The 144,179-nt window shown below is 36.4% G+C and overlaps 1 protein-coding gene across 1 annotated transcript; it reads left to right on the plus strand.

Annotated features, from left to right (window-relative positions):
* The first annotated feature begins 22,222 nt into the window (after positions 1–22,222).
* Positions 22,223–23,735, plus strand: LOC100659920 (elongation factor 1-alpha 1-like). The gene has a single exon (XM_064270055.1). It carries the CDS (start codon positions 22,305–22,307, stop codon positions 23,691–23,693), a length of 1,389 nt encoding a protein of 462 aa, XP_064126125.1. The 5' UTR covers positions 22,223–22,304; the 3' UTR covers positions 23,694–23,735.
* The last annotated feature ends 120,444 nt before the right edge of the window (positions 23,736–144,179 follow it).

A 144,179-nucleotide genomic window follows, 5' to 3' on the forward strand; every position in this document is an offset into this window, starting at 1 on the left:
AACATACATCTGGCAATAACGAATGTTTGAGGTGCGAGGCAAGAGTGACACTGACTTTTAAGGTTAAAGTTTTGTGTCAACTTGGATAGACCATGATTCTCAGTGGATTGACAGTAATGTAGTGATGTAATTTCACAGTCATGTAATGATATAATTTGACAGTTATGTAATTATGTGTTTTGGTAGTTGTGCAATGATGTAGTCATCCTCCGTTTTGTGATCTGATATGGTTGTCCTCATTTTCACATAACACCAATTTTTGCATAATGACCTGGTTTTGGAACCTAACCCTGTCGATAAGTAAGACAAGGGTGTAATGATAAAATATGAAATAGAATGCACCACTTATGAGCTATTCTTGGGGAAAAAAAGTTGTTTGTATGACTTCTAGACTACAGGAAATGTGGGAAAGAGAGGATACTAAATGTCATTCTCTCTTTTTTTCAATGCCTTTTGGAATGACTTCCTGAAACAGGTGTAATTAGGAAGAAAAAGCAAGGTGCATGCAAAATTTACAAGGCAATTATATTTTTCTCCTGCTTAAAATCTTGCATGCTGCTCTTTTTCCAAAAGATGTATTTTTCCTTTTATTGGTTTTCTGAGGGACGTTTCCATATATACTTTCAAAATACCCTAATATCTTTTCCTTTGGTTCCTTATTTGTAGTCTGGGTATAGTTTCTGGATTCTCTGCTTAAAAATTAACTTGATATTCTGCTTAAAAATCAGATTCCAGACACTACCCCCAAGAAATTCACTAATTGTGGGGTGAATCCCAGGAACCAACAGTCCCATGTTAAACTTTGGTAATGATTGCTTTAGAATGCAAATTTGTGGATTAGAAGGATGTAATTAATTATGCAATGATCAAAGAAATAGTGTTATTTATTTGAAGGATTGAAAAAGGAAAATATTTTTTCTATCATTTCAAGAAAGTTTGCATGCCAATCTACTGGCTAAAGAATGGGATTCTTTGATTTACTAGTCTAGACTACGTGTCTTTTATTTCATCTGTTAACCATGTAGCATTTTCTAAGTTTACTTTTTAAAGAGGATCTCCATGTAAAAGCATTTAGGATGGTTTATGTTTTAAGGAAAATCAACACTTAAGAAACATCATAAACTGTATTTTATACCTACTGACTAAATTGTCACATTGGCTTGGTTATCAAGACAGTCGCTGTGGAATTACACAGATATTTTAATGATAAGGCAAATTAAAATTACTATTTATTTGTTCCATGGGAAACACTTGACTTATATCAGAATGTTTGGATGGATACAGAAGAGATATTTTAATAGGAATATAAATTCTTGAGGAAATTCCCTAATACCAGTTAACTGTGGTCTAGAATCATTGGTTTTTTGGGTGTTTTTAGAATCATTGGTAGACCAGAATCCTGACACAAACACATTTGTTTGGAGTATTTTTCTTTTATTTTCTTAAAAAAAATGAAACTGTGTGTGTGTGCGTGTGTGTATTTCTATCATGCATGCTATTAAATGATGCTGGATGAATTCTTAAACGGAAATCACTAAAGCAGAGGGACACTAAGTCAGCCAGGTTGGAAAATATCTGCCCATACATCATTCAGCTAGCCATTGAAATGAAAAATCCTCATGGCAGATGAACAGCCTGGAGGTTGTTCAGTTTGTCATAGTGGATAAAGGCTTTTCTAGCATACTGTATTAATTTTTGCATAGCAAGAGCAAAAGATGGATTTAATATTTTACATGAGCCCAGACTCTCATATATATTCTAAAGATTTCAAAAGCTCCCTTGGACATATTTATACAATCATTTTTGTCCTTTCCCATAATAATATTTTTGTATTGTATATAAAATTAGTATATTTACCAAAGTTTCCAGTAAACATTATGGAAAAAGAATAGCCCATAGTAAAATAACTCAAGCATCAGAGGGCAAAAAGAGTGAAGTATTAGTTTCTTGTGACACACCAAATGTACCTATTACTGAAAAAAGCCAGTTACAGAGCTGCATAGTCCTACCCCCACCCTTATTCTATTGCATAGAGGGAATTGTTCTCCAGGGGCATCTACTGAAAGCATGTACAAAAGAAATGAGGTTAGTTTTATTAATTTACTTTCTCCACAACTGAATAACCATAGCTTTATTCTCTTATTCCCCTTGGCACTTCTTGGTTCCTTTCTTTAGTAAGAGTAAACATGAAAAATCAGGATTTGTTTTATTCAGCTTCATTTCACTGGGAGTGCTGTAGGGAGATGAGATTTGAAAGTGTTCACCGTAATGTATAGGATATCTGGATTCACTTTACTGATGCTGCGATATCATTGTCATTGTAAATTACTCACTTTGGGACATACGGCTTTATTAGAGCATTAAGTCTTGAACTTCTGACTTCCTTTAAGTGGCGGCACTGGCAATTGCTTGGGAAGAATTGCTGGGATCTATAAGTATTACTGCTTCTTTCAATGTTCTGTTGTCAGTGCAAACTGAGCTTGTTAGCAAACATAGCTATAGCTATGAAAAGTAGAATATTTGAGATAAGCTTCCAACCATACACATATACAGGGTTTCCTACAGGAAATCTAACTCATGTGATGACTGGAATACCTACTATGTGATGGAACTCTTCAATCTAGAGAACCATTTCTCTAATATGGATGCTGACAACAAAATGATGAAGAAATTCGTCCAGATACTTATTCTCCTGACACTTATGTTCCAATATGAGGAACTAACAATAAGTAACACATATGTAAAATATAAACATTTATATGTTGTGATATTGTTAGGAAGGAAAAACAAGGTAAAAGAATAACAACTTTATATTGAGTGATTAGTGAAGTATTTTCTTGTGACATGACATTTACATTGAGATTTGAGGTTTAGACCAACTGAGCTTTGCAGAGTAAAGGGAAGATCTTTTTAAGTAAAAGGTACACCATATGTGAAGGCCCTTGTGCTTGAAACCCAAAAATTACCCTAGATTTTAAAGGAAATTAAGCAAATTATGAGATCAATATGCCAAATATCTGTAATTTTATTTAACCATATCTATTGATTTTTTTGATTACTTCCTAAAGACCAGAAGCCTTGCTAGGCATGAGACTTGTGTTAAATAAATGACTGAAACCTTGTACTCATGGAGTTTCTAGGATAGTGGGAAATAAAGTAGACACAAGAGTAATTAACAAAGGAGTAATGCAATGAATTATTAACATGAAAGAAAGTTCTTAAATTCTCTCCTACTCAGTTTGTTTAACAACGAATAAAGGATTAATACTAGCTTATCAAATTAAGAAGTCTATAATCAGTGTAGAGACATGACCATTTTCTATTTTGTTTTATCATTTTAATATAAAAAATCAATTTCTGCAGAAACACTATAAGATCAATTTATTTTCTGTTATTTAGATAGTAACATACAGCCAATAGAAAGACTTCTTTTATATTATCCCTTGGCTTTTTACACATATTTCCTCATGTGAGAGTTTGATAACTAAATCCAAAAAACCAAAAACTAAACCTTTTGCCAATGAGTCGATTCTGACTCACAGTGACCCTATAGGACAGAGTAGAACTGGCGCATAAGGTTTCCAGGGGATAGCTAGTGGATTTGAACGGCCAACAACTTTTTGGTTAACAGCCATAGCACTTAACCACTGCGTCATCAGGACTCCTGATAATAAATAAATAAAGTAAACCAAACCTGTTGTGTAGCGACCCTATAGGATAGGGTAGAACTGCCCCACAGAGTTTCCAAGGAGCAGCTGCTGGATTCAAATTGCTGACCTGTTTTTTAGTAGCCAAGCTCTTAACCACTGCACTATCAGGATAACTAAATTAAAAAAAAAAAAAAAAGTTGGTAGGAAATTCTAGTGTGTTTATAAACAGTATGCTCAATAGGATCCTACAGTTCAGAAAATTATTACATATGTTCCTAAGTTAGCATGAATTGCTTTTCAGTAACACACTAGCTTATCTTCCTGACATTTGAAATAGCATCTCCATTAATATCTCACTTCAGTTTTCCCATTATTTTCCTCCCATAAGAATTTTGGGAAAGACAATAAAAACTAGTTTACTACCTTTTTGGAAAAACAAAACTCAAACTCTTAGTTTAAAACGCATTCTTATAAGATGTTAAACCATTCCCTGTGCTTGTCTTTAACAATAATAAAAAAAAAAAGTATATAGTGGCTTATGAAGTATATTTAGATGTTTAAAAATAAGATTATTTATAAAAGCAATACATAAATGTAATCATTCAGCAATATTTATATATTACAGATAAGATTGAGGTCATCTTTCCTCACTCTTCTAATCTAGATGATGTTGTTGTTAGGTGCCTTAAAGTCCGTTCTGACTCATAACCACCCTATATACAAAAGAATGAAACACTTCCTGGACCTGTTTTATCCTCACAATCGTTTCTGTTCAAGCTCATTGTTGCAGCCACTGTGTCAATCCATTTGTTTGAGTGTTTTCTCCTTTTTTGCTGGCCTTCTACTTTCCAAGCATGATGTCCTTCTTCAGGAACTGGTCCCTTCTGATAACCTGTCCAAAGTAGGTGAGAAGAAGTCTCACCATCCTCACTTCTAAGCAGCATTTTGGCTGCACTTCTAAGATTTGTTCGCTCTGGCACTTCATGAAATATTAAATATATTCTATAATTTCATAATTCAAAATTATCAGTTATTCTTCAGTCTTCCTTATTCATTGTCTAGTGTTTGCAGGCATATGAAGCAATTGAAAATACCATGGTTTGGGTTAGGCGCTCCTTAGTCCTCAAAATGACATCTTCGCTTTTTAACACTTTCAAGAGGTCTTTTGCAGTAGATTTGCCCAATGCAATGCATCATTTCATTTCTTTTCTGCTGCTTCCTTGGGCGTTGATTGTGAATCTAAGTAACCTAAGTAAAATGAAATCCTTGACAAATTCAATATTTTCTTTGTTTTTCATGGTATTGCTTATTGGTCCAGTTTCGAGGATTTTTATTTTATGTTGATGTGTAATCTATACTGAAGGCTGCAGTTTTTATTTTCATCATTAACTCCTCTCTGCTCTCAGCAAACAAGGTTTTGTCAACTGTATATTGCAAATTGTTAATAAATCTATCTCCAATCATAATGTTACATTTTTGTTTTGTTTTTTGTATAGTCTGGCTTCTGAGATTATTTGCTTAGCAAAAAAATTGAATAAGTATGGTGAAAGTGTACAACTCTGACACACACATTTTCTGATTTTAAACCACTCAGTATCCCCTTGTTCTGTTTGAACAACTGCTTCTTGGTCTATGTACACGTTCTACATGAGTACAATTAAGTGTTCTGGAATTCCCATGCTTCACAATGTTATTTATAATTTTTATGAATCATACAGTGGAATGCCTTTGCACAGTCAATAAAACACAGGCGGACATCTTTCTGGTATTCTCCGCTTCCAGCCAAGATCCATCTGGCATCAGCAATGATATCCTTCATCCCATGTCCTCTTCTGAATCCAGCTTGAATTTCTGGCAGTTCACTGTTGATGTACTGCTGCAGCCACTTTTGAATGATCTTCTGCAAAATTTTGCTTGCCTATGATATTTATGATATTAATGATACTGTTTGATAATTTCTGCATTCTGTTGGATTACCTTTCTTTGGAATGGATACAAATATGGATCTTTTCCAGGTGGTTCACCAGGTAGCTATCTTCCAAACTTCTTGGCATAGACGAGTGAGTGCTTCCAGTACTACATCTACTCGTTGAAACATCTCAACTGGTATTCCCTCAATTCCTGAAGCCTTGTCTTTCACCAATGCCATCAGTGCAACTTGGACTCCATCCCTTAGTACCACTAGTTCTTGATCATATGCTACCTCCTGAAATGGTTGATCCTTAACCAAACCTTTTTGGTACAGTGACTCTGTATTTCTTCCATCTTTCCTTGATGCTTCCTGCATCATTCTATATTTTTCTGATAGAATCCTTCAATATTGTAATGTGAGGCTTGAATATTTCTTCAGCTTTTTCAGCTTGAGAAAATCTGAGCATTTCTTATCTATTACTATTCTAACTCCAAGTCTTTGTCTTCTTGATCAACCCTTTGAAATCTTCTCTTCAGCTCTTTTACTTAATCACTTTTTTTCTGTTTGTTTTAGCTACACTATCTTTAAGAGCAAGTTTCAGAGTCTCTTTTGATATCATGTTGGTCTTTTCTTCCTTTCCTGTCTTTTTAATGACCTTTGGCTTTCTTCATGTATGACGTCTTTGATGTCATTCCACAACTTATCTGGTCTTCGGTTATTAGTGTTTGGTGCATCTAATCTATTATTGAGATGGTCTCTAAATTCAGATGGGATATACTCAAGGTTTTACTTTATCTTTGTGGACTTATTTTAATTTTGTTCAGCTACAACTTTAACTTGCATAGGAGCAATTAATCTTCTGTTCTGCAGTTGGCCCTGGCCTTGTTCTGACTGATGATATTGAACTTCTCCATCATCTCTTTCCATAGATGTTGTAGATTTGATTCCTTTGTATTTCATCTGGTGAGTTCCACATGTTTAGTCACTATTTATGTTGTTGATAAAAGGTATTCGCCATGAAGAAATCATTGGACTAACAAAATTCTATCATGTGGTCTCCACCATCATTTTTTTATCACCAAAGCCACATTTTCCAACTACCAAACCTTCTTCTTTGTTTACTAGTAATTATCAATGCATCTTGATTGAATGCTTGATCAATTTCACATTCCAGAAATTGGTACAAATCTTCAATTTCTTCATCTCTGGCTTTAGAAGCTGGTACTTAAATTTGAATAATAGCCTTATTAACTGGTCTTCCTTCTAGGTGTGGATATTATCCTATTATTGACAGTGGTATACTTCAAGATAGATCTTGAAATGTTCTTTTTGATGATGAATGCCGTGCCATTCGTCTTCAATTTGCCATTCCTGGCATAGTAGGCCATATGGTTGTTGGATTCAAAATGGCCAGTACCAGTCCATTTCAGCTCACTAATGCCTAGGACATTGATGTTTATGCATTCCATTTCATTTTTGATGGCTTCCAATTTTCCTAGATTTATACTTCATACATTCCATGTTCTGATTAGGTACCCACTTCTTTCTCGGAGCTATCTGCTTAAATAATTAAGTATTCATTTTGCCAGATATATTTTATGTGTACATATTCATGTAAATATGCTTATTAAAAATAGAAAGTGTGTAATAACATTTTAGATTTCCAATATAAATTTATCTTACTGTGAATACCTTTCTAACACTATAGTTTGATTATCATATGGGACCCTTGCCATTTTTTATACATGTTTTCATTCAATTAAATCACATTAAGCATGTCAAGAAAACAAGATAACTAATTAAAAAACCAGAAGGGTAAAAATGACAATGAGAAAAGTTCTACAATGGTTCAAATATTAAAATTAGCTAAATACAACTTTACAAAAACTGTGATTAATATGTTATAGAAAATAGATGAAATGATGAACAAAATAGATAAAATACAGACAATTTCACTAGATAATTGGAATCTACAAAGAAATTTTAATTCTGGAATAAAAAATACAATATCTGAAACTAAGAATTCATTAGGTGGAATTAAGAATAGGTAAGACACAATCATAGGAGGATTATAGAATGGAAAAATTGTCAATAGAAAATATCAAATACAAAATACTGAGAGAAAAACAATGACTGAAAAATATACAAAAGAACAATACAGACATGGGGTATCAGCAAAAAATTTTAATATTCATGTAATTATGTCCCAGAAGAAGAGGAAAGGAACAATGTGGAAGAAAAAATATTTAAAGAGATAATGTCTGAATTTTTTTCCAAAACTGACAAAATACATAAACCCATCAATTCAAAAATCTCTGTGAAGTTCAAGCAGAATATAGTAACAGTACTGAAAATTAGAGTTAAAGAAGAAATCTTGAAAGCAGACAAAATAAATCAAAACTACAATGAGATATCTTCTCCTCCCTGTTAGATTGGCAATGACAAAAAAAGAAAATAATAGGTGTTGGACACGTTGTGGAGAAACTGGAATCCTCTTCCTTTGGTGGTGGGAATCTAAAATGGTATAATCAATGTGGAAAACAGTTTGGAGTTTCCTTAAAAATCTGAATATAAACCTACCATTTGATGCATCAGTCCCTATACTAGGATCCAGAAGAAGTGAAATCTGGAACAAAAACTGAAACCTCTACATCAATGTACATTGCAGGACTTTTCACATTAATCAAAAGTGGAAACAAGCAAAATGTCCATTATCAGATGAATGAATAAATAAAATGTGATATAATCATGTAATGGAATATTTCACAGCCATAAAAAAGAAAGGAAGTACTGATTCATACACAACATGGATAAACCTTGAAAACATTGTGCTGAAAAAAATAAGTCAATTGTAAAAGGACACATACTGTTTGATCTCACTTATTTGATGTAAGTAAATATATGCTGTTGTGTGCCATTGAGGCAATTCCAACTCATAGTGACCCTATGTGACAGAGTTGAGCTGCCCCATAAAGTTTCCTAGACTGCAATCTTTATGGCAGCATAGAGTAATGTCTTTTGTCTGTGGAGCTGCTGGTGAATTGAAACCACTGTCCTATTGCTTAGCAGCCAAGGGCTTAACCATTGTGCTACCATAGAAACCAAAGATTATTCGTGGTTACCAGGGGTAGGAAAGACGGGATAAGGGGGAGTTTTTGCTTAGAAGGTGTTTGGTTTATGTTAACGGTGGTGTAATAATTTGCAAATGGATAGCAAGGATAATTATACAACATGAAGAATGTAAACAACATTGAATTGTAGATGTAGCAATTGTTGAATTGGTGTACATTTTGTTGTGTATAGTTTCACCACAATGATAATAAAAGAGGATAGACAGGAATAGAAACACTAATTTCAAGGGGCAACAGTAAGACTACGAGCATGGCATGCTGAAGACAATGAGGTTACTCTTTTAAAGTGTCAAATATTAGCCTACCTGATTTTTTTACCTAGCAAAAATAACCCTCAAAAATGAAGTAAATAAGATTAGATCCAAAAAAAAAAAAACGAAGACAAATTGATCATTTAAAAACTGTATATAAAAAAAGAAAAAAAAGACTGTAGGAAATATTCTCAGAATGAAACATGATTGTAGAAAGAAAGGAAGAGAAATGAAAAAACAAGTAAGGGTAAAATTGATGAATATTGAATGAATATGAACTTTTTGAAACAATAATAGTAATATACTTTATAACTTAAAATGTATGTAGAAATTGCAATGCATGATTAAAATAACACATCAAAGTAAATGGTGTTAACACGCTTTGAAGTTCTAGCATTTTCAGAGAAGTGAAATAACAGATAATTTTTATTAAATTGTATAAAGTAAAACACGAACATTATAATCTATAGAGGAAACACTTAGAAAATAGCAAATGAATGTTTAAACAAATTTAAACAACAATAAAAGACACTTCACTTCCACATGAAAGATTAAATGAAAAAAAGATAGAAAATACCAAGTGTTGATGATGTTATAGACTCTGGTTGTACTTGCTGGTATATATATATATTTGACATATATATCAAAAAAACCAAACCCACTGCCATCGAGTTGATTGCTACTCATAGAGACCCTATAAGGCAGCGTAGAACTGCCCCATAGAGTTTCCAAGGAGTGCCTGGTGGATTCAAACTGCCGACCTCTTGGTTAGCAGCCATAGCACTTAACCACTACACCACCAGGATTTCCATATATGTTGTCATTTTTGCGTGCCATCGAGTCAATTCCGACTCAAAGGGAACCCATAGGATAAAACTGTACCATTGGTTTTCCAAGTATCAGCTGGTGGATTTGAACTGCCAACCTTTTGGTTAGCAGCCTGAGCTCTTAACCACTTTGCCATTAGGGCGGTAGTGGGTAGGCACTGCAGGTGAGGGTGAGAAGTTTTCTGGGGCTCTGATAATCTTCTTGTGTATTCATTTCTTGAAAATTCATTGAAATATATGTTTATTATTAGTGAACCTGACTGTATGTATGAAGTGGTTTAAAAATATTTATAATTCTAAGGAAAAAATGCTTACACTATGTTTATGTTCCATGTTTTTTATCAAGTAAAAGATATTTCCATCTCTTCTCGCCTGCTTAGAGTTGTTTATAGTTTGGTTTGTTGTAAGTCATAAATATCAGTTGAATTATAACAAGCCTTTTCACACTTATTACTGATATGATACTTTTTAAAAATTTTTTTCCCTTAATCTCACAATGTAGGGACATGTAATGAGATTTTTTAAAATGTTAAGCCTTCTTTGAATGTCTTAAATGAACCTCTTTTTAGATGTAAAATAGAGATTAAGCAAGCCAGCAAAAATGAAGGGAAGAGGAAGATACACACCACGTGATCACCAAATGATCACCATGAAAAGAGACAAGGACCTTCCCCCAGAGCAGAGAGGGAGGAAGCCTTCTCCTTGAGCTGGAACCCTGAATTCAGACTTCTAGCCTTCTAAACTTTGAGAAAATAAATTTCTGTTCATTAAAACTACCCACTTGTGGTATTTCTGCTATAGCAGCACTAGGTCACTATCTTTCTTTCAGAATTTTCTTGAATAATAAGTTAGCTGAGTACAAAATATTGGTTTAAGAATTATTTGCTCTCCTTTTATGTTCCTATTCCATGTGATGAAAAATAAATCAGACAATCATTTTATCAAATTTCTCTCAATTAATATCTATGTAACATAGGGGACACTAGTAACTGAGTCAACAACCTCACTGTCTATCTACAAATTAGTAATATTTCCTACCTCATAATACTTGTCAAGCAATTTTACCATCTCTGCTTTCTTTTTCTGTTTATTTCAGCATTTATCAAAACTACCACACTCTTTTCTGGCATGTGACAAAAACTCATGAGCATATTTTTATTAATTTAATTTGTATATTATCATATACAGTCTTACAAGAGTATAATGAATATTAATGAGGTATGGAGTTTTCAGGAAATCCTGGTGGCATAGTGGTTAAGTGCTATGGCTCCTACCCAAGAGGTCAGCAGTTCCAATCTGCCAGGTGCTCCTTGAAAACTCTGTGGGGCAGTTCCACTCTGTCCTGTAGGGTCGCTATGAGTCGGAATCGACTGGACGGCAGTGGGTTTTTTAGTGGGTTTTTACGGACTTTCCAGTGGCAGAATTCTCACCTTTCATGTGGGAGACCTGTATTCAATGCCCAGCAAATGCACTTCATGTGCAGCCACCACACAGTTGTCACTGGAGGGTTACTACTCTATGACGCTGAACAGATGTTAGGGGAGCTTCCAGACTAAGACAAAGAAGAAAGGCCTGGCATTCTACCTCTGATAATCAGCCTGTGAAAAACCTGTGTATCTGTAAAAGTGGTGTGCTGATGGTGTCTGGCCTCCCTCCTCTAACTTCATGAAGAGGAAGGAAAATCAAGATCAACACTCCAAAACTGATTCCTATGAGGCGAAGGTCAGATATGCCTCTATTTTCCAACCTTTTTACCCATTCTAACACCAACCGTCCTTCCCACAGTACTCTCTACTTCTTTGCTGGTTCACTAATTTGTTGTATTGGCCACATGATTCAGGGACAATACTCATGATTATGGGGTTTATTAGGGAAGTAACAGGTTACAGTTCAGGTTCAGGAATGCTCAGGATACAATTCTTTGATCAGGACACCCTCTTCTCAGCTGTGCCTGGCCCCTTGGCCTCTTCCCTGCTCTGGCAAGTGTTATAAAGCTCTTTTAGCTCTGCCAGTAAGCTCCCAAAGGCATGCCACTCAGCTATTAAGCCTCAGCCTGAAGATACTCAGCTCTCTCACTCTGTAGGTTGGCACACTCTCCGTAACCTCCTTGCCCCATGGACCGGGAAGCCCACTCTGCCATCTCCTGCTTGGCTCCTGGTTCAGTTGCCTCTGTTATCACTGTTTCTCTGCTGTGGCTTCTTGCAGTCACTTGCTGTCTCTGATATTACAGCTCTCTCTCTGTTTCCTGGGTTTAGAAGCTCTGAGAGCAGGAATCCTGGGTCCAGTGGATGCCCTCTACTCCTAGCTCTTCTATCTTGGTGGTAGTAGGTCCCCTTCTGCTCTGGGATTGACTGTTCTTTTAAGCCTAACAGGATGGCAAAACTAACCAACCCCCTTGTTAAGGTTCCATACACCTTATTTGCATGGTCCCAACCTCACAAGGGTGCTATGTACCTTATTTACATTATTAGCAAAGTATCCAATCCCCTTGATATGTCCGTCACAAGCACATTGTTTACATAGTCCCCACCCAGTCATTTGGTGGGAATTACAAAGACTAGATGTATGGCTAGAAGGGCCATATTAAGTAATTCGCTGCAACACAGAATCACAATTGTGCGTTACACAACTGATTATGGAGATGGCACAAGATCTGGCAGCATTTTATCCCATTGTGCATTGGGTTACCATGAGTTGGGACCCAACACCATGGCAGCTAACAACAAAAATGATGAATAGTAATTAAAAATTGACTAAGATAAAAGTATACTTCATAAACAATTAAAACTGTTTGAATTTTAGTTTTTGGGTTTTAGCCTTTTGAGCACTGGATAAATGAAAGGGATAATAGAAAAATAGCCCGGTTCAAGTTGAATTGCTGTACAAAGCTAACTGAAATTCATATATATGTGTATATATATATATATATGATATATATAAATAATTTGTTTTTAAAAACCTATCTTATAATAATTTTTTCTAAACTATAGTGATTTTACTCTTAAAAATTTCACAATATTTTGGTTAAACTGTATATTCAAATAGGAGTCCCTGGGTGGTGCAGACGGTTAAGTGCTCCACTACTAATTGAAAGGTTGGTGGTTCAAACCTACCCTGGCATACCTTGAAAGCCTGGTAATCTGCTCCTGAAAGGCCACAGTCTTGAAATCCCTACTGATCACAGTTCTACTCTGCAACACGTGGGGTTACCATGAGTTAGAATTGACTTAACACCAACTGACTATATCCAAATTGTACGTATATATTTTTGTATCGGGTACAAATCTTGACTTTTTTGTAATATTACTGTTTCTCATATTAGCTTCTTACTCAAATCAAGGGTGGTTAATTGAGGTACAAAAATAATGAGTAATCTAAGGAGAATTGATTTCGAATTTCATTATAAGGAATCTAAAGGATGCTTACTTATGTAAATTTTAACATTTAAGGATATAAGCAAGAGTGAGCTCTAACATATTTTCATATCCATCCAGGATGCTTGTTAAGGAACTTGTTGATTTTATTATATGTGAGAATTGAAAAAGAATCAGAGATTTTTTTCTCCCTCTAAATAACTTCCACTGAAACTGAAAATCAAGACTAAACAATTGACTTAATAAAGGGTTTTTGAAAGACATTTTACTTTGAATTTAGAACACTGTGTGGAAATATTGTTTACTGAACATAATTTATCATATACAGAAAATCTACAGGCATCATCTTTCCCACAATATCTGTGGTTCTATATAATTATTCTTCTCTATTTTCTTGTATAATCCTCAGTGGGTACACCTCAGACCCAATTAACCAGCTACAGAGATAAAAAACCTTACTTGGTATAAGTTGAGGTATGGTAATTATATTTGATTCTTTTATTTTATAAAAGAAATCTTCCTGAAGTTTAAAATTGCAGAAATAGTACTTTTCAATGATGCAAAGAATAAAACAAGTTTTCTGTTTTTTTGTAAAACATGTTCCTTATATAATAAAAATTATCTGAATTTGCTAGCCATAATTGAAGCAAAAACAAACAAACAAACAAAAAACCCTTGCTGTCAAGTCAATTCTGACTGATAGCAACCCTATAGGACAGAGTAAAATTGCCCCATTGGGTTTCCAAGAAGCAGCTGGTGGATTCAAACTACCAACCTTTTGGTTAGCACCCCAGCTCTTAACCACTGTGCCATCAGGGCTCCATCCATATTTGAAGTTATACTAATATATATAAACCCAAATTTTTGGTTATGCCCTCTTTATTGCTATATACCAAACTTGTTGCTATTGATTCAATTTTGAAGCATGGCAGCTCCAAGAGTAGAACTGCTCCATAGGATTTTCTTAGCTGTACTCTTTGCAGAAACAGATTATTGGGCTTTTCTTCCATCGTGCTGCTAGATGAGTTTGAACCACGATCCTTTAAGTTAGTAGTCTAGTACAAACAGTTTTTTACCACCCAGGGACATTTATTGCTACACAAGGTCCCAGAAAAAGGCCATTTTCTATATACGACCATTTGGAACTGGATATATCCCATCAGGTAACAATGTGGTAACCCTGGAGTATCCATAATTTCCTACCAGGTGTCACAATCATTAGTGATGTTGTGGAATGATTCATCAAGGAAGATGCTGCACTATCCATGGCTTCCAAAGTTAAAAAAAAAAAAAAAAAGCACTTGTCAGAATGGTACTATAAATTTACTGCTTTCAGACTAGTACTATTTTCAGACTAGAGCCGGAAAAACTGAACACAACATAAAAGTACCTCTTTAAATGCCTTTGTAAATTTCCAAGGCAAGGGAGATTTGTGGAGCTAAGCTACGATCAGGTAGAGAAGTCCAGAGAGGTCAGTAAAAATTTTGACAAAGCTTTACTTTTGAGGCATTTGCCAGTTCTACAAGCAGTAGCTAATGGCTGTGAACCTCAGCAGAGATATGGACAGACACATAGGGATAAAAGGCAGAAACTGGATTCAAGAATCTTCCTAGATATTTAGTCTACACCTGAAAATAGTGCACCCTAGGCAGTAACGTGGCTAACCAAAAGATGGGCGGTTTGAATCCACCAGCTGCTCTTTGGAAACCATATGGGTTAATTCTACCCTGTTCTATACGGTTGCTAAGAGTCAGAATAGACTCCACAGCAACGGGCTTAGGCAGTAATGAGAAATAAACTAGCTTTCAAATAAACTAAAACTCAGCTTCGAATCATATCAATACACAATTAAGTGAAATTGATATAGACTTGCTACTGTTATTAGCTTGATTACTAGAAACAAGTAAATTTCTTCTGGAGTATAATAACATTCAGAGTCTCAATTTATGTGTACTTTTTTTTTTTAAGTGTAATGCCTTGTATGCAATCAAAAATAACCAGACATATATATATATATATAAGTAAATAAACAAGACTTAAAACCAGGGAAAAAATAGCAGAAAACCAGTAATATACACATAATAATAATTTTGGAATTATCTGAAACGTGAACTTTGAAATATTCATGATTACTAAATTCAAAGAATTAAAGACAAGCTAGAAGAACAAGTTGGCAGCATAAGCAGCTGCATTCCTGCATTTCCCAAAAAATCCCACAAAAAAAAAAAAAAAAAAGCAAAAACTGGCAGTATCAACAGTGTTCCAGAGCTCTGGAAACCAAAAGTTTACAACAATCAAGAGAATGCTGAATCAGGAAAAAGGTAACATATAAACATTAGGAAAGCTTTATTTTTTTCTCTTCACTGTGCCCTACCTCCTTCCCAGCTTGAGTTGGCCATTTTAAACTGGCCCACACTTCAAAGAGAGAGTCTGGGTTTCTTTAAGTGGTAGTAGCCTGCACTCTCAGGAAACCTCTATTCCTGCTCTAGACAGAACAATAGAGACCCTATTATCAGACTTCGGTGTGTGTCTGTTCTAAATTGTCATTCAAAAAAGTATATATAGTTCTGAGAAAGTAACAGTACAGCATGCCATCTAATAAGATCAAATAGATGTACAACTTTTGAAACTACAAGGTACTGAATGACAATCATAATGATAAAATATATGCATTCTAACAAAAGATGAAAGTACATAAATATATTTTCAGACAAACATAAACTGAGAGAATTTGTCTCCAGAAAGTATATTCTAATTGTAATAGTAAGAGATGTTTTACAGGAAGAAAGGATGGCAGTTCAGATAGCAAACTTTAATGTATATTGACAGTATAAAAGAATAAAATAATCTCATATGTATTCAGTTCCTCTGAAAAGCCAATGTCAAGATAGAATTAAATGTACAAGATACTTTTTAGGCCTATGAGGAAACAGGATGAGGTACTGGAAGAGGCTGGGAGAGGTGTCAGAGTGAAGGGTGGTCTGATCCCAAATGAAATATAGAAGAAAAGAAGGAAAATTAGGAGGGAGCATCTTAACACTAAAGTGCTAAGGGAAGTTTGACACAAGATGAAAATCCTCAAGCCAAAATCTCCCATCAGAGGAGTTCTATATCTCCCAGATAGAATGTGGACTACCTGCTCATTCAAGTTACTTATGCCCTTTATTTTCAAGTAGCATGGGTTATTTAAGGGGACAAAAAAAAAAAAAAGATCTCATACATATGGGGCCATGAAGCAAGCTCTGCTGTGAAGTTAAGCAGAACAGTCATACCAAAATATAATTAGAAAATCTCCCTATACTTGGAAATTAAGGAAGACATTTTTAAGTAACTCATGAATCAAAGAAGAAATCAAATTTGAAATTACAAGTCAATAGTAAAAGCCAAATGACCCACTAATAATTATTTGAGGAGATCGGAACGGGCCTTCTAAACAAAAGAATATCCTAATGAGCAATAGAGATTCTGGTCTTCTAACTTAAGGGCAAAAGCAAAAATATTTTAAATGAAAATATAGGAAGTTGTTTTAGACACATACTGTTGTGTACTGCAGACCAACAGTTGTAATCATGTCCTATGGCATCATGCTGTATTTGTACTATTATGTCAGCTCTTTGCAGGTCATTTTGAAACCACCTCATGAGACTAATATCTTCTTCAATAGTTTTGGTTATTCTCAAATAAAATGAGGCCTCTTACTTGATTTTCAAGAATTAGTGGCTTTTGCTGGAACTATGAAAAATATATGAGCCTGGGTGGTATAAGCTATTTGCTATTGGCTGCTGACCTAAAGTTGTCAGTTCAAACCCACCAGGCTTCTGCTTCGGTAAATATTACAGCCAAGATTACAAACCTTAGAGAGCAGTATTACCCTGTAACACATGGGGTTGCTGTAAGTCAGGAGCTAACTCAGAAGCAGCCAACAACAACATGACAAATATATAGATATTCAAATAAAGTGTAATGATAAACTTGGGTTTGTATTTTAAGACACATAAGCAGATTTCTACTTAAAAAAACAGCAGGCTATATTAAAGTTGGCAGTGGAAACTAACCAAATTCTTAACAATCGTGATGATGGAGATTGTCTCTGAACTTAAAATAATTTTGTCCTTGGCAAGTTCATATCTATAAATGTATTCCTCATCTTTAACTTATAAAATATGTTCATTTTAATTATTTTTATATTTTACTTCCAATCCCAGTTTGTATAAATGAACTGTTTGGTGAGCTGGTTGTTTCATAACTTAAGAAACACAATTTATTGAATTAAAGGTATCATAGTTAAGGTCTTAGTAATGTTTTTATATTCTTCAATAAATCACATTAGTAGGCCTTGTTGGTTGGTACATTTGATGGTAGAATAATTTCTGATTATGGTCTTTAAAATCTAAATGTCATCACTCTAGAAAATAAGTAGATAATTTCTTCTAGATAATGTAGAATATTCGTAATGGTCATGTACAACAATGTCAGTTAAGGAGGCTGACATTGAAAGTTGGAGATTATCTTTAAGGTAAATATCAACCCAATTGTGAATTTTATCATTTCTGAACATTCCTTTTTTTTTGTCATGTGGTATTATATATTATTGTTTTCTAGTAATGCTTTATTATGTGCTAATTAAACAATGACAACAAGCAACAATAAAATATAAAACTATTTTGACTTACAGGATTACAGTTTTCACTAACTTGTTATATAAATATTTGTCACAGTGAAAAAACTAAATAAATCTAGTTTTTTTTTTTTTTCCAATTTATAACACTTGAACTGAATCAAGGTTCTTAATGAATTAAAAAGTAACCCCTAAGACATGTTGAAGTCCAAATCCTTGTACAGGTGAATATTAACTTGTTTGGAAATAGGATTTTTTTTTTTTCATCAGTTAAATTAATGAGGTTATTTTTTCATTGAGTAGATCATAATTCCTTTGGAGTGCTGTCTTAAAAAAGGGGAATACAGACAGAAAGGCAGGGTAACAAAAAGGGGAATCACCATGGGAATCAGTCCACAAATCAAGGAATGATAAGAAAAGCCTTGAGCTATCAGGAGCTCCACCACGCATCTTTCTGTTTGTCTTTCTGTGGTGGCTTGAGTGTTTCAATGGCCAAAGACTAGAAGAGTTGCAGAAAGACATCAAGGACATCATATATGAAGAAAGGAAAAAGTAGTTAGAAAGATATGAAAAAAGAAAAGACCAAAATAGATTTTAGAAAAGACTCTGAAACTTGTTGTAAGTACAGAATAGCTAAAGGAAAAAGAAGAAATGATGAAGTAAAAAGAGCTGAAAAGAAGATTTCAAAGGGCAGCTCATGAAGACAAGGTAGAGTATCGTCATGGATTGAATTGTGTCCCCCCCCAAAATATTTGTCAACTTGGTTAGGCCATGATTCCCAGTATTGTGTGGTTGTCCTCCATTTTGTAATTGTAATTTTATGTTAAAAGGATTAGGGTGAGATTATAATACCACCCTCACTCAGGTCACCTCCCTGATCCAATGTAAAGAGAGTTTCCGTGGGGTGTGGCCTGCACCACCTTTTATCTCACAAGAGATAAAAGGAAAGGGAAGTAAATAGAGAGAGGGAGACCTCATTCCACTAAGAAGCAGCACGAGGAGCAGAGTGCATCCTGTGGACTCAAGATCCCTGTTCCTGAGAAGCTCCTCTACTATGGGAAGATTGAGGACAAGGACCATCTTCCAGAGTCAAAAGATAGAAAGCTTTCCCCTGGAGCCAGCATCCTGAATTGGGACTTGTAGCTACCAGACTGTGAGGAAATAAATATCTCTTTGTTGTAGCCATCCACTTGTGGTATTTCTGTTATGGCAGCACTAGAGGACTAAGACAAGTATTATGATGAAATGTGCAAAGAGCTGGAGTTAGAAAAACAAAAGGAAAGAGTATGATCAGCATTTCTCAGTCTGAAAGAACTCTAGAGAAAATCTCAAGCTCCATTACTGAAAGATTCTATGGGCAAAAATTGAAAGACACAGAAATCATCAAACAAAGATGGAAGGAACGCACAAAGAAATTGTATCAAAAATAATTGATAGCAGTCATTTCCGGAGGTAGCATATGATTAAGAATCACTAGTACTGAAGGAGGAAGTTCAAGCCACATTGAAGCCTTTGGTGAAAAACAAATCTCCAGGAATTGATGGAACACCAGCTGGATCCAAATGGATGCAATGCTAGAAGAGCTTAATTTAAAAGACAGCTACCTGGGTAGCTGACTGTAAGCGATTCATATTCATGCTCATGCTCAATCCAAAGAAAGATACTCAGTAAAAAATAAAGAACTTAGCAAACAATCTCCTTAGCAAACAATATCATTAATATCACATGGAAGAAAAATTTTGCTGAGGATAATTTAAAAAACAACAGTAGCTGAATATTATCGGAGAACTGCCACAAGTTCAATCCTGATTCAGAAGAGGATATGAAAAGAGGGCTATTATTGCTGATATCAGATGGATATTGGCAGAAAGCAGAGGTAATCACAAAGATGTTTACCTATGTTTGTATTGATTATGGGAAGGCATTTGACTGTGTGGATCATTAAAATAATAACAATAATATGGATAACATTACAAAGAATGGGGATTCCAGAACACTTAATTATGCTCATGTGGAATCTGTACATGAATCAACAGGCAGTCATTCAAACAGAGCAAGGGAATACAGCGTGGTTCAGAACTGGAAAAGGTGTGCAACCAGGTTGTATCCTATTACCTTATTTATTCTGTCTGTGTGCTGAACAAATAATCTGAGAAGCTGGACAATATGAAGAATAACCCAGCATCAGAATTGGGGGAAGACTCATTAATAACCCGTGTAAAATGGCCTGGGGCAGTGTCTGACCTCCTTGAACTTCACGAGGGGGAAGGAGAACCAAAATCAATAGCCCAAGGCTGAGTCCTGTGAGGTGGAGGGCAGTCATGCTGCCTCTGTCTCTGACATCTTTACCAATTCTGACACCAACCATTCCTCCCACAGAACTCACTGCTTCTCTGCTAAACCCACTGCGGTCGAGTCATTTCCAACTCATAGCGACCCTGCTGGATGTGATAATTCGTTGCAATGGCCACACAGAACTCACAGACAATACTCACAACTATGGGGTTTGTTAGGGAAGCAACAGGTACAATTCAGGCTCAGGAACACTCAGGATACAGTTGTTACATCAGGACAGCATCTCCCCAGCTGTGCTCACAGACACAACTCTCCCTGGCCCTAGGCCTCTCTCTAAAGGCACCCAGCTTTCTCTCTCTTTGGGGTGGAAAGCCAACTGCACCATCTTCTGCTGCTGGGTCTCTCCTGCCACTACTTCTTACTGACTTCAGATTTACAACTTGCTCTCTTTCTTGGTCAAAGGTCTCCTACTTCCAGAAGCTTCTCAGCACAGGATCCTGGATAGAAAAGGCATGTTCTCTGCTCCTGGTTTTTCTTCCTTGGTGGTGGTGAGATCCCCCTCTCTGCTCTGGAATTGGCAATCTTTTAAGGCAAAATTGACAAATCCCCTTGGTAAGCCACAATTATCTTATCACACGGTCCCAGCCAATCACCTGAGTGGGAGTTACAAGACCATGGCTAGAAAGGTCACACACAAAAGTAGTTAATCAGACTGCAGTATGCATATGACATAATAGTGCTTGCTGAAAATGAAGAAGACTTGAAGCACTTACTGATGAAGGTCAAAGAGTACAATCTTCAGTACGAACTACACCAAAACTTAAAGAAAATTAAAATCCTCACAATTGTTTGGAAAAACAACACCATGATAAATGGGGAAGAAATTGAGGTTGTTAAAGATTTTATATTACTTGAATCAATAATAAATACCAATGGAAGCAGCAGGCAAGAAATCAAACGACATATTGCATTGGGCAAACCTGCTGCAAAAAAAACTCAAGTGTTAAGAAGCAAAGACATAGCTTTGGTGACTAAGGTGAGCCTGATCCAAGCCGTGGTCTTTTTTCACATCATATGCATGTAAAAGCTGGAAAATGGAAAAGTAAGACTGTGTTGTTGAAGACTATTGAATACACCATGGAACAAACTAGTCTTACGGAAAACACAACTAGAATGCACCTTAGAGGCAAATACGGCAAGACTTTGGCTTGCTTACTTCGGACATATCACCAGGAAACACCAATTGCTAGAAAAAGACTTTTTGGTTGGTAGAGGGTTTTTTTTTTTAATTTTTTTTTTTTCTAGAGGGTTGGGAAAAACAAGAGGTAGGATGGATTGACACAATGGCCACAACGATGGACTCAAACATACCAAGGATCACGAATATGGTGCAGGCCTGGGCAATGTTTCCTTCTGTTACACATAAGATAGTCATGAGTTAGATGCAACTAGGTAGCAACTAACAACAGCAAAAGTTGGAAGAGACATGGAAGAATTTTCCCCTAGCGCCCACAGAGAGGCCATATCCCTGGTGACGCCCTGAAGGCAGACTTCCAGCTTCCAGAACTGTGAGACAATAAATCCTGTTCTTTAAAGCCACTCACTTGGGGTATTTGTTATGGCTGTCCTAAGAAACTAAGACAGGAATAAAGTGGGACAATAAAATAGAGATATATTTTTAAACATGTCGAAAATCTTTAACAGGTCAGAGTTTCCAGTTATAAAGTTGTATTTCACTTTCACGAATGATCACACAGGGTAACTACTTCCTCTGAGTGATAGTTCAAGTAGCTATTATCCAACCTTTTCTAAAAGTATTCTGGCTAAATGAACACACGCAAAGTAAACGAGATTATTAAAATGTGAAAAGATGGTAATATCACTCAATAAGATACAGCAACTCAAAATCATTGTATTGTCAGAGGGGAAAAATTGAAGTATTATTGAGAAACTAGTCCAACTAGAGATTATTTAATTTTTTTTTCTCATTTTAATTTGTATTGTAAACCTATAGCTATCAGTTCAACAGAAGAATGGACTAAAATACAACCTGTTCATGAAATTGAATTGAAGCACATGCAGAACTAAACAGATCACTTAGAATCTATTCAGGTACAAATCTGTTCTTTTTTTCAGAACTGCAGAAATCTAAGCTGATTTTAAAAAACTGGTTTCTGGCTTTTTCGCAACGGGTTTGCCGCCAGGACACAGGTGTTGGTGAAAACTATCTCAAAGTCTAAACCAAAATGGGAAAGGAAAAGACCCATATCAACATCGTCGTCATTGGACACGTAGATTCAGGCAAGTCCACCACTACTGGTCACCTGATCTACAAATGTGGTGGGATCGACAAAAGAACCATCGAAAAATTTGAGAAGGAAGCTGCCGAGATGCGAAAGGGCTCCTTCAAGTATGCCTGGGTCTTGGATAAACTGAAAGCTGAACGTGAGCGAGGCATCACCATTGATATCTCCCTGTGGAAATTTGAGACCGGCAAGTACTATGTGACCATCATTGATGCCCCAGGACACAAAGACTTCATCAAAAACATGATTACAGGAACATCACAGGCTGATTGTGCTGTCCTGATTGTTGCTGCTGGTGTTGGTGAATATGAAGCTGGTATCTCCAAGAACGGGCAGACCCGTGAGTATGCCCTTCTGGCTCACACACTGGGTGTGAAACAACTAATTGTTGGTGTTAACAAAATGGATTCCACTGAGTCACCTTACAGTCAGAAGAGATACAAGGAAATCGTTAAGGAAGTCAGCACCTATATTAAGAAAATTGGCTACAACCCTGACACAGTAGCATTTGTGCCAATTTCTGGTTGGAATGGTGACAACATGCTGGAGCCAAGTGCTAACATGCCTTGGTTCAAGGGATGGAAAGTCACCCGTAAGGATGGTAATGTCAGTGGAACCACACTGCTTGAAACTCTGGATTGCATCCTGCCACCAACTCGTCCAACTGGCAAGCCCCTGCGTCTGCCTCTCCAGGATATGTACAAAATTGCTGGCATTGGTACTGTCCCTGTCGGCAGAGTGGAGACTGGTGTTCTCAAGCCTGGCGTGGTGGTCACCTTTGCTCCAGTCAACGTCACCACTGAAGTAAAGTCTGTTGAAATGCACCACGAAGCTTTGAGCGAAGCTCTCCCTGGGGACAATGTAGGCTTCAATGTCAAGAATGTCTCTGTCAAAGATGTTCGTCGTGGCAACGTAGCTGATGACAGCAAAAAGGACCCACCAATGGAAGCAGCTGGTTTCACTGCTCAGGTGATCATCCTGAACCACCCAGGCCAAATCAGTGCTGGCTACGCACCTGTGCTGGATTGTCACACAGCTCACATTGCTTGCAAGTTTGCTGAGCTCAAAGAGAAGATTGATCGCCGTTCTGGTAAGAAGCTAGAAGATGGCCCAAAATTCCTGAAGTCTGGTGATGCTGCCATCGTTGACATGGTTCGTGGCAAGCCCATGTGTGTTGAGAGCTTCTTTGACTATCCTCCTCTAGGTGGTTTTGCTGTTCGTGATATGAGACAGACAGTTGCTGTGGGTGTCATCAAGGCAGTGGACAAAAAGGCAGCTGGAGCTGGCAAAGTCACCAAGTCTGCTCAGAAAGCTCAGAAGGCTAAATGAATGTTACCCGTAACACCTGCCACCAGAGTCTTAATCAGTGGTGAAAGAACGGTCTCAGAACTGTTTGTCTCAATTGGCCATTTAAGTTTAATGGTTAATAATAACAATGCATCGTAAAACCTTCAGAAGGAAAGGAATGTTTTTGTGGACCATTTGTTTCTTCTTTTGTGTGGCAGTTTTAAGTTATTAGTTTTTAAAATCAGTACTTTTTAAATGGAAACAACTTGACCAAAAATCTGTCACAGAATTTTGAGACCCATTAAAACAAAGTTTAATGAGAAAAAAAAAAAAAAAACTGGTTTCTGAATAGTACCCTTAAAAAATTACTGAAAGATAAGCATCTTCAGAAAGAAAACAATACCAGTTTCTCAGGTGCTAAATCTTTATGCTAATTTTTTATTGTTTTGAAGCAAGGTCAGTATATATTTAAAATTACATAATCTTCATCTTTATCATGATTTAATGATTTATGCCTCCATTCCTTGGCTTAATTTACTTCTCATTTCTCCATTCACCATAGGTGGAGTCATATGTTCTTTTGCTTTAGATTGTTATTTACTTAGAGGAGTTAGTAAGGTTAAAATGGTAAAAACTGTGTACATCTGTGCAAATAAAGTGTAAAATTTCATATTTTAACTAGTCTAAGCACCACCTTTAGTCTGTGATATTAATATTTTTAACTCTTTTAGTTTAACAATTTATAATTTTGTTTTGCATTCTAGTTCAATTTGTCTCTTTGCATGATTCCTTGTGATTTGGATGAGTTCTCCCCCTTTACCTAAATCCTCTCCAAGATAGGGCCTGAATGTAGAGTTGTAGTAAGTCATGACTCTAGAGGAGAAAGAGGAATCACATGCTTAGAGTGACCTCTGTATTCAGACACGTATCTCTCATAAAGATTTTGCTTTAAAGCTATCATCAGTTCCTGAGGAACAACAGCTTGCATCTGACAATGCTCACATCATGCTGGCACTTAACACGTGGTCATAGGTATTGGCTTCCCACTGCTCAGTCCTTTTGGAGAATGTACTCAGATCTGCAATTGCCCACAACCTGTCTGCTTTTTTCACCAGCTGAACAAGAATTTCTTATTTTTCTATATGCTTCCTGTGTAGCCATCCGCATCTGCCAATGCAGTTCTTTTGATCACATATCATGTTGGACATGGTTATTACCAGAGTTTTACTATAGGTTTCATCACCCCTCACCTATATTGTATATTTGTTTGGAAACCCTGGTGGCACAGTTGTTAAGTGTTATGGCTCCTAACCAAAAGGTCGGCAGTTCGAATCCCCCAGGTGCTCCTTGGAAACCCTAAGGGGCAGTATTACTCTATCCTATAGGGTCACTTGCTATAAGTCAGAATCGACTCAAAGGCAGTAGGTTTTTGGGCGGTTTTTTAACCTATACTAAACAGCAAGTGCTACCAGACCCAATAATACTATCTGGTTCACAAATTGATATATTGATCATACTCTTTCCACTTGACCATAAATAAGGACAAGTGCCTATGACCTCCCAACCTGATCTCTGTTTTCCACTCACTTTCTAAACTTCTCTATAGGAAAGACATGTGGTAAGATTCCAATTTAATTTTCCCTTTTTGAAGTGAATAACTCTTTTTTTCTTCCACAGAACAATAAGCTTTGCAACCAAAGTTTAGCACTCAAAGGAATACAGTATCCACTTTGCCTTATGCAAAAAGCTCTATGGTTTCTGTCCCTCAGGTATGGCTTTTGATATAAAAGTTACAGGAACACTTATAAGTAGGTGGATTGGATCTCTCCTTAATGTGCCCCTGGTCATATGTCACAGCTTGGACTTATCTTTGCATCGGTGTTTTAGGATGAAGCTGTGACTAATTCTAGGCTCTAGGAAAATACCGATTGGCCAAGTGCCTCAATCAGGCATTTGCCCCTGATCAATATAGCACTCAGGGGAAGGACTACACTCTGTGTTAGTTATAGTGGCTCATGAAAGAGTAGTTATTAGGGAGTAAAACACGGAAAGAAAGAAAGAAAAAAAAAAAGCAGCCATTAGGCAGAATGCTGAGGCCAACACTCCTGAAAGCAAATGACTCATCAAGATTTTTAAATATATATGCTGCTTATACCTCTATGACAACGATGATTCTAATCCTTGGGATTATAGGGGGGAAAAGAAAAAGAAAAAACATGGCACCACTGTGACACAGTGAAGGGGTTAATTTAAACATGACTTATACCTGAACAACTTAACCTATATAAAGCAACAATTGCCTTGGGGGAGACCCCTAACCATGATGATATTAATTTGAGGTTTTCTGTTAAACAACTGTACAGATGAGCAGAGTAGAGAGAGCCCTTTCTGCCAGATACATGCAGTAAAAACAAAAAGAAAAAAGAGACAGCAGAAGGAAAGGAAGGAAAAGGAAGAGAAAGGAAAGGAAACTAGATACAGCAGTAGGAAATAACCTGAAATAGAAGTCCACAATTTGACTCAACAGGGAATCAAGATTAATATTAAGTATTTATACAACAAAACACTAAACAGATACTATTAGTTGGAATAGACTCAACAGTACACAACAACCATTGGATTGGTTTTTGTGCCTCTCAATATAGGTTCTGAATTAACTTGAACATTTATTAAAATGTACCAACTGGCAAAACTTTATGGCCTTAATCAATACTGGGGCTCAAATTACAGTTACATCTTGAGATCTCAGTAACTTAAAAAAGTAATCTTTGTAATCCTAGGAAAGTTACTGGCTATAAAAAAAAAATAGAGGACAAATAGGTATGCTTCATTTTAACCATCAGTTAATTGTCATGGTCACAGCACTCATTACCCTAAAATATACCATAGCCATTGCTGTTGAGTCAATTCAAACTCATAGCGACCCTATGGGACAGAATAGAACTACCTCAGGGTTTCCAAGGAGCAGCTGGTGGATCCTAACTGCCCACATTTTGGTTAGCAGCCAAACGTTTAACCACTGCACCACCAGGGTCCCCAAATATACAGAGTGGGCATGAACTCTTTTACTTAATGAATAACAAATTAAAATTAAATTAAATCTTTGGCATTTACAAATTAGCATTGCAAAATGGGACTTATGAACCATCCCCTCCTAGTTAAAATAGTTAATATGTCCATATGTGAATAAAGACATGGTCTTCAAGGATTGAAACCATTATACAAGATTTATTTAGTAAAAGAGTGATTATCTCTACTGCTTCTCCATTTAATAGCACCAATTATTGTGACCGTTGTCAAATATAGAGGAAATCCCACCAAAAGGTTTGTTCAGATATTAAGACTCATGACACCACACACACAGACACCCACAGAGAGTACAAAATATTCTATTGCTTACATAATTGAGGGCTCTGGAAAGAGCAGGGCAGACCTGTCATGCAGGTCTAGAATGGCTTGCAAGAGTGAAGAAAGGAGAGTAGCTTGGGTTTTTGTTGTTGTTACAGGTGGGTTCAGGTTAAGTATTCCGGAACATAGTCTGAGTGTTACTGGTACTAAAAGGAGCACCCAAGCTTTCTTATCAATTTGTGCAGATATGGAGCATTGAATAAGAGGGAGAGGTGAGGCTTCAAACTATCATCAGTCAAACATCAGAATACATAATGAGAATCTTTATTACAACTTCCGCCAAACAAACAAACAAACAAAGACATTGTATATTTGGTATTGCAATCAATCTATAGACGAATTTGGGGAAAATCGACATAATATTGAGTCTTCTAACTAATGAAAACATCATATTTCTCCATTTTATTTAGATATTTTTTATTTTTTTTTTCCCTCTGCAATGTTGTGCAGGATTCAATGTGCATATCTTACACACCTTTTGTAATATTTATCACTAAGCATTTTATTTTTCATGCTATTTTAAAGTACAATAAATTTTAAATTTCAAGTCTGATTTTTCATTGCTTATTAAATCATGTATGAGTGAGACTCTGGGTGTGATTTTGTCCTGGGTCAAATTTCCTCTCTACCTATGAACCTGTAAAACTGGAAAACATCTAAAACTACAATGATGCATCCAAATACAATTATGAAACAGATGCAGGACAGACATCCCCATGCCAAAAGGAAGAAAACGGAAGTATGAAAGGAGTCACTGGTGCCAAGCAAGTTTGAAACCCAAGAAAAATTCAGTTAGGGTTCAAGGCTCAAGAATCATTCTTTGTGGTTCTGTACACTGCCCTCTGAGCCAGTGGGAATTCCACCTTCTTGGTGATTTGAGGTCCCCCTGTCTTTCTGCTAGCTTTACTCTTTTATATCTCAAAAGAGATTCACTCAAGACAAAACCTTATCTTGTAGATTGAGTCATGCCTCATTAACATAACTGCTTCTAATCCTACCTCACCTGTAGTGACTCTACCCTCTGGAACTACAGAGGCTCTATATTCCCTTGTACTCCAAGCCAGTAGTGTTTCTGCTGATATTGTATTCTCAAAATCCTTAATGATCTTCTGCATATGTCATAGGGGTCAGTGCTTGAGATTAGACAAGAGGATTCTCCATAAATCATTCTTGTATTATCCCATCTCAATTCCTGAATTTTTCCAAGATGGTTGATTAGAACCATGAATCACACACTTATTCTCTTCAGTGAAATATTGCAGAGTCATATCCTTGGCCCTCCCTCCGGAGCATGCACTTTTAACAAGCATCCTTTAGTATCTTATTTAGTATCCTTTGCAATCTTTGGAGGCTGAGGATTTCCCAAGTTATTAAATGCTGATTCCTTTTTGTTTAATATTTTCTTTCTCAAGTTACATCTTTCCTTTCATATTTAACTATAAGCAACTAGGAGAAATTACCTTGCATCTTACTTTGCTTAGAAATCTCAGATAAATATCTGAGTTGACCATTTACGACTTATGTCTGCCACCCATCCGTACAGCACAATTCAGCCAAGTTTATGTCACTATATTACAAGCATTATCTTTCCTCCAGATTTCAGTAACATGTTCCTCAACTCCTTCTGAGACCTCGCCAATTACAAAACTGCTTCCACATTTTTACGTATTCGTTATAGCAGCACCTCACTTCTGGTACCAAAATCTCTATTTACACCTGTTATGGATTGAATTGTGCTCTCCAAAAAATATATGTCAACTTGGCTAATCCATGGTTCTCAGTATTATGTGATTGTCCACCATTTTGTCATCTAATGTGATTTTCCTGTGTGTAGTAAATCCTATGTCTATGACGTTAATGAGGTAGGATTAGAAGCAGTTATGTTAATGAGGCATGACTCAATCTACAAGATAAGGTTTTGTCTTGAGTGAATCTCTTTTGAGATATAAAAGAGTAAAGCTAGCAGAAAGACAGGGGGACCTCAAATCACCAAGAAAGTAGTGCCAGGAGGGGAACACATCCTTGAACCTGAAGTTCCTGTGCTGAGATGCTACTAGACCAGGGGAAGATTGATGACAAGGACCTTTGTCCAGAGTCAACTGAGATAAAGCCTTCCCCTGGAGCTGGAACCCTGAATTTGGACTTTTAGTCTCCTAGGCTGTAAAAGAATAAATTTGTCTATGTTAAAGCCATCCACTTGTGGTATTTCTGTTATAGGAGCACAAGATAACTAAGACAGAACTCGTTACCAGGAGTTGGGTGCTGTTTTAACAGATACCTAAACTGTGGAAGCAGTTTTGAAACTGAATGTATCTCTATACATTCAGTATAGAGAAGAGTTTTAAAGTGCCTAATAGTAAAAAGCCTTGATTGCCTTGAAGAGACTTTACGGACATCAAAGACAATTCTAGTGAGGACTCAGAAGGAAATGAGGAAAGCTGTTACGCTGGAGATGGTGCACACAGTAAGAAGCAGCAGCAGAACCAGAAGACCTGTGTAAGACAGCACTGGAGCTCACCCAAGGAGTGAAAGAGCTGAGTGCCTTTGTGCAGGAGGCTTCCTGGAGGAGTAGGGTGCTAGACTTGCCGAAACTATGGAACAAGAAAGCTGAGTGCCTTCCAGCTGAAGTTTACTGGCAAAGTGGGATGCTTCCAGGCACTTATCAGTGGAGCTAAAGAGCTTTGGAGCACTTGCCTGAGTAGGACACATGCAGGCAGTGAGGCCTGAGGGGTCAAGAGGCCAAGGAACCAGGAAGCAGAAGCTAAAGAGACAGGAGCCCAGGAAGCAGAGCCTGCCTCAGTCTCAAAGGATAGGGCCACAACCTCTGGGGTCTCAAAGTGTGGAACCATGGCTCCTGGGGTTTCAAAGAGTGTGGCCACAGTTTCCTAGATTTCAAAGAGTCAGGTCTTCACTGACTTGATTCTGGACTGTCGGGCTGCTTTTTATGAGTGGGAAAGGGATAGGGCCAGATCCACTGCCCAAAGCTGAGGGAACAGGGCTGTCATGCCAAAGAGGCAGAAGAATGGGGCCTGCTGGGGCCAAGGGCGGTAGGGCTGCCATTCAGATGGGCTGGGAGAATGAGCTGCCCAAATGTGAGGGAGTAGAGCTGCCATTTCAGTGGGCCTGAAAGGTGGAGCTGAAGCCTAGGGCCAAGGAGCCTCCATCAGAATCTGAGAGTGTGACAAATACCCACAGTCTGAATGGCAAGGCCATTGCCTAAATGGTCTCAGAGAACGGAGGATTATTTTCCAGGTTTGAGAGCTAATATATGTTTGGCTGACTTACTTGGTGCCTATTATCCCTCCAGTTTCACCCATTTGTAATGGAAATATCTAACTTGTGCCCATTCCATCATTGTACTTGGGAAGCAGATAACTTGTATTCTAGATTTCACAGATGAAAAGGAATTTTTTGACTTGGAGTTGAATTAAGACTTTTACTATGAAATGATGGGGTGAATGTGTTTTACATGTGGCAAGGACATTAATTTTGGGGGGTCTGGGATGGAATGTTATGGAATGACTTGTGTCCTCCAAAAATATAACTTCAACTTGGCTAGTTCATGAGTCCCAGTATTGTGTGATTGCCTACCATTTTGTCATCTGATGTGATTTTCCTATGATGTTAATGAGATTGGATTAGAGGCAGTTATGTTAATGAGACACAACTCGATCTACAAGATAAGGATTTTTCTTTAGTCAATCTCTTTTGAGATACAAAAAAGTAAAGTTAGCAAGGAAACAGCGGGACCTCGTACCACCAAGAAAGTAGTGCCAGGAAGTGAGCACCTACTTTGGAGCTGGGGTCCCTGGGCTGAGAAGGTTCTAGACCAGGGGAAGATTGATGACAAGGACCTTTACACGGAGCCAAAAGAGAGAGAAAGCCTTCCCCCAGAGGTGGCACCCTAAATTTGGACTTTTAGCCTCCTACACTGTGAGAGAACAAATTTCTCTTTGTTAAATCCATCCACTTGTGGTATTTCTGTTATAGCAGCACTAGATAACTAAGACAGTATCATAGGACTGCTGTAAAAATTACCACAAACTTTGAAGTTTAAGACAACAGAAATTTCTTCTCTCACAGCCCTGGAGGCCAAAAGTCCAAACTCAAGATGCTGCAGGATTGGTTTCTTCTGGATTTTCTGATGGAGAATTTGTTTCATGCCTCTCTCCTAATTTCTGGTAGGTGTTGGCAACTCTTGTTCTTCTTCGGTTTGGGACCCCATAACTATAATCTCCGATACCTTCATAGGTCCTTTTTCTTTCTGGTTGTCTTTGTCTATTTCTCCTTCTCTCCTAACGACTTGCCATTATATTAGGATCCACCCCAACACTGGATAATCTTATCACAGCACCCTTACCTTAATTGCATCTGCAAAGGCCATTCTTGCAAGTAAGGTCACATCCTGAGGTTTTAGGTGGACATACCTTTTTAGGGGGATAGCAATAAACCTACTACAATAGTGTATAGGAATACAATTGAATTTTAAATGTTGATGTCCCTTCAAAGTTCCTAAAATCATGTGATGATTCTTGTAGCTTCTTTGTTGCTTTCATCAGATTTTCTTCATGGATAAATCATTCTATCTTCAGAATGATTGTCCCTTTCAAACTTGATGTGTTTTATTTATACTTTTGACTTACCACATTTAGGTTAGAACTTCCAGTAAAATATTGAATACATGCAAGAGCAGACATGCTTTTCTTATTACGGATCTGAGAGAGAAATCATTCTGTCTTTCATCATTAAGTATAAGATTTTTGTTGACATCCTTAATCAGGTTGAGTTAGTTTTTATCCTTATATTCCTAAATTTCTGAGAGTGCTTCTCAGAGGTTTTTTTTTTTTTTGCTTTTTCTACGTCTATGGAATCGGTCTTTTTTTTTTTAGTTTTAGCTTGTTGATATGCTTAATTGCATTTATAGTAGTAGTAGTCAGGTGCCGTCAAGTCAGTTCCGACTCATAGCAACCCTGTGCACAACAGAACAAAACACTGCCCGGTCCTGCACCGTCCTTATGATCGTTGTTATGCTTGAGCTCATTGTTGCAGCCACTGTGTCAATCCACCTTGTTGAGGGTCTTCCTCTTTTCCGCTGATCCTGTACTCTGCCAAGCATGATGTCCTTCTCCAGGGACTCATCCCTCCTAACAACATATCCAAAGTATGTAAGAGGCAGCCTCGTCATCCTTGCCTCTGAGGAGCATTCTGGCCACACTTCTTCCAAGACAGATTTGCTCGTTCTTTTGGCAATACATGGTATATTCAATATTCTTCACCAACACTACAATTCAAAGGCATCAACTCTTCTTCGGTCTTCCTTATTCATTATCCAGCTTTCACATGCATATGATGCGATCAAAAATACCATGGCTTGGGTCAGGCCCACCTTAGTTTTCAGGGTGACATCTTTGTTCTTCAACACTTTGAAGAGGTCCTTTGCAGCAGATTTGCCCAATGCAATGCGTCTTTTGATTTCTTAACTGCTGCTTCCGTGGCTGTTGATTGTGGATCCAAGTAAAATGAAATCCTTGACAACTTCAGTCTTTTCTCTGTTTATCATGATGTTGCTCATTAGCATAGTTGTGAGGATTTTTGTTTTCTTTATGTTGAGGCGTAATCCATATTGAAGGCTGTGGTCTTTGATCTTCATTAGTAAGTGCTTTAAGCCTTCTTCACTTTCAGCAAGCAAGGTTCTGTCATCTGCATAACACAGGTTGTTAATGAGTCTTCGTCCAATCCTGATGCCCCATTCTTCTTCACATAGTCCAGATTCTCGGATTATTTGCTCAGCATACAGATTGAATTGGTATGGTGAAAGAATAGAACCCTGACACACACCTTTCCTGACTTTAAACCAATCAGTATCCCCTTGTTCCGTCCAAAAAATTGCCTTTTGATCCCTGTAAAGTTTCCTCATGAACACAATTAAGTGTTCTGGAATTCCCATTCTTCGCAGTGTTATCCACAGTTTGTTATGATCCACACAGTCGAATGCCTTTGCATAGTCAATAAAACAGAGGTAAACATCCTTCTGGTATTCTCTCCTTTCAGCCAGCATCCATCTGACATTAGCAATGATATCCCTGGTTTCATGTCCTCTTCTGAAACTGGCCTGAATTTCTGGCCGTTCTGTGTTCAAATACTGCTGCAGCTGTTTTTGAATGATCTTCAGCAAAATTTTGCTTGCGTGTGATATTAATGATATTGCTCTATAATTTCCACATTCGGTTGGATCACCTTTCTTGGGAATAGGCATAAATATGGATCTCTTCTAGTCAGTTGGCCAGGAAGCTGTCTTCCATATTTCTTGGCATAGAAATTGCATTTAAATCATTCATGCATTCCTGGGATGAAACCCCACTTGCTAGTGATTATCTTATTTATATATTGTTGAATTTTACTTGCTAAACTTGTGTCTGGAGTTTTTGCAATTATATTTATGACATATATTGTACTGTAATTTTCTTTTAATACCTTTATCTTAATTTGCAACCAGGCCACAGGGGCATGATAGAAAGATTTGAGATTGATTCCATTCCTCTTCAATTTTCTTGAGCTGATTGTGCGCAACTGCCATTATTTATTTTAATAATTTCTAGAAAAACTTACCTCTGAAAACTTCTAAATCTACTATGTACTTTTTGGGAAGATTTATGACCAAAAATCCAATTTAATACATATGAGGTTATTAAGTTATCTATATTTTCATTTGTCAGTTTTGGTACTTTCTGTCTTTAAAAACATTTGTCTATTTTGTCAAAATTGATGAACTTGCTGGCATTATTTTTCAAAATATTTACTTAATAACCTTTTAATATCTGTAGAATCTGTACTTTTGTCACCTTTGTCATTCCTGATATTGATAATTTATGTCATCTTTTTTATTTCTACTCAGTCTACAAAGAGCTTTATAAATTTTATTGATCTTTCTAAATATTTAGCAAGAGATCCTGGGTGGTGCAAATGGCTAAACACTTGACAACTAGCTGGAAAGTTAGAGGTCCAAATCAACCCAGTGGCATCCTGGAAGGCAGGTCTGTGATCTGTTTCCAAATGATACAGCCTTGAAAACATTACAGAACAGTTCTACCATGAATCAGAATCAACTTGACAGTCAAAAAACAACAAGTGATATAGCTGTTGGTATAATTGATTTCTTTATTATTTTTCTATGTTCTATTTCATCAAATTCCAAATTGATTTTTTTTTTCCTGCTTACTTTAGTTAGTATGCTCATCTTTTTTTAAGTCCTTAATCCTTTGGTGACCCAATTATTTTCTCCTTTGAATTTTTTGTTGATACCATGTGCTTTCACTAAAGGGAGCATGCTGATTAAAGGACCAATTCAGAATTTTTGTTAGGATTCTGGATGTAGTAAGTCCTACCTATATGAGTCAATGATAAAATCATTTTTAGAAACTTATTTTATTTCTTGAAAATTGGCAAAAAAAAAAAAAAAGTACAACATGAAGGCATCAGGCAATGAGTGAACATACATTTATACATTTTATTCCAGTCTCGTTGTTGTTGTTGTTAGGTGCCATCCAGTCAGTTCTGATTCATGGTGACCCTACATACAACAGAATGAAACTCTGCCCAGTCCTGCACCATCCTCACAGTCGTTATTATGCTTGAGCACATTGTTGCAGCCGCTGTGTCAAACCATCTTGTTGAGGGTCTTCTGGGTTTTTTTTTTTGTTTTTTTGCTGTCCCTTTATGAAGCATGATGTCCTTCTCCAGGGAGCAGTCCCTCCTGATAACATGTCCAAAGTATGTGAGAGGTAGTCTTGCCATCCTTGCTTCTATGAAGCATTCTGGTTGTATTTCTTCCAAGACAGATCTGTTCATTCTTTTGGCAGTCCATGATATATAATATTTTCCTGCAACACCACAATTCAAAGGCATCAATTCTTCTTCTGTCTTCCTTATTCGTAGTCCAGCTTTTGCATGCATATGAGATGATTGAAAACGCCATGGCTTGGGTCAGGCACACCTTAGTCTTCAAGGTGACATCTTTGCTTTTCAACACTTTAACAGGGTCTTTTGCAGCAGATTTGGCCGATACAATGTGTCTTTTGATTTCTTGACTGCTGCTTCCATGGCTGTTGATTGTGAATCCAAGTAAAATGAAATCCTTTATAACTTCAACATTTCCTCCATTTATCATGATGTTGTTTATTGGTCCAGTTGTGATGATTTTTGTTTTCTTTATGTTGAGGCTGTGGTCTTTGATCTTCAACAATAAGTACTTCAAGTCCTCTTCACTTTCAGCAAGCAAGGTTGTGTCATCTGCATAAAGCAGGTTGTTAACGCACCTTCCTCCAATCTTGAAGCTCCCTTTTTCTTCATAGAGTCCAGCTTCCCGAATTATTTGCTCAGCATACAGTTTTGAATAAGTATGGTGAAAGGATACAACCCTGACACACACCCTTCCTGACTTTCAACCACATATTATCCCCTGTTCTGTTTGAACAACTGCCTTTTGGTCTAAATACAGTTTCCTTATGAGAACAATTAAGTGTACTAAAATTCCTATTCTCCAAAGTGTTATCCATAATTTTTTGTGATCCACACAGTCAAATGCCTTTGCATAGTCAATAAAACACGGGTAAACATCTTTCTAGTATTCTTTGCCTTCAGCCATGGTTCTTCTAACCTAAGCAATGATATCCCTTTTTCCATGTCCTCTTCTGAATCTGGCTTGAATTTCTGGCAGTTCCCTGTCGATAAACTGTTACAATTACTTTTGAAGGATCTGCAAAATTTTACTTGTGTGTGATATTAATGATATTGTTTGATAATTTCTGCATTCTGTTGTATCACCTTTCTTTACAAATATGGATTTCTTCCAGGTAGTTGGCCAGGTAGCTGTCTTCCAAATTTCTTGGCTTACATGAGTGAGCACTTCCAGAGCTGCATCCATTTGTGTATACATCTCACTTGGTATTCCATCAATTCCTGGAGCCTTGTTTTTTGCCAACACCTTCAGTGTAGCTTGGACCTCTTCCTTCAGTCCCATTAGCTCTTGATCATATGCTACCTCCTGAAATGGTCGAACATTGACCAATTCTTTTTGGTAGAGTGACTCTGTGTATTCCTTCCACCTTCTTTTTTATGCTTCCTGCATTGTTTAATATTTTCCGGGTAGAATCCTTCAACATTGCAACTCAAGGCTTGAGTTTTTTCTTCAGTTCTTTCAGTTTGAGAAATGTTGAGCTTGTTCTTCCCTTCTGGTTTTCTATCTCCAGGTCATTGCACATTTCATTATAATACATTCATTGTCTTCTGTAGCAGAACATTGAAATCTTTGGTCTTGCTGTTTTACTTCATCTTTTCGTCCTATCTTTTTAGCTACACTACCTTCAAGAGCAACTTTCTGAGTCTCTTCTGGCATCCATTTGGGTCTTTTCTTTCTTTCCTGTCCTTTTGAAGACCTCTATTTTCTTCATGTATGATGTCCTTTCTGTTTTCCCAAAACTCATCTGGTCTTGGGTCATTAGTATTCTATTCTTGAGATGGTCTTTAAATTCAGGTGGAATATACTCAAGGTCATACTTTGGCTCTCGTGAATTTGTTCTAATTTTCTTCAACTTCAACTTCAACTTGCATAGGAGTAATTGAAGGTCTGTTCCACACTTAGCTGCTGGCCTTTTTCTGATTGATGATATTGAGGTTTTCCATCATCTCTTTCCACATAGATAGTCCATTTGATTTCTGTCTCTTCCAACTGGTGAGGTCCTTTTGTACGTATATGTTTATATTGTTAAAAACATATTTGTAATGAAGTAGTTGTTGATCTTGCAAAATTCTATCATGTGATCTTCAGCCATAGTTTCCAACCACCAATTCTTCTTCATTTCCAATTCTTGCATTTCAATGGCCAGTATTATCAATGCATCTTGCATACATACGTGATCAATTTCCAATCACAGAAGTTGATAAAAAATCTTCAATTTCTTTATGTTTGGCCTTTAGGGTTGGTGTGTAAATTTGAATAATGGTCATATTAACTGGCCTTCCTTGTAGGCATATGGATATTATCCTATCACTGACAGTGTTATAGTTTAGGATAAATCTTGAAATCGTCTTTTTGACAATGAACGGGATGCCATTCTTCTTCAATATTTCTTTCCCAGCATAGTAGACTGGGTGATTGTCTCATTCAAAATGGCTATTTCAGTCTATTCAGCTCATGAATGACTAGGATATTGATGGGTATGAGTTGCATTTCATCTTTGAAGATTTCCAATTTTCCTACATTCATAGTTCATACATTTCACTTTCCTATTATTAATGGAAGTTTGCAGCTATATCTTCTCATTTTGAGTCATACCAAATCAGCAAATTAAGGTCCTGAGAGCTTGAATCTGTCCATTTAATTAAGGTAGACTCTTTTTTTTTTTTTTTTTTACTACTTCCAGTATCAAAGTAACATGCAATCCATCACAATATGACAAATTTTAGAGGAATGGCATAGAAACCATTGCCAAAAAGGCCATTTCAAGGTCTATTCTGAAGTACAACACTATGAGTGATAGGATAATATCCACACCTACAAGAAAGACCAGTTAATATGACTATTACTGAAATTTATGCACCAACCACTAAGGCCAAAGATGAGTAGATTTAAGATTTTTATCAACTTCTGCAGTCTGAAATTGATCACACACGTAATCAAGATGCATTGATAATACTGGTTATAGAAATGCAAAAGTTGGAAATTAAGAAGAATTGGTGGTTGGAAACTATGGCCTCAGTGATGGAAATGATGCTGGAAATCGCACGACAGAATTTTGTTAAGATCAACGACTGCTTAATTGCAAATACCCTTTTTAAACAACAGGCAACTAGACACATGGACGTCACCAGATGGAAAATACAGAAATCAAATTGACTGCATTTATGGAAAGAAATTTTCGACAAGCTCAATATTAATAGTTAGAACAAGGCCGGGGTCAACAACAGATCAAACCATCAATCACTCATATGCAAGCGCAAGCTGAAGCTGAAGAAAATTCAAACAAGTCCACAAGACCCAAAATATGATCTTGAGATCTCCCACCTGAATTTGGAGTCCATCTCAAGAAGAGATTTGACGCATTGAAACTAATAACCAAAGACCAGGTGAGTTGTGGGAAGAAATCAAAGACATCATATGTGAAGAAAGCAAAAGATCACTAAAAAGACAATAATAAAAGAAAAAAACAAAATGTATGTCAGAAGAGACTGTGAATATCGCTCTTGAAAGTAGAATAGGTAAAGAGAAAATAAGAAATGATGAAGTAAAAAAGTTGAACACAAGGCTTCAAAGGGCAGCATGAGAAGACAAAGTAAAATATAATGAAATGTACAAAGACTTGGAGTTAGAAAATCAAAAAGGCAGCACATGCTGGGCATTTCTCAAGCTGAAAGAACTAAAGAAAAAATTCACGCCATGAGTTGCAATTTTGAAGGATTCTATGGGCAAAATATTGAATAATGCAGGAAGCATCAAAAGAAGATGAAAGGAATACACTGAGTAACTCTACCAAAGAGAATTGGTTTAGTTTTTGTTTTGTTTTAAGTGGGGAGGGAAGATCCAGTTACTGTTACATTTATCGGAAGTGCAAGTCTATAGTCTAGGATTTTAATTTCCTTTTTTCAGCATTAAGAAACCAGAGTTTTAGTACTACTAATTTTTTTTTTTTTGGTAAGTAGTGTCTGGGATTTTTTTTAAACTTGTGAGTGGCCATCTAAAATATCCCACTGGTTCCACCCTGTCTGGAGCAAGGGAGAATGAAAAAAATCAAAGACATAAGGGAAAGATTAGCCCAAAGGACAAATGGACCACAACTACCATAGCCATCACTAGACTGAGTACAGCACAGACTGAGCCTAGATGGTGCCTGGCTACCACCACCAACTGCTCTGATAGGGATCACAATCGGGGGTGTTGGACAGAGCTAGAAAAAAAAAAAAATGTAGAATAAAATTCTAACTCACCAAAAAGAAAAAAACAGACTTACTGGTCTGACAGAGATTGGAGAAACTCCAAGAGTATGGCCCCTGGATACCTTTTTAACTCAGTATTGAAGTCACTCCTGAGGGTAATCCTTCAGCCAAAGATTAGACATAGGCACATAAAACAAAATGAGACTAAATGGGCACATGAGCCCAGGAACAAGGATAAGAATGCAGGAGGGGAAAGGAAAGCTGGTAATGGGTAACCCAAGATGGAGAAGGGAGAGTGTTGACATGTCATGGGATTGTTAACCAATGTCTCAAAACATTATTTGTATTAATTGTTTAATGAGAAACTAATTTGCTCTGTAAACCTTCATCTAAAGCACAATAAAAAAAGAAGAAATCAGAGTGATAATACTATATACAAAAAAATATATATATAGGTCTACTTTAAATTTGAGGTAAATGCTCTAGCATGAATTATTCTGGATATCCACGAGTTATCAGCTCTCTGTTATATCATGGTTGCTGAGTGAGCTTTTTATCCAAACACTGTGTGGTGATGATCAATGGTGCATCTATCAGTTTTTTCCCGCTCTGTGAAAATGGAAATGAGACTTTAAATATTTTTGGTTTGCTGAATGGCACAAGACTAAGCTTTGTCGGCAAAAGGTGATAGAGGGACATTGCAACAGGCAAAGTGTTATGGCTACCTGGTTGTCTGTGTTTGCTCCATAGGCTTCTGCAATGTGCGCATCTTTTCTCATATCTGCCTGCTGTAGTGTACGGTATCTGCCAGCATTCAGTGGCTAATAGCTTTCTCTGACATCTTCTCTCCAGATGAATTTGTAACAACGTTCAACCTGGAGTTCCAGCAGTGAGATACATCTACAAGAAAAATTTTTCCTTGGCAATCTGGGAGAGATTTCTGGAAAGTTACAAAGGGTAGATTTCTAACAATTTCCACTGGTTTGACATCACAATAACTTCTTGTTAAGTGAGCCATGGCTGTACTTTCTCCAGTCAGGTCTGGTACTCAGACAGATCTGTAGCCAGGGATAGAAGCTGACCCTTAGTGCTTTCAGTCCTAAGCTACTAGTTGTCCCTTAAAAAAAAAAAAAATTTTTTTTTTTTTTTTTTACTAGTTGTCCCTTATATACTTGTTATTCCTATATTATTTAGAATTTTGATTACTTCTTATTGGTTTATCCCTTATTATACTAATGCCCTGTTATAATTAATCACTCTTTATATTAAACTTTATCTATTTAAATTAACCTGGAGTTTATCTTTTTTGGATCTGGACTGGTGTAGGCTTACATAGTTGAATATAACTAAAGCTAACCTTCTTCTTGGCTTACCTATTTTCTGATTGTGGCTGAAATTTTTCTCATTGTTTTCTACTGCCCAAGCCTCCAGTTCCTCTTGATATCCCCACTGAAATTAGAATAAAATACGGACTTCCTAAAATGGCTTTCAAGGCTGTATATGTTGATGTCCCTACTACCTTTCTAATATCTCTTGTCACACATAGCATCATTTTCTAAGGTTCAGATATTTGTCCTTGACCTTTAAATGTGAAAAAGTTATTTGTGCTTCTGCCCATTCTGTTTGGAGCACCATTCCTAAAGACACTCATATGAGTGGCCCACGATCCTCAATCAAATCTCATCTCAAATTCCACCCTTTCAGGGAGGTTTTTCCAAACCACTCTATTAAGAATAATCTACTGGTTCACTCTCAGTCACTCATTATCACATACTTGGTTTTACTGTCTCCAAGATAATTATTATTCTCTGAAATTCTCATTATTTTTGGTGCTATATTTATATTTCCACCCTCTTACACACACGCACGCACACAAACAAACACACACACACACTAAAATAGAATCTCTACAAGGTAAGAAGCTTTATTTTTTACTCCTATATTTCCATTCCTAAAATATGACCCAATTCATAATAGGCACTTAGGAAAGACTTTTAAATAAATGGACGGCTAAAACTGATGGTCAGGTTTTCATTCCAAATCACTGAAGATCTTAATCCAGATGGCTCCAATTTTGACAAATTTATGGGTTTTTATGCTCTCATTGTAGATGGCGAAAATATCACTGTTTAATATATTTACTGGAGAAAATGATTCATGTTTGAAATGTGGTGTTTGATTTATAACACCTCTTATAATAAATGCATGATGTTTAATTTATTTGGAAACTAAAGATAGCATGGTGGGTGAAGTAATATGCAAAAATAAAATTTACTGTTTTTTACTAAAATAAGTATCTGAAAAATTATCAGAGGTGTATAGAGAAGGGAATAAGCATTTGCTCAAAATATTTAATTATTAATGCTAATCTACCATTCAAATGATATCAACGTTTCATTTGCATGATGATTTATAGCTAATTAGGTGTTTTAATATCTTTTATTTAATTTAATCCTAGTGAAAATCCATGACAAAATATAGGGAATCTGTCTACCAACCCTCTCCAGGTTTAGAATAAGAGTACATAGGCAAGCACTGAAGCCTTTATGCTTCACCCCAGTAAATATTAGGATAGATGAATATTCTGTAGAACTCCTCACACGTACCCTACAAATTTAGCATTCAGAAGTCTCTGGAAGGTCGCATTGTGAATAAACCCAGTGCTGTGCTTACTAAGAGATACATGTTACTCTTTCGACCAGGGGATAGCTTGACCTTTGATAAATTATGTTATTTAAGATGAGGATATGCTTTCATGGGACATATGTCAATCAGCCTAATGGTTTTCTGCAGGTGGTTTATTATCATGGTTAATCTCTTATCATTATGTTATTTTGACAGTTACCTATATGGTGGGATCTGTATTACTAAAGCTAACATTTATTGACAATTATTGAAGGCTGGGTATCTTAATTATCTAGTGGTACTAGACAGGAAAACCACAAGTGGGTGGCTTTAGCAAACAGATATTTATTTTCTCACAGTTCAGGAGGCAAGAAGTTTGAATTCAGGGTGCCAACTCTAGAAGTCTTTCTCTCTCTGGGCTCTCTTAAGCTTCTGTTCCTCAGCGATCTCCATGTGGCTTAGCATGTCTCTTCCCTCATCTCTACTTGCTTGCTTCTCTGTCCTAATCTGCTCTTTTGTATCTCAAAGATAATTGACTTAAAAGAGACCCTACACTAATCTGGCCTCTTAACATAAAGAAAACCCAGTCTCAAATGGAATTATAACCACAGGTACAGGAATTAGGATTTACAATACATATTTTTAGAGGAGACAATTCAATCCATAGCACCAGGTATTATCCTATTGAGCTTCTAGGTACTATTCAACAGGTTTTTTTTTTTTTTTTAATTCATGTAATTTAGAGATTGATTAATTAATAGTGACATAGAGAGCATAAGACAACTGGGCCAAGGTCACATAACTGATAAGAGGCAAATTAGTGATTAGCCCCAGTTAGCCTGCACCAGTACATGTATTGGAAATCAGTACTCCTTAAAAAGGTACTGGGCTATATAGCTGTGAATCATTTGGACATACTGTCTGAATAGCTTGTCTTTTAGATGAGCTTTAGCTGTTATTAAATTTTGGAAAGGGGGCCTGGTTAATGGTTGTAGATTGGGCTTTCTAGTCACTTTACTCTAAATGATGTTAGCCAGGCTAGATGGAAAGGATAGTGCAAGCTGTAGAGCCAAACTACCCGGTTCGGATCTCAGAATTTTTATTTTCCATTTGTTTGATCTTGATCAAGTTGTTTAATGACTCTGACTCAGTTTCCTCCTCTTTAATAGTGGGCAATAATATCACTGACCTCATAAAGCATTATGAACACTTACTTTATAAACTGAATATCTTAAAACAGTGACTGGCACATAATCAGCACTCAACATATGAAGGCTATTTACAGTTTGTGCTCTAGATGAATGAATCATCCTATCATCCAGGTCCTTAAAATAATTGTTGTTCAGCTAATGTGGATTTCTCTTTAGAAATTGATTCAGATCTCATCTTACGTTGTGTGTTTCCCTGTACTTTTTTTTTTTTTTTTTTAACTTTGGGAAGAAGAGTCAAGTTGCTTTGGAGGTCCTTCCCATTAAACATTTTGTGTAGTTACCCCACCACCACCACCACTATGCCCCAAAGATCACCTTTGTATATATATTTGCATCCTGGCCCTAAATCTTTGTAGTCTCTATACCAGTAGCCTTTACCTCATGACACCTTATCCCCATTTTTGGCTTTTTCTCTACATTATTTATCACATTGTTATAAAAGATATATTTAATACATTCATATTTTTTATTTCTTGACTCACTCCACTGGTATATAGTCCACATGTGATAAAAACAAAATGTGAGGAAGAAAAGAACAGGGAGATACTGACTTTTCTTAGAGAAATTCAAAATTTACTGATTATTTCTCATTATGTTCTTCCCATACTTGCCTTGCAACCACGCATTTACTGTTTTTATTATAAAGACCACACTCCTTCAATTCTTCCATTTCTCATGGAAACAGTCTTAGTCATCTAGTACCGCTATAACAGAAATATCACAAGTGGATGGCTTTAACAATAAGAAGTTTATTCTATCACAGCCCAGTAGCCTAGAAGTCCAAATTCAGGGTGCCGGGTCCAGGGGAAGGCTTTTTCACTCTGTCAGCTCTGGAGGAAGATTGTTGTGATACATCAGCCTTCCATTGGTCTGAGAGCATCTCAGCACAGGAACCTGAGGTTCAAAGGACTCGCTCTGCTTCCGGCACTACTTTCTTAGTGGTATGAGGTTCCCATGGCTCTCTGTTCACTTTCTTTTTTATATCTCAAAAGAGATTGGCCTAAGACACTATCTAATCATGTAGATCTTATCAGCTCAGTTGCCACTAATCCATCTCATTAATGTCATAGTGATAGAATTTACAACACAGGGAAATAACATCAGATTGACAAAATGGTAGACAATGATTACAATACTGGGAATTATGACCTAGCCCAATTGACAGGTATTTTTGTGGGACACAATTCAATCCATGGCAGAGATATACCAGAAAAGAATATCAGTTAAACAATATTGTTAATCCAACTTCCATATCTGTGCATATTCTCTGTAGCATATTTAAAATATAAATCAATCCCTTGTCTTTTGTTACATACAGGCTAACACTTAACCAGCAGCACCAACTATTACTATAGAGTCATTTCTTAAAGACTAAGCTATACTATGGAATTATGTAGCTAGCGGTACAGACTAACATCTAACAGTTGTTAATTCTATAAATCTTTTAAACCTGTCTTAACAATGTCCCCTCATATATTATAGTTGTCTACTCAAAAGGTCAAGGGAACATTAATATTTCCATTACCATACTAGAAATGAAGGTACAGAGGTTTAGACAAGTTAAGTAATTTATTTAAATAATTTATCCTAAATTAGATAATAGGAAAATAAAAGACATTTCAAAGCATCTAACTTTTTTTTTTCCTTTGTGGAATTCTGTTCCCTGTACTTTTCTGCATACACACGCCTTATTGTGGCTATTTTAAAAATAAAATATCCAAGGGGCCATCTTACAGAATTTAAAAATTTAGCTGTATCAGTGAAACATCAAGGCATAAGTCAAAGAAGATTAACTCAGTAGTATAAACTAAGCACTAAATTACATTGATATTTCAATTACTACTACAGGAGTTTCGGGAAAGGAAATTACCAACATGAGCTACAGAAAAGGAAACATTCATGGAGGAGGTAATATTTGAAGGATCTTTGTTTATTATGCTTTATTTTTAAGGATGTATGTAGAGTCTGAGTTCAGATTTACTTACGAAAATGAAAACTACTCTAAATATTTAAAGAGAAAAGAATTCAACATGCAGCACTGATACAACAGTAGATATGGGAAGAAAAGCCCCCAGGGCTAGTGTAGAGCAACCCAGAGATGAGCAACCGTAGTGACCTTCCACCCCTGTTGCTGTCAAGTTGGTTACTACTCATGGCAACCCCGTGCATTACAGAAGAGAACTGAGCTCTATAGGGTTTTCTTTGTGTAATTTTTGTGAAAGAAGACTGCTAGGACTTTCTTCTGTGCCACCACTGGATGGATTTGAACTGCCAACTTTTCACTGAGTAGTTGACACCCCTAAACTGTAATAATAAAGACAGCAGTGTTAATGGAGCTCAGGGTCTGTGGTCACTTTTTGGAAGTCGAGCCAACTGCAAGGAGCTGGAGACAGAGGAAATGAAGCACCAGAAAGAGATTCTGCCTGGAGCAGAAAGAAGAGAGAAATAGCCTGCCTTCTTGCTTTCTTCTGTCAGTACTACCATTGGCTGAACTGAGCTGAGATAAATTAACACGAGTGTCTGAGAAACACAGGCTGTAGGTGTCAGGATCTGTGATATAGTGCAGAGATAGCAAAGTCAAGAAATGGATGTTAAGGCAAACAGATCCACAGGAAGTAAAATAAGAACAAAGACTTATGAGTAAATATGAACAGTGGAGATCAGCAAAGGTATCTCAAGGCTGATAAGCTTTCATTTTATACATCTTCGACGAGGAAGTTGGAGTTCACATATTCGGCAATATGAAGCCAACGGGGAAGAAGATAATAACAGAAAGGAGAAAGGAAGTAAGAGAGAAAGAAAGAGGGGGGAAAAGAGAGGAAGAAGGGAAGTGATGACCATTAATGGAAGGACAAGTTAAGAACCTGTTGTCCGATTATGAGGGCTAAAATTTACTTTGGTGGTGGCAATGAGAATGGAGATAAAAAAAAGAAGGATATGAAAAACATTTTGTAGTCATAATCAGGAGTATATGGTTACTAACTGTTCACAGTATATAATTTTAGACCTGATGGACAAATAATTTGTTTTCTTATTAAATAAAATAGTTGGGTGGCAGATTTCCTTTGCTTGAGTCTATAGAAAATATAGAAAACACGGAGTGCTTAAGATCATAGACTGTTGAGACACAATCTTCCTGATGCCCCTCACTATGTTTGTGACCTTGGAAAAGTTGCTTAATCATTGTGTGTTTTGGTTTCCTTATCTGTAGAGTTTGAATGATGATGTTATCTCCATTATGGTTTGCTATGAGAACTACATCATTGTAAAGTCTTAAAATTGTTACTAGCACGTAATGCTACATAAATCTTGTTAAATTTGTTTGAGGTATCAAACTTCTGTAGAGCTATTCTACGGACAATTGTAGATTATATTTTGAAGAAGGACAACATATAGAGGTAAATATTTTGAAGTCAGTAGAGAAGTGATGAAAAGTCATGAGAAAGTTGCCATCATATAAAGATTCTGGAGAGAAATACTAAGAGTTGTGACCAAGATAATTTTGTGAGAAGATAAGGAAGTGCAAGAAAGAAGAGCAATCTGAAAGACCAAGGAAAAATTAGCAAAATAAACAGTCTTAGAATTCAGAAACATAAAACATTTTGAGAAAGATGGAATGATACACAGGGTCAAATGTTGCAAGAAATGAGAAACAGCACAAGGTGATAGCTTTTGTTAAAAAAGGATTATTTAGAATAACTATTAGAGAGTCAAAGTTTAGTACGGTGATGGAGAATGGATGAAGGAAAGAATGGACATCCTTTATCAGTAATGCTGGATAGGGCAAAGAAGATAAGCCATCAATATGAATATGAATGTATCTGAAAGTGATAAGTTAATCACTTTAGGTTATTCTAATTTACAAATTGAAAATCACAATGTGACTCGAACAAGTTTTTCCTCTGCCTCCAGCAGATTGAAGAACTTTCTTATTCTTGGCCTTCTGGTTTTAAGTTACGCATATAGCTACACAAACTTAAAATTTAGCTGTCATCTAGTCTAATTTAGAAGTTCGTCTTAAATTACTACGGCAAGGTTGACATATTTGTGGAGAGTATAAAATACAAGTTCTAACTCAGAAACAAGATGGGGGGTTTAAGAGAATTTTTGGAACAGTACTAATATTAAAACCTATAATTAGAGGATTATAGAGTCTTTTGACGTTGATTAAAAGCTCATCACATGAAATATTTCATAAAAAATACATTCCTACAGGAAAGCTATACTTTGGAGGATTTCTTGTAAGAATATATGTATATACACACATACGTATATACATACAGTTTTTACATTTTATCAGTTGTAATTGCACTTACACATTTTTTAAATAACAAAATAGGAAAGGCTTATAAGAACAACATTAAAAACAATACCATATTTTTATGCAAACAATGCACAACTTCCAGGCTTTTTGCCAACTGAGCCCTCCCCCAGCATGGGGATTGTTTTTTCACACGTTGTTAAAAAAAAAATAGCATAGCTGCTTAAAAAAACCGCCTCAGAAGGGAGGGCGTGGTTGGTGGTTGGCAAACAAACATAGAAGGCATTCGTTATTTGCATTAAAATATGGTACTCTTCTTTTTTAATCTCCATTCCATAAAAAAAAAAAAAAAAAACTTCCAACTCTTTTAATTATTTCTGCTACAATTTATCTCCCAGGTGGCACAAACCGTTAAGCACTCTTCTACTGGCTGAAAGGTTGGCTGTTGGAACTCACCCAGAGGTGCCTGGGAAGACAGGCCTGGTGATCTGCTTCCAAAAAGTCACAGCCTTGAAAACCCTATGGAGCACAATTCTACTCTGCACACATGGAATCATCATGAGTTGGAATTAACTCAATGACAACTAACAAAAACAACAACCTAAGCAACTGTAGCTCTATTATACCCTTTTTTCCTCTTCACCATTCTCCCAACAATTTTTTACTGAATCCCCCTTATTACAAACATGAAAATATTGTTCTCCACTGAGACAAGCAATAAACTTCAATTGCACATCCACCTTTGTGCATCATTTCATTTTACTCAAATAATTGATTGTACTTTTCATTTGTATAACTTTCTTTGTATTTACAACTAAATCTTTTCAGTTCTCTAAAAGTGCTGTAATATATGTCTCATCATCATTTCCGGTATACTTGATCCTGCTAAATAACCAAATAGCTTATTTTCTCCACGGGAGATACTCCTCCTGCATTCATTCTTTCTCCTGCTTCGTACTGCACTGCTATAGATCTGGGATTCCCTTTTAAAGTCATCATAGGAATCCTTCCTTTGGTTTTTACAGACATACTTTTTGTGTGTTGGATCCATTGTCTCCATCTCAAGTCTCTTTTCTCTTTTTGTCCCTCAAAAGGACACATGTCAGGTTTACTTGTTGAGACTTATCTTAGGAGGTCATCTTTGGTATAGCCTAACACTTGATGAATAATTTGCCTGGATATGAAATTATAGATTGAAGTCTCTTCATAAATTTAAAGGGTTGCACCATTGAAATTTGGTTTTCACTATTGCTGTTCAGAAACTTGGTACAGTTTATGTTTCAAATTGTACTTCAATGTGACCTGATTTTGCTTTTTTCTCCTTACAAAGACGTTAATTTTTTTTCCTGATTTTCTGAAAGTTTACAATGATGTGCCCTCATATGCATCTATTTCATTAACTGAGATGGGTAAAAGGCATGCCCCTTCCATCTAGATAGTTTTATGACTCAATTATGATAAGTTTTCTTTTATTCTTTCTTCTCCTCCCACTTTTTCCCTCTCAGAGCTTTTATTAGTTGGATATTACCTTGTCTTTTTTATCTTTTATTCCTGTCTTTGTCTTTTTGTTTTAACTTTTGGGAGATTTCCATAACTTTGTTTTCCATGTTTTTATTTGTCTATTTATTAATTTTATGTATCAAATTTTAATACGTTAGATTTTAATATTCTCTTAATTTTCTTTTTTTTTAGCTTCTATATTGTAAATGCAATGTATTTTCTTACCTCTGAGGGCAATATTCGAGTTTCTTTATATTCTCTCATTTCAGAGGTGTTTGTTAAAATATGCTTATTTAAACATGAGGCATTAAAATGTTCATTGGAACATTTGTGGGCTTTATTGTATCACAGTTAGGTGACGAGTGAGCTTCTTTGTTTGAGGACTCAAATGTCAGTATATGTAGGTAATTTAGTTCCCTCAGAGAAATATTCTCTAGGATATATGAAGCTTGCTGACAGACCTCTGGAGTTGTGATAAGAGGAAGAAGAGTTGGGAGTTTTGCTGTGAGTGTTAAATGCATTAGGCTGGAATTGGCCTGAGTTGTTTTACTGAAATAAGAAATGTACCTGTGTAGCAATGATCCTTGGCAAAGGCATAAAACATGTTGATTAATTGTGTTGCCTTTAAACCATGGGTCCAACCTGAGTTTTGGGACAGTTTGTACAAGCTTCTTAACACTGTTTATAGATAACAGTAAGATTGTTGATTTATTCCTTTTCTTAGTGAGATAGAAAGAGGGATATGCCATTAGGCTTGTTGTCAACTATCTCCCTACATAAACAGCAGGATATAAGAGACCACAACTGAGACTCCATTTTTGGATTCCTTGTTCTGCAGTGTTCTGTGAGAATGTTGGTGGTTCCTGATCTGTGATAGAGAACATATCCTGTAAGGTTCTTACAGAGAGAGAACAATTGTAGCTAGCCCCTGTGAGTCACACCCAAAATCTAACGTTGATGCTGTATTGTATCATTTTCCAGCAACAAACTGTAGATTTGTAAGGATGGTCATTTTGAGTCCTATGATGCAAGTGGTTGGCGATCAGCTGCTAACCTAAAGGTTGGTGGTTCAAACTTACCCAGTGGTTCTGCAGAAAACAGCCTGGTGAACTGCTTCCGTAAATACTGCAGCCAAGAAAACTCTATGGAGCAGTTCTACTCTGTAATTCACGAGATCTCCATGAGTCAGGGGCTGACTCAACAGCAGCTAACAAAAACAACACCATGGTTTTTTCAGCAATTGGACCCTGTCTAACCCTTGCTGTTAGTGCAGAGGTCTGTCTTTTGTTGTTTGCATTTCTCTTAATACCCCAGTTTATCTGGTTCCTCACTTCTTTTCTATGCACTGTGCCCATGTGTCAATGTCTCCACAGAACATTTTATCCAGTTTCTGTGGAAATGGTTTAGTTTTGACTTTCAATCAGTTCTGGTTTTAGACTTCCATACATGTGTCTAATTCTTGACATTTTCAGGGATTTAATGGAATCAGATTATATGTTCTAGTTCATCTGTCACTTTTCATTTATTATCCTGATTTATTGTTTTATTCATTATAGCTCAGGGTTTCAGTTGTCTCCTAGATTTATTAAAAACGTAGTTTGTTGTTTTACTTTCTTATGAATATGTGTGAGAGGTAGTAATTTCTTAAAGAAAAAATATGTATCTCAAAACTGGAAGTCTCAAGGTAGTTTTGATCTTACAGTAGAACAGAGCCAACCCTCCCAAGGTCTCAGAAGTATATATACCCCTATGGAATATATCAAGAGAAATGGAAGTAATTTTGTTTTAACCAGGTTTTTGTTTCACATCAAAATACAAAATCCCCCACTAAATGGCTTTGAAGAATATAGCCAAGACTGGAAGCTTATTGTTGGGTTGTTTCCCATTAATTTGCACAACCAGGAATCAACTTCAAGGCAACTAACACCAAAAACATTAGTGTAATATGGAAAGACTATAGATAAAAAATATGCGAATGCCTAAGCATGCTAAAAAAAGAGAGAGGAAGATGATAGTCATGCTTCTTCCCACATGTGAAAATACCTTGGACAATTTTAATCATTTCATGTAATTAAAAGGAAACAAAAAAGTATTATTCCATATACACACCCTTTTAATGTCAGTAATTATTAGGGACAATTCAATAACCTGAGAAACTGGACTACATGAGGAAAAGCACAGCATGAGGATTAAAGTAAGACTAATTAACAATCTGCAATATGCAGATGATACCATCTTGCTTGTTGAAAATTAAGAAGACTTGAAGCACCTACTGATTAAGATCAAAGACTACAGCCTTCAATATGGATTACACCTTAACACAAAGAAAACAAAAATCCTCACAAGTGTACCAATAAACAACACAGAGGAAAGATTGAAGTTGTCAAGGATTTCATTTTACTTGGATCAACAACAAAGCTTACGGAAGCAGTGGTCAAGAAGTCAAATGACATATTGCATTGGACAAATCAGCTGTAAAAGACCTCTTTAAAGTGTTCCAAAGCAAAGATGTCACTTTGAGGACTAAGATGCACCTGACCCAAGTCATGTTATTCTCAATCACCTAATATGCATGTGAAAGCTGAACAAGGATTTAGGAAGACTGAAAAAGAATTGATGCCTTTGAATTGTGGTGTTGGCAAAGAATTTGACTATACTATGGACTTTCAGAAAAATGAACAAACCTGTGTTAGAAAGAAGTACAGACAGAATGTTCCTTAGAAGTGAGGATAGTGAGAATTTGTCTCGGGTGCTTTGGACATGTTGTCAGGAGGGACCAGTCCCTGGAGAAGGACATCATGCTTGGTAAGACAGGAAGACCCCCAATGAGATGGATTGACATACTGGCTGCAACAATTGGCTCAAACATAGCAAAGATGGCATATCCCTCTTTGGATCTCACTAACATGAGGTGTAAATCAACAATCTTACTGTTGTCTTTAAGCAGTGTTGAGAAGCTTTTACAAACTACTTGAAACTCCGGTTGGACCCATGGTTTAAAGGCAACACAATCAATGTTTCATGCCTTGGCCGGGGGTCGGTGCTACACAGGTACATTTCTTATTTAAGTAAAACAACTCGGGCCAATTCCAGCCTAATGCATTTAACACTCACAGCAAAACTCCCAACTCTTCTTCCTCTTATCACAACTCCAGAGGTCTGTCAGCCAGCTTCATATATCCTAGAGAATCTTTCTCTGAGGGAACTAAATTACCTACATATACTGACATTTGAGTCCTCAAACAAAGAAGCTCACTAGTCACCTGACCGTGACACAACAAAGCCCACAGATGTTCCAATGAACATTTTAATGCCTCATGTTTAAATAAGCATATTTTAACGAACACCTCTGAAATGAGAGAATATAAAGGAACTTGAGTATTGCCCTCAGAGGTAAGAAAATACATTGCCTCTACAATATAGAAACTAAAAAAAAGAAAATTAAGAGAATATTAAAATCTAGTGTATTAAAGTTTGATACATAAAATTAATAGACAAATAAAAACGTGGAAAACAAAGTTATGGAAATCTCCCAAAAGTTAAAACAAAAAGACAAAGACAGGAATAAAAGATGAAAAAGGTAAGGTAATATCCAAATAATAAAAGTTCTGAGAGAGAAAAAGTGGGAGGGGGAGAAGGAAAGAAATTTCCAAAAAAGAATAAAGCATAATTGAATCAAAAAAACTATCTAGATAGAAGGGGCATGCCTTTTACCCATCTCAGTTGATGAAATAGGTGCATATGAGGGCACATCAGTGTAAAATTTCAAGAAAATCAGGAAAAAAAAATTAAAGTCTTTATAAGGAGAGAAAAGCAAAATCAGGTCACATTGAAGTACAATTTGAAACTTAAACTGTAACAAGTTTCTGAACAGCAATATTGAAAACTAGATTTCAATGGTGCAACCCTTTGATTTTAGGAAGAAAAATAAGCTTCAATCTATAATTTCATATCCAAGCAAATTATTCATCAAGTGTTAGGCTATACAAAAGATGATCTCCAAAGAGTAGTCACAACAAATATACCTGACATGTGTGCTTTTTCAGGTTTTTGTGAGGCGCTGGACCCAGCAGTGTTTCCTTCTGTTTGTACATGGGGTCACTAGGCGTCTGAGCTGACTCAATGACATCTGTTAACCACATAACAATGCTTCTCACCTACAAAACAATGCAGCTTAGTCACTGACTTGAAATCTAACAATACTTGTTAGTATACCTCCTAACTTAGGAAGAGTAACTTCCATTTTGGAAATTCTGTGTGAAATATAGTAATTTATGGGTAACATTACAAAGAATGGGAATTTCAGAACATTTAATTGTTCTCATATGGAATTTGTACATGGATAAAGAGGTGGTTGTTCAAACAGAACAAGGGGATACTGCATGGTTCAAAATTGGAAAGTGTGTGCAGCAGAGTTGTATTCTTTTATGTTACTTATTGAATCCCAATGCAGAACAAATAATCTGAGAAGCTGGACTATGTAAAGAAGAACAAATTTATATTTAGGTAATCATTAATCATTTGGTGTTGGGTAAAATTTATTTCTGTGAGGCTGCTTTGTACATTCTATCCTTTGTGGTTCCAGAACGTAAATAAAAGTCAGTCTTTAGCTTTATATACTATCCAAAAGCATTACTGGTTCTGTTTTAGACCTATAGCCATCCAAAATTCCTAAGAAGCCATCTTTTATCCAGGAGTTGTTATACCGTGGTAATCATATGGTCTTCTGTTTTGTTGTTGTCTTTGTTTATTTCTGGGAGGCAGGGTACATGATGCAACAGAAGTGTACTAGTTATATTTTCCATTTTGACTTTTTTAATTTTGTTGTTGAGCAAAACATACACAAATTCAACAGTTTCTACGTTTACAATTTAGTGACATTGATTACACTCTTCAAGTTGTGCCATCATTCTCATCCTCTTTTTCTGAGTTATTCCTCCCTTGTTAATATAAACTCACTGCCCCTGATGGTTCCAATCTAATCTTTCAAGTTGCTTTAGCCAATTTGATCCCATATACGTAGTTCTTAAAATAGCATAATGCTCAAGACAGACATTTTTACTAGCTAAGCTGAACTATTTTTGGTTTAAAGTTTATATTACCTCAGGGCAATAGTTTCAGGGGTTTATCCACCCTCCATGGCTCCAGAAAGTCCACAGTCGATAAGAATTTGAAATTCTGTTATATATTTTCCTAATTTTGACCAGGATTTTTCTGTGGAATCTTTGATCAAAACGTTCCATAGTGGTAGCTGGGCACTATCTTGTTTTTCTGATCTCCTGGCAAAGGAGGCAGTTGTTCATAGAGGCAATTAGCCACACATTCTATATCCTCCTTCTATTCCTTGCTCTCCTTCTTCCTCTGCTGCTCCAGAGGAATAGAGACCAATCGTTGTGCCTTAGGTGGCCCCTTGCAAGCTCTGAAGACCTCAGACACTATGCAGTGAACTAGGAGGTAGAACAGAAACACTAAAGATATTATTAGGTCAATTAACTGTGATGTCCCATGAAAACATGACCCTAAAACTCCAAACAAATGTACCAAATCCCATGAGGTGTTTCGTTGTACATAAGTAGCCTCAGCAGCTAATCTTTTCTTTTTTTTTTCTCTTTGTTATAAATCTACCACACAATTTTTTAAACATTTTGACATTTTAATCATTTTAAATTTGATTAATTGCTTAGCTAGTAAATAAAGGCAATCATTATTTTAACTAAAAACAATATAAAACTATTTTTGAAAATGATAGAAATGAGGATGAAAATTCTGAATGAGAAAGCTTCAGCTAGGCTTATTTCTATTTATTAATCAGTGATATCCGAATACAATTTTTAAAAAGAATTATAATGAATCTCTTTTAACTCTGTTATCACACAGGCTTTATTGCTATGTCTTATTTATAAAATTTCATCAACTTTTCTGTCAAATTAATACTCTGAATGCTAAAAGAGTCTTTGTATGGTGACTTGTTGAGAATAACATCTGGTAGGTCTGTGATATTTCTCTGATATACTCAAAAATATGTCTCATTTTCTGGAATTTGTTCTTAGCAAACCCTTGCTGGTTCTTAGGAACATTTTTTTCCTCTTCCAAGTACTCACAAATGGTGGCTATTTTTCCAAAATTATTTATTGCCAATGAGTATAGAGAAATTTGGATATATCAAACTGAATAATCTATGGAAAGGTTATTGCAAAAAAACAATATCTTTTATTATAAAGAATACATAATTTATTTGATTAAGACCATACAATGCAGGAAAGCATGATATTTTTTGAAAACAACTAGCCATGCGATCATTGGCTTTTCTTCATATTATCATGTCAACTACAGGAAATCATAGGACACATAATCATTAATGTAATACGTACTGCAAAATAATTTTTATAAATTCTTGAAAAAATTTCTGTAATTTGAATGTTACCTTTTTTAAGTTTTTGCCCAGTCTGCTTTTTTTTTAAATTAATTTCCCAATTTCTTCTACATTTTTAGAGTCAATTTGCTGAAAATATTATTCATATTTTCAGCTTACAATAAAATTATTTTAATTTTACTCTTGAATACATATCATTTTACTTTTATGCCATCTATTAAAATATATAACCGGCCTGATTCAGAAGGTATAGGAATTCCCCCCCTGCACATATTATTATTCTGAAAACGTGTATAAACATAGAATGTTCATAACAAAACATATGTTAAAAAGCAGAGTTTAGTCCCCAAAGAGCACAAGTCACATTTTAAAAATCCTTAATCGAGGTACCTAACATTTAGTATTTAATCCCCTCTGGGTTTGGGTGTTATACGGAAACCCTGGTGGCTTAGTGGTTAGGTGCTATGGCTGCTAACCAAAGGGCTGGCAGTTCGAATCTGCCAGGCACTCCCTGGAAACTCTATGGGGCAGTTCTACTCTGTCCTTATAGGGTCGCTGTGAGTCAGAATCAACTCCACGCTTTGGGTTTTGTTTTGTTTTGTTTTGTTGTGTTATTTAAAGGAAACTCTGGTGGCATAGTAGTTAAGTTTGAACCCACCAGGCACTTCCTGGAAACTCTATGGGGCAGTTCTACCCTGTCCTATTGGGTTACTATGAGTTGGAATTGACTAGACAGCAACAGCTTTGGGGTTTTTTTGGGGGGGTTTTGGTGTTATATAATGTAGAAGTGATTATTAAACCATTATTAAACAATAAATTTAGACAATAATATTAGTGTTTTACTGCAAGTTCTTAACTTTAATATTATTTCTCTCAGTTTATTTGGAATGACTTCCAACAGACAAAAAGGAATGTATTTAAAATGAGCAAAGAAGCCATTTGCTAATATTGATATCTATTTTGAGAGCTGTACAAAGAATTTCAGTTTTACCATGTGTGTGCAGGCAAATGAGCTCTCAGCAAAAAAGAAACAAAAGTAAAAATAAAAATGTAAAAGCTCCTTTAGAAAAATAACTGATTAGTAGTGTTTTCGTGGTGTAAATATTCCAAACATGATGATTCAAGCTCATAAAAGTTCTGAAAATTTAACAGACCACTCTCCGAGACCAGTAAAAACAGCAAGGTAGGTCTTGAAAAGTATCTTAAAAATTTGCAGAACTTTTTTCTAGAATTTTTTAGGGCATATAAACCTATCTCTAGTTTGCATCATTGTGATTTTGAAGTAGGAATGAGGGAGGTAGGGCTATTCTTTCTCCCTACAAACAGATCTCACCACTTCTTAAAACAAAAAATTTAGCCTTGGGAGAAAATATTCAATATTCTTAAGAATTGTAAAATTTTGTTCTTATTGTTCATATATGAGTACACAAATGATTAGTTTAATACTCTTAATTATTTAATACAATAATTAAGAGTAAAATTTGACCATTTTCTACATACCTAATGAATTTTTTCTTTGCCTCAATTATATTTTTTACAATTATCAGAACTCTTTCTCCATTCTCTACATATTTCAAAAAAAAAATCTAAAGAACTAAAAATAAACCTACTCGCACCATTGCATTTAATTGTAGTTTATTCATTTTTTATTGTTGTGTGTATACAACCCATCAGCTGCTGAGTGGGACAAAGATGTGGAAGTCTGCTTCCATAAAGATGTGTAGCCATGGACTCTATAGGATCATTATGAGACTGAATGGACTTAACAGCAATGGATTTTTTGGTTATACATATTCATATTTATACATATGCATATATATGTATATATGCAACTTTGAGCAGAGAAATCATAATTATTATTCACCTTTCTCTTTTTGATAGGCATGCATAGTTTTTCCAATATTTTTCTCTTACAAGCAGTCCTTAAGAGCTCCTCATGTGCCTGTGCAAACCTTTTTCCTAGGAATGAAACTGAGATTTAAGATTTACACATCTCTAACCTTCCTGGATTTTTCTGAATTGCTCTACAAATATCATGCACTAATTTATACTACACTATTTTTTTTTTTTTACTGGTATATCGTAAAGTCCTTTGTTCCATATTCTTACTAATGTTTGGAATTGTCAGGCTTTTAAATAATTGCTATCTCGTGGACTGAAAGGAATTTTCACTGTTCCTTTTGCTGTAATTTTCAAGATTTGCATTCTGGATAATCCCTATGGCTTTTGACAATTCTTTTTTCAATTCTCCCCTTTTACACACATGGTAGGACTACAATTTTTAATGTATTTACAGTTAAGGTGTCCTAGAATTTACCAACAATTATGTTATAAGTAAAAATGCGTCAGTTCTGGTCTAGAGCATTTGATTGCCAACACTAGATTCTCCATATTTTTCTGGCACAGCAAATGGAAATAGTTTATATGGTGTCTGCTCCATCAGCTCAAAGTCCTGTGTGACTATAGTCAACAGACACCACTTAAAAAGAACATCATTAAAAAATACCAAACTAACCCATTGCCATCAAGTCGATTTAGACTCAGAAATCCTATAGAACAGAGTAGAATTGCCCCATAAGATTTCAAGGAGTGGCTAGTGGATTTGAACTGCTAGTATTTTCCTTAGCAGCTGTAGCTCTTAAGCACTGCATCATCAGTGCTCCATTAAAAATAAGGCTTTGCTATTTTAAGACACTGAGATTTTGCAATTGTTTGTTGTTATATGAAAATAAGCCTATCTTGACTTTTATACTTTATTTACATTCAGAATACAAAAATATTATTGAAAATCTCCACAACACTTTGCACTTCACAGATACTTTGACATACATTGTCTTAATGTCTCCTAACAATTACTAAGCAAATTAGATATTGTACTGATTTTATAGTTGTGGATATTGAAACTTACGGAGGGAAAGTCATCATCTCAAAATAACATAGTTCATTTTGAAACTACAGTTAAAAAACTTGTCTTTTGTAGCCAAGTTCTGTTGTTGTTGTTAGGTGCCCTCGAGTCGCTTTCGACTCATAGGAACCCTATGCACAAGAGGACGAAACACTGCCCGGTCCTGCACCATCCCTACAATTGTTGTTATGCTCATTGTTGCAGCCACTGTATCACAGCCTTGAGGGTCTTCCTCTTTTCCGCTGACCCTTTACTCTGCCAAGCATGATGTCCTTCTCCAGAGACTGATCTCTCTGACAACATGTCCAAAGTATGTAAGACGCAGTCTCGCCGTCCTTGCTTCTATGGAGCATTCTGGCTGCACTTCTTCCAAGGCAGATTTGTTCATTCTTTTGGGAGTCCATGGTATATTCAATTGTTCTTCACCAACACCACAATTCAAAGGCGTCGATTCTTCTTTGATGTTCCTTATTCATTGTCCAGCTTTCACATGCATATGATGCGATTGAAAATACCATGGCTTGGGTCAGGTGCACCTTGGTCTTCAAGGTGACATCTTTGCTCTTCAACACTTTAAAGAGGTCATTTGCATCAGATTTACCCAGTGCAATGCCTCTTTTGGGTTCTTGACTGCTGCTTCCATGGGTGTTGACTGTGGATCCGAGTAAAATGAAATCCTTGACAACTTCAATCTTTCCTCCATTTATCATGATGTTGCTTATTGGTCCAGTTCTGAGGATTGTTGTTTTCTTTATGTTGAGGTGTAATCCATACCGAAGGCTGTGGTCTCTGATCTTCATTAGTAAGTGCTTCAAGTCCTCTTCACTTTCCGCAAGCAAGGTTGTGTTATCTGCAGAGCGCAGGTTGTTAAGGAGTCTTCCTCCAATCCTGATGCCCCATTCATCTTCGTATAGTTCAGCTTCTCATATTATTTGCTCAGCATACAGATTGAATTGGTATGGTGAAAGGATACAACCCGATGCACGCTTTTCCTGACTTTAAACCACTCAGTAGCCCCTTGTTCTGTCTGAATAACTGCTTCTTAATCTCTGTAAAGGTTCCTCATGAGCACAATTAAGTGTTCTGGAAATCCCATTCTTGGTAATGTTATCTGTAATTCATTATGATCCACACAGTTGAATGCCTTTGCATAGTCAATAAAACAGAGGTAAACATCCTTCTGGTGTTCCCTACTTTCAGCCAGGATCCATCTGACATCTGCAATGATATCCCTGGTTCCACGTCCTCTTCTGAAACCAGCCTGAATTTCTGGCAGTTCCTTGTCAATATACTGCTGCTCCCATTTTTGAATGATCTTCAGCAAAATTTTGCTTGCATGTGATATTAATGATATTGTTCTATAATTTCCACATTGGGTTGTATCACCTTTTTTGGGAATAGGCATGAATATGGATCTCTTCCAGTCAGTTGGCCAGGAAGCTGTCTTCCATATTTCTTACCATAGATGATTGAGCACCTCCAGCGCTGCATCTGTTTGTTGAAACATCTCAGTTGATATTCCATCAATTTCTGGAGCTTTGTTTTTCACCAATGCCTTCAGGGCAGCTTGGACTTCTTCCTTTAGTACCATTGGTTCCTTATTATATGCTACCTCTTGAAATGGTTGAACATTGACTAAGTCCTATCCTCTTTTATATTACAGTACAATGTCTATTTTTTCCAGATTGCTATTTTGTTATTCTAACACAAAAAAACTCGTAAAATACTTTTTTTAGCTATATTTAATATGTTTTATATATCTCTCTTTAAATCTCATCTAAGATAATTTAGTGTTTTCTTTAATGACTAGAAAAAGTTTAGTTCCCCCAGTATATATTTACTCCTTCAGGGATATTTGGAAAACACGCCTTATTCTACCAATGATTTTTGGTTTAAGGCTTACACCAATTAAAAAAAAAAAATAATAAAACCTTTATTTAGGACTGGGGAATCAAGGAAGTTTTGCCAGTCTACTCAGTTATAGTACTTCCCTCAGAACATCAATTTGTCAACTAAATTTAAGTGCTGAGTTCCTATTACGAGTAATGACGCAAAAGTCAGAAAGAAACTGCTAATTTTTTTTCTCTCAGGTTTTGCCTGCAGCATCAAGTGATAAAAATAATTATAAACGAAGCAAACTTTATGTTTGCTCAAGTCATTGAAAGGATAAATATAGCAGCCCGCGTTGTCATTTTCACAGTTACATTTCACACTATAGCCACATATTAAAAGGGGAAAAAAAAAAAAAACAGAAAACAAAAAACTTTTAGCTTAGCAGCCTCTAAGGGCTCAGGATTTTGTTAATATATTTTCAAGATGTGTAATATCTGAAAGACTTCATAATTAAAGTTAAAAATTAGATTATAACATTTGTGAAAACATGAAAATAGAGCCAACATTTGTCACTTGCTAGGTATTTGTGTTTTATAAGCCTGATTGATGAGAAAAATATTTTATACCAACCAATATTTATTTGTCTTCTGTCCATGCATTAGCTTGTTGATAAGGGAAAGGGTATGTTATGGATTAAATTGTGTCCCATAAAAGATATGTTGAAATCCTAACCCCTGATACCTATGAATGTGATCTTATTTAGAAATAGAGTCTTTGAAGATACTGTCAGTTGAGATGGTCCTTGTTATAAGTAGCAAATAACTTGACAAAAATTATGTTCTAGTGTTTTGTGAAAAGCAGAATTTGTCAGTGACAAACTTGAATGTTTGGGTAAGAAGATTTCTAACCAAAACCCTGAAGATACAGTATTATTTTTCCTTGCTGCTTATAGTAAGATACAACAGGGAGGAGATAATCCAAGGGTAGAACTGGGGAAAAAAGGAGACTTACCAGATGATTTCAAAAGTTCTTAGTTTATCCCTGCTGTAAAAATTAAGAAAACTTGCTCTGGAATGAACAATCAGGGTACAGATGAACATTTTTTTTTTTTTTTTAAAGAGATCAGATGTGTTACTTATGGATCCAGTCACCCGTAATAGCAAAAACGCTGCCAGATTCTACTGAAGAGGCCCAAGATAGGACATCAGGGAAGACTGTGAGACTCCTGTAATTCTACGGGGAAGAAATAGGCTGATAGAACTCCTTGCCTGTGAACATCTGTTGTCCTTCAAGAAAAGGAAAGGATGATCCCAGGAGAAATTCAGAGCCCAGCTCTGTTGCCAGCAGAGCATTGGGGCTCAAAAACACCACCTTGGGAGTTTCAGAGGATAGGGCCATAACCTTAGTTTCAGAGAGCACTGCCATCTTCTTGGGTCTAGAGGGTGGTGCCACCTCCTCAATTCCAGGGAGTGAAACCACTGTCCTGGTCACTGTCATTGTTGTTGTTAGGTGCTGCTGAGTAGGTTACAGCTCATAGTGACCCTATGTACAACAGAATGAAACACTGCCAGGTCTTGTATCATCCTCACAATCATTGTTATGCTTGAACCCATTGTTGCAGCCACCGTGCCAATCCATCTCATTGATGGTCTTCTTTTTCACTGACTCTCTACCAAGCAGAATGTCCTTCTCCAGGGACTGGTCCCTCCTGGTAACATGTCTAAAATATGTGAGACAAAGTCTCACCATCTGCACTTCTAATGAGCATTCTGGCTGCACTTCTTCCAAGACAGATTTGTTCTTTCTTTTGGCAGTCCATAGTATATTCAATATTCTTCGCAGACACCGCAATTCAAAGATGTCAATTCTTCTTTGATATTCCTTATTCATTGTTCAGCTTTCACATGCATATGAAGTGATTGAAAACACCATGGCTTGGATCAGGGGCACCTTAGTCCTTAAAGTGACATCTTTGCTTTTCAACACTTAGAAGAGGTCTTTTAGAGCATGTTTGCCCAATGCAATGGGTTATTTGGTTTCTTGACGGCTGCTTCCATGGATGTTGATTGTGGACCCAAGTGAAAAGAAATCCTTAACAACTTCAATTGGTTCTCCATTTATCATGATGTTGCTTAGTGATCTAGTTGTAAGGATTTTTGTTTTCTTTACGTTGAGGTGTAATCCATACTGAAGGCTGTGGTCTCTGATCTTCATCAGTAAGTGCTTCAAGTGCTCTTCACTTTCAGCAAGGATGGTTGTGTCATCTGCGTATCACAGGTTGTTAATGAGTCTTCCTCCAACTGTGATGCAGCGTTCTTCATATAGTCCAGCTTCTCAGATTATTTGCTTAACATAAATTGAATAAGTATGGTGAGAGCATACAACTCTGATGTACACCTTTCTTGACTTTAAACCACATGGTATCCCCTTGTTCCTTTTGGTCTAAGTACAGGTTCCTCATAAGCACAATTAAGTGTTCTGGAATTCCCATTTTTTGCGTTGCTATCCATAATTTATTATGATCCACATAGTCAAATGCCTTTGCATCGTCAATAAAACACAGGTAAACATCTTTCTGGTATTCTCTTCTTTCGGCCAGGATCCAGCTGACATCAACAAAGATATCCTTTGTCTAGGTAGGCTGGAGGAACTGGCCAACCAGTGATGAAGCAGCACAGCTACCACCCAGTGTCCAGGGAGCAGGGATACCCACTCCCTTACCTCCTGGGTCCAGAGGACAGGGCTTCAATTTAGGATCCAAAAGGTTGCACCATCACTCAGGTGGCTGTGGAGGTTGGAGTCATTGTTCAGGTGGGTCTGGAGGATAGAAGATTATTTTCAAGCCTTGGGATCTAATTGAATTTTGTCTCCTGAGTTTGTATTTGCTTGGTATCCATGACTTTTTTTTTTTTTTTTCCTACTCTAACATCTCCCTTTTGGAATGAAAATATCTATCTCATACCTATACCACCATTATACTTTGAAAGCAGATAACTTTTATGCAAGTTTTCACAGCTCTGCAGATGGAGAAGAAGAATTTTCACTTCATGATAGAACATATCCAGAGTCTCATCCATTCCTCATTTAAATGATTTATAAGATTTTGGACTTAGAGTTGATGCTGAAGTGAGTTAATCCTTTGAAAATGCCAGGATGGACTAAATACATTTTATATGTGGGAGGGACAATAATTTTGATGAGCGTAGGGAAGACTGTTATAGATTAAACTATGTCCCCCAAAATGTTAAATTTCTAACTCCTGGAACTTGTGAATTTGACTTGTTTGGAAATGGGATCTTTGAAGCATTATCAGTTATTATGAGGTCGTATGGTAGCGAGTAAGTCCTAATCTCATTTAAGCGGTGTTTTATAAAAAAAGAACAGACATGGAGAGTTAGCTAGAGGGATGATACAATGTGAAGATATATCTGCAAGCTAAGGAATGCCAAGGATTGCTGGCAGTCACCAGAAGCTAGGAAAGAGGCATGGAATAGTTCTTCTCTCAGAGCCCTCAAAATGAATCACCATAGCTGATAACCTAATTTGGAATTCTAGCCTCTAGAACTGTGAGGCAATGAATTCCTGTGCTTTAAACCATTCACTTTGTAGTATTTTGTTATGCCAGGCCTATAAAATTAAGACAATATATAAGTATATAGATAGTACATAAGGCTAGTATTTTTTTTATTTTTATTCCTTCTAAGGATATTTGTACGGTTAGAGCCTGGATCACATTCAAACTTTTACCACTCAAACTGTTGTGAGAGGTTGTCATTTTCTACCTCTGGCTTCTGACTTTTTTCCGTCCCTCTGAACAATGTGTGCTAACTCTTTGAGCCTGGAAAACTAAATTCACCTCTTGGCCATCTTTTCACAAGGGGATAGAAAATTGATTTCATTTGACAGGAAATGTACTGCTATTTTATCAACAATTACTGCACATTTTAAGCACTTATCTATTCTATGTAAGAATACACATTTACATGTAGGATCAAACTTAATGATAGCAATAAATCTGTAAGCTAAGTACTAATATTTATATTTACAGATGGAATAGTAGTGAAGATTTTGTGCTTCTGAATATCTTGATTACCTCTTCCATGTGTTTTACTCGCTGATCATTTTAATTATTGTGTATTTCGTAATTTATAAATATATCACTAGCTATAAAATTCAAATGGCACAAAGGGGAGGCACAGAACTATCTCTGACAGTCTAGTTTTAAATACGCAATATATATGTTCTTATGGATAAGGATATATGGTCTTAAAATCAGTTGATACTTATTGTTTGTGGTAGCTAGGTTCTATAAAGTCACTGGGAACACTGGATTAGCAAATACTGAGCCACCCTTGTTCTACCACTGCTGAGACTGTGCTCATTAGACAACTCATGTTTTTTTGACATTCTGTGAGTGCACATGTCTGTGAATGACTACTGTAAGTATGGATTCTGGGATTACAGATGAATGTTAGTAATTAGGAAAATTTGCAAATATAGAATGCACAGGTAATGAAGATTGACTGTATACACACACTCACACATGTATATATACACACATATGCACGTATATATTTAATAATAGAGAAACTTATCATAGTTAATTTTTTCCCCAGGTTACTACTGGGTTATCCTAACTCCATTAATGGAGCCCTGGTGGCACAGCGGTTAACCATTTGTTTGCTAACCAAAAGGATGCCAGTCCAAATCCACCAGGTGCTCCTTGGAAACCCTATGGGGTAGTTCTACTCTGTCCTATAGGGTCACTATGAGTCAGAATTGACTTAATGGCAACAGGTTTTTTTTTTTTTTTAGTAGTCAACGCCATTAATTGCTTAATATCCTTCAGCATTGATTTAGAAACACTATTGAGTTATCTCAGGCTTATTCGTTGCAATGTTTTTACTATGCTGCTTAATTGTGATTAGATGTCAAATAATTTCTGTCCAAAGAAAAATTGCCATTTTTAACTTAGGTTTTTTGTTTTTTAACATGCAAAAATTTTACCAATTATCTCAGTTTTAGCGAATTTATCCGAGATGCACAAAATACAAATTATATACTTCATTATAAACAAATAAAATAGGTATTTTAGCATTTTTTTCCAGTAAATTTGGACTATATAAAAAAGGAATTTGTTGTTACTTTTCAGTTAACACCTACCAAGCTACAAATGAGTTTTACTGTATTACTTATTATTGCTAATCTTTCTATCGCACTTTCTTCTTATTTTTTTAAATTAGCCTTTTTTTGAAAAAGAAGTATCAAAAAGCCTCCCTTTCTTTATCCACATTTTATCCTCACTGTTCTTTGTTCTTAAATGTTGAATTATATTGTATCTTTAATATATCATGAAGAGAACTTTGATTTTGATTTTTTTCGCTCATGAACAAAAGTAAGGCTAAATAACACTAAATTCTCACATAGGGTTAGGTAAGGTATGAATGAGACATTTATTTTGGAATTTTCTTAAAAGGTCACTGTTGAAATCAGCTGTGAGCTTAATAAAAAATGTCCATCCTAAAAGTTTGGTTTTGACAATACATCCTGATTTGAAAGTAGTATATATTTCCTTTTTTTTTCCATGTTTCTTTCTACTTTGATTAGAAATCACAAAGCTGTATATTTTACCTTGAGTAAATTTGACTATCCGTTGCTCAACTGATAGAGTTCTAAAACAAAATTAGTTTTAGTACATTTTCAATATTAATGAAGTTGAAAGAAATACTTTTAATCAATAGTAATTTTTGCATTTATTGCATGATTTCAGGTACTGTGTTAGGCACTGGGGAAACAAAAAAAATTATAATACAACTCTTTGCTCTTAATATGCTCATATTTTAGTTTGTCTAAATATAATAAGCAAAAATATTGCTCTACATTATTGCAATTACTGTAATGTATAAATAAAATACTTCTTGAATGGAGGTATCCTAAAAACAGAGATATAGTACATGAATTATTATATTTATACTTCATCAAGTTTTGCTTTTATTTTAAACTTACTCAGCTAAAATGCTTAAGCAATTCTTACATTGAAGGAAAACATATAAGATATGAATTGTAAGTTTTCATTTCCTTGCCAAAACAAGAGGTTACATTCATAAAAGATTTATAGTAAATGATGTCAAAAAGAATCCTTTAATACAACACCTGGGAGCCCGACAGAAAATATTAGTCTTCTAAAGCAGTTAACTCACATACAGAGTGTGTTATGGCTCCGTGACTGATTTCATACAATGGCATCAGTACCAAGCCAACTATTCCTTTCCTCAGAAAAAAAAAAAAAAACTTTATTCCTCTTTGTTTGTATGCTTAATTCTAAGAACATAGCTTGAAACATCAGAAATAAATACAGTGGCTAAAAGGAAATTGAAAAAGAAATTAAAGTGTGTCTTGAATGCTAAATAATTAGCTTTTTCCTCTCTTCAGGCAATACACAAAGCTAGTTACAGATGAGTAACGCTTATGTGTTGTGTTAGATGATACCTGTAAAGGCTGAAGATTAAATGGGATAGTTTCTCATGGTAAGATTATACAGATAACAAAAATTAAAAATGTTGATATATTTCCTTTAACATAAACCCAACTATATGTTATCTCCAGAAAGCATGTTTTAGTTTCAAAAACACAATAGATTGAAAGTAAAATTATATTAAATATCGTGGAAACATGGGAAAGCTGGAGTGGCTGTCCTAATATCATACAAAGTAGACTTTAAAACAAGTGTCAGTAAATGAATGGACCAGTAAAAAATGTAGTATATATGCAATGGAATACTATTTGGCCATAAAATTGAACAAAGTGGTGATACATGCTACAACAGAGATAAAACTTGAAAACATTATGCCAAGCGAAAGAAACCAATGACCAAAAACAAAAAACAACATGCTATATGATTCCACTCATGTTAAATTCCAGAAAAGGGAAATTTATAGAGACAGCAAGTAGTTTAATAGTTGCTTAAGACTGGAGGTGGGAGGGAGGTGGATGATCATTAAAGAAAATGTTTTTTTTTTTTTTTTCTTGAGATGATAAAAATATTCTAAAAAAATTTACTATGGTGAGAGTTGCACTTATCTGTGAATGTATTAAAAGGTTCAAATTGTACACTTTCAGTGGGTGAACTTTATCATATGTAAATTACATCTCAATTAGCCTATTTAAAAAATAGAAGAAGAAACAGTGTCAGGCTTACATCAATGGCTCAGAAAGGATCAAATTGCGAATATGATATGCTTGAAGTTTATCCATTCAGTAAACAGCTCTTGGTATCTAGTATATGCCTGGAATATAATGGTTAATACAAGCAAAAATTTTCTGTGTTTATGAGTTTACAGTCTATTGAGTAGGACAAGCATTAATTTAGATATCATATAAAAATTTAACACTGTCCTTTTGAAAAACTAGAAGGAATGGTTCAAAATAATTATGAAGTGTATCATAGAGATAAATGAATAATCAGAAAAATAACTGAACTCTACTAAAGTTGTGAGAGTAAGATGTATTGAAAGACAGAGAATAATCTATATGAAAAAAGGAGTGAGATTGTTTCAAGAAGAGGGAACAGCATGTGCGAAGTTCCTACAATAAAACTAAACAAAAACATAAAAGCATGAAGTATATACAAGACTACAAAAAGTTGAGAATATTGGATAGATGAGGAGGAGAATGGTTTCAGAGAAAGTTGAATGGTAGTTTAGACTACGAATGTAAAAGATGTTATGTATTGTGCTAAGAATTTTTGTTTTTTTTTGAACAATGAGAAAATATTAATTTTCTTTTCATGATAAATACAAAAAAAAAAAATCAAGATTGTAGTTCAACAAGATCGCCTTATATTAAGCATAGATAACGGATGTTGTCATTAGGTGCCATGGAGTTGGTTTCAACTCATAGCAACCCTATGCACAACAGAAGAAAACACTGCGTGGTCCTGTGCCATACTCACAATTGTTCCTATGCTTGAGCTCACTGTTGCAGCCACTGTGTCAATCCATCTCATTGAGGGTCTTCTTCTTTTTCTCTGACCCTCTACTTTATCAAGCATGATGTCCTTCTCAGGGACTTATCCCTCCTGACAACATGCCCAAAGTATGTGAGATGCAGTCTCGCCATCCTTGCTTCAAAGGAGCATTCTGGCTGTACTTCTTCCAAGATAGATTTGTTCCTTCTTTTGGTAGTCCATGGTATATTTAATATTCTCCTGCAGCACCACAATACAAAGGCATCAATTCTTCTTGGGTCTTCCTTATTCATCATCCAGCTTTTGCATACATATGAGGCAACTGAAAACACCATAGCTTGGGTCAGGTACACCTTAGTTTTCAAGGTGACTGTTTTGCTTTGCAACACTTTAAAGAGATCTCTTGCAGCCAATTTGCCCAATGCCATGCATCTTTTGATTTCTTGGCTGCTGCTTCGATAGGTATTGATTGTGGATCCAAGTAAAACGATATCCTTGACAGCCTCAATCTTTTCTCCATTCATCATGATGTTGCTTACTGGTCCAGTTGTGAGGATTTTTGCTTTCTTTATGTTGAAGTGTAATCCACAGAAGGCTATGGTCTTTGATCTTCATCAATAAGTGCTTCAAATCCTCCTCACTTTCAGCAAGCAAGCTTGTGTCATCTGCATAATGCAGATTGTTAATGAGTATTCTTCCAATCCCGATGCCCCATTCTTCTTTATATAGTCTATTTTCTTGGATTCTTTGCTCAGCATACAGATTAAATAGAATAGGTATGATGAAAGGATACAACCCTGATGTACACATTTCCTGACTTTAAATCATGCTGTATCCTCTTGTTCTGTTTGAAAGACTGTCTTTTAATCCATGTACAGATTCCTCATGAGCACAATTAAGTGTTCAGGAATTCCCATTCTCCTCAATGTTATCCATAATCAGTTACGATCCACATAGTTGAATGCCTTGGTGTGGCCTATAAAACACAGGTAAACATCTCTCTGGTATTCTCTGCTTTCACCTGATAAGAGGACTTATTAAAGGAAAAAAAATCAGGTACTATTTCAAAAGTTCAGGTGACATGTCATGACAGCTCACACTAGATAGCAATAGTGGCATAGATAAGTAAAATATTTGAAAAATAATGAATAAGTGGTTTAGTTTGGGTTCTCTGGGGGAGCAAAACCAGTGAATTGTATATAGACACATAAAGAGAGAGAGAGAAATTTACTTCATGGAAATGGCTCACACAATTGTGGGAATCAGCAAGTTCCAAATTCTTGGGTCAGGTGGTTGCAGGGGTTGATGAACCCAAAATCTGCAGGTCAGACAGTAGGCCAGAGACTTGTGCAGGCTTACATCCTAAGAACTGAGGTCAGATCAAGGACAGTGCAGGGTAGAGAAAGAAAGGAAACTTTGCCAGAACATCCATTAATATACTGGAGGAAGGCAACACCCCCACAGAAACTCTCCTTTCAACTGATTGGCTGTTCACATCAGTTCACAAAATGGAAGATGACTATGTACAGTCTGCCAAACCACTAAGAATCATAGCCTAGTCAAGTTGACACAATGTTAGCCAACAGAGGAAATAAAGTTTACAGGATGTGTATATTTTTGAATGAAATAAAAGAATTAAACACAATTTAAATTAATGGTAGGCACTAGAGTATACACTGAAATATTTGAGCTTGATGAAGTAGGCAGCAGAAAACCACTCAATATTCAAAACTGGTAGAGTGATAAATGATAAAACTTAGAAATTTAAGAACCAAATAGCTACAAACACACCCACACCCACACACCCTTACACCCATACCCCATTATATTATAATACTATTTAGGAGAAAGTTCACAGAAAATCTAGTGGTATTTTTCTCTGATAGAACTGTTGCACTTAAAACTGTGAGCTGCTTCAGTGTAGTCTGAATTCATTGGTTCATTTTTAGTGGAAATTAATATGCAGTACTAGGAGAATATGTTCTAGAAACATAAGATTGAGAGTGGTATGAGAGCTCAGGGGTCATAATTAGAGCCATAATCCACAGTAAAGGTGCAATCATTTTTACAGAGCGAATGAACAATCTAATGAATAAATGAATGCATGGGAGGAGATAAGGAATGTTAAGCTGTATTATTATATGTAGCAAAGTGGTTTAGGATGAGAAAATATTGTTTTGAGAAAACATTGATAGAGCTAACAAGAAAGTTACTAATCATGTCTGTAGGAGTAATTTTAGGGAAATTATACTGCAGAAACAAGAAATAAAATAGTAATAAAATAAAACATAACATGACAATTACCATAATAAAGTAAAGCAAAAAGGAAAATAGCCATTGTCTGGTAAAATTCATTAAATTTAGTAAAAATCATGCTCTTCACTAGTGAAAGTCAGCGGTCTAAATGCTCTCGTTAATGGAGATGCTTCTAAGTTATGGTTCTTGAATGTTGTTTCATCAAATACTTTCAGTGCTCACCCTGCTTTTTTGTTTTTTGTATTGTCAAATAATATTAGTTTGGAATTAAATATATGATGACCTTTCATTTTATTACTCAATGGAGAATTATAGTGTTCCAGGAGAACACGTGACTTTTCTAAGGCTACACAGTAAATCTGTGACTAAGCTATGATGTGTCTTCATCCTGTCTACATGTATTTTCACTATTCAAAGACAACTATCCTATTTTGCTTACACTTGGTCATTTAGTAGGTAGATTTAAAATATTTTTAAAAAACTCTTTATTAAGGGAAGGAAAGAAACATTGGTTCAATTATATACCCAAAATATCCTCACTTATATTATCCGATTATAGCACTGTCAAAGAAAACAAAATGCAGGAAAAGGGCAAGTATAATGAATCTCATTCCATTCCCTGCTAGGTTTATGTATGCATGTGCATTTCTGTTTGTGTGCATGTTTGAGTGGCGGAACGTGTAGTTGAAGCAATAGCCTTGGACTTGGGAATTTTCCATCCTCTACGTGTGTCTTTTCAAGAAGTGGGTCAGAAAACAAAATAGAAAGTGTTAGCTGTTAGAAAATCATTTCACTTCAAATAAGTTGTCTTATTTGTCGATTTCCTTTTTACCAGTAAGACATACCACTTTGTATGCATTATTTGTCTGGTAAGTGTACTTTAAAGAGATTCAAGTATAGCTTTGATGTAACTGGTATAAACATTGGCTTTGATGGGGAAATACTTTGTTCCTATTAAACTTAAAAAGCACATATCTGAAGATTGAAGAGTTAGATGAACATGGAAGCTGCCTTGTGTTTTCTTAGCTTCCACTTGCCATGCCTGCTGCTTTGAAATATTTATGTCCCTTATTGTTCTGTCAAGTATAAGACATCCTTGTTAACATTTAGACATAATTTAAGACACATTTCATAAACACAACTGTTAAATATTTATGCCTGGTTCTCATTACTTACAAAGCACTTCACGTATACGTCCAAATTGCAATTATTAAAGACGAGTTTGGACAGACCTTGTTTTTATTGCTCTGTTCTACTGAAGATTAACTTTTTAATATTCTTCCATACTAATATCATAAGTTGTTTATTGTTTAGTTTAAAAAGATTGTCTCTTCTTTTGATATTAGTTTCATTTTGTGCTTAAGTGTTTAGAAAAGTAGATTTAAGAAGTATGGGAAGTTCGTAATAAAAATAAATCCTTTAGGTAAATACATATAAAACCCATGTGCACATGCATGGACTAAGTTTAACAAAAACATTATTTTTTAAAGGGAAATGTAATTCAATATTAAAAAGGGTATTTTTGAGGTTGTTTAGTCTTTTCAGCCATGTGTGACTAACAGCAATACCATCTGCAAATTTAATAGGTAACAGGAATCTTTGTCTATTCATTATAGTCTAGGAGGCACTTAGATACAGCTACATAAGTGGAACTAGCTGAGCAATGGAAGGAAGATGAATCCTTGAGGTAATTCCCATCTCCAAGTAAACTTCTGTTCTGATCACCTCTTTTAGCTTTATATTCTTATGACATTGATAATAATTAAAATGTTTTCATATAATTTTAGCTGAACATAACTTAAGCATAACCTAATATTGATATTAATCTAGATATTTGACTCCATTATGCTCTCCTTGCTAAAACTAACAGTTGATCTTTTAAAATGCATGAAGACCAAAAAATTAATGTTATTTACAACCTTCAACTTAAAATTAAGGGGACTTTCCATAGCAGTTAATTTAATTTCAGATGCCTCTGTGAATGTATGTAATTTTATTTATGTGATTGCTTAAACAAATATAGCTCAAATGAAAGAACAATTAAGAGGACTTGGCTGTGCTTTTCTAACAACGTATTTTCTTGTTCTTACGTTTGAAACATATCCTTTATAAGCAAATAAAACTTTTCTTAATGACCCATATCATTGAGGCAATTTTATTTGGGGCTAAATTTTTTTAATGTAATTTAGCCGTTTTATAATAACCCATGGCTGCTTAAAAGAAATGTCAGCATCATGTTAAAAAGAAATGAATGTGGGATGTAGTAACACTAAAAGGAGAAATAAAAGCCCAAAGATATGGACATTAGGAAGTCCAAATGAATGACAGTAGTAGAAGTCATTACCTGTGTGGATTTAGGTTGTTTAATAAACACCGATATGAAGAACATGAGGGAGCAAACAATGTGACTATTTCAGGAAAGTGTTTCCTAGACAGATACAACAGCAATTGCAAAGATCCTGAGGCAAGAGATAACTGATTGCACTCCTTAGTTTCATGACCACAAAAACATTGGTAGGATATGGTATCAGAGAAGGAACAGGAAGGGATGAAGTTGGGGAATGTTGGAGACTGCTGCAAAAAGTCAGCAAGAGGCTAGCGGGTGCTTTTGGATTAGGAGAGAAGACTCCTGGGAGGTGATGAGAGGAGATGTGACACCTGGATGAGCTATAAAGCCATGGAATTGGGTGAAACCACCTGGATTTAATATAAATATAGAAAAGAACAACATAATGGAACATTCCTTGAAATTTTTCCTGGTAAATTCAAGCTTTTTGCAAAAGAGAGTGAAGTGACTCAAAGGAAGGTAGGAAACTAAGGAAAAATTATATCTGTGGGGAGGGGAGGAGAAGTGTTCAAGAAACAGGGAGTGAGTTTTGGGAAAACGGGGTCCAGTGATTTTGACAAGTGGGAATGATATTCTAATTGTGGACTTAAAAGGGAATAGGAGAATGGCATAGATACAAAGAATACACAAATCTTCGGAAGCTTTTATTGCCAAAGCTTCAGCAAGAATTGGGGCAACCTTAGGAATGGTGTAGGGGATATTACACATTTTTGTGTACTGAAAGGACCGTCAAGTGGACAAGGAAACAATAACAACAACAACAAAAAACCTGGTGGTGCATGAGAAGACAGACCCGATGGAGAAAATTACTACTCTGTAGAGGAAAGGGTCTGTGGCATACGTGAAGGGATTATCCTTAGACCCAATTTTGAACACTTTTATTTTAACAGAAGTAATTTTTTCTAATCAGAGGGGTGGGATTTCCCCTCTTTTTTCCACTGGAAAAGCAAAGCAATGTCATTAGCTGATACAAATAATCATCTAGGAAAGAGGGGGAGTGAAAAATTAGGGACATGTTGTGAATTTTCTGGACAGAACTAAGGATACCTTTGAGGTTAGTGATTATGAATTTATATTGGAACCAGATGTGGGAAGAGGAGAGATGTTCATGACTGATCTGGGGATATGGCCATAAAAGGGAGAGAAGTGGGAATATGTGGAGTAGTCATGGAAAATTACGGAGGCGAGTATTCATGGATTGGAGGTCCTTATGAGGTAGAATTATTGGAATCAAGATTTTAGTAGGTGCAGTGTGAAAACTTAAAAGCTAGTGCTCAGAGATATAAGGTAGGTATAGTTTTTGGCCATGACAACTTCTAGTGTATGACCAAGAAATTTTGTGACTCAGGTGACAGGGAAAACAAAAACAATGAAGGAGAGATAGGGCTAATGAATTGAATTCTGAAATTCCCTGCAACTTGATTAGAAGAAGGTATAGAGATAAAAAGAAAGAGCCACTTGCAAAATATTCAAGGAATAAAAAATAGTGCCCTGTAGTCTCCCAAGAATTGTATTGTTATCGTTGTTAGCTGCCGCCAAATAGATTTTGATTCATGGCAACCCCATGCAACAGAGAACTGCCTCATAACTTTTTTTTTTTTTTTTTACTGTATTCCTTACACAAACAGATCGCCAGGTCTTTCTCCTGAGGAGTTGCTGGATGGATCCCAACCACTCATCTTTTGGTTAGGAGCCCAAGGTTTAACAGTTTGTGCTACCAAAGTGAACTTCAAGAATTTCTACTAGTCCATAAACTAATGCCATGTGCCTCATAGGAACTACAGGTTGTTAGAAAGGAGTAGAGAGTTAAGTGTAAAAACTACACTGAAAATTAAGGATGCCTAATACACATTTGAGAGCCCCAGTAGCACAGTGGTTAAGCACTTGGCTGCTAACTGAAGGTTCGGTGGCTCCAATCCATCAGCTACTTTGTAGGAGAAAGGTGCAGCAGTCTGCTTCCTCAAAGATTACAGCCTTAGATACCTTATGGGGCAATTCTACTTTGACTTATACTGTCTCCATAAGTTGGAATTGACTGGAAGGCAATGGGTTTGGTTTTTGGGGTTTTTTTTTAGCACTTGTTTTACTCTTGTAATATGATGCTTCCTTCTGATGCACTATGTAATAACTAAACTTTTGTTAGAAAAGAAAACAAATACTATATATATTTTTTTAATAAAAGGAACTTTGAATAGGATGCATGTATATCTCAAATAATTTCAATTATATATTTCCACCTCACACATATAATTTGCTGTTAACCACATAGTGGAATTCTAAAACAGTATCTCAGCAAGCCTAGCAGTTTTCCTTCACAGATCGCTAATCCTGTCCAATGGGTCCCACAGCTGTGCTGCAAATATCAGAGGAGGTCACCATCCATCACCAGCCCAGTTAAATCGAGAGGACTCCTGGGTCACGAGATGAAATCCACATCAACATCTTCATGAAAAGAATGCCAAGTACACATTTTTCGGAATATCCGTGAACAGCCTCAGGAAACCATAGATAGGCTGTAAAGGTGATAGAATCCTGAAAAGTACTGTAATAGGAAAAAATTCATGAGCCACAAACTGAAAATTTAGCAAAAACATGTTTTGTTTTAGCGAAGCACAAATATACTGTTTAGCTCAGCTGGAATCTTCAGTTACGTCCTTAGGCAGCTACAGCACGGAAATGAATGAATACTTTGATGGGGCCCTTTTGGAACATGGGAGTGGGCAGAGCAAGAAAAGGACAAAACAATCCAAGAATGATGGTGCTGGGAAGGGTATCATAAAAGATAACCAAACCTGTTATGTAGTTTTAGCCTCGCAACCAACATGGAAGTTTTGTACCTGTTATATATGGCATCTAGATAGGAATTTTAGGAGGTCAGACAAATTATGATTATGATATAATTGAGTATAATGGAGATTTTTCCTATTCTGTACACTATGACTACAATTTGCACTATCTTTTCTTTTTTTTTTTTTATTGTACTTTAGATGAAGTTTTACAGAACAAACCAGCTTCTCATTAAACAGTTGTTGTTGTTAGGTGTCCTCAAGTCAGTTCCGACTCATAGCTACCCTTTGTACAACAGAAAGAAACACTGCCCAGTCCTGCACCATCCTTAAAATCGTTGTTATGCTTGAGCTCATTGTTGCAGCCACTGTGTCAGTCTACCTCCCTGAGGGTCTTGCTCTTTTCCACTGACCCTGTACTTTGCCAAGCATGATGTCCTTCTCCAGGGATTGATCACTCCTGATAACATGTTCAAAGTAAGATACAGCCTCGCCATCCTTGCTTCTAAGGAGCATTCTGGTTGTACTTGTTCCAAGACAGATTTGTTCGTTCTTTTGGCAGTCCATGATATATTCAATATTCTTTGCCAACACCGCAATTCAAAGGCGTCAATTCTTTTTTTGGTCTTCCTTATTCATTGTCCAGCTTTCAGACGCATATGATGTGATTGAAAATACCATGGCTTGGGTTAGGCGCACCTTAGTCTTCAAGGTGACGTCTTTGCTTTTCAACACTTTAAAGACATTAAACAGTATGCATATTATTTTGTGACATTAGTTACCAACCCCCGACGTGTCAACATTCTCCCTTCTCGACCTCAGGTTCCCTATTACCAGTTTTCCTGCCCCCTCCTGACTTCCAGTTCTTGCCCCCAGGCTGGTGTGCCCCCTTTAGTCTCGTTTTGTTTTACGAGCCTGTGGAATCTTTGGCTGAAGTAGGACCCTCAGGAGAGACTTCATTACTGAGCTGTGTGTCGGGGGCAATACTGTCAGGGTTTCTCCAGTCTCTGTCAGGCCAGTAAGTCTGATCTTTTTTGTGAATTAGAATTTTGTTCTACATTTTTCCCCAGCTCTGTCTGGGGCCCTTTATCGTGATCCCTGTCAGAACAGTCAGTGGTGGTCACCAGGCACCATCTAGTTGTGCTGGACTCAGTGCGGTGGAACTACTTTACCTTTTTTATGCTTCATAACTTACTTGTACGTTATATATCTTTATGTATCAAATATTGCATAATAAAAAACTTTAACAAAATAAGAAAAAGTAGCTTTGACAATAAGTGTAAAAAGGAGTACACTATCTCATATTGTGAAATTTTATTTTTAAGGACACATGCACTGGGGAATTTGACATTTGCATTTTTAATTGTTTTAGTTTTACACTGCTGTTAGAGTATAGATAGTCCTCGACTTATGATGCATTTGAGTTATGACGAACCACACTTAGAACTGTTTTTTTGTACATCTAACATTAGTCATACTTACTATATGTAATGTTGCAACACATAATTTGCTGTTATCCTCAGATGTTCACTTACAGATAGGTGTTCAATGTTATGATTTATAAAGACAATAAAATAAATATGATAGAATAAAACTGATAATAAAAAGGAATAATAATGAAAATTTTAAAAAAGTGAGGTATTCAACTTACCTCAGAGCCACCTTAGGATGGAGTCATCCGAATGCAACCATATCATAAGTCAGGGACTGCCTGTCTAATAAAAACTCTGTTTGCTTCAATCCAGATGGGAAGAAAGACATTGTTGTTGTTAGTTGCTGTCAAGCTGATTCTGACTCATGGCGACCCCACAAGTTACAGAGTAAAACTACTCCAAAGTGTTTTCTTGGCTGTAATATTTTCTTTCTAAATATTATTTGTTGTTGTTGTTGAGAGTATACACAGCAAAACATACACCAATTCAACTATTTCTCCATGTACACTTTAGCGACATTGATTACATTCTTCGAGTTGTGCAACCATTCTCACCCTCCTTTTCTGAGATATTCCTCCCTCATTAACAGAAATTTACTACCCTCTAAGGTTCCTGTCTATTATTTTTGAAAATAATATAATTTGAAAATGCTTTTTGAGGGGTACAGGTCAATAAATACAGTTTCTCTGACTTACTTTTTAAGCGGTTGGTTATGTAACGCACCGTGCATTCTTCCTAAAGCTGTGTCGGTGGCTTTAATTTACAAGTAGATGCAGGGCATACCACAACACTGTACTCTGGTCATTTTTCATTTTATTGCCCTCATTACCCATGAGTAAATTAGTTCTAATAGCTAGTGATTTGCTTTAAAAAATAAGTCATTTTTCAGTTATAAAAATAAGATAAGCAACCTATTTAACCTGAAATATCAAGCCTGCAATTAGAGGTGGAAAATTTGCTGTAACAGTTCCTGAATTCTTAGTCGTGTCCTGAGCTACAGGAAGTACTAAAGGAAAAAGTTGAGATTGCTGTAAAAAGGAATATTTGGAAGCATTCTATAAAGAGAAGAAAGCAGTGTCAGGATAAGACAAATTTGGAAATTTGTTTCAATAAATGAAAATTTAATTGGGAAGATATCAGTGAAAAAAAAATGGATGCAAAGCATTTGTATACAGAATTTCCAACTTATGATTAAAAGGTGTATTGTTCAAACTCACTTCATTGGATATTGTGATACACTGGGAGATAACACTTTTCACAAATTTAAGCCAACCTAGGCAAAACCTAATGTAGAAGTTAAATTTGAAAATTTTTTAATTAGGTAAATTTTGAAAGAGGAGAGAAAAAAGTTATTTTCATTGAATACCCTTTGCCGTCGAGTCAATTCCGACTTATCATGATATTTCATGGAATAGGCTCTCGAAATCCAAGGCTGGGTAAATATTATAGGCTAAACGATATAAGAGTTATGGCTGCTAACTTCAAAAGGTCAGCAGTTTCAATCCACAAACCACTCCTTGAAAATCCTATGGGGCAATTCTTTTTTGGAATCAACTAGACAGCAATAGGGAAAAGGATATAAAGGATATTAGGTCCTTTATATCTCTGAGGACAATGGTAGGAAGAAAATAAACTAAATTTTAGTTTAGATAATATGGGCTCATTTGTACTCAAGAGATGATAGAGTTTTTTTTTTTTAATAAACAGAAGTTAGCAGAAAAAGATCAACAATGTCTTCCCAATTCAATATTGTGAAATTATTTTGAATATTGACTCAGAGATAAGAGGAAATCTCAATAAAATTTAAGTTAATTGAATTAAGAACGGTATTTCTCTCAATTCTGAAATCACATTCTGAGTGGATACTGATAGAATCACACCTATAATTTAGTCATTGTAATTTAGATACAAGCACATAATATTTACAATCTAGTTTAGAAGTAAAGCATACCTCATTCATACACTCCTTAACCTATGACCTGTATCACCTTTGAATAAGAAGGAACAAAAAATATTTTTCTAGTAAATGTTATGTTAGCATTTCTGCATACTTCGGTAGACAATGACTATAGAATGGGACAATAGCTGGGTGGTTCCTAAAGAAGAGGTGGCTTAAGTAGAGGTAATAAAGTAAAAATAATGAAAGTAAAATACGTGTTCATATCCCCAAATCCCAGCATTTATTTGACGTGTGTCTAGAGTTAGTTTACATAAATGTTTATACAAAGAAAAAAAAGACAAAAAGAGGGAGAGAGCGGACTGTTAAGGTATATTATAACATGAGTAATTGTATGGAACTTAATGGGAAGAGCATGGATTTTGAACATGATCAATAATTTAATCCTTTAAGCATATGTAATATATGGTGGTGTTCTTCGTTGCCACTGAGTTGACTCAGACTTCTAGTGACCCCATGTGTGCAGAGTAGAACTGCTCTACAGTGTTTTCAAGGTTGTGACCTTTTGGAAGCAGATCACCAGGCCTGTCTTCCGAGGCGCCTATGGGAGAATTCAAACCACCAACCTTTGAGCTAGTAGTCGAGCACTTAACTATTCGTACCACTCAGGTACTCCTATGCTATATATATATACCCATCCCCATTGCTGTGGAGTTAATTCTGACTCATAGTAACCTTATAGGACTCAGTAGAACTGCCCCATAGGGTTTCCAAGGAGCACCTGGGGGATTCGAGCTGCCGACCTTTTGGATAGCAGCCGTGGTACTTAACCACCACACCACCAGGGTTTATATATATATATATATATATTCGACGGCACTGGGTTTGGGCACTGGGTTATATATATATTTAAAGAGAGAGGCATAAATTGTTTATATATATAGAAGTGTTAAACAAATATCATTAATTCTTATTATCATGCATTTTATACTTATTTTTACAATTTTAGTGACATGACCTAGTGGCAAACTAATGACTGGATTTCTGACCATTGCCTGGATTTGCTGCTACCCTTATTATACTGGTTCCTTTTCCATTTCTGATGCAATCTAACAGGTGTAATCCTCCTTCAGGTTATCCATAGCCTACCATTTCAGTTTCTTTTTTTTTTATGTCTTCCTTTCCTGGGCACCAGTGCCTAGTACATACCCTAGACTATTCCTTTCACTTCCTCGACGATCTCAAAATACAATTTCCCCTCCACTTTCATGTCTTGAAAGAGAGTCAATGTGAAATTAAAATTTGTGCTGAAATATTAAACATGAGTAGTTAAAAACAAACAAAAAGCCCAAAACACAAAAATCTCTATCATCCCTTTACTTGAGCAGAAGAGATCCAAGCTAAAATTATTACTTTCTTCCCACCCAAAAAGATTTGTGTTTATTAACTGGAATAAACCCTGAATTCTTCATTAAAATATAACTTCAATCAAAATCTTACCTATGAACAAATGCTCTCTTTTTTTCATTATAAAGCATTAACAACATAATTTAAGTAGTATTGTGCCTTTAGCAACCCTATAGAACAGAGTAGAACTGCCTCACAGAGTTTCCAAGGAGCACTTGGCAGATTCAAACTACCAGCCTTTTGGTAGCAGCCATAGCTCTTAAACACTAATCAACCAGAGTTTCCTCTGTGCCTCTGGGAGACATAATCTGTACGTATAGTAATAACTGGTTGCATATCAGATTATAGAAATCAGCAGTTCAGGGCCCAAGGTCAATCAAAAAGGGAAAAGACAATCTTCTTAACAAATGGTGCTGGCACAACTGGATGTCCATCTGCAAAAAAATGAAACAGTTATTGCAGCTCTGTTTACAATAGCAAAAAGCTGGAAGCAACCAAGGTGTCCATCAACGGATGAATGGGTAAATAAATTGTGGTATATTCACACAATGGAATACTATGCATCGATAAAGAACAGTGACGAATCTGTGAAACATTTTACAACATGGAGGAACCTGGAAGGCATTATGCTGAGCGAAATTAGTCAGAGGCAAAAGGACAAATATTGTATAAGACCACTATTATAAGATCTTGAGAAATGGTAAACCTGAGAAGAACACATACTTTTGTGGTTACGAGGTGGGAGAGGGAGGGAGGGTGGGAGAGGGTTTTTTATTGATTAATCAGTTTTTTTTTTTTTAATCAGTAGATAAGAACTGCTTTAGGTGAAGGGAAAGACAACACTCAATACATGGAAGGTCAGCTCAATTGGACTGGACCAAAACGAAGAAGTTTCCAGGATAAAATGAATGCTTCAAAGGTCAGCGGAGCAAGGGCAGGGGTCTGGGGAACATGGTTTGAGGGGACTTCTAAGTCAATTGGCAATATAATTCTATTATGAAATCATTCTGCATCCCACTTTGAAATGTGGCGTCTGGGGTCTTAAATGCTAACAAGCGGCCATCTAAGATGCATCAATTGGTCTCAACCCACCTGGAGCAAAGGAAAATGAAGAACACCAAGGCCACACAACAACTAAGAGCCCAAGAGACAGAAAGGGCCACATGAACCAGAGACCTACATCATCCTGAGACCAGAAGAACTAGTTGGTGCCCGGCCACAATCGATGACTGCCCTGACAGGGAGCACAGCAGAGGACCCCTGAGGGAGCAGGAGATCAGTGGGATACAGACCCCAAATTCTCATAAAAAGACCAAACTTAATGGTCTGACTGAGACTAGAGGAATCCCGGCGGCCATGGTCCCCAGACCTTCTGTTGGCACAGGACAGGAACCATCCCCGAAGAAACTCATCAGACATAAAAGGGACTGGTCAGCGGGTGGGAGAGAGACGCTGATGAAGAGTGAGCTAATTATATCAGGTGGACACTTGAGACTGTGTTGGCAACTCTTGTCTGGAGGGGGGATGGGAGGATAGAGAGAGAGGGAAGCTGGCAAAATTGTCATGAAAGGAGAGACTGAAAGGGCTGACTCAAGAGGGGGAGAGCAAGTGGAAGTAGGGAGTGAGATGTATGTAAATTTATATGTGACAGACTGATTGGATTTGTAAACGTTCACTTGAAGCTTAATAAAAGTTAATAAAAAAAAAAAAAAAATGAAACAGGACCTATACCTCACACCAGACACAAAAACTAATTCAAAATGGGTCAAAGACCTAAATACAATGCCAAAAACCGTGAAATTCATAGAAGAAAAAATAGGATCAATGCTAGAGGCCCTAATACATGGCATTAACAAGATACAAACCACAATCAACAACACACAAACTACAGAAGATAAGCTAGGTAACTGGGATCTTCTAAAAATTAAACACTTAAAATGCTCATCAAAAGATTTCACCAAAAGAGTGAAAAGAGACTGGGAAAAAAAAATGGCTATTATGTATCAGACAAAGGTCTAATCTTTAAAATCTTCAAGAAAACCCAACACCTCTATGATAAAAAGACAAATAATCCAATTAAAGAACGGGCAAAGGAAATGAACAGACACTTCACCAAAGAAGACAACAGACACATGGGGTAATGTTCGCAATCACTAGCCATTAGACAAATGCAAATTAAAACCACAATGACAAAAAAAAAAAAAAACAGGAAATAAATGTTGGAGAGGCTGTGGGGAGATCAGAACTCTTACGCACTGCCGGTGGGAATGCAAGATGGTACAACCATTTTGGGGAAAATTATATGATGCTTTCTTAGAAATCTAGAAATAGAAATACCATATGATCCAGCAATCCCACTCCTAGGAGCGTATCCTAGAGAAATGTGTCATCACACGAATAGACATACTCATATCCATGTTCATTGCAGCTTTGCTCACAATAGTAAAAAGATGTAAACAACCTAGATGCCCATCAACAGATGAATGGATAAACAAACTGTGGTACATACACACAATGGAGTATTACCCAACGATAAAGAATAACAATGAATCTGTGACACATCTCATAACATGGATGAATCTGGAGGGCATTATGCTGAGTGAAACAAGTCAATCACAAAAGGACAAATATTGTATGAGAACACTACTGTAAATACTCATGAAAAGGTTTATATATAAAAAAAGAAACAATCTTTGATTGTTATGAGGGATGGGAGAGGTGGGGGTGGAAAAACACTAAATAGACAATAGATGAGCTGGAACTTGGTGAAAGGTAAGACATTACACAATACTGGGGAATCCAGTACAACTTGTACAAGGCAAGGTCATAGAAGATCCATAATAGACACATCCAAATTCCCTAAGGGACCGAATTGCTGGACTGAGGGGTATGGGGACCATAGTCTCAGGGAACATCTAGCTTAATTGGCATAACATAGTTTGTAAAGAAAATGTTCTACATTCTCCTTTGGTGAGTAGCATCTGGGGTTTCAAATGCCTGTGAGCAGCCATCTAAAGTACTCCACTGGTCTCACCCTTTCCGGAGCAAGGAAGAATGAAGAAAACTAAAGACATAAGGGAAAGATTAGTCCAGAGGACTAGTAGACCACATCTACCATGGCCTACACCAGACTGAGTCCAGTACAACTACAGGGATCACAACAGAGGGTCCCAGACAGAGCTGGAGAAAAATGTAGAACAAAATTCTAACTTGAAAAGAAAGACCAGATTGCTGGCCTGACAGACACAGAAGAAACCCTGAGATTATAGCCCGTGGACACCCTTTCAGCTCAGTAATGCAGTCACTCCTGAGGTTCACCCCTCTGTCAAAGATTCAAAGGCCAATAAAACAAAATGAGACTAAAGGGGCACACCAGCATTGGGGCAAGGACTAGAAGGTAGGAGGTGACAGGAAAGTTGGTAATAAGGAACCCAAGGTTGAGAAGGGAGAGTGTCGACATGTTGTGGGGTTGTTAACCAATGTCATAAAACAATGCATGTACTGTTTAATGAGAAACTAGTTTGTTCTGTAAACCTTCATCTAAAGTACAAAAAAAAAAAAAATCAGTAGTTCACTTTAAACTCATGTTCAGGGACAAAGGATTTTACTAGGGAGCATTACTTCAATACAAGGAAGTGATCAATTTGAATGATGAGCACCTGCTTTTATGATTGCCTGTAGTAATAGCTGAAACACAAAACAGTCTTGTTTTCTTTTCCTTATGAGTCTGCAGAGGGTAAATTTTGAGATGACCACAGTTGTGTGCTTATAATTGACTCAAGGCAACATGATCTTAAAAATAAGCAGCCTCTTTAGGTAAAGCCTTTTCCTTACATACTTTACAACCTCACCAAGCGCTGGAAAAACCAAGCTACATGACACCTAAAAACAAGCTTAAGACAAACATACACACACCCACACACACATGCATGCACGCTTTCATTGATTTTCTTTGTGAGAAATTCCAGAGGCAAAATTTGATCAATTATGATTATCTGTAGCTTCATTGTATAAAACTTTTTGAAAACTTAATACTACTATCTACAAAGGAGTTTTCTGCAACTTATTTTTATTGACTCTTCTCTGCTTTTCAGTGGCTGTTATTGAATCCAATGTGATTTAGCTGAAAATGGGCTAAACCTGATTTTACAAAATCTGTATATTATTCCCAGCCTGCCATCCCAAAATAGCTTAGCTCTAGATCTAATTTAGGAAGCAAAAAATTGACTTTTGAAAGGATGGTTAATGATCTTGTGCCTCTGTGAATGTCCAATTTATAGACTGCTCACTGAGTAAATGAGATACATATATTTTTTCTGAAATATTTGCAATGTGGAAGCTTAACAAACTCTCTCTTTGGACCATTTTATAGAAATTAGTTTTGGTACGGATAAAACAGGGAATCTAGACGAGATGAGATCAATTCTCATTTGTATTCATAGTTTTTCTTTTTTTAGAAAATTAACATTTATTTCATTTAACTTTAATAGCTCTGATGCTCCTATTTGAGATAAAGAGTGATAATATTTGCTTTCCCAAAATATGAGACACTATGGATCACAGTCTCTTCAAACAGAAATAATATTTGATGTTTCTAGACTGGTTTTCATAATATTAACCAAAATTGCCATATATTTTTTCATACCTTGGAACAAAATAATTCCTTCCTCAAATTTTTGCAAAGAAAATAAGTACAATTAGAATTTATATATTTTTTACAGAATTCTTAAAACTAAATTTTATAGTAATAGGAATTATTGTGACTAAAGTATTACATGTATTATTTCATAAATTATTAACCAATTTACTGAGAGCTTAAGACATATAAAAGTAATAAAAATAATTTAGGCATGATTTCATCAAAGGAACTTACATCAATAGGAGTTGTATTAAGCCATATGTGTGTTAATTTGCCATTGTTTTGTGATGTCTTCCCCTTTCTGTTTATCCTTTTTCTTTTTACTGTTCAGTGTCTCCACTGGTCAGTCCTATCGATTTAACTTCCATAATCCCTGATTGTTCTTCCTCCTAATTCTGTGCTTAAAGGTGTATGTAGAGTAGTACACTTTTAATTTCATACTTAGATTCTTAAGTGTTTTTCTCTTTTTTCTTCTATCCAGCTCCAGTTATTTTTCTTTCCCCTTGTTCTCCTCTGTTCCCACTTCTTCCTCCTTCTCCACTTCCTCTTCCCTTCCCAAAGTTTCTGTCTCTGCCTCTCTGTCTTGTCTTTCATCCCCCTAGCTGCTGTTCCCAAACCAATTCACCAAGACTTCTTTCTTTCTCTCTTAAATGGCACCATGCTCTCTATAATGAACAATAGTACCACTCATAAGTTTGATGATTTGGGGCACTTCTCACAATTTCTCTTTGCTTTAGCTTTCTCACCTAAAATATGGGATAATAATAGTACCTCCTTAATAAGGCTACTGCAAAGACAGTCATATACCTGGCACAAAGTAAGCACCATGTAGGTTTTTTAAATTATTATTATACTTTCAGTTTAGATTATTTTACTCTTCTGATTTAGTTAAATCATAGGGACATTATTTTTGTTCTTGTCTTTTAGAACATGTTAGTCTTTAATTTGAAAAAGGCAGGATTGCTCGAGTGTTCTTGTTTCCTAAGGAAAAGAATCCCTTCTATTTTAAAATGGGTGGCTCTAGGATGTCAGTATATTCCTTTAATATAAGCATTTCCCTACCATAGTTATGGTAAACTAAATATTACCAGGTTAAATATGCCGTGTAGTCCATGTTGGCTATTTCAAACAACTCTAATAAAAGATGATTAAAATAAGTGCCTAAAAGTGTCCCTGTTCCTTTAATTACATAGCTATATGGCTATGATCCTTCATCTTTAAATTATTCCTGGTTTTGCATTGTCATCAGCATGTTCTGCATGTGTTCATAAACATTCCTCTCACATTTGCCTGCATGTCAAGAGTTCTAAATTGGAGGTGATTTTTGTCCCCAGGGAGATGTGTAGCAATGTCTGGGGATATTTTGATTGTCACAAGTTGTCAATGGGGAGGATGCTACTAGTATCTGTTGGGTAGAAGCCAGAAATGCTGTTAAGCATCACACAACACACCATACAGCCCCTCACAGCAAGTCATTTTCCAGTCCAAAATGTCAGTAGTGCTGAGGTTGGTAATCCACAGTTTACATCATTCTTCAGCCCTCATGCCTGCTGCCTCCAAATCTAGTCATGCTGAGGCCCTCTGTGAGAATGATGTCCTGTACTCCACGCTGCTGCCCACCACTGCTCTCCAGACTGCAGTCACTCAAGGTAAAACAAAGGACACTAGATTCCCTACAGTTTCTTTGCCAGAGTTGTACTGTATTTGACTATGAAATGAGGCAATTGTTCTTTTTTTTTTTTTTAAGGGCGTCAGACTTAGGCCTTTAAAGCAGACAACAGCATCACCATTTTATCTTCCTGGACTCTCTCACCTTTTATAACCCGAAAACTTGCACTCAAAATGTCTTGTATTGGCTACATAAAAATAAATAATTAAAATGCGTATTGATCATATACAAATCAACATGTAAGTCAGTGCAAGGAGGCTGTCAAATACTTCATACTGAGTCAAATTTGAATCTTAGTTCAGACACATTCATGACCAAGATGTACTTAAAGTACTATTAAATTACTTTTCAGCAGTTCACGTGAATTTTGCATATGGCAAAAGTATGCTGTGGATGTCAAGAGGATTCCTATGTAAGTCCTTAGGCTGCACCTATTAATTGAACAATATTGAGGAAAGCTTATTTGACATCACCAATCTTCACACAGTATTCTCAGCTGCAAAGTATAAAACAGTTAACTTTGTCATGATAATTAAATGGAATAATACGCTAAAACAGCTAGTGCCATGTTTAGTCATGGTAATTATTGATTAAACGGCAATTACTGGTATTGTAATTATTAATTATTTCTACTATTCTGATTAGGGCCAGGAATTTTGTAATTAGTGTGTTCTTCATTTCTCATAGTTGCTTATGCATATTAAATCACTGCTCCTTTACATTTCACAAAATTCCAGTCTGCCCTTGACCACTTTCATCTCTGCCCTCTTGAATACTACCCTCATTTATTGAAGATTCAGCTCCTGGTTCATATTCATACTCCAAATCAACTGTCATCATTATACTTTGATATTGATGAGTGATCCATCTAAAATCCTGACATTTCATTCTACTGACTCCCTCATTACCAATGTTTTTTTTTTTTTTTCTCACATCCACTCATTAAAATGATAATTCCTCTGGAAATTCCCTTTACTGATATCATGCCATCTCCGAAATCACTGACATTTCCATTTCTTAACACAACTTGCTGCCTTTCTAGTGCACTTGTTCAAGAATCTGTGTGCAGAAATTATTTAACCTTATCATGTGTATTCTTAGATTCTAACATACTCTAACCACTTTCAGCCTCGTCTTGCTTTCTGGTCTTGCTTGTTCAGCTAACGATCCATTATTCCTTTTTCGGTATTAAAATTCCTTCCTTAAAATATATAACAAACTTAACTCTGCCCCTGAAATATTCAAATAGAAAAACTATACTTTGTTTTAACTTAAAATATTAATTTCCTGGACAAAAGCGATTTCACATTGCTGAAAAGTATTACTCAGCTGAGCAGACTGTCCATATTTTAAATTAAAAATAGTTGCAAATTTCAGATATCCTCTCAATCCTTCCCATCAATCATAACTTTTTCCCATAATGCTTACTTTCCTACTCCCCAAAATGACACCCTTAACCCTTTCATTTTTCAATATTCCCATGTTTCTCTTTCTTCACACTTAGTGGATTAACCTTTGCTCATGCATTCCTGATAAAATAAAAATGATTATATAGATACTCTTTTAAATTCTTACTAACAAATCTTCAAACATATCTGCAAGTGTACCTATCTTATCTTCTACCCTCCTGTTATGTTCTAAGAATTTTCTTCCCCCTATCGAAGATCGAAGATCAGTCCATCAGATTAACTGCGAATCTCCTTAAGATACCTTCTGCTTTTGACTTCAGTTGCACCACACGCCTTGGATTTTGTCCTTGCATTCTGGACTCTCTTTCTCAAAGTCCTTCATGGATCCTTTCTCCTCTACCCACAGTTCACCTTTGTCCCATCATTTTCTTTATCTCTAATCTACAGTTATCACAACCTACATCATCCTAAACTCATTGCCCATGGGTCAAAATGATTCCGACTCATAGTGACACTACAGGACAGAGTAGAATTGCCCTATAGAGTTTCCAAGGGGCACCTGATGGATTGAACTGCCAATTTTTGGGTTAGCAGCCATAGCAGTTAACCACTATGCCACCAGGGTTTCCTACGTCATCCTAGAACCTTTAAACCCCGTGCAACATGATGACAGCCCCAAACTCTCCTAAAATTGCCTAAGTATCTAATGACTTCTCCCCCAGAAGCACGCAAACCTAACATATTCTAAATTCCTAGTCCCATGCCCTTCCCTAAATATTTATTCAGTATCATTGACTGTAATCACAACAGTGCCATCTGCTCAGTTAGCAAGACTTGTTATTACCATGATCTCTCACTCATTTTCTATTTATAAACCCATCATATATTATTTAAAAATGTAATGGATATTCCTTCATTCTCTTCCTTGTTCATCACATGGGCCCTCTCATCACCTTCTGTTTACTGGACCATTGCTTTATCTCCTGTCCTCAGCTTCCAATTTTAGCTTTGGCCAATAAGTCCTCCACAGAGCAGCAGAGACCATGCATTTTTATTCAAAACAAGACACACAAAAAAATATTATTGCTGGACATAAGACTCTTTAAAAATTTCCATTTTATACCCAATAAAATGCAAACTATCTTACCATAGGCAAAATACTCTACATGATTAAGACTATTTTGTCTCATCTCTTTCTCCCTCGCACTTAATATGTTTTGATCAAACTAACACTCAATTATTTTACATGTTATGTTCTTTCCTGCCTGTAATACTTTATACATGTTGTTCCATCTACATTAAATACATATTCTTTCAAGGGTCACATTTTTGGCTTATTCTGTCTTCTAAGCCTTAGCTTTCTTTATTCTGCACAGAATTTCTTTTCTGACCAGCCTATCAAAAGAATCCCTTACCCTCAATGTTTTCAGTCTCCGCATTTTTTTTTTCTTTTTACATCATCACAGTGCAGTGATTCATATACGTGTGCGTTTGCATATATACCCCTATGGTTATTTATTTACTTCTTTGTGTATTCCTCATATTAGACTAGACATTCCACGAATCATGAGTCAAGTCTATTTTGTTAAGCTCTGTATGTCCAGGTCCTAGTAATGTGCCTAGTATACCACATGCATTTAAAACACATGTTTTTTGAAAAGGAAATTAATCCCACCCCAGTGCATCTGCTCCTCTTCTAAAATATTCTTTTACAAAACACCAGATAGTCTAGTAGGGGGAGCACATGAGAACTACAAGAGCAACAACAAGATTAAGGATCATTGCACTATAAAATTTATTAACCCCGGGGAAGAAAACACTTTGAAAACACGCTACACTGGCATTCTTGTTATTGAGTCTCCTTACTTAGATGAGCCTCTACACGCTTCTGCTTCCTCAGAGTTACTAACACAATGTGAGGCACCATCCTCCCTTGGACTGCTTCATTGCAGGCAGAAATGAGTTAGGTCTCTGCAGTCAGACTGTCAGCGTATGCATCCTCTTCCCCAGATTAGCCGTGTGACTCTCGACATTACTACGTTGTCACTGAGAAAGAGGGAATAGCACTAGGGAACTCATTCTTTGGAATGTTTTCAGAATTCAATGCAAACTATTTACAATGATGTCTGGGACGAAATAGACACTCCATTAATGTACTCTTGTTATTACTCTCTTATCTCAAGGACATCCTTTTGTTTTTAGTTTTTATTTCTGTTTTGTGGTTCATGTCCTTCTAAAAATTTCTGCCTGTCCATCACCTATTCCTGGTACATCAAAATATAGAGAAAGCTAATTAACCGTCATGTATTTTTTCCAACATTCTCAGTGTATAGCAACCTCATGATTAGTAATATCAGATTTTATAGACTAGAAAACCATTACAAGAGGTTAAATGATTTAACCTGAATAAGCATGTGATATAGCAATGGTAATTGGGAAGCTAGCATAAATGCTTCTGAACTGTATATGCTATTAAAAAAAAAAAATACTTAATATTGTGGCTTTAGATTTTTAGAATTGGCTCCTTTTCCTCAAAATACAAAGTGCAAAAATCTGAAGACATAAGCAATCAGAATATAATCAAGTCAGATATTGTAATTTAAAAATGACATTACCACATTCAGAAACTCACAGTACTATGTTCCCTTTTACACCTATAGCTCTGGCTATGGAATAGTGTACTTGGAATGCCAAGATATACCGGTTTCAGGTTTTGTTGAGGTTATCAGGAAGATATTGATGAATGGAAAATTCAGACTTCAAAGGAACAAATGCCATAGTTCTAAGATTTCATTAACTCAATAGCCTTTTACTACGTTAAATCTCTTTCTTCAGCTGAAACCTGTCTATACTGTGAAAGGAACAAACGCGAATGCCTGGCATACAATCAGTCATCAAGATCTGTTATTCAATTTTCTAGTGCTACTTGAGTCTCTATGTTTCTCTCCTTCCCTAGAGTCACTAATAGTTTGGGACACCATCTGCCATCAGTTCTCTTAATAGTAGGCAGAAATGTGTAGGATCTCTGCAGTCAGACTACCAGTGTGTGCATCCTCATGCCATACTTGCTGAGTGGCTCTCAGTATTAGTGTACGGTCATCTGTAAAGCAGGCATGTTACTAGGGATGAATTCTTTGGCATGTTTTCAGGATTAAATGCAAAATACTTAGAATAATGCCTGGGACAAAAAAGACACTCCATTATTGTTGGTATTAACAACTTTCTAATTTTTTCTCAGCTTCCAGTCTTGTTCCCTGTCAATTCATTCTCATTGACTTCTGTACTGAACTCCATAAGGACGCTCCCATATACTTCTCTTGTTCTCAGGATGCATTCTCCCCTCTCAGAAAGTGGTATGTATAATTCTGCTGAGGTTAATTAAGAAGCTTGAGATGCAGAGGGATATTTTTCTTCTTTCTGATCATAGGCCAGACGCTATGACCCGACAACATGATTGTCGTGGCATTGCCATCGTGACAAAGCAGATGTCAAGCACCAAATTCTTTACTTGTGGAAGTTGCTGAATGTGAAGCTGCTCAGAGGTGGCTAAGATTGAAGGATCCTTGCCCTAACTCAGACTTCTATAGGCCACTTCTCTTCAGCCTGGGAAATAGAGCGGTGTTGGATATAGTAAGGAAAGAACAAGGGAAGTGTGTCATTTTTTTTTTAATTGTGCTGTAAATCAAAGTTTACTAATCAAGTCAGTCTCATACAAAATTATTTACATACACCTTGCTGTGTATTCCAAGCTGCTCTCTCCCCAATGAAATAGCACCCTCCCCCACTCCACCCTGTATTCCCCATGTCCATTCAGGCAGATTCTGTCCCCCTCTGCCCTTTCATCTCCCCTCTAGACAGGAGCTGCCCATATAGTCTCATGTGTCTAGTTGAGACAACAAGCTCACTTCTCATCAGTGTCATTTTCTGTCTTATAGCCTAGTCCAATCCCTGTTTGAAGAGTTGGCTTTGGGAATGGTTCCAGTCTTGGGCTAATAGAAAGTCTGGGGACCATGACCTCCAGAGTCCTTCTAGTCTCAGTCTGGTCTTTTCATGAGAATTTGAGGTCTGCATCCCACTGCTCTCCTGCTCCATCAGGGATCCTCTGTTGTGTTCCCTTTCAGTACAGTCATCCCTTATAGCTGGGAACCATCTAGTCCTTCTGGTCTCAGGATGATGTAGTCTCTGGTTTATGTGGCCCTTTTTGTCTCTTGGGCTCATAATTACCTTGTGTCTTTGATGTTCTTCATTCTTCTTTGCTCCACGTGGGTTGAGACCAATTGATGCATCTTAGATTGCCACTTGCAAGCATTTAAGACCCCGGATGTCACTAACCAAAGTGGGTTGCAGAATGTTTTCTTAATAGATTTTATTATGCCAATTGACTTAGATGTTCCCTGAAACCGTGGTCCCCAAACCCCCACCCCTGCTATGCTGGCCTTCAAAGCATTCAGTTTATTCAGGAAACTTCTTTGCTTTTGGTTTAGTCCAGTTGTGCTGACCTCTCCTGTATTGTGTGTTGTCTTTCCCTTAACCTAAAATAGTTCTTGTCTACCATCTAATTAGTGAATACCCCTCTCCCATCCTCCCTCCCCACCCTTGTAACCATCAAAGAATGTTTTCTTCTGTGTTTAAACTATTTCTTGAGTTCTTATAATAGTGGTCTCATACAATATTTATCCTTCAGCAGCTGACTAATTTCATTCAGCATAATGCCTTCCAGATTCCTCCGTGTTATGAAATGTTTCACAGATTCATCATTGTTCTTTATCGTTGCGTAGTATTCCATTGGGTGAATACACTATAATTTATTTATCCTTTCATCCATTGGTGGGGAAATGTGTCAATTCTAACGGTTTCTTTAAAGTACCTTTTCCATGAGTAGACCGTCATCATTCAATCTAAACCAAAATACTGTTAGTGAATGAACTTCAGACTTTCATTTTCTCAACACTAAAATAGGCACTGAAATCCACTGAAAATGTAATTATCAATTCTTCCCTAAATGTGTTGTTGTTCTAAATTTGAGAATTATGACTCTAAGTCAAAGAACATGTAAACTATCACTCTTTAGGTAGTATTTAGCCTCACATAGGATTAACACAACGTAATTTTAAAGTAAGTAACTTTGAACTGAAAACTCATTTTTTCATTACTGGTCATAAACTATTTTTTTTATTAAGGAAGTATTTTCATGTGTGTAATTTGTACATTGTTTCACTTTACTATTTGTGTTTTATTTTTTAAATATGTATGTTGTTGTCATGTGCCTTTGAGCCAATCCTGACTCCTATGTGACAGAGTAGATCTGGCCCATAGTGTTTCCTAGGCTGTAATATTTAAGAGTCGAGATCATCTGTTCTTTCTCCCATGGGCCTGCTGGTGAGTTCCAACTACTGACGTTTTGGTTAGCAGGTTAGCAGCTGAGAGCTTGGACATTGCACTATCAGGTACCCTTTTGAGTTTATATATATATATGGCTCTAGGGAAATATATATTATATATATATATATATATATATATATACACACACCAAAAACAAACCCATTGCCTTTGAGTTGTTTCCGACTCATAGTGACCTTATAGGACAGAGTAGAATTGCCCCTTAGAGTTTCCAAGACTGTAATACTCATGGAAAGAGACTGCCACATCTTTCTCCCTTGGAGTAGCTGGTGGGTTCAAACAAACAACAAAGGTGAGCAGCTGAGCACTGTGCCACCAGGACATGTATATATATATCTATATCTAGATATAGATATATAGGTATACATAGATATAGTTGTTGTTTTTTATCGTGTTTATTTTTGTAGTTACCTCCTAATTTGTACCCATGCACAATTATGATAGGACTTATTTTATAATAAATATTTAAGTTACAAATGAGTCAAAATTAAGAAAATATTTAGAAAATAAGATTGTATGTAAATTTGAATGTAAAAAAAATCATGCAACGGCATCGTAATAACTGCTGTTCTGGAAAATCTACCTAAGTATCAGGGATTCTGCTTGGTTGGCCATGCAGTAAAGGAAATAATTGTACCAGCAACAAAGATGCTGAAGTGTCATGGTAAATAAGCACTGAGACCTAGATGAGCACATAGCAGTCAGACCTGGCCTGGGATAAGGTAAATGAGGCACCTGGGGTAAGAGTGTGGTCAGGTCACATTTTCCAGGAAAAGTGGCATTTAAAAGCCCCAAGATTTATTAAGATGATACTTAAGGAAAAGAAGAATGGAAAGAAAGAATAGAAAAAGTGCTTCTAGCCTTCTTTCACTTCCTAGGTTAATTTTACATCTTTTCAGCTGAGGGACTTTGCATAAGCTATTTCCTGAGCTTGAGATAATTTTCACTTTATATCTCTTGCCATTAATAGTTTATTTTAAACCTTGTAATTTTAGCTCAAGTGTCACTTCATCAGAGAAAACTTCGCCAGTTTAGATCAAGCTTCCCTATAGTATTCAACACTAGTTCCCTGTATTTTTCTTTCAAAGCCTTTATCATATCAGAGCTGGTAATTATATAGCTCTCTGATTATTTGTTTAATATCTTTCATCTGCTGTAGATAGTAAGCTGCATAGCAACAGGAACACAATTTCTCTTTTTTTAATTTATTTTTTGGCTACTTATTCCCAGAATCTAGTGATTTCCTTGTTGATTTATACTGAATGCATTTGATCAAATGAATGGATGAATGAATGAATAAATGAAATTTTCTAGGCAGAGAAAATAGTATAACATTGAGGAAATGTCATGTGTTGGAAGGTGTTTTGATGTTACCTCTGGATCTTTACAAATATAGCTTCTATATAGCACACTACATTGTTACTGCCTATTTATTTGCCCCCAACTCTTATTATTACAAACCTTTGGGAATCTTGCCTCATTCATTATACCTTCAATACTTAGCACAATGCCTATATCAGTTAGAGTCCAAACAACAAACAGAAATCTTACCAATTATTTTAACATGGAGAATTTGGTATAAAAAGCATTAATCAGTTATTGATGAGATGATGAACCAGTTATTAGAAAACTGAAGAGGTAAAAACGAATGACGCTGAGGTTCTGTAGATCAATAATCTCAGGAAGCAGATCACACCCAAAGGTGTGAGGAAACAAAGGGAAAGCTATGAAATTTTTAAAACTAAGGAGTATAAAGAAACACCCCAAGGGGCTGAAAATGAGAGCTGAAAGCAGGGGGAGCCAGCCAGAAAGTGCTTGTCTGAAAAGGAGCAAGGAGTTGGTTTTGATCGTGTGGGAAACCTGACTACTAAAATCATTCGATGGTACTTGAATCAACTCCCATTGCCAAGGTGGGAACCATTGCAGAGGTGACTCTAGAAGGAATAGAAGACAAAAAGGAGAAGTAAGTCCCTTCTTCCTTCTATATCCTTCCTTTCTTATTCTTAAAACCCCCATTAGTAAGTCTAACAAAGTATCAGCCGACAAAGTAGAATATGGCTTGCAGAATGCTATCACCACCATGTTGTAGTTATTATTATGTGCTGTCAAGTCGAATCCAATTCATAGTGACCCTATACAACATAATAGAACCGCCTCATAGGGTTTCCTAGACTATAATCTTTATGGGAGCAGATCACCAAGTCTTTTCTCCTGTGAAGCCACTGAGTGGGTTTGAACTGCTGACCTTTAGGTTAACAGCCCCAGTGTTTAACCATCGCACCACTAGGGCTCCTTATCACCACCACAGCAGGTATATAAAGGGTGGATTTCAAGGTGAGAGCCAGTAGGTATTTATCCAATACAGCCTCTGAACATATTTTAACAACAAAAACAACTTGTGATTTTGATTAACAAGGTGCAATGTTACTTTGTACAAATAAAATGACTCTTTGCATTCTCCCCCAAATTACACAACTCCCCATAGTCAGTAGGTCTGTCTCTGAATGATTAGAATCAATCATTTCTGAGGTATATTAATTGATTCTTACAGCCATTGACAGTTCTTTGTGAATATTCTTTACCTACAGACTAAATTGTAAAATAGCCACCAAGAACATTTTTTTAATAGAATAATTGGGGAAAGAAGAAGAGAGAAAATAAAAATATAATCATAAACTCATGGACGTAGATGAACACACAAATATAATAAAGAAATTACACATAGCTGGTTCAGTTCTTGTTTCTGTAACTGGTCATGAATCCACAGGTGATCTGTACTACGCATCCCATGTTTTCATTGCTCTTAGATAAGAGCTCAGCAGGTCTAGCTCTTTACCTGCTAAAATCATATAAACCTTTATTCCTGAAGTATTTGAATCTTTAACGGTTCTTCTTTTATTTGTTTCTTGTAATTTTGTGTTAGCTTTTACTATCGGACATTAAAGTATAAAGAGGCATCCTGCAGAGATTCCAGATATAACCCTCCCAGAAGCTATTGAGAAACAGCAATTTTTATTTCTCTTTGGCAATCTTAATCAATCACTTCAGCCTCTCTTCTTGTCCATTAGTTCAATATCATAAACAACAAAACAAAACGTTAGGAAAAAAGAAACAATGGCCTAATGGGAGACACAACTTTCAACTCAATGGAACAATATTGTGTCTTCTCTGAAATTATTCCACTTAAGATCCAAGATCTCCAAACCACCAGGGCTCAGACTTGTGGAAAGAAGTGAAAATAATAATAATAATAATGGAATGATGTATTTTACCCCTCAATTTGTAGACAAATATATTCTGCACTATTTATTGTTTGCTGGTTTGTAGCTTATATTGTATCCTGTATGATGGAACCCCATTCTTCCAGAATGTTGTCTCCCAAATGCCACTCCTTGACAGAATCTTCTAAAGGCATGTACCTATTCTACCAGGGCAACAGTTTATGGCTTATGGGGCATGTAGTAAGACCTATGAATTACATGGGCATGAGACCATTGTCATACTTCTTACACTACAAACTATTTTCCTTTATCCAAAGCAATGCTGTGCAGAATACCAAGGTGGTGAATGAGGTGGTTCATGGGAGGTAGGACTCAAAAGTGTTGTGGACAGGAAAGGCAAGTCCACTGCCCCTCCATGATGTAGTTAGTCTAATATAAGTTGTCTAACACCAAGAAATACTGCCACATAAAGAGCACATAATCTTATGACACACTTGGCAAGTGGGTTTGAGGCACGCTCACCAAAATTCAAGATGACTAATATACCTATCGTGGTATAGAGCAGAAGAGTTGACGTAACACTGAGGTAACAGCCTATGGTTGCTTTCAGTTGTCATCGATTGATTCTGACTCACAGCGACCCCATGTATGCAAAGTAGAACTGCTCTGTAGGGTTTTCAAGGCTGTGACCTTTTAGAAGCAGATCACCAGGCTTTTCTTCTAAGGCACCCTTGGGTGGGTTTGAACCTCCAATCTTTTGGCTAATAGTTAAGCGTCTAACCTTTTGCATCATGGAGGGACTGCAAGGACATACTATAAACCTATCTCTAATTTATATCATTGTAATTATGGGGGGGTGTGGGAGATAGGGCTATTATTTCTCACTACAAAAAAAGACCTTACCTTTTCTTAAAACAAACACTTCAAGTTTTAGAGAAAACATTCACTATTTTTCAGAAAGGCCTGTGATTTGCTTTCAAAAAGATTAAAGATGAAAATAATCTGTGCCAGGTAAACATCAAACTGCTTGTAATAGTCTTTAGAATTTGGTGCAGAGAAGGAGAAAAAAGAAAATTCCAGATGAACAGACTTTTGCCAGATACTGAGGCTGAACCAATATTTCCCATAAATATACAACATCTAAAACAGCAATTGGAATCATCTTCTAATTTAGTTGATAAGAAGGTGATCCTTCTCCAAGATCCATCTACTTTATGCACAAATCAGACAGCCAAAGGAAAAAGGATTAAGCCACAAATTACAACTCTTTTATCTTTCCCATCTTTGATGATGGCATGCACTAATCTCAGCAATTCCTTCAGGGATGTACTATTGCTTTTGTTTAACTATTCTAGTAGGAAGGGGGAATACAGAGGCTTCTACTTTGCCCTTACTATCATGATATTCCAGGACTGAGCATGTGGAAGAGCTATCAATGGAAAAAAAATCAGAAACAAAATAAGTTTCTTGGGAGTAACATTTATTGAATGTTTACTCTATCCTAAGTACTGTTTCAGGTGAGGAGATGCAGACTTGGACTCTAGAAATAACGAAAGTACACAGAATGAGACACATGAATGTAGCTTTTCTTAGACTATCCAGTGGAACAGAAAAGTGAAAACAGCACTGAGGATCTGAAAGATTTGCCCAGTGGCTTGATAGGTAACAAAATACTCCTTGATTTCCTCAATAAACATTGAGGAGAAGACAGGAACCCAGATGGCTGTGCAATAAGACTTCTTTCTGGTAGTGGCATGCCACCTGAACACTCAGTAGTCTACTGGATTCAAGGGAAGACAGAATTTTCCTGACTTCTAAGGGCTCAAGGTAGCTCCTGGGAGAGGTCATCCAATCAACTTGGTTGGGGTGTTTGACTTGGCTCTAACTAAACAACACTTCCATTTGGAGTGTCCTAAGTGACAGAGAAATGTGCCAGTAAACTTTTTGAATGGTGGTCCTATTAAGGAGCCCCACTGTGGGACAAACAGTTAAAGCTCAACTACTAACTGAAAGATTGGTGGTTCTAACCCACCCAGAGGCATCTCAGTAGACAGGCCCATCTCAGAAGGCAGGTTTAGCAATCAGCTTCAGAAATATCACAGCCTTGAAAACCCTATGGAGTAGTTCGACTCTGCACATGTGAGGTTGCCATGAGTCAGAATGAACTCGATGGCAGCTAACAACAACAACACCGGTCTATTGATGGAAAGGCCCCTAGATCTCTTGGCTAGATATGCATGGTATCATATCACCATGAGTGGGAATCAACTCAACAGCAACTAAAAAAACAACAAAACATTGAGTTGTGTCCCTTCAAAATTCATGTTTAAATCCTAACACCTGGAACCTGTGAATGTGGCCTTATTTGGAAATAAGGCCTTTGAAGATATTATCAGTTAAATTAACATGAGGTCATGTCATAGTAGGGTGGCTCTTTAATCCTACCTGAGTGGTTTCCGCATAAAAGAGAAGAGACACAGAGAAACAGAGAGAGAGGGACAATGGCCATTTGAATATGCATCTGCAAGTCAAGAAACACCTAAGGCTATTCAAAGCAGAGACATCAAAAAAGGGATCTTCCCCCAGAGCCTACAGAAAAAAGATGATACTGTGAATTCAAACTACTAGCTTTCAACACTGTGAGAGGATATGTATCTGTTGCTTAAACCACCCAGTTTATGGTATTTTGTTATGACAGCCCTAGAAAATAATACACAGGCCAATGAATCAGAGGCCTGGCTGTGGCCCAAGGAGTTGATCTTTCAAGCTAATGAGAAAAAAAAAAAAAAAATGAGATCTATGAAGAACTCATATATTATTTATCTATGGAGTAGAAGTGTTTATTTATAAATTGCACTTGCAAATAGAATAATAATAAATTACATCAAACTGACATCAATGAATTCAATTTAGTAATTTGCTGTTATTTCATAACTTTGGTGACATGATTGTCTTTAGATAAGAATATTGACGTTCTAACCAAAGACCTAATAAAAATTGATGAGTAAGTAAAATCATATTTTCCTTTTACAAATTTAGTTCCATTTCTTCTCATTGGGTTTTTTTTTTCTACCCAGAGAAATTTCGGCAGGTAAAGTTGTTTTAAAGTTGTTATTACATAATTATGAGGGAAGATATAGCCTTTCATTTTATGGACTTTGAATGCATATGGAACAATTCGCATATATTAAATACCCAGAAAATGTAGAAACGTCTCTTCTCTAAGCCACTGCAAAGAGTAATAATAGGACTCAACCATGTTCTGCTACTCTTAAATTATTTAAACCCCTGTGCCATCGAGTCGATGCCCCATAGAGTAGAACTGCCCCATAGAGTTTCCAAGGAGTGCCTGTTAGATTTGAACTGCTGACCCTTTGGTTAGCAGCGGTAGCACTTAACCATTACACCACCAGGGTTTCCATAAACTATCTAAGATCATTTAAAGTGATGTGATGGGCAAAGAAAAAATTGTCCCATAAGTTCATTCTGACAGAAGGATAAAGGTCTGGGAAGACTTCAGATAGTCAATTTGCAGGACAGATTAGAGTCCTTAGAGGTATAACATGTAGGACAATTCTATACAAGTCAGTTTCCAGACTGATTTTATAAAAACTAAATAGCCATTGGGCTTATAATCTACCCAGATCATTACTTTAAAACACATTTTTTAACCCACTATGGCAGGATGAATAGGAGCCCTGGTGGTGTAGTTAAGACCTCTGCTGCAAACCAAAAGGTGAGTGGTTTGAATCCACAAGCTGCTCCACAAGCAAAATGTGGCAGTCTACTCATATAAGATTACAATATTGGAAACCTTCTGTCCTTTACGTTCGCTCAGTTAGAAATGACTCGACAACAATGGCTAGAGTATGGCACGTTGTAATTCCAAGCATAACCATTGAGAGTTGGCTGCTCTTAATGGATAATTTAATTGTTCACTTTTGTATTTAGGGACACTGCCAGGAGAGAGTATGCCCAATGCTCGGGGGGAAAAAAAAACACTGACTATATTAGGAAAGAGGAATGCTCACTGTCAGAGGAGCATAGAATTATATATTTTTTTAATTCAGAAATTCTGGATAGCCTCTAGTGTTCCCTTTGAGAACTCTTCTTACCTCTTACTGTTGTAACTCTCCTTAGCTAGAGCTTTCCCATTTAGGTCGATGATTTTGCAGAGACCTAGCTCCCTGTATCACAACAACAAAACTAGTCTCTCAATGACACATTGTATTGAAAAAGCTACAATGAGGTCATTAAGGCATGGATATTGGAATCACATACAACTGAGTTTTGTTCTTCAGTTTGGCACCTACGTAGTACTTACTAGTTATGAAGCTTGGGATTAAACACTGAGGCTAGTTTATTTGCCTTATGAAAGAGAAAAATGCAAATTTAAGATTTAAAAAGACAGTGTAAATGAAATGATTAGCCTATTGTCAAGCCAAAAATAAAGGATCAAAAAAAAAAAGTTATCATTAGCCTTATTATTATGATCAAATCCACTTATCATCAAAATCAATTGAAGCGTTTCCAATTCATTATGACAGATATGTAGATAAGGTAATCTTTTTTTCATTTTTCTAAATTAGCAGCTAGACGATTGATTACTATTTTCCAAAAAGCAATTTATTTTATATTAAAAAATATTTTAGTAAATACATACATTACAAAAATATTAATTTATACATTTTAGAAATTAATTGTAGAAAATATGTATATAAAAAATAAGAAAATGAAACACCAGAGAACTTCTGATACCCCACTTTACCACATCCTTCATAGGTAACTAGCTTGTATCGTGTTTTGATTTTTGATGAAGTAACGTTTGGACATATTGCACTCAAGAAAAAGAAAAAAATGAAATGAAAACTTGAACATAATATTGAAAATGCTTTGCAGCGCCATGTAATGACAGCATCCTTTATATTTCTATGAATTGTTTATTTGAAATAGCAATTTAAGTAGCCCTGGTGGCACAGTGCTTAAAGTGCTCAGCTGCTAACCAAAAGGTCAGCAGTTTGAATCTACCAGCTGCTCTCTGGGAGAAAGATGTGGCAATCTACTTCCATAATTATTTACAGCCTTGGAAACCCTATGGGGCAGTTCTTCTCTGGCCTATAGTGTCACTTTGCTCGTAACTGACTCAACAGCCATGGGTTTGGTTTTAGGTTTAGTATAGATTACAAATCACATATAACTTACTGAATATAAAAATGTTGTCTCAGAGGTGTCTAACCTCCTCTAAGTTCACAAGGGGGAAGGAGAATCAAGATCAACAGCCTAAGGCTGATTCCTGTGAGGCAGAGTTCAGGCATGCCACCTCTGTTCACCCTTTTACTAATTCCGACACAAGTTGTCATGGCACTCTCTACTTCTCAGCTGGGTTCGATAATTCATTGCAATGGCCACACAGAACTCACAGGTCATAATCCACACTTACGGAGTTTATTGGGGTTACAATGCAGGATAACAGAGAACTCAAGATACAGTTCTTTGATCAGGGCATCCTCTTTTTATCCATACCTGGAGGCAGGCCACTCTCTACCCCTTGGCCCCTTGGCCTGGCCTCTGCCCTGATCAGACAAGTGTTGCAAAGCTCTTTAGGTCCACCGATAAGTGCCTGGAGACACCCTACTCTACCAGTAAGCTTCGACCCAAAGGCACTCAGCACTCTTGCTTCATGGGGCCTGCAAGTCTAGCTTTACTGACAAGTACCCAGAGGCAATCCACTCCACCAGCAAGCCTCCTGGCTGATGGCATTCAGCTTTTTTGCTCTGTGGACCGGGAAGCTCACTGCACCAACTCCAGCCAGTCACCTGGTTCCACTGTGTTTGTTGCCACTGTTTCTCTGCTGTTGCTTCTCACCTTCTTGCTGTCTCTGGTGTTACAGCCCTATCTCTTTGTCTTCTAGATATAGAAAGGGCTCAGTGCATGGATCCTGGGTCCAAAGGATGCTCTCTGCTCGCATTTCTTTTTGGTGGTAGTCAGGCTCCTCCTTTCTGCCTCTCGGATGACTCATTTTAAGCCTAGCAAGATGGCAAAACTGACCAATTCCTCTGTTAGGGTTCCATAGACCTTATTTGCATGGTCTCACCCCCACAAAGGAGCCATAGTCTTATGTGCGTTATTAACAAGCTGTCCAATCCCCTTGATGGGCCACAAGTACCTCATTTGCATAGTCCCACCCAATCATTTTGTGGTAGTTACACGACCATGGCTAGAAAGTCCATATAAAAGCAATTCATTGTACCACACTGAATAATGACAAACTCTTATAATCTTTAATCATAATTTATTTTTAGTTTTATAAGGTTACATATTTCCTCCTCTTCTCTACATTTCTAACTAGTTAATCAAAAATAATATCCTCATGGGGTATAGCCATAACTCAGATATATACACCACTAGTTTTTTTTTTAGTAAGAGCAGCACACAGTAACCAGGGCTTTTTAAAGACTCTGTTTCAGTTGAAAAATATATAGAATTAAAAAGAAATATAGGCACTGTTTCTAGAAAAAGTCAGCAAACTTTTACAAGAAATTGGCGAAGCTTACCACTTAGATATTTCTAATGTCATAATAAGTAGAAAGAAATCAATGAGAAATAGTGCCCTCATTTGATCTTTCAGTATTAATTTTTCAAAAATTTTGCTTGTTTTATTATTTTTATTTTACTTCCAAATCAGTATGTTTACCTTGATTGTATTATTTTTGCTTTTAAAAATTCTTTCATTGTGTATCAAGTATAAATTATTTTTCATCACATGTTCAATGAGATCTCTCATTGTATGATAAAAATGACAAAAATAAAATACTGATTTTAACAAAATTAAAATGTAGGCCACCTAAATAAGAGTTGAATTAAATAATAAGGATGTCTTACTCAACCATTGAGATAATTTAATAAAAAAATATACCTATAAAATTGGGAGCCCTGGTGGCACAGTGGTTAAGAGCTCAGACTGCTAACCAAAAGGTTGGCAGTTCAAATCTACCAGCCACTCCTTGGAAACCCTATGGAGCAGTTATGTTGTGTTCTATAGGGTCGCTGGAGTTGGAATTGACTCAAGGGCAATGGATTTGGTTTTTTGGTTTCTATAAAGTTGCAAAGTAAAAATAAAGGCCTTAAATATTTTTCAAATAATGGATTCAAAGCTTTCTTCATTTTTTTTTTTTCTTTTCACTTTTTACACATCCTCTACTTTCCTGCTTGGGCCTATACATTTTGTACCATAATTTATATTTTCTTTGAATTATTTATTTCTTTATTGTATAAGCAGCACTAAGAAGCTATAGTCTAGTCTTTGATCTTTGTAGTTGTGTTATATAATTTGTTCTAAGTGTTAGAAATCCATCTCGACTTAACATAAGCTAAGGTGGCAAACTTAGTGGTTTGTGTGACCAAACTCAGAGAATGACAACGTGGAAGCTGGGCTCAAAAAGGACTAGGAATAGGGACAAAAGTAAAATCATTTTTCATGTCTCTGTTTTTCTTTGTGCATGTAGAGTTTTTTTTCTCCTACTAGAGACAGGTTTTACCATCTTGCAGAGGTCATGTCTTCTAGCAGTTGTTTTACAACTTCATTACTCTACAAAAACAGCGTATTACTCAGGTCTCTTGATCTCACAATCCCAGGAAGGATCGTGCTTGTCCATATTCAAGAGGCCAGTGATGACATTGACCTGTATTAGGAGGTGTTATGACTGCCAACTTTACAGCAATCACTCTGCCATTGGCTAGGGGCATATAAACAGTATAGACATACATTTGTGCCACATTTAAGAGGAGTCATTGAGAAGAAGGTGGGAAGATGAATAATTACCCAAAGGGTTGAGAAGAATGGAGTAGCCCTGGCCTGGTCTCTGGTCAAAAGGGATGGATTCCAAATTATGCTTCATCTACTTGCTAAAATGAATTTATTGACAATAATAGTTCAAAAAACTTACAGAGTTTTAACTTCTGAGTTTCCCTATGGACTAATTGTTTATGGCATATAAACTTTTAGCATACAGTTTCTACTGAACTTCATATATGTGATATTTTCCTGTGTTCTTACATTTCTCTTTTCCTCAATTTTGTAAACCCTTAAATTAAATGCTTATTCTCCTTGGAAATGAAAGGAAGAGGTTAAGTGAGCCACTTCTTCAAGCTCACTTGATTAACAAGGCAGAAATCATTAATCAAATATGGATGCAAATACTACCCCAGTTTCAGTATATGTTTTCTTTTAGAGTAAAAGGATGAAGCATCCCTCTGAAATATGGTAAAATTGGATTTTATGACATGTAGATTGCAAAATAAGAGAAAATACGTAGCTAAATCAGAATATTTTTCTCTTTCATTCTTTCATTCTCACTTTCCCCCACTACCATAATCACCTATTTATAACAGTAACAGTGTTATCTAAAGAATAAAACCCAAATGTCTGCTGTTTAAATACATTCGACTGTGTGGATCATAATGAATTATGGATAACTTAATTGTGCTCATGAGGAACCTGTACATAGATCAAGAGGCAGTCATTTGAACAGAACAAGGAGACACTTCATGGTTTAAAGTTAGGAAAGGTGTGCATCAGGGTTGTATTCTTTCACCATACCTATTCAATCTGTATGCTGAGCAAATAATCTGAGAAGTTGGCCTACAAGAAGAATAGCGCATCAGATTTGGAAGAAAACTCGTTAACACCCCGTGTCAGGCAGATGACACTACCTTGCTTGCTGAAAGTGAACAGAACTTAAAGCACTTACTAATGAAGATCAACGACCACAGCCTTCAGTATGGATTATGCTTCAACATAAAGAAAATGAGCATCCTTACAACCAGACCAATAAGCAATATCATGATGAACAGAGAAAAGGTTGAGGTTGTCAAGGATTTTGTTTTACTTGGGTCCACAATTAACACCCATGGAAGCAGCAGTCAAGAAATCAACAGACATTGCATTGGGAAAATTTGCTGCAAAAGACCTCTTTAAAGTGTTGAAAAGCAAAGATGTGACCTTGAAGACTAAGGTGTGCCTGAGCCAAGTCATGACGTTTTCAGTCACCTCATATGCATGCAAAAGCTGGATAATGAATGAATAAGGAAGACCAAAGAAGAACTGACGCCTTTGAACTGTGATGTTGGTGAAGAATATGGAATATACCATGGACTGCCGAAAGAATGAACAAACAGATCTGTCTTGGAAGAAGTACAACCAGAATGCTCCTTAGAAGCAAGGATGGTAAGACATACCTTGACCTTGTTATCAGGAGGGATCAGTCCCTGGAGAAAGACATCATGCTTGGTAAAGTAGAAGGTCAACAAAAAAGAGGAAGACCGACCCTCAACGAAATGGATTGACACACTACTACAATTCTGAGGATGGCACAGGACTGGGCAGTGTATCGTTCTGTTGTGCATAGGGTTGCTATGAGTCAGAATGGACCCAAAGGCAGCTAGCAACAACGACGATAACCTTTATAATAAGAAGTTCACAGATCCACATTCAAATTCTCAATTATTTTGAAGTTTCCAAAGAACATGAATTACCTCTTCGGTTGCACTCACTGAGGCAATTACTTTCTTATTCTACCTGTTTGCATCAGAGTGACTTGAGAAACCTTTTGTAGCAGCATCACCAGCCCCTTCATTCTGATCCTTCATGAGAAGGCCTATGTTCCAGCAAACAGAATTTGCCAGAGATTTCCAAAGATGCTAAATCACCATGTATCTGAGCAATGCTTCAATTCCCTGCAGACCAGGGCAGAGGGTTTTTTTCCAGTGCTGTTCAAAATTTGTCAGGACCAAAAGAGTACCCAGAATCTCTTTCTTAAATACTTTCATCAGCTTTGTGTACTTATCCCTGTAACTAAGATATTTAAACCCAAAACAAAGGTGAGTGGGAGGATGTATGCCATACCGTCTTCACTCACCTCTTCATAGCAATTCCCCATGTTGGAAAATCTCCTTTCTTCCAGTTATGCAATAAAGCTTCTATACTTGTGTTTTCTGAACTCAAACAGAACTTGGAGGTAGGAGGAGATGTTGCCTAAACTAAGAAGATCCTGGCCTTAGCTCAACCAGCTAATAATATCTGGTAACAAGAAAGCAATGCTCATTTAACTATGCTGCAGGATCCCCAAACATAATTTCTCAGCCATTTACATTCATATCCAATTGATTATTCCTACATATACCATAAAATTTGTTTGAAATGCTTATGATATATCCACTTCTAAAAATATTCATTTATAATTATGCACGATTCACAACTTTAGAAAAATTTAGCATAAGAAAGGTCTTACAATATTGGACAACAATCAAAATAGAATAATCACACAGCAGTCAAGTGAAAAACCAGTAATACAGTACTAGTGCTATATTTCCTACATAAAAGCAACATATCACGACTGCATATTTCATGTGTTACAACTAGAACACCCTTCCTTGCAGAGGTAATCAGAAAAGATTATTATTCACAAGCTATCTCTATTTTGGAAATCCTGGTAGTATAACCAAAAGATCTGCACTTCGAATCTAGCAGGCATCCCTTGGTAACTCTATGGGGGCAGTTCTACCCTATCTTATAGGGTCTCTATGAATCATAATTGACTGGACAGCAATGGGTTTTTGATCTCTATTTTGGGAACTAGACATTTTGTGGCAATTTTCTGTCGAAGTCCTCTCTGTCCAGGTCTCTTTACTCATGCTTCTTATTTATTGACTGTCCTGCATTAGTCAGAATTTTTATTAAAATTCTTATTTTTTCTATTACTCAATTGTTACTATGTTTCTTTTTGTGTGTGTGGGTGTATGTGTGTGGCTGGGAGAGTGAAGTAATGTTTAAATCTCTGTAGTTAGAAGCTAGAGAAACAGATTCCAAATATGTGTGGTTCCACAATTTTTCTTTGGTTTTCTCAAATAAACTTCTATTTAAACAAGACATTTAACTGGTAACTCACCTAACTGACTGTTTGAAGTAATAGAGGTATTTTTACTTCACAGCACCAAAATTCCCTAAAAATAGGGTATTTGGGGCTCAGTGGTTAAGAGCTACTGCTGCTAACCAAAGAGGTTGGCAGTTCGAATCCACCAGCCACTCCTTGGAAACCATATGGAGCAGTTCTACTCTGGCCTATAGGGTCACTATGAGTCTGAATTGACTCGACAGCAATGACTTTGGTTTGGGTTTTTATGTTCTTAAAAGTCTTTTTAGCACACTGCCTTGAAAATTTATTGTATCATCTATATGACTGGTAATCCCTCTCTGCTTTTCTATTTTCCAAGTCCAGTCTTCTCCGATTGTCTTGGGAAACACAGCGTCACTCTGTTTTCTAAGACAATTGCCTTCTTCGTTCCATTGTAGGCTCAGGGCCACTTTCACATATCTAAGGACTCATTAGTTTGTCAGGCTAAACAGAGACTTCTATTCCAGATCTCTTCCAGCACAGAACTGTGACAAGTCTGATGATTCAGTATACTGGTGTTGCTACTGTTTCTCTATCAATATTTGTAAGTGGAAGTGACAAACATAAATATTTAGTTCCCACTGTTAATAATTACACTAACACCATTGCACCCTTCATTCTGAAGTGTTGGATCAACTAAAGTCACTTTTTAAAATTTTAATTAATAGTTTTTACTCTCTTCATCACTAAATGATAACCAGGAAATAATTAAGTTTCAAAAAACTGTATAATCTGTTGTTTTCATGACTTCAATAAACATTTTACCACTAATAATTACTTCTAAGAAATTTCCTCCATAAAAACTACCTTTTTGAGAAAAGTTAAGAACCATTCTGAATTATTTATCTTATTCATAATGTTATATTTTGATAATTATATCTTCTAGTAGATGAAATGTTGAGCAAAATTTTGTCTTCATTTGACCATAATATTATTGTTAAAATTAAAAAAAAATTAAAATATTTGGCTTAAAATAAAAATTACTTCTATAACCACAGGATGTCATTTGAAAGTGAGTTCATTATATCAGAAAAATTAGATCAAGGGCAGATTGGATCAAAACATGATTGTAGTTTTCAGATGAGGGTAAACTGATTCCAAGCACTCTCAAAGAAGTTGATCTTACTATATAGAAGTGAAATGCCTTTCCCAGAAAATAGAAAAGCTTTGTTGTATTATGTTTTGTATAGTGAGCACACTCCAAAGCTCCTATGCTTTAGATACCAGAGACATATCCCAAGTATATTAATAAAGTGGAAACATTTGTTTTCATTTTAGTGAAAGAAGTTACTGAGGTTTTATAAGTAGGAAAAGAATAACCTGGACTATATCATTGTATAATGTGTGAAAAGTATTAATGAGCCATGTTCTCCCCATGGCTGTATGTTACACAATGAAGGTGTCAGTCATTGCCGTAGCAGCAACAGAATAATACAGTATCTGGGTCCCCAGAGTTCTGAGTTTATGAGCTTCACCGATCAGGCAAAAGCAACTTTGTTTGGGGAACAGCAACACTCAAGAAATTAAATATTGTTTCAACATATGAGAAATCACTTGTTTGGGAATTTTGAGTTTTATTTTCCTACAGGACAGAATTAAAAAAGGGAAATAAAATGGATTATGAAAATAAATAAAATGGGAAATATTGTAACAAATTTCCTAACCTTTGCAATCCTTTTCAAATAAAAAAGGAGACAAGGGACTTACTATTTTCTAGAATATGTTTCAACGGGAGGAAAATGCCATTCTATATTTAATTTTTTAAAAAATAATTCTTATATTTTCTTCTTGATTCAAATGTCTGGTAGTAACATTATACCAAAATTGAGTTGGCTGCATGCTTCCAAATGTCTTTGACTTTGCTGTTTCATATTACTACTATTACTGCTGACATCAATAACACTGTTAATAATGCTAATACCAGTGTAGTATTTACAATGTTCCAGCAGTGTTCTAGAGAAGTTATGTGTATTAACTAATGTAATTATTTCAGGGTTAAGATTCTCTTTTAGTAACTAAGGAGATAGAATTATTAATCCATTTAACAGAAGAGAAAATGGAGGCACCCAGAATTTAAATAATTTGCCCAATTTCACGAAATCAGAGGGCCTAGTCCCTGGTGGCATAGTGGTTAAGTGCTATGGCTGCTAACCAAAGGGTCGGGAGTTCAAATCCTCCAGGTGCTCCTTGGAAACTCTATGGGGCAGTTCTACTCTGTCCTATAGGGTTGCTATGAGTCAGAATCAACTCAGCAGCACTGGGTTTGGTTTTTTTGGTTTAGTGTTCCAGAGTCTGAGTATTTAACTGCTCTGCATATTGTCTCAAACTGAATTAAGTGGTAATGCACAGCTCTGCACAGAAAATATTAAGCAGAATTGTTTAGTAGCTATTAAATAACTCACAAAAATATTTGTTTCTTGGTTATAGCCATGTACATTCATAGTTTAAGGAGTTATTTCCAAGTAAAAATGAGTAATATCAAACTATCAGGAAAATATTTATGGTATTTTTATGCCTTATCTAATGAAGAATTAAACTAGTTTTCTAAATAGTAATTTGGGATTTTTAATTGAAATACATAAAACTAAGACTACACAAACTCCTCCAAAATGGCTATCTTTAACTAAAATGTTCTATTATATTAAGATAATGAAGGACTTGAGGATGAGAACTAAATATAGCTTTAAAGGAGCATTCTCTTTGCCTACAGGGGGAAATTATATCTGTGAGCCATCATCATATAAACTGTAAAGACCCATTAAAAAATGACTATGTCATCTTGGTTACATATGCCTTTCGCATTTGAGAACTGTGCTAGTTTGTCAGATATAAAAATATTTCATGAGAAATTAGAATAAGGTATAATTATGTACCTTTTGTGTGTGTATGAGATTCATTATATTTAATATATCTTAATATCTGGATTTTTTGAAGTTAAAAATTGAAATTAAAAAAAGGAAGCAACTTGAAAAAAGAAAAAAAAAGCCCTTTGCCATTGAGTGGATTCCAACTCATAGTGACCCTAGAGGACAGAGTAGGACTGCCTCATAGGGTTTTCAAGGAGTGGCTGGTGGATTTGAACTGCTAACCTTTGGTTAGCAGCAGTGCTCTTAACTGTTGTGCCACCAGGGCTTCTAAAAATAAATAAGTAAAAAAAAAGTAAAGCTTTTGTTTGACAGAAATAATAGCTTAGTGGTAAATCAATCATACAAAAAATAAATATATGGCATTTTCAAATTTATGTAACTAATTTTGTCTCATGAGGTAAGAACTAAGTGTCTACAACAATGTGCACATTTACTCTACAAACTCCTCAATCCAAAATGCCTTGCTTTTCCAGCAGTATAAACACAGGAGATGCATAGTTCAAACTCGGCTATCTAGCTGAAACAAGAATGTCAGCCTCCTCTTCACCTGATCTTGTAAAAGAGTGCAAATTAGGGGCATAAATGATTATGTGAGTTTCATTTCCTGTCTCTTCCAATCCCATTCCATGGTAGAAATGCTAATGAGAGATGAAATGGCTAGGGGCAAACTGCAAGAAAGGGAAAAAAATTATGGTCCTTGGTTAATCACAAATTAAATTGTGCCTGCTCCTACAGCCTTTTTTTGACTGTGTTAAGTGAATGTGATCTTCAGCTAAATCAGTCTCCAAGCTCTAAGTACCCAAAACATTTACTTCAATAGAGATTTCTAAAGAACTATTGAATTTAATTTTTGTGTGAAATATTTAAATAGAATTTCTTTGGTTAACAGCTGTTGCTCGTATATTGCATCCATAATCTCAAATGTATTCTTTAATTTGTGGGCCACCATTTATTTTGCTAAATGTTGATCACCTTTTATTCTGCTAAATGCTGATCTCAGAGGATAGGCTTGATTCTAGTTTGAAAGGGTGTCTCAGGGTGATTGTCTCAGAGCATCCTCTGTTCTGTAATGTTCCAGTTTGTCTGGCTTTTTTTTTTTTTTTAAGAGTTTGAGTTCTGACATTTTTCTCCCATTTTATCTTTTTCTCCCGTTTTATCTGGGACCAACCATTGTGATCCCAGTCAGAACAGCCAATGGTGGTAGCCAGGCACTGTCTAGTTATTCTGGCCTCAGGGAAGGTGAAGTCTTGGCTTAAGTAGGCTTGATTCTTCTCTGAGCTTTTGGTTACTTTTTACTCTTTTACCGCTAGTAAGTACAGACCAGTAGTTGTATCTTAGATAGCCGCTCACAAGCTTTAAAGACCTCAGACACTACTCACTTCACTAGGAAACAGAACATGTTTTTTGTGAACTATGTTATAACAATTGACTGAGTTGTCCCATAAGAATTTCAAACCAAAAAAAAAAAAAAAAAACAATCTTAGAAGGTGTTTGGTTATATCTAAGGGGTATCAGTTTTAGTGTCTTCAAAGGCTATATGTGCCTGCACCCACATATTCATATTTAAAAAATTGGTGGCAGCTGTTCCATAGAAACCCTATTGGGCATTTCTACACTGTCCTATAGGGTGACTATGAGTCGGAATTGACTTGACAGAAATGGTTTTTATTACTTTAGAGATACACCCAGGAGCCATGGTGGCAAGGTGATTAAGTGATTGGCTATTCACTGATAGGTTGGTAGTTCGAACTCACCAGCACTCCATGGAAGAAAGATGTGGCAGTCAGCTTCTGTAAAGATTTACAGCCTTAGGAAACCTATATAGAAGTTCTACTCCATCCTATAAGGTCACTATGAGTTGGAACTGACTTCAGGGCAACAGGTTTTATGGATACTTCTTCTATCTGTTCTTGCCTATGTATACAACTACACCTGCATGCCTATAAACATCCATATGTGCTCAAACACTTATTTTTCTCGTCTTTGTTGGAATTGTTGCCATCTATACAGCAAACTATTCTTTGGAGCGCTTCTCAGTGCCATCATTTACTTTTGTTGTACTGTGCCCACTACACCCATATTCAGTGCCACTTTCCCATCACCAAAAATGACAAGTCTCTACCATCTAAACCTCCACATGTCTGTCAGTTTGTCATATTGTGTGTGTCTCTGTGATGTTGGAAGCTATGGCACCAGTATTCAAACACCAGTAGGGTCACCCATGGTGGACAAATTTCAGTGGAGCTTCCAGGCTAAGACAGACTAAGAAGAAGGACCTGGGGGCCTACTTCTGTAAAGAATTAGCCAGTGAAAACCTTAAGAATAGCAGTGGAACACTGTTGGACACAGTGCCGGAAGATGAGCCCCTCAGGTCGGAAGGTACTCAAAATACAACCGGGGAACAACTGTCTCCTCAAAGTAGAGTCAATCTTAACAAATTGGTTGGAGTCAAGCTTTCGGGACTTACATTTGCTAATGAGGTATGACTCAAGATGAAAAGAAACAGCTGCAAACATCCATTAATATTTGAAACATAGAATATATGATGTAGGAATCTAGGAAAATTGAAAATTGTTGAAAATGAAATGGAATGCATAAGCATTGATATCCTGGGCATTGTGAGCTGAACTGAAATGGCCATTTTGAATTGGGAAATCATACTGTCTACTATGCCAGGAATGACAGCTTGAAGAGGAATGGTGTTGCATTCCTCGTCAAAAAGAACATTTCAAGATCTATCCTGAAGTGCAATGGTGCCAGTGATGTACCCATACACCTACAAAGAAGATCAGTTAATGCAACTATTATTCAAATCTACTAACCAATCACTAAAGCCCAAGTTGAAGAAATTGAAGATTTTTACCAACATCTGCAGTCTGAAATTGATCAAACATAGAATCAGGGTGCATTAATAATTACTGGTGACTGGAATGTTAAAGTTGGAAACAGAGAAGGCTCAGTAATTGGAAAATAGGACATTGGTGATAGAAACGATGCCAGAGATCACGTGATAGAATTTTACAAGGCCAATGAGTTCTTCATTGCAAATACTTTTTTCACCAACATAAATGGCAACTATATACATGGACCTCACCGGATGGGATACACAGGAATTAAATAGACTACATATCTGCAAAGAGATATTAGAGGCTCATTATCAACAGTCAGAACAAGGCCTGTGGCTGGCTGCAAAACAGATCACCAGTTACTCACATACAAGTTCAAGGTGAAACTGAAGAAAACTAGAACAAGTCCATGAGAGCCAAAATACAACCTTGAGTATATCCTATCTGAATTTAGGACCATCTCAAGAATAGATTTGACGCATTGAACACTAATGACAGAAGACCAGATGAGCTATGAGATGATATCAAGGGCATCATACATGAAGAAAGCAAGAAATCTTTAAAAAGATAGCAAGAAAGGAAAGACCAAAATGGATATCAGAAGAGACTTTAAACTTACTCTTGAAAATTGAGTAGCTAAAGCAAAAGGAAGATATGATAAAGTAAAAGAGCTAAACAGAAGATTTTAAAGGGTGGCTTGGGAAGACAAAGTAAAGTATTATAAGGACATGTGAAAAGACCTGGAGATAAAAAACCAAAAGGCAAGAACACACTATACTTTTCTCGAGCTGAAAGAACAGAAGAAAAAAATCATTCCTTGAGTTGCAATATTGAAGGCTTCTGCTGGGAAAACATTAAAAGAAGCAGGAAGCATCAAAAGAAGATGGAAGGAATACACGGAGTAACTACACCAAAAAGAACTGGTCAATGTTCAATCATTTCACAAGGTAGCATATGATCAGGAACCGATGGTACTGAAGGAAGAAGTCCAAGATGCCCTGAAGGCATTGGCAAAAAACAAGGGTCCAAGAATTGATGGAATACCAATTAAGATGTTTTAACAAGCAGATGCAGCACTGGAAATGCTCACTCACCTATGCCAATATAAAACAGCTATCTGGCCAACTGATGAAAAGGTACCATATTTATGCCTATTCCCAAAATGGTGGTCCAACAAAATGTGGAAATGATCAAATGATATCATTAATATCACATGCAGGTAAAATTTTGCTGAAGATCATTCAAAAATGGCTGCAGCAGTGTATCAAAAGGAAACTGTCAGAAATTCAAGCCAGATTCAGAAGAGAACATGGAACCAGGGGTATCATTGCTTATGTCAGATGGATCCTGGCTGAAAGCACAGAATACCAGAGAAATGTTTACCTGTGTTTTATTGACTATGCAAAGGCATTTGACTGTGTGGATCATATAACAATTTATGGAAAACATTTCAGAGAATGAGAATTCCAGAACACTTAATTGTGCTCATGGGAAACTGTACATAGACCAAGAGGCAGCCATTGCAAAAGAACAAGGAGATACTGCTTGGTTTAAAGTCTGGAAATGTGTGCATCAAGGCTGTATCCTTTCACCATGCATATTTAATCCTTATGCTGAGCAAAGAATCTGAGAATTGGATTATATGAAGAAGAACAGGGCATCAGGATTGGAAGAAGACTCATTAACAATCTGTGTTAATGACACAACCTTGCTTGCTGAAAGTGAAGAGGAATGAAGCACTTACTGATGAAGATCAAAGACTACAGACTTCAGTATGGATTACACCTCAACAAAAAGAAAACATAAATCCTCACAACTGGACTAATAACCAACGTCATGATAACTAGAGAAAAGATTGAAATTGTCAAGGATTTCATTTTGCTTGGATTCACAATCAACACTCAGGAAAGCAGCAGTCAAGAAATCAAAGGATGCATTGTGTTGGCCAAGTCTCCTACAAAAGACCTCTTTAAAGTGTTGCAAAGCAAAGATGTCACCTTGAAAACTAAAGTGTGCCTGACCCAAGTCATGTGTTTTCAATCTCCTCATATGCATGCAAAGCTGGACAATGAATAAGGAAGACTGAAGAATTGATGCCTTTGAATTACGGTGTTGGCAAAGAATACTGAATATACCATGTACTGCCAGAAGAAAGAATCAATCTGTCTTGGAAGAGGTTCGACCAGAATGCTCCTTAGACCAAGGATGGTAAGACATTATTTGGACATGTTATCTGGAGGAATCAGTCCCTGGAGGACATCAGTGTAAAAGAGGAAGACCCTCAACAAGATGGATTGACACAGTGGCTACAACAACGGGCTCAAGCATTACAATGATTGTGAGCTTAGTGTAGGACCTGGCAGTGTTTCATTCTGTTGCACATAGGATATCTATGAGTCAGAACCAACTAGATGGCATCTAACAACAACAACAGCAATGTATAGGATCTTTTCATCTGCAAATAGAGGTAGTTATACTTCTTTCTTTTCGATATAGATACATTTTATTTCTTTTTTTTTTTTTGTCTCATTGCTTTGGCTTGGACTTCTGGCATGATATTGAGTAAGAGTGGTTATAATGGGCATCCTTGTCTTGTTAACATTCTTAAAGGGAAAGCTCTCAGCCTTTCTCCATTGAGTATAATGTTAGGTGTTATTTTTGCATATATGCCCTTAATTATATTGAGAAATGCTCTTTTTCCTGTTTTGCTGAGAGTTTTTTTTTTTAACTTTTATTGAGCTTCAAGTGAACGTTTACAAATCAAGTCAAACTGTCACATATAAGTTTATATACACCTTACTCCTTACTCCCACTTGCTCTCCCCCTAATGAGTCAGCCCTTCCAGTCTCTCCTTTCATGACAATTTTGCCAGCTTCCCTCTCTCTCTATCCTCCCATCCCCCCTCCAGACAGGAAATGCCAACACAGTCTCAAGTGTCCACCTGATACAAATAGCTCACTCTTCATCAGCATCTCTCTCCTACCCACTGTCCAGTCCCATTCATGTCTGAAGAGTTGTCTTCGGGAATGGTTCCTGTGCTGGGCCATCAGAAGGTTTGGGGACCATGACCGCCAGGATTCCTCTAGTCTCAGTCAGACCATTAAGTATGGTCTTTTTGTAAGAATTTGGGATCTGCATCCCACTGATCTCCCGCTCCCTCAGGAGTTCCCTGTTGTGCTCCCTGTCAGGGCAGTCATCAGTTGTGGCCGGGCACCAAGTAGTTCTTCTGGTCTCAGGATGATGTAGGTCTCTGGTTCATGTGGCCCTTTCTGTCTCTTGGGCTCTTAGTTATCGTGTGACCTTGGTGTTCTTCATTCTCCTTTGATCCAGGTGGGTTGAGACCAATTGATGCATCTTAGATGGCCACTTGTTAGCATTTAAGACCCCAGACGCCACATTTCAAAGTGGGATGCAGAATGTTTTCATAATAGAATTATTTTGCCAATTGACTTAGAAGTCTCCTTAAACCATGTTCCCCAAACCCCCACCCTTGCTCCACTGACCTTTGAAGCATTCATTTTATCCCGGAAACTTCTTTGCTTTTGGTCCAGTCCAGTTGAGCTGACCTTCCATGTATTGAGTATTGTCCTTCCCTTCACCGAAAGTGGTTCTTATCTAATAACTAATCAGTAAAAAACCCTCTCCCACCCTCCCTTCCTCCCCTCTCGTAACCACAAAAGTATGTGTTCTTCTCAGTTTCTACTATTTCTCAAGATCTTATAATAGTGGTCTTATACAATATTTGTCCTTTTGCCTCTGACTAATTTCACTTAGCATAATGCCTTTCAGGTTCCTTCATGTTATGAAATGTTTCATGGATTCGTCACTGTTCTTTATCGATGCATAGTATTCCATTGTGTGAATATACCACAATTTATTTATCCATTCATCCGTTGATGGACACCTTGGTTGCTTCCAGCATTTTGCTATTGTAAACAGAGCTGCAAAAAACATGGGTGTGCGTATATCTGTTTGTGTGAAGGCTCTTATTTCTCTAGGGTATATTCCGAGGAGTGGGATTTCTGAGTTGTATGGTAGTTCTATTTCTAACTGTTTAAGAAAACGCCAGATAGATTTCCAAAGTGGTTGTACCATTTTACATTCCCACCAGCAGAGTATAAGACTTCCAATCTCTTCGCAGCCTCTCCAGCATTTATTATTTTGTGTTTTTTGGATTAATGCCAGCCTGGTTGGAGTGAAATGGAATCTCACCATAGTTTTAATTTGCATTTCTCTAATGGCTAATGATCGAGAGCGTTTTCTCATGTATCTGTTAGCTGCCTGAATACCTTCTTTAGTGAAGTCAGTGTTCATATCCTTTGCCCACTTCTTGATTGGGTTGTTTGTCTTTTTGTGGTTGAGTTTGACAGAATCATATAGATTTTAGAGATCAGGCACTGGTCGGAGATGTCATAGCTGAAAATTCTTTCCCAATCTGTAGGTGGTCTTTTTCCTCTTTTGGTGAAGTCTTTAGATGAGCATAGGTGTTTGAGTTTTAGGAACTCCCAGTTATCTGGTTTCTCTTCATCATTTTTGGTAATGTTTTGTATTCTGTTTATGCCCTGTATTAGGGCTCCTAGGGTTGTCCCAATTTTTTCTTCCATGATCTTTATCGTTTTAGTCTTTATGTTTAGGTCTTTGATCCACTTGGAGTTAGTTTTTGTGCATGGTGTGAGGTATGGGTTCTGTTTCATTTTTTTGCAAATGGATATCCAGTTATGCCAGCACCATTTGTTAAAAAGACTATCTTTTCCCCAATTAACTGGCACTGGGCCTTTGTCAAATATCAGCTGCTCATACGTGGATGGATTTATATCTGGGTTCTCAATTCTGTTCCATTGGTCTATGTGCCTGTTGTTGTACCAGTACCAGGCTGTTTTGACTACTGTGGCTGTATAATAGGTTCTGAAATCAGGTAGAGTGAGGCCTCCCACTTTCTTCTTCTTTTTCAGTAATGCTTTGCTTATCCGAGGCTTCTTTCCCTTCCATATGAAGTTGGTGATTTGTTTCTCTATCACCTTAAAAAATGACATTGGAATTTGGATCGGAATTGCATTGTATGTATAGATGGCTTTTGGTAGAATAGACATTTTTACTATGTTAAGTCTTCCTATCCGTGAGCAAGGTATGTTTTTCCACTTAAGTATATCCTTTTTAATTTCGTGCAGTAGTACTTTGTAGTTTTCTTTGTATAGGTCTTTTACATCCTCGGTAAGATTTATTCCTAAGTATTTTATCTTCTTGGGGGCTACTGTGAATAGTATTGATTTGGTTATTTACTCTTCAATGTTCTTTTCGTTGATGTAGAGGAATCCAAGTGATTTTTGCATGTTTATCTTATAACCTGAGACTCTGCCAAAGTCTTCTAGTAGTTTCACTAGTTTTCTGGAGGATTCCTTGGGGTTTTCTGTGTATAAGATCATGTCATCTGCAAACAGAGATAGCTTTACTTCCTCCTTGCCAGTCCGGATGCCCTTTATTTCTTTGTCTAGGCTAATTGCTCTGGCTAGGACCTCTACCACAATGCTGAATAAGAGCGGTGATAAAGGGCATCCTTGTCTGGTTCCCGTTCTCAAGGGAAATGCTTTCAGGTTCTCTCCATTTAGAGTGATATTGGCTGTTAGCTTTGTATAGATGCCCTTTATTATGTTGAGGAATTTTCCTTCAATTCCTATTTTGGTGAGAGTTTTTATCATAAATGGGTGTTGGACTTCATCAAATGCCTTTTCTGCATCTATTGATAAGATCATGTGGTTTTTGTCTTTTGTTTTATTTATATGGTGCATTACATTAATGGTTTTTCTAATATTAAACCAGCCTTGCATAGCTGGTATAAATCTCACTTGGTCATGGTGGATTAATTTTTTAATATGTTGTTGAATTCTATTGGCTAGAATTTTGTTGAGGATTTTTGCATCTATGTTCACGAGGGATATAAGTCTGTAATTTTCTTTTTTTGTGATATCTTTACCTTTTTTTTTTTTTTTTTTTTACCTAGTTTTGGTATCAGGGAGATGGTGGCTTCATAGAATGAGTTAGGCAGTATTCCGTCATTTTCTATGCTTTGAAATACCTTTAGTAGTAGTGGTGTTAACTCTTCTCTGAAAGTTTGGTAGAACTCTGCAGTAAAGCCATCCGGGCCAGGGCTTTTTTTTGTTGGGAGTTTTGTGATTACCGTTTCAATCTCTTTTTTTTTTATGGGTCTATTTAGTTGTTCTACTTCTGATTGTGTTAGTTTAGGTAGGTAGTGTTTTTCCAGGAATTCATCCATTTCTTCTAGGTTTGCAAATTTGTTAGAGTATAATTTTTTGTAATAATCTGATATGATTCTTTTAATTTCAGATGTGTCTGTTGTGATGTGGCCCGTTTCGTTTCTTATTCGGGTTATTTGTTTCCTTTCCTGTATTTCTTTAGTCAGTCTGACCAATGGTTTATCAATTTTGTTAATTTTTCAAAGAACCAGCTTTTGGCTTTGTTAATTCTTTCAATTGTTTTTCTGTTCTCTAATTCATTTCGTTCAGCTCTAATTTTTATTATTTGTTTTCTTCTGGTGCCTGATGGATTCTTTTGTTGCTCACTTTCTATTTCTTCAAGTTGTAGGGACAGTTCTCTGATTTTGGCTCTTTCTTCTTTTTGCATGTGTGCATTTATCGATGTAAATTGGCCTCTGAGCACTGCTTTTGCTGTGTCCCAGAGGTTTTGATAGGAAGTATTTTCATTCTCCTTGCATTCTGTGAATTTCTCTATTCCCTCCTTAATGTCTTCTATAACCCAGTCTTTTTTCAGGAGGGTATTGTTCAGTTTCCAAGTATTTGATTTCTTTTCCCTAATTTTTCTGTTATTGATTTCCACTTTTATGGCCTTTTGGTCTGAGAAGATGCTTTGTAATATTTTGATGTTTTGGATTCTGCAAAGGTTTGTTTTATGACATAATATGTGGTCTACTCTAGAGAATGTTCCATGTGCGCTAGGAAAAAAAGTATACTTTGCAGCAATTGGGTTTCTCTAAGCATGTGTTTATGTGTAAATGTTTTAATTTCGTCTTCATATTTCAGAGAGAGTTTTGCTGGATATATGATCCTTGGCTGGCAGTTTTTCTCCTTTAGTGCTCTATATATGTCATCCCATTGCCTTCTTGCCTGCATGGTTTCTGCTGAGTAGTCTGAACTTATTCTTATTGATTCTCCCTTGTTGGAGACCGTTCTTTTATTCCTAGCTGCTTTTAAAATTTTCTCTTTATCTTTGGTTTTGGCAAGTTTGATGATAATATGTCTTGGTGTTTTTCTTTTTGGATCAATCTTAAATGGGGTTCGATGAGCATCTTGGATAGATATCCTTTCGTCTTTCATAATGTCAGGGAAGTTTTCTGTCAGCAGATCTTCAACTATTCTCTCTGTGTTTTCTGTCCTCCCTCCCTGTTCTGGGACTCCAGTCACACGCAAGTTATCCTTCTTGATAGAGTCCCACATGATTCTTAGGGTTTCTTCATTTTTTAAATTCTTTTATCTGATTTTTTTTCAGCTATGTTGGTGTTAATTCCCTGGTCCTCCAGATTTCCCAGTCTGCATTCTAATTGCTCTAGTCTTCTCCTCTGACTTCGTATTGCATTGTCTAATTCTGTAATTTTATTGTTAATCTTTTGGATTTCTGAATGCTGTCTCTCTATGGATTCTTGCAACTTATTAATTTTTCCACTATATTCTTGAATAATCTTTTTGAGTTCTTCAACAGTTTTATCATTGTGTTCCTTGGCTTTTTCTGCAGTTTGCCTCATTTCATTTCTGAGGTCATCCCTGATGTCTTGAAGCATTCTGTAAATTAGTTTTTTATATTCTGTATCTGATAATTCCAGGATTGTATCTTCATTTGGGAAAGATTTTGATTCTTTTGTTTGGGGGGTTGTAGAAGCTGTCATGGTCCGCTTCTTTATGTGGTTTGATATCGACTGCTGTCTCTGAGCCATCACTAAGATATTGTAGTGATTTATTCTATATTTGCTCACTGAGTCTTATCTTGTTTTGTTTTCTTTCAATATATGTGGATGGGCTACTAGATTGTGCTGTCTTGATTGTTGTAACCCTTGACTTACTTATGACCTATTACCAGCTAGTTTGGGCTGTTACCAGATATATATGCCTGAGTCCATTCACTACTCTTGAACAGAATCTGCTTTTGGGTCATCAAGTGTGTGGTGCACCCTAACACCTATCCACCTTGAGAAGCAGTGATGATAGTTGTGTGCACCAGATTCTATTAGCAGCTGGGGTTCACACTCCAGGGGGGGCAGGATGCTGACAGGCTTCCCCCAAGTGTCAGTGAGGTAGGTGTGTCTCTATTCCTAAAGCACCTTGGTGGGAGGGCTCTGCAGCTGTACCTTAGGCCCCCAATGCAAGTACCTCTACAGATTGGTAGGTGTCACCCTCCTGAGACCCCTAAGGCAGGAGGCTAGGTGGTCTGGGGGGAGCTTCAGCCCTCAGTTCCCAGTTGTGGGTCAGTGAGGGCTCTGTTGTATACGCAGAGATATCAGACCTGGGAAACTTGTTTTTCCAGTAAATCTGCTGACTGGGACGCTGGCTCCAGGCTCCGAAAACAGTCTCTGCTTTCCCGTAGTTGTTCGTTCTCTGTCTCTGTCACTCAGGTCAACTCTTTAAATCTGTATTTGTTGTTCAGGATTCATAGATTGTTATGTATGTGATCGATTCACTTGTTTTTCCGAGTCTTTGTTGCAAGAGGGATCCGAGGTAGCGTCTACCTAGTCAGCCATCTTGGCCCCCATCCTTGCTGAGAGTTTTTATCAGAAAGTGTGTTGAATTTTATGAAACGCCTTTTCTGAGTCAATTGATATGATCGCGTGGTTGTTTTCCTTTGTTTTATTTTTGTTGTGGATTACATTGTTTGATTTTCTAATGATGAGCCACCCTTGAAATCCTAGTATGAAACCCAGTTGATTATACAGTACGATTTTTTTCATATATTGCTGAAGAGTGTTGGTTAGAATTTAGTTGAAAATTTTTTGTTTATGTTCATAATGAATATTGTTCTGTAATTTTTTTTTTTTTTTTTTGTGGTGTCTTTGCCAGGTTTAAGTACCAGGGTAATTCTGGATTCGTAGAGAGAGTTTGGTAGTGTTGCCTCCTCTTTTGTATTTTGAAAGAGATTGAGTAAGGTTGGTGTCAACTCTTCTCTGAATGTTTGGTAGAATCCCCCAGTGTAGTCGTCTTGCCCTGGGCTTTTTTGTTATTGTTGTTGGCAGTTTGTTAATGAGATCTTCAATCTCTTCTTTTGTATTGGATCTGTTTAAATTTGTAATGGATGTGTTTAAACTAACACCTCTGTGTTAGTTGGGTACATAGTTTTTTGGGGGGAATTTTCCATTTCATCCAGGTTTTCAAATTTGTCAAGTACAATTTTTCATAGTAATCTGTAATGATTTTCTTTATCTTTGTTGGATACATTGTAGTGTCATCAATTTTATTTCTTAATTTTTTTTCCCCCTTTTGTCAATCTAGTCAGTGTTTTATCTATTGTATGGATAGTTTCAAAGAATCAGCTTCTGGTTTTGTTGATTCTTTCTATAGTTTTCCGTTTTCAAATTTATTTCTGCCCTGATCTTTATTATTTCTTTTTTTCTGGAAGCTTTTTTCTTCTTTTGCTCTTCCTTTTCTATTTGTTCAAGTTGTCAATTTAGGCTAATGATTTTGGATCTTTCTTCTTTTTTAATGTAGGCATTTATTATTATGAATTTCTCTCTGAGTACTGCTTTTGCTGTGTCCCAAAGGTTCTGTTATGTTGTGTTTTAATTTTATTCTGTGAATTTTTAACGTGACTTGATTTCTGCTATGATCCAATAGCTTTCCAGTTGTGTATTATTTCGATTCCATGTATTGTCTTTTTTCTTATTTCTCCTGTTTTTGATTTCTAGCTTCATACCGTCATTGTCAGAGAGGATGACTGGTATTATTTCAACCTTTTTAAATATTTTGACACTTATTTTGTGTACTAGCATATGGTCTATTCTGAAAAATGATCCGTGTGTGCTACAAAAATGTGTATTGCTCTGATGCTGGGTGGATTGTTCTATTTGTGTCTTTTAGGTCTAATCAGCTTATGGATTTAAGTTTTCCAAGTCCTTAGTGATCTTTTTAGATGGTCTGTCTATAATTGAAAGTGGTATGTTGAAGTCTCCTACTGTTATTGTGGAGTTGTCTATTTCTACTTTCATATTTCTCAGTATTTCTTTCATGTATTTGGGAGCATTGTCTTCAGGTGCATATATATTTGTAATTCTCATCTCTTCTTGCTGGGTTGTCCATTTATTATTATGTAATGTCCTTTTTGTCCTTTAGCTCTTGTGATAGATTTTTTTTTAAAGTCTATTTTGTCTAATATCAGTATGTCCACCTCTGTTCTTTTTGGTCTACTGGTTGCATGGAACATTTTTCTTCATCCTTTTATTTTCAGTCTGTTTGTGTCCTTATGTCTAAGGTGTGTTTCTTGTAGGCAGCAAAATGATGGGTCATGTTTTTTTAACCATTCCACCTCTCTCTGCCTTTTGCATGGGGTGTTTAAACCATTTATGTTTAAATTTGTCACAGAAAGTGAAGCATCAACCTCACTCATTTTGCTTTCTATGAGTGATTCATATCTTCTTTGTTTTTTAATTCTGATTTTTCTGTTTTTGTTTCTATTTTGTTGCTTTCTTTTGATGAGTCTTTTTGCTTTCTTCTTTTCTTCTATTTTTTTTTCTCAGAGTTTTCTTAGTGGTTATTACATATATTACATTACACAGCTTACAATTGCAACAACGTTCAACATATGGACAACGCTTAACATACAATTTTAACATATTAAATCTATTCCTGATTTTTGTTGGTGTGTCTCCATTGACATCAACATATAACCTATATTGATAAGTTTACTTTGTTCTTATTTCTTACAGACTTGATGTATTGTTTGAGAATTCTTCACCCCACTTTTCTCTTCATCAGGGACTCTCTGTTGTGTTCCCTTTCAGGGTAGTCATTGGTGGTAGCCAGGCACCATCTAGTTCTTCTGATCTCAGGCTGATGGAGTCCCTGGTTTATGTGAACTTTTTTGTCTCTTGGGCTAATATTTTCCTTGTGTCTTTGGTGTTCTTCATTCTCCTTTGCTCCCAGTGGCTTGAGACCAATTGATGCATCTTAGATGGCCGTTTGCTAGCTTTTAAGATCCCAAATTCCACTCACCAAAGTGGGATGCAGAATATTTTCTTAATAAACTTTGTTATGCCAATTGACCTAGATGTACACTGAAATCATGGTTCCCAGAACACTGTCCCTGGCACTCTGCCTCTGTAAGTGTTTGGTGGTGTTCAGGAAACTTCTTAGCTTTTGGTTTAGTCCTGTTGTGCTGACTTCCCTTGTATTGTGGCTTGTCCTTCCCTTCCCCTAAGATAATTCTCATCTACTGTCTAATTAATGAATGCCCATCTCCCTCGCTCCCCACCCTCGTAACCATCAAAGAACTTTTTCTTCTGTGTTTAAACCTTTTCTTGAGTTCTAATAATAGTGGTCTCATACAATATCTGTTCTTTTCCCAGTGACTAATTTCACTCAACATAATGCCTTCCAGATTTATCCATGTTATGAGATGTTTCACGGCTTCATCTTTGTTCTTTATTGTTGCCTAGTATTCCATTGTGTGAATATACCATAATTTTTTTAACCATATGTCCGTTGCTGGGCTCCTAGGTTGTTTCCATCTGTTTGCTATTGTGAACAGGGCTTCAATGAACATGAGTGTGCATATATCTATTTGTGGGATGGCTCTTATTTCTCTACTATATATTCCAAGAGTGGGATTGCCGGATCATCATATGGTGCTTTTATTATAGCTTTTTAAGGAAGTGCCAAATCAATTGTACCATTTTACATTCTAGAGGGCACTCTTAACTTTAGGATTTTTTGTCAGTGCTGATTCGGAAGTGCTGGTGCTTGATCTCTGGAATTCAATACATTTTAGCATGGAGTTTTTAGCTGGTTGCAGACACTAATGTAGGTGGTGGGAGTCAGCTTTCCCATGGTGAAGGCCTCTATGTGGTGGGGGAGTCTGTTTTTCTCCCATAGTAGCCCCTGCATAGGCTCTCCCATGGTGTCCCACTTTGGAATGGGAGCCAGCCATTTCCTTCTGTGTTGCCCATCTGAAGTATTCCCCTAAACCTGATGCTCTTGCAGTTACACTCTGTCTTAGTGCCTGTCCGTCTTGGGCCTCAGCTAGATTCAACAGCACTGGCTCACAGTACCATGGCGTCTCTTCACTGCCTTCTAATTCTGTGGCCCGCCAGCACCAGTGGCCAATTTTCGCTACCTTAAAAAATCAGTCTACAGCTTCCTCCGTTTAGCCTCCTTTCAGTGCTCTGTGTTTGGGGTTTTGCCCAACCTTGTCCCAAAATAGCTGTGATGAGCATGTATGTCAGATGTTAGTGGATAGATTCTCCTGGCTCCTGTGCTATTCCTGCTTCTCTTGTACCACACTTCTGGACTCACCCCAACTCTCCAACGCCTCAGCTGCCATCCAGAGTCCTGAGATCTCTGTCTGTGCTTGCTTTCATTTGCTGTTCAGTGGGCTAGTTGTTAGGGGAGTAAATGAATGCATCCACTCACTTTGCCATCTTGTTATACCCCTCCCTTTACTATATTTTAAAGATTTCATTTGCCTTTGAAATACTAAAGACTTATAATACAATGATGAATTGATGAATAAATTACCTCTGTCATTATATTTCAAAATGAGTTTCCAACTCATGAGCCAACTGAAAATAAGATATTAAATTTCACATGTTTTTATTCATTGTGTAGGTGAAGGGATTATGCTCTCAATGTTCCTTAATCTACAATGCTACCTTTCAGTTGGTTATAAAATTTATTAAAGGGAAGTCAACTCATTGTTGTTTATTTCTGTAAATTTTAAAAAATATTTGAGTCTGGGAAAATTATATAACAAATTTGCACATAAACCTAATTGAAAACTTTACTTTTAAAAATCCACTGTCATTTTAAACACACTGATTATTAACATAGTCATTTTGGTAAAAAAAGGAGGATTTACCTCTTAAACCAAGACTTTTAAATTGTAGAGTGACAGATAACAAAAATATGTAGCAACATCAATGTTTACTTTTTCTCTACTTTGAGCGATGTTCCAAGTAACTAATATAATAGAAAGCTTTTAGAATACTTTAACCCATTGCTTTTGAGTCGATATTAATAGTGACGCTATAGGACAGGGTGGAGACCCTGGTAGCATAGTGGTTAAGAGCTACGGCTGCTAACCAAAAGGTCGGCAGTTCCAATCCACCAGGCACTCCCTGGAAACTGTATGGGGCAGTTCTACTCTGTCCTATAGGATCACTATGAGTCGGAATTGACTCTACAGCAACAGGTTTTTTGGCATAGGACAGGGTAGAACAGCCCCCTAGTGTTTCTAAAGCTGTAATCTTTGCGGATGCAGAATGCCACATCTTTCTCCTGTGAATTGGCTGGTGAGTTCAAACTGCTGATCTTTCGTTTAGCAGTCGACAACTTAAACCACTACACTACCAGGGACGCTTTCCTTAGAATGTTTTTTCTTCTTTAGCAAGAGATATACACCTATTTGTGTATCTTCTTTTAATTTATGAACACTTTATTTTTTTAATTTAAGAAACGTTTATTATGGTGAAATATATGCAACAAAACATTTCAACAATTTTTAAGTGTACAATTCAATGACAATATCTACATTCACCATGTTGTACGATAATCGCCACTATATGTTTCCATCACTTTTAACAAAACTCTGCTCTGCTTCAGCAATACCTTCCCATTTTTCCTTCCTACCCACCATTTGTATAGCTTTTAATTTATAAGGACTTTATATTTCAAATATGATATTGTTATGAAGCCATAATAGTTGATTCAATTTAGTGACACAAAACATCAATTTGTAGCTTAAAATTTTTATTTCAGAAAATCCATTTTAAGAAATAAAAAAGCATTGCAAATATACTTAAGAAAATGGATTCTTTTGTGTTCATTGCTATTTGCCGTAATGAATTACAGGAACAGAGCACTTTAGCTGTAATGACCAATGCTTTCAGATGGGCTTAAAATAGAATTTCAAGACCAGTCACCTTGGCAAAGCTCTTTACATTACTGAAGATTTTTAAAAATATTATTTTCTTCATAGTTTTAAATGTGTATGCATCAGAAGCATTCATTTTCAAATGTGAACATAGGCAGATAAATAAGAAATCTTATCTATGAATTCCAAGTTTTCGACTCCAAATTGCCACTTCCAATCTCTCTTTCCTTCAAAGCACATGACACAATGCTGAGGAGATGATATAGCCAATAGAAAGTTTTTCCTACCCAGGAATCTTAGACAGTGTCTGTAGCTTATTGATTACAGCCTGGATTCTTTAGCCTCACCCAAGGTTCTCTGTACTCTAAGCTGAGCTTAATCATTTTCAATGTGTTTTTCAATAAAGCCATGCCTACTGTTTGTCAGACTTTGGAATTATATATTTATTTATGATCATGGACAAACTAAACTGGATTACTTTTGTAACCTCAATACCAGTGTAATTTTACACTTAATTTCATCAAATAATATTTTATTATGGTAAGTATAGAGACATTACAAAACATTTGCCATTTCAATATGTTTTACAAGTATTATATATTGTCATTAATTTTGTCCCTCATATTGTTCAGTCATCACCACTTTCCATTTCCAAATAGATAATTGCCAGATGGAGCATTCTTTTCTTTTCTAGTTCTCCTGTAATCTGGGAAATATCTAAAATATCATTATATAATCTCACTACAAATATATTGTTGTTGTTGTTAGGTGCCTTTGAGTAGGTTCCAACTCATAGCAATGCTACATACAACAGAATGAAACACTGCCTGGTTCTGTGCCATCCTCACAATCATTGCTATTTTTGAGCTGATTCTTGCAGCTACTGTGTCAATCCATCTCTTTGAGGGTATTCCTCTCTTTCATTGACCCTCTATTTTGCTAAGCATGATATCCTTCTCCAGGGACTGATGCCCCCTGTGCACATGTGGTTCCTATCTTTTTTTCCATGCAATTTATTTGATAGGATAATTTGTCCACAGTTGGTATGTTGCAGATCACATCTCCATAGTGTCCTTTATATACCTCTATTCCTGGTAGAGAGAAAAAAAATTTTTTTTTTTCCCTTTACTTCCTGAATACTGTTACTTGATCTAGATTTCATTAGATGAAGTTTTGATTTTTGCTGAGAATACTTCATAGACAGGTATATTTTCACCAGGGGGGGGCTCATAATGTCTGAATGTCTCGCTTTTGGTGATATTATCAGGAATTGATGATCCATTATTCTATTAATGGTTATAAAATGAGGTTTTATCACACATGCTTCAACTGTTAGCTAGATAATTTTATAATGAGAAATATGCACTTACTCTGAGGGATAGTTTATATAAGAAAGGGTGGATAAATACTTCTTTCCTTTTATTTATATTTTTTCATAGTAGTAATTTGGCTTCTCGGCACTATCTAAAAGAAGCCAAGGTGTTTTTATTTATTTTTTGATGTGTTTTAATCAACTTCAGTTATTGTCCTTATTAATGTTCAAATCTCTTCTTTGTCCAGTGACAGCTTTTTCACATTGACAGGAGTCCTTTTGAAATAACCTTAGTAGTTTCTATAGTTTTGTTTCTTTCTAGGATGATAAAAGTATTCCATACATATTATATATCTAGCATCAGCCATTTCTACAAGCATCAGCCATTTCTACAAGCCTTGATGTTTTCAATTGCCTCATATGCATGAGAAAGCTGGATAATGAATAAGGAAGACCAAAGAATTTGGCCTTTGAGTTATGGTGTTGGTAAATATACTCTGGATTGCCAAAAGAATGAAAAAACTTGTCTTGGAAGAAGTATAGCAGGATACTCCTTAGAGGCGAGCATGGTGAGACTTTGTCTCACGTACTTCAAATGTGTTATCAGGAGGGACCAGTCCCTGGAGAAGGACATCATACTTAGTAAGGTGGAGGGTCAGCGAAAAAAAAAAAGGAGACCCTCAATGAGATGGATTGACACAAAGGCTGTGACAAAGGGCTCAAGCATAACAACATTTATGAGAATGGCACAGGGTCAGACAGTGTTTCATTCTGTTGAACAAAGGGTTGCTGTGAGTCAGAGCCAACTTGATGGCACCTAACAACAACAGCAACATTTCTACAAAGAACATTGTCTTATTTTAATGAAAATAGTATTTATAACCCAAACTTGGGAAATTAGGGGTGCTCTTTGCTATTGGGTGTTTTCAATAGACAGATATAAAAAATAGATATTTTTTAAAGAAAATGATTGTGAGTTGGTACTGATTCTTCACACTCAAATTCAAGATGATAGAGTTTTCATTTAATCTCTTTAATTTTTAATTTTTACTGTGTCCTTATAGGGGTGGTATTGGGGCAGTTCTACTCAGTAGACCTTTTACCCATATAGAGTTTTCAAGGAGCAGCTGGTGGATTTGAACTGCCAGCTTTTTGGTTAGCAGTGGAGAGCTTAAACACTCTGCCCCCAGGGCTCCTGAATGAGTTTACTAAGTAAAAAAAATACTTAGAAGTAGAATGCTGTTAAGTTTATCAAATTTTGTCTTTTTAACCTACTCTTTTGATATATATATATATTTTACATATATATATATTCTTTCTCATGATCTAGATTCCAATTTAGTTTCAGACATTGTATTTTGTTGTAGTATCTTTTTTTGGTCCTTCCAATCTAGAACACTTCTTCTGCCTCTTCTTGTTCTATAAAACATTTGAAAATTTCTGGTTTGTTGTCCTAGAACAGCCCCTGATTTCTGATTCTTTTCTGACTGTTTGTCACAATTAGATTGATTTCAAACTATTCTGGCCAAAATGCATTGGTATAGTGACTCTAATAAGAGACACTTATTGGCATGCTGTAATATTATTGGCAATACCAATCTTGGACATTTGTGTTAGTGACTACCAAATCTTTTCTTAGTTAAGAAAATGATTTACTTTGTAATCATAAGAAAACTGTGGGAATATAATCTGACACTGTCTGAATCACCTGTTGACAATAGCATTTTAACTCGGAGTGTTAGCATATTTTACTATCCTTGACTTAACCAGTCATTATATTGGGCTTACAAGACGGTGATTTTCTAACTCTACTATTTCTTTGATATTTATTAGTTGGCATTTTTCTTAAAAAAGAACCTTCAATTTTTTGCTGTTTTTTTTTTCTTCTCTACCTCATTTTTTAAGATATTCCTAAGCACTTGTGAACATTTATTTATTCAATGTATTATAATGAACTACTTTTATTATCTTATTATTCTTTTGGGTGCTCAAATTTTCAGAATTTGGCCAAAAGGAACTTTTCTGAGGCAGTAAGTGTACCTTTTTGACAAGATTCTATTACTCTTTGAGAAATAAATTAAGAACAGTAATGAGATGAGCAAGTGAAAGAGTTAACAAATGATAAAAAAAAATCAAATAAAAAGTTGAAAATTTCTATTCTGTCTACCTTTCAAAAACATTTCCTGTGGCTAGAAGACATTGAACTTGACCAGACAGTGGCCACAGATAAAACTGAATATTTAGAGAGGGATCAGATAGTGCAGAACCTTATAAATCATGGGAAGAATTTTCAATGCTATTCCCGGTCAGTGGGACAATGGTAAGAGGGTGAGGTCATGCTGGTGTTTATATTTTCAAATGCCACTCTTACTCTTCTTTACATCAAAGACAGTCCTGTTGTGAGGTGACCCAATAGCGAGGATGGAGAGGATGGAGAAAAGGAAACTGATTTATGATATGTTTTAAGGTGGAATTGAAAGTACTTGCTGATGGATTGGATTTAGTAGAAGAGTGAAGAGAAGGAATAAAAAAAGCATGTCTAGGTTTTTGTCTTGAGCAATAAAATGTACTACTATTGAAGAAGCTAAGAGACAAAGATTCTGGGATGATGGAGAAGGGGAGGAAAACAAGAATGTAATGTGTACATTTTAATTTGAGATGAGTCAGAATCAACTCAATGGCAACTGTTTTTTTTTTTTTTTAATAAAATATATGTAGGGCTACAGTACTCTCAATATTTCAGATGTAGGTATATTAATGTAAGACTATATATAGCACTTAAAGCCATATGATTAAATAATATCTCCTAGAGAGTGGGTCAGATTGAGAGAAGTATCATGGGTCACGCCATCATTTAGAAACACAGTAGAATAGAAGAAACCAGCAAAGAAGTCAACGAAGGAGTACCCAGGATGGTAATAGAGAAGAACCAACAATCTCAAGTTCTCTAAAGTAAATTTGCTAGATATCCCAAAGAAAACACCTTAAAATGTGATATTCATTTGAAACAATCTAATGTGATATTTTAAGGTAAAACTAAAAATCCCACTGGCAATATTTCACCTTCATGTTTTGGATATCATCTAACATCAGCTTCTTCACTAGGTATTTGTTATATATGTAATTGCATGCAATTTTTTTGTCAACATTTTTGTTTTTGCCTTTTTAAAATTATCTGCAGTTTTGGTGTGCCACATTTTATTTCATCTATCATTACAACTGTTAAAAAGTTTCACTCTTTTTAGTTATTATGAGCTAATTGATTTTATAGAGGGAAGAAATCTGCAAAGAGCAATTTTGGAGGAAAATTAGAATCATCTGAGAACAGTAAGCTTTTGTTTTAAGTTTTAACCACACCATCACAGGTATCCTAAGAGATGGTTTTAAAGCTGAAAATGAAAATTACTCCTGGGCTGAAAGCTGACATGCCAAGTGAAATTTCACTAAAGTAGGAGTTTATAAGTGCTGACAAGTCCTTAACTATAGTGGTGTTAAAAACATTACTATTATAAGAGTGCTACAGAAGCTATTAGAGCTCTGATATTCCCCCTTCAGTGTTCAGTTACTCAGGGAAAGCACAAATACTCAACAAGAGAATAGGTGTTATTTTTCAGGGGGAAAGTCTGTTGAAATTTTTAGTCACTTTGGGACATTACAGAAATTCATCATATCATAGGAGAGTTTCTTCTGTACCCATGGGATCAAGGGTAAAACAGGAAAAAAAAAAAAAAAACTACAAAAAGACAGCTTTCTTCAACTCCGTTGGACTGCATAAATATTATATTGTTTTACTAAAAGTGAACAGCTGACAACTTAATGTCCCTCCATGCTGGAATATAGTATAAAGTTGAAGGGCTTTTCTAATTTCCTGTTATGAGGCCAATTTAGTAATCACAAGCACAAGCATACATAGGAAATGTTAAGAAAAGTGTATCATTGATTGGGACAGTACTTTCTGTGATCTAGTAATCATATTTTTATCCCATCTATATTCATTTCAAAGAGCACTCTTAGCTGTTTTGTTAGGAAGGCAAGTCAGCTAACAATATGCTACCTTCAAGTTCTGAAATTCTCCTCTCCCCTCTTGCCATTTATTAAGGAATTTCAAGTTAGAGCTCAGCATTTTGTTCTTTATGAACCAGGCTGAACCGACTCTCCATCTGTGGAAACAAGAGACACTTATTTTGTCTTATATCTGTGTTGTTGTTCCAGAGAAGATTTATTTTATATTCATTGTGTGTCTTTTAACTCCTTGTGCCTTTGGTCTTACCGGTAAACTCCTCCATATTTTGATAATATTGCAATGTAGCCAATCTCTGTTTCTTCTTAAAAGGAACAACAAAAGCAGAAACAAATAATGAACAAAACTTTTCTTTGTTACATTGGTTCTAAGGTTTTGTTCTCTTTGAATTATATTTAGATAGTATTATAAAGCCTTGAATTCTTTGCTTAGACTTACAGGCTTCCTCAATTAACACAGTCAAATAACTGTATTTTAGCAAAACAGTGATGAAAATCATGTCTTGGCAAAAAATTCCTATCCTTAGCAAAATGTCAGACAAAAAAATAGGCCAGTAAGAGATAGATTTTTAAGATAGGTAAAGATTTTTGCTGCTTTTCGAATTACCGCAGAGAAAAGCCTGTTCAAAAACTGTATATTTTTGCATAGCTCTTTGCTACCTGCTCTGTTTTTTCAGAATATAAACATCTCCAGTGACTCCTTTGTTAACAAGAAAACAAAACCACCTTTTTCACATATTTTTCTTTAAATCCAATACTCTGAATTTCTAATCAACTTTCCAAGCTTCTAGTTAATTCTTAAAATTCGTATTGCTCAATTAACTCTGCATCAGGATTTTATCCTTTCAGCATTCTTATTCAATCTGTGTGCTTAGCTAATAATCTGAGAAGTTGTACTATATGAAGAAGAATGTGACATGGGGATTAGTGGAAGACTCATTAACAACCTGTACTATGTAGATAACATAACCTTGGTTGTTGAAAGTGAAGAGCACTTGAAGCACTTACTGATGAAGATCAAAGACCACAGCCTTCAGTATGGATTATACCTCAACATAAGGAAAACAACAATCCTCACAACTGGACCAATAAAACACGTCATGATAAACGGAGAAAATGTTGACATTGTCAAGGATTTCATTTTACTTGGACCCACAATCAGTGCCCATGGAAGCAGCAGTCAAGAAATCAAGTAACACATTGCATTGGGAAAACCTTCTTCAAAGATCTTTTTAAAGTGTTAAAAAGCAAAGATGTCATTTTAAGGACTAAGGTGTGCCTGACCCAAGCCATGGTGTTTCAACTACCTCATATTCATGTGAAAGCTGGACAATGAATAAGGAAGACAGAAGAATTGTCACCTCTGAATTATGGTGTAGGCAAAGAATATTGAATATACCATGGACTGCCAGAAGAATGAATAAATCTATCTTAGACAAAGTACAGCCAGAATGCTTCTTAGGAGCAGAATGACGAGACTTCATCTCACATACTTTGGACATGTTTTCAGGAAGGACCAATCCCTTGAGAAGGACAACACACTTGGTAGAGCAGAGGGTCAGAGAAAAAAGGGAAGACCCTCAATGAGATAGGTTGATACGGTGGCTGCAACAATAGTCTCAAGCATAACAAAGATCACGAGGATCGCACAGGACCAGACAGTGTTTCATTTTGTTGTACATAGATTCACTAAGAGTTGGAACTGACTGGACAGCACTTAACAACAGTAACAATTAACTCCAAATTTAGTAAGTCACCAACACTTGTGGACTTTAACTAATTGTTACTTCTTTTATCCTCCTAGCATCCTTGGATTGACAGTTCCATCTTCCTATCTAGATGGTAAACTCACCTGTGGGCTCAGTCATGGTATTATTCTATTCTTGGCCTCCAGTGCCTAAAACAGTGTCTGTTTCACAGATGGTAATAAATATCGGCTATATCAATGAAGCTGCTCACCAAGTCCATTTTGTTTGGTTATATAGGCTTGATGGTGAGATTTTTGAAATATTCCATGCTTACTTCCAATCTTTATAACCAATCTTCCAGTTACTTATTCTATTCCTAATTTTAGATAAGAAAATGAATACTAAGAAATATAGATAATTTAGCTAAGGACACACATAAGTAAGTAGACCCAGGATTCAAATTTTGTCCTACTCTAATTCTCATGTTCTATCTAAAATACCATGCAATTTAAGTTAATAATATAGGAAAGAAAAAAGAATCAAGGCTTTGCTTGTAAGTTCATGTCAATTGTTTCTTGTACAAACTCAACACCTATTTGATGTTTCTGGGTCTTTGGGCTTGAATGGTTCTTCTCTGACTCTCTAGTCCTAAAATTAGCCATTTCAAGAGTTGTTCCACATGCCTTGAAGGCTTGTGATTATTGGATTTGAATTTCCATTAACTAAGTGGGCCCTAGGCAATATTCACTTTCATCTCCCTCCATCTGTGAGAAATGAATTTTCTTCATACAAGGATATAATTTGCAAACAGTTTTTTTTGGTTAACATGACATTGCTGCCCTCTGTATCGTAGGATGGCTATCCCAGAATGACATCATATGATATTTCAAAGTTGTCAACACGTAGAGGAAAATCTGTATCTTTTTATATTATGTTTGAGCCAAACTGACCGGGTCCTAAAAGAGAAAGGGAATATATAAAATTCTAATAAAATGTAAAATACACTTTTTAAATTCATATGGACATGGAGTTTTGTTTTGTCTAGACAATAGTTTTGTTATTCATAACAACTGGAGATAAGTCAATGTGGCCCCAGTGGAGGAAGCAATTACTCCCTGTATTTGTTAAGTAACATCTGCTTTATTTCCTACGAGATTTAATGGAGAATCATTTAACAGAGTGTCTAATTTTCATAACAATCATTAGAGGGTATGAGTAAAGATTATGTGATTAAATGCACCTTGAATATTTTAAAAAGCACATAATCCAAACAAATGTTTTTCAGAACTGACACTTTTAGCAAAGGAAGTGATTATGTGATTAGTGAGGTAAATTTCACTAAGCAGCTAAAGTGTAAGGGAAAGGTCCAGTTCCAGCTGGATAGGGCAGCATATGCTAGGAAACATATCAGCACAGAAGAAAGTTGCTTCTACATAGGTTTGCAGGCCCTCAGAACAGTGTCAGGGGAGAGTGGTGAGAAGGGGAGTGACATGGGTTTAGAAGTGTTGGTGTAGTTTAGGTTAGATAGCTCTGAGCGTGAGCTGCCTTATAAACCACACAGTGTCTGTACTTTATACTGCAAAGTATTTTTGCACGAACTCAATACTGACAAGAATTAAACATATAGCCTAAGTAGGAAAACTCAAGATATAAGACAAAAGGGAGTACTGGCCACTGGCTAACTTGATAACGGATATTTAGGTCAAATGATATTCAAATTCAAATAAAAAATATGTTTTTGCCAAACAAATACATTTATTGGTTAGATTTCCATGGTCAGAAACCAGTTAACATCTATTGTTGTTATTCTTACGTGACATCAAGTTGATTCTGACTCACAGAGACCCTATACACAACAGAACAAAACACTGCCTGTTCCCGCACCATCCTCACAATCTTTGCTGTGCTTGCCCATTGTTACAGCCACTGCGTCAATCCATCTCAGTAAGGGTCTTCCTTTCCTTCACTGACCCTCTACCTACCAAGCATGATGTCCTTCTCCAGGGGCTGATCTCTACTGATAACATGTCCAAGGTATGTGACACATAGTCTTACCATCTTTGCCTCTAAGGAGCATGCTGACTGTATTTCTTCAAAGACAGATTTGTTCATTCTTTTGGCAGGCCATGGTATATTCAATATTTTTCGCCAACATCACAATTCAAAGGCATCAATTCCTCTTCGATCTTACTTATTCATCATGCAGTTTTCACATGCATATAAGGTGATTGCAAACATCATGGCTTGGGTCAGGAAAACCTTAGTGTTTAAAGTGACATCTTTGCTTTTCAACACATTAAAGAGGTCTTTTGAAGCAGATTTGCCCAATGCAATGCATCTTTTGATTTCTTCACTGCTGCTACCATGGGTGTTGATTGTGCATCCATGTAAAATGAAATCCTTGACAATGTCAATCTTTTCTCCATTTATCATGATGTGGCTTCTTGGTCCAGTTGTGAGGATTTTTTTTTTTTTTCAGGTTGAGGTGTAATCCATACTGAAAGCTGTGGTCTTTGATCTTCATCAGTAAGTGCCTCAAGTGCTCTTCACATTCAGCAAGCAAGGTTGTGTTATCTGCATAACACAGGTCATTACTGAGTCTTCCTCTAATTCTAGTGCCCCTTTCTTCTTCGTGTAGTCCAGCTTCTCAGATTCCTTGCTCAGCATAAAGATTGAGTAGGTATGGTGAAAGGATACAACCCTGATGCACACCTTTCCTGACTTGTCCTGTTAGAAAGACTCCTCTTGTTCTATGTACACATTCCTCATGAGCACAATTAAGTGTTCTGGAACCCCCATTCATCGCGATGTTATCCGTAATTTGTTATGATCCACACAGTCAAATGTCTTTGCATAGTCAATAAACCACAGGTAAACATCTTTCTGGTATTCTCTGCTTTCAGCCAGAATCCTTCTGACATCAGCAATGATATCCTTGGTTCCATGTCCTCTTCTCAGTTCAGCTTGAATTTCTGGCAGTTCTCTGTGGATACACTGCTGCAGCTGCTTTTGAATCATCTTCAGCAAAATTTTACTTTTGTGTGATATTAATGATATTGTTTGATAATTTCTGCATTCAGTTGGATCACCTCTCTTGTGAATAGGCATAAATATGAATATCTCCCCTTGGTTGGCTAGATGGCTGTCTTCCAAATTTCTTGGCATAGAAAAGTGAGCACTCCCAGGGTTGCATCAATTTGTTGAAACATCTCAATTAGCATTCTGTCAATTCCTGGAGCTTTGTTTTTCATCAATGCCTTTGGAGTAGCTTGGGCTTCTTCCTTTAGCATTGGTTCCTAATCATATGCTACCTCCTGTAATGGCTGACTGTCAACCAGTTCTTTCTGGTATAGTGACTCTATATTTCTTCCATCTTCTTTTGATGATTCCTGCATCATTTAATATTTTCCCCATGAAATCCTTCAGTAATGCAAATTAAGTCTTGAATTACTTCTTCAGTTCTTTCAGCTTGAGAAATGTTGAGTGTGTTCTTTGCTTTTAATTTTCTATCTCCAGGTCTTTGCACATGTCATTTTAATATTTTACTTTGTCTTCTTGGGTTGCTCTTTGAAATTTCCTGTTCAGCTCTTTTGCTCCATCATTTCTTCCTTTTGCTTTAGCTAGTTCAAGTTCAAGAGGAAGTTTCAGAGTCTCTTCTGATATCCATTTTGGTCTTTTCTTTCTTTCCTATCTTTTAAATAATGTCTTGCTTTCTTCATGTATGATGTCTTTAATGTCATTCCACAACTAGCCTGGTCTTTAGTCATTAGTGTTCCAAGTGTCAAATTTATTCTTGAGATGTTCTTTAAATTCAGGTTGGATATACTTAAGGTTGTACTTTGGCTTTCATGGACTTGTTCAAATTTTCTTCAGTTTCAACTTGAACTTATATATGAGCAATTGATGTTCTGTTCCACAGTTGGCCCCTGACCTTGTTCTGGCTGAAGATATTGAGCTTTTTCATGGCCTCTTTCCACAGATGTAGTCGACTTAATTCCTCCGTATTCCATCTGGTGAGATCCACATGTACAGTTGCTGTTAATTTTGGTGGAAAAAGTATTTGCAATGAAGAAGTCACTGGTCTTGCAAAATTCTACATGTGATTTCCAACTTCATTCCTATCACCAAGGCATTATTTTCCAACTACTGATCCTTCTTCTTTGTTTCCAACTTTCAACTTCCAACCACCAGTAATTATCAATGCATCCCAATTGCATGTTCTATCAATTTCAGACTGCAGAAGTTGGTAAACATCTTCAATTTCTTCATCTTTAGCCTTAGAGGTTGGTGCTTAAATTTGAATAATAATTGTACTAACTGGTGTTTCTTGTAAGCAAGTGGTTATTACCCTATTACTGACAGTGTTGTACGTCAGGATAGATCTTGAAATGTTCTTTTTGATGATAAATGCAATGCTATTCCTCTTCAAGTTTTCATTCATTTCATTGGCCTATTCAAAATGGCCAATACCAGTCCATTTCAGCTCACTAATGCCAAGGATATCAATGCTTATGGGTTCCATTTCATTTTTGTTGATTTCCAATTTTCCTAGATTCATACTTTGTACATTTCATGTTCTGATTATTAGTGGATATTTGCAGCTGTTTCTTCTCATTTTGAGTCATGCCACATCAGCAAAATGAAGATCTCAAAAGCTTGAATCCAGGTATGTCATTAAGGTGGACTCTACTTTAAGGTGGCAGCTGTTCTCCTCCCTAACTGTTCTGTTCCTCATATTTTGAGTGTCTTTCAGCCTGTCGAGCTCATCTTCTGGCACTATATCAGAAAATATTCCACTGCTGTTCATAAGGTTTTCACTGGCTCATTCTTTTCAGAGGTAGACTGCCAGGCCCTTCTTCCTAGTCTGTCTTATTCCAGAAGCTCCACTGAAACCTGTCCATTATGGATGACTTTGTTGATGTTTGACTATCAGAAGCATAGCTTCCATCACAGCTACACAGCATCAGCATCACAACTTGCATGTTGCTTTGATGCTTATTTTGTTCATATCTATAAAGCATGCAATACAGAACTATTGAAGTGTTTTAAATAGTATGGTGATCGGATCATTGTTATAGGTTAATTAGAAAGTTAACTGAGACAGCAATATGGGAGCTGAGGAAACGGGATTGCAATAATCAAAGTTGATTAAGACTTGGCCTAGAGTAATGATAGTGAGAATGTAGTAGAAAGGATATATTAGAGGAGAATTAAGTGATAAAAGTAAAATGAAAATATTGGTCATCAACTCCATATGAGATGATAAAGGAGATTGAAAGAACCCTGGTGATGCAGTGGTTAAGCGCTGGGTCAGCAGCTCAAACACATCTGCTGTTCCACAGGAAAAAGTTGTGGCAGTCTGTTTCCATAAGCATTACAGCCTTAGAAACCCTATGAGGCAGCTCTACTCTGCCCTACAGGGTCATTGTGAGTCAGAATCCACTTGATGGCAACAGTTTTTCTGTTTGTTTTTATTTATTGTTCTTTAAGTGAAAGATTACAGATCAAGTCAGCCTCTCATACAAAAACTTATATACACCTTCGTATGTAACCATAGCTGGTCTATCTCTAATGTGACAGCAGACTCCTCCTCTCTACCCTGTATTCCCCGTGTCCATTCAACCAGCTCCTGTCCCCCTTTGCATTCTTATCTTGCCTCCAGACAGGAGCTGCCTACATAGTCCCATGAGTCTGCTTCAGCCAAGAAGCTCACTCCTCACCTGTATCATTATCTGTCTTATAGTCCAGTCCAATCCCTGTCTGAAGAGTTGGCTTCAAGAATGGTTCCAGTCTTGAACTAACAGAGGTCCTGGGGGCCATGACCTCTGGGGTTCCTCCAGTCTCAGTCAAACCATTAAGTCTGATTTTTTAACAAGAATTTGAGGTCTGCATCCCACTGTTCACCTGCTTCACCAGGGAGTCTTGATGGTAGGCAGGCACCATCTAGTTCTTCTGGTCGCAGGCTGATAGAGTCACTGGTATATGTGGCCCTTTCCATCTCTTGGGCCTGTGTTTACCTTGTGTCTTTGGTGTTCTTCATTCTCCTTTGCTGCAGCTGGGTTGAGACCAATTAATGCACCTTAGATGGCCACTTGCTAACATTTAAGTCCCCAGATGCCACTCATCAAAGTGCTATGCAGAATGTTTTCTTAATACATTTTGTTATGCCAATTGACCTAGATGTCCCCTGAAACTGTGGTCCCCGGACCCCCATCCCTGCTACTCTGGCCTTCCAAGCATTTTGGTCGAATTCAGGAAACTTCTTTGCTTTTGGTTTAGTCCAGTTTTTTTGACCTCTCCTTTCCCTTCACCTAAAACAGTTCTTATCTACTACCTCAGCTTTGACATTGCCAAGGTTACCTATTAACTCTGGTAAATTATATAGTGTACATATTAGAATTTTCTAAATATTCAATCTTGCTACTTACAAATTTAATTTTACTACTTTGTTTTCCACAATATGTGCTATTTACTATTATTATTGCGTTATTATAGGAAAAATTTAAATTAACATTAAGAGAAATGTATAGCAACTTGCCATTGCCCACAGATGCTAACACCTAAGTTTTCTAAACAAATTATTTTGCTTTTATGCTTACAATATATTAGAAATTAAAATTATTTTTTAATTAGTTTGAAAAGAATTGAGTAAGAACATTTTCTTCCTCTTCTTCCAGAAATTCTCTCAAATATCTGGTTAACTTATATCAAATCTTCAAATGTGTAGTGATTCCATGAATTTATTTTAGTTTCATAATTACTTTCCTTATAATTGTTTTTTGTTTAGTGGAGGAAAGGAAAGTGAAAATATTTGTCTGTGTTTTCATCTTTAACTGAACATCTGATTTACATTTTGGGGAACAATTTTCCTTATTTCATGCATTTGAAAAGATAATGAAGTAATGTTTTACAAATGAGAAAAAATATATATATATATACGTATTATTTGAATAATATTTTGAAGAGAGTGTCCCTAGCATATTTCTACTCTAATTCATGCAGAATTTTTTAAACTATTTTGTGAAACATAAGATTTCTCAAAGATGTAGATGGATATTAAGTAATAAAGAAGTTATCAAACAAACCCATAAGGTTTCTTCACTGTGGGATTTCTAAAATTTTTTGTTTATGTAGAAATATAAACATCAGAGGTCAAAAGTATAGGTGTGCAAATTTAACGTAATTTTGATCTCTAAATCCTCATTCAAACTTAGTGTACAAGCCTTGGTCTGTTCATTTCAAAGTAATTCCAATGAAATTCAGTCATTCAAAATTTAAAGTCAGTTAGTTTTGCGTTAAAAAAGAATCAAACCGGTCACCATCAAGTGGATTCCAACTCATGGCAACCTCATGTGTTTTAGAGTAGAACTGTGCACCATAGAGTTTTCATGGCTGTGAGCTTTCAGAAGCAGATCATCAGGCCTACCTCCTGAGGCACTTCTAGGACAGGTCTAACCATGAACTTTTTAGCTAGTAGCCCGTGTTTAGCTATTTGCACTCCATAGTTACTCTGGTTTGGGATTAAACCCCACCTATTAAAAGTTCTAAAAAAAAAAAAAAAAATTTTTTTTTTTTTTATTAAAAGTTTTGGTCACCTCCCACCCCACAAGATAATAGTGTGAAAGGTGTGCCCAGTTAGTGACATTGTGTCCACAGGAAGGGGACAACAGGTCCGTTTTATCTTTTGTATTCCACTGTGAATAGATTTTTATTTCATCTAAACCAATTTTTGGTGATCAGCATTTTGGTAGTCATTCAACCTTCTCATGCATATTTAATTCTCATTCCTTCCAGGCTCACCAAAGACTGATAAGCCTGCCACCCTTTTGATTGGGTTTGGTGATTGTGATGTTCTAGTCGATGACAATGAATGGAAACAGAGTGTGTCAGATTGACCCAATCATTCAATTACTTATGTGAAAACTTACAGTATTTTTTCTTCCAAGATAATTGTGGGAACACATTTCAAATGAGACCTATTTTAGCCTTGGACTCTAAGGTATGATGATAAGGAGAGCCCCATACTCGTATTGGGAAAGTAGTGTGATCCAAAAATAAGCTTGTCTTTGTGTTTAGTCACCATGTGTCTGTGATCACAGCATAACCTATTGCCATCATAACTCATATAGGCTTCTAATATGTCATATCATGTATGGATATCTGTGCTCCTCCTTGTTATAGACTTTATTTGATCTATGTCTAATACATGGCTCAGGGAAAGAGTAAGTTTCAAATGTTTCACATGCACAATGTTCTGGTGTCTACCATTCTAAGGGGCTGCTCTCAGACCTAGCTACATAGATCAATGATTCAAACATTTGTTGTTGTGTGTTCTGTCGAGTCAACTCTGACACATAGCAACCCATGCGACAGAGTAGAACTGCCTCATAGAGTTTTCTTGGCTATCATCTTTACAGAAACAGACTGTAAGGTCATTGTTCCATGGAGCCACTGGGTAGGTTTAAACTGTCAACCTTTCAATTTTCAGTCAAAAGCTTAACTGTTGTGCCACCAAAATTTTTTTTAAAAAGGCTGTCAAGTCAATTCCAACTCATAGCCAACACTAAAGGACAGAGTAGAACTTCCCTACAGGAATTCCAAGAAGTGGCTGGTGGATTGGAACTGCCAACCTTTTGGTTAACAGCCCAGCTCTTAACCACTGCACCATCAACATTACTCCTTTACAACTTCTTTACCAACCTAGTCATGTGGTTATATGCTGGTAAGCAATGCCCTAGCACCATCTGATTTTAAATAATTCTGAAATATGCCCCACACAGAGAATAATAGAGTGAGATATAGTGAGACACCCTTTTTCAGAGACACGTATGATTTATAATTTATTTATTATTCAGTGTATTTTTAAAGTTATTTAATAAGTTTGATTTATGTTCTTTATCTATTTATAATCTATCGTTGACAAATATACCCCTTCTTTGTAAGCAAACTATGGCCCAGAGGACAAATTGTCCTGCCACCTGTTTTGTCTTTAAGTTTTTTATTTTGAAATAACTATGGACTGACAGAAAACAGCAAAAATAATAGAGACTTCTTGTATATCACTATAAAAATGGCATGGGAGCAGTGACTGACCTTCTCCAACCCCACAAGGGTGAGGGAGAACCAAGATCAACAGCACAAGTCTAACTTCCATGAGGTGGGGACCACACAAGCCTTCTCTCTCCACCATCTTTACTAATTCTGACAACGGTCCCTCACACAGCACTTCTGCTTCTCCACTGGGTTCGATAATTCATTACAATGGCCACACAAAACTCACAGACCATGTTCACAATTGTGGGGTTTATTAGGGAAGTAACAGTTACAATTCAGGCTCTGGAACACTCGGGATACAGTTCTTCCATCAGGATAGCCTCTTCTGAGCTGTGCTTGCAGGCATGCCTCTCCCTTGCCCACAACCTCTGCTCAAAGGCACTCAGTCTTCTCTCTCCATGGGCCATGAAGCTCACCATGCTGTCTCCTGCTGCCAGGTCTCTCCTGCTGGCCTGTCCTTCCTTGGTGGTGATGGGCTTCTTTCTCCTCTCTGCTCTGGAATTGGCTCTTTTTTAAGGCAAAATTAATCAATCCACTTGGTAGGCCACAATTACCCTATCACACAATCACCTGAGTCAGAGTTACAAGACCATGGCTAGAGAAGCCACATACAAAAGTAGGATAACTCCATGGGAGGTGGGGAGGAAGGGCTTTAAAGCAATTGGTTTAAAGTGTATATGTGGCCTTCTTAGATTAGTTATTTTACATGATTACAGAAGTCTCTGATTAAAGGGATGTTTATAGGGTGACAATCACAGGACATTCCTTTCTGAGAATGTTCTGCCAAGACACCATCTTAGCAAATACTTCCAGAGAGCTGCTTGAGCAGGAGATTTTTGATAACAGGCTTATGTTAAGATCCTCCCTTCAGAGATATTGTTTCCACATCCTTAGCTTAACTGCAGAGAAAAACATTTCCTTTGTTGCAAAATTAATCCCGCTCAAAAGTTAAAATTTGGTAAGGAGTAGGCAAGAGCTAAAATGGAGTTGGGGCTCAGGCCTAGGATAGTCAATTTGACAGGTTAAACACTTTGATTTTGGAGCTCTCACACAGATGTCAATATACAATATTTTATAATTCATACCAGCTTTAAAGTTTCTCATTAATGATTTCTTTGCATTTTAGCTAAATAGGACTAAAATATAGAACTCATAATGTATCATCTTTTATCTTAATTCTCAATTTTGGAAAAAGGCAATTTATGAATAAAT

This window comes from Loxodonta africana, chromosome 17 (genome assembly GCF_030014295.1).
Source record: "Loxodonta africana isolate mLoxAfr1 chromosome 17, mLoxAfr1.hap2, whole genome shotgun sequence".
NCBI classification, from domain to species: domain Eukaryota; kingdom Metazoa; phylum Chordata; class Mammalia; order Proboscidea; family Elephantidae; genus Loxodonta; species Loxodonta africana.

Bases quoted from the DNA above. Each gene is read 5' to 3' on its own strand.
- LOC100659920 (XM_064270055.1), top strand. From the start codon at position 22,305: ATGGGAAAGGAAAAGACCCATATCAACATCGTCGTCATTGGACACGTA.